At 39.0% G+C, this 140013-nt stretch overlaps 15 protein-coding genes across 28 annotated transcripts in view; 8 read left to right on the top strand and 7 right to left on the bottom strand.

The window, feature by feature from the left end:
- Nucleotides 1–6051, bottom strand: part of LOC310950748 (retinoic acid receptor RXR-beta-A-like) — a 9118-nt gene extending 3067 nt beyond the window's left edge. Inside the window, exons 1-7 of one of the 2 annotated variants that reach the window (XM_083918726.1) lie at nt 5910–6051; nt 4218–4411; nt 3792–3945; nt 3421–3600; nt 2982–3035; nt 1357–1517; nt 1078–1207 (exon numbers count right to left, since the gene is read on the bottom strand). In XM_083918726.1, coding sequence (XP_083774852.1) covers nt 1078–1207; nt 1357–1517; nt 2982–3035; nt 3421–3600; nt 3792–3945; nt 4218–4358 — 820 coding nt within the window. In that variant the 5' untranslated portion in view covers nt 4359–4411; nt 5910–6051. The remainder of the gene's footprint in view (nt 1–1077; nt 1208–1356; nt 1518–2981; nt 3036–3420; nt 3601–3791; nt 3946–4217; nt 4412–5909) is intronic. The other variant, XM_083918727.1, reaches the window with a different exon arrangement.
- An 8135-nt stretch (nt 6052–14186) lies between these two features.
- c4b (complement C4B (Chido/Rodgers blood group)) lies at nt 14187–28000 on the top strand. Its single transcript, XM_083919245.1, has 41 exons — nt 14187–14287; nt 14565–14751; nt 14850–15027; nt 15118–15188; nt 15310–15398; nt 15499–15581; nt 15681–15768; nt 16243–16366; nt 16481–16622; nt 17102–17214; nt 17304–17462; nt 17563–17730; nt 17826–18017; nt 18381–18524; nt 18622–18745; nt 19528–19599; nt 19708–19920; nt 20031–20142; nt 20419–20489; nt 20580–20719; nt 20811–21026; nt 21167–21218; nt 21307–21396; nt 21479–21685; nt 22451–22526; nt 22655–22847; nt 22969–23064; nt 23753–23915; nt 24306–24490; nt 24593–24751; nt 24843–24902; nt 24979–25069; nt 25147–25318; nt 25413–25503; nt 26397–26471; nt 26545–26647; nt 26744–26833; nt 26945–27049; nt 27213–27296; nt 27396–27528; nt 27609–28000. The coding sequence occupies exons 1-41, from the start codon at nt 14217–14219 to the stop codon at nt 27748–27750; spliced, it is 5124 nt and encodes a 1707-aa protein (XP_083775371.1). The 5' UTR covers nt 14187–14216; the 3' UTR covers nt 27751–28000.
- A 3920-nt stretch (nt 28001–31920) lies between these two features.
- tnxba (tenascin XBa) lies at nt 31921–40534 on the top strand. Of its 2 annotated transcripts, XM_083918012.1 has the most exons (16): nt 31961–32044; nt 32915–32985; nt 33392–34578; nt 34674–34805; nt 34950–36191; nt 36308–36430; nt 37417–37560; nt 37661–37780; nt 37857–38012; nt 38120–38232; nt 38324–38456; nt 38549–38700; nt 38795–38891; nt 38984–39145; nt 39255–39418; nt 40034–40534. In XM_083918012.1, exons 3-16 carry the CDS (start codon nt 33522–33524, stop codon nt 40130–40132), a joined length of 3894 nt encoding a protein of 1297 aa, XP_083774138.1. In that variant the 5' UTR covers nt 31961–32044; nt 32915–32985; nt 33392–33521; the 3' UTR covers nt 40133–40534. The 2 variants fall into 2 exon arrangements, with proteins under 2 accessions (XP_083774137.1, XP_083774138.1); XM_083918011.1 differs by lacking the exon at nt 32915–32985 and having other exon boundaries at nt 31921–32044.
- A 393-nt stretch (nt 40535–40927) lies between these two features.
- cyp21a2 (cytochrome P450, family 21, subfamily A, polypeptide 2) lies at nt 40928–44664 on the top strand (the record flags this gene model as incomplete). The annotated part of the gene is made up of 12 exons (XM_083917839.1): nt 40928–41054; nt 41193–41381; nt 41483–41572; nt 41653–41807; nt 41962–42057; nt 42312–42422; nt 42520–42606; nt 42874–42957; nt 43068–43181; nt 43270–43436; nt 44215–44318; nt 44411–44664. 12 exons carry the CDS (start codon nt 40928–40930, stop codon nt 44662–44664), a joined length of 1578 nt encoding a protein of 525 aa, XP_083773965.1.
- Nucleotides 44665–45520: 856 nt separating this feature from the next.
- On the top strand, nt 45521–49121 carry LOC310950243 (uncharacterized protein). 2 transcript variants are annotated; one of them, XM_083917941.1, is made up of 8 exons: nt 45521–45628; nt 46852–47130; nt 47448–47732; nt 47805–48080; nt 48173–48430; nt 48542–48646; nt 48787–48812; nt 48887–49121. In XM_083917941.1, exons 1-8 carry the CDS (start codon nt 45556–45558, stop codon nt 49004–49006), a joined length of 1422 nt encoding a protein of 473 aa, XP_083774067.1. In that variant the 5' UTR covers nt 45521–45555; the 3' UTR covers nt 49007–49121. The 2 variants fall into 2 exon arrangements, with proteins under 2 accessions (XP_083774067.1, XP_083774068.1); XM_083917942.1 differs by lacking the exon at nt 48542–48646.
- Nucleotides 49122–52814: 3693 nt separating this feature from the next.
- Nucleotides 52815–54637, top strand: LOC310950238 (allograft inflammatory factor 1-like). The gene is made up of 6 exons (XM_083917932.1): nt 52815–52892; nt 52969–53030; nt 53174–53240; nt 53318–53359; nt 53493–53658; nt 54000–54637. Exons 1-6 carry the CDS (start codon nt 52874–52876, stop codon nt 54085–54087), a joined length of 444 nt encoding a protein of 147 aa, XP_083774058.1. The 5' UTR covers nt 52815–52873; the 3' UTR covers nt 54088–54637.
- A 452-nt stretch (nt 54638–55089) lies between these two features.
- LOC310950951 (casein kinase II subunit beta) lies at nt 55090–60188 on the top strand. Its single transcript, XM_083918991.1, has 7 exons — nt 55090–55165; nt 55513–55588; nt 58112–58214; nt 58299–58414; nt 58493–58568; nt 58672–58861; nt 59257–60188. The coding sequence occupies exons 2-7, from the start codon at nt 55517–55519 to the stop codon at nt 59345–59347; spliced, it is 648 nt and encodes a 215-aa protein (XP_083775117.1). The 5' UTR covers nt 55090–55165; nt 55513–55516; the 3' UTR covers nt 59348–60188.
- Nucleotides 60189–60233: 45 nt separating this feature from the next.
- Nucleotides 60234–91366, bottom strand: LOC310950192 (uncharacterized protein). 11 transcript variants are annotated; one of them, XM_083917860.1, is made up of 34 exons: nt 91297–91366; nt 83455–84731; nt 81903–82235; nt 81701–81805; nt 81453–81571; nt 80070–80288; nt 79816–79903; nt 79280–79432; nt 78688–78785; nt 78118–78290; nt 77912–78028; nt 76936–77193; nt 76489–76620; nt 75564–76388; nt 74775–74999; nt 74408–74632; nt 74089–74298; nt 73726–73953; nt 73418–73639; nt 73125–73322; nt 72735–72968; nt 72422–72592; nt 72134–72328; nt 71722–71913; nt 70853–71052; nt 70497–70565; nt 70325–70369; nt 69544–69606; nt 67583–67762; nt 63874–64263; nt 63232–63354; nt 62901–63023; nt 62405–62485; nt 60234–61934 (listed from the first exon to the last, which is right to left on the bottom strand). In XM_083917860.1, exons 2-34 carry the CDS (start codon nt 84721–84723, stop codon nt 61905–61907), a joined length of 7293 nt encoding a protein of 2430 aa, XP_083773986.1. In that variant the 5' UTR covers nt 84724–84731; nt 91297–91366; the 3' UTR covers nt 60234–61904. The 11 variants fall into 11 exon arrangements, 10 of the variants coding, with proteins under 10 accessions (XP_083773986.1, XP_083773988.1, XP_083773990.1 ...); XM_083917862.1 differs by lacking the exon at nt 91297–91366 and adding an exon at nt 90299–90400; XM_083917864.1 differs by lacking the exon at nt 77912–78028.
- A 7034-nt stretch (nt 91367–98400) lies between these two features.
- On the top strand, nt 98401–101530 carry LOC310950199 (potassium channel subfamily K member 5-like). Its single transcript, XM_083917877.1, has 5 exons — nt 98401–98651; nt 99261–99372; nt 100159–100325; nt 100409–100577; nt 100706–101530. Exons 1-5 carry the CDS (start codon nt 98466–98468, stop codon nt 101401–101403), a joined length of 1332 nt encoding a protein of 443 aa, XP_083774003.1. The 5' UTR covers nt 98401–98465; the 3' UTR covers nt 101404–101530.
- Nucleotides 101531–101698: 168 nt separating this feature from the next.
- LOC310950201 (serum paraoxonase/arylesterase 2-like) lies at nt 101699–106137 on the bottom strand. Its single transcript, XM_083917879.1, has 9 exons — nt 105947–106137; nt 105667–105734; nt 105369–105424; nt 105035–105200; nt 102990–103113; nt 102695–102895; nt 102491–102572; nt 101976–102104; nt 101699–101889 (listed from the first exon to the last, which is right to left on the bottom strand). The coding sequence occupies exons 1-9, from the start codon at nt 106027–106029 to the stop codon at nt 101728–101730; spliced, it is 1071 nt and encodes a 356-aa protein (XP_083774005.1). The 5' UTR covers nt 106030–106137; the 3' UTR covers nt 101699–101727.
- Nucleotides 106138–106539: 402 nt separating this feature from the next.
- LOC310950200 (serum paraoxonase/arylesterase 2-like) lies at nt 106540–112092 on the bottom strand. The gene is made up of 9 exons (XM_083917878.1): nt 111940–112092; nt 111744–111814; nt 111608–111663; nt 110735–110897; nt 109399–109525; nt 109006–109209; nt 108841–108922; nt 107854–107982; nt 106540–107103 (listed from the first exon to the last, which is right to left on the bottom strand). The coding sequence occupies exons 1-9, from the start codon at nt 112014–112016 to the stop codon at nt 106927–106929; spliced, it is 1086 nt and encodes a 361-aa protein (XP_083774004.1). The 5' UTR covers nt 112017–112092; the 3' UTR covers nt 106540–106926.
- Nucleotides 112093–113412: 1320 nt separating this feature from the next.
- On the bottom strand, nt 113413–119578 carry LOC310951008 (casein kinase II subunit alpha-like). The gene is made up of 15 exons (XM_083919068.1): nt 119497–119578; nt 118645–118739; nt 118260–118336; nt 117960–118088; nt 117737–117848; nt 117527–117628; nt 117382–117432; nt 117214–117273; nt 116975–117058; nt 116765–116875; nt 116526–116627; nt 115183–115283; nt 114922–115070; nt 114677–114766; nt 113413–114259 (listed from the first exon to the last, which is right to left on the bottom strand). The coding sequence occupies exons 4-15, from the start codon at nt 118058–118060 to the stop codon at nt 114144–114146; spliced, it is 1179 nt and encodes a 392-aa protein (XP_083775194.1). The 5' UTR covers nt 118061–118088; nt 118260–118336; nt 118645–118739; nt 119497–119578; the 3' UTR covers nt 113413–114143.
- Nucleotides 119579–124462: 4884 nt separating this feature from the next.
- tyrobp (transmembrane immune signaling adaptor TYROBP) lies at nt 124463–125555 on the bottom strand. Its single transcript, XM_083918807.1, has 5 exons — nt 125371–125555; nt 125247–125267; nt 125013–125156; nt 124853–124920; nt 124463–124730 (listed from the first exon to the last, which is right to left on the bottom strand). Exons 1-5 carry the CDS (start codon nt 125405–125407, stop codon nt 124674–124676), a joined length of 327 nt encoding a protein of 108 aa, XP_083774933.1. The 5' UTR covers nt 125408–125555; the 3' UTR covers nt 124463–124673.
- Nucleotides 125556–128283: 2728 nt separating this feature from the next.
- On the bottom strand, nt 128284–130379 carry hcst (hematopoietic cell signal transducer). Its single transcript, XM_083918947.1, has 5 exons — nt 130358–130379; nt 129762–129838; nt 129550–129570; nt 129206–129340; nt 128284–128342 (listed from the first exon to the last, which is right to left on the bottom strand). Exons 2-5 carry the CDS (start codon nt 129829–129831, stop codon nt 128299–128301), a joined length of 270 nt encoding a protein of 89 aa, XP_083775073.1. The 5' UTR covers nt 129832–129838; nt 130358–130379; the 3' UTR covers nt 128284–128298.
- Nucleotides 130380–133790: 3411 nt separating this feature from the next.
- The window catches only part of nfkbid (nuclear factor of kappa light polypeptide gene enhancer in B-cells inhibitor, delta), a gene marked incomplete at both ends in the record, with an annotated part of 6850 nt that continues 627 nt past the window's right edge, over nt 133791–140013 (top strand). The window contains 9 exons of the mRNA XM_083917841.1: nt 133791–133806; nt 137084–137220; nt 137311–137344; nt 137753–137943; nt 138049–138230; nt 138919–139024; nt 139148–139294; nt 139399–139450; nt 139578–139735. Coding sequence (XP_083773967.1) covers nt 133791–133806; nt 137084–137220; nt 137311–137344; nt 137753–137943; nt 138049–138230; nt 138919–139024; nt 139148–139294; nt 139399–139450; nt 139578–139735 — 1023 coding nt within the window. The remainder of the gene's footprint in view (nt 133807–137083; nt 137221–137310; nt 137345–137752; nt 137944–138048; nt 138231–138918; nt 139025–139147; nt 139295–139398; nt 139451–139577; nt 139736–140013) is intronic.

Raw genomic sequence — 140013 nt, forward strand, 5'->3', positions numbered from 1 at the left:
TCTTTGTATTGTGTAAAATTCACGCCTGAGGTTGGAACCAGTGCCATATACGCATTGTTTTGATTCCAATGTGACTGTATGCTCCATCTCCAATGTGCCCCTGACACATCAGGATGCACTCACACTGTTGCAAAGATTTGCTAGCTACCAGTGTGACAACTTTTTATTGCCAGTAAAAACCCATTGGGACCTCACCAAACACGAAAAGGTACAAGATTACAACATGGAACTAATCGCAGTGCCCATGGAGGCAGTATTTTGCTTTCTGTCTGTGTAGATTTTGTCACAGTGCAAGCGTCTCAGCCGTGCAAAATACAGACAAAACTTTACAGGTGTGCAGTTGAGATCAAAATGAAGGTGTGTGTGTGTGTGTGTGTGTGTGTGTGTGTGTGTGTGTGTGTGTGTGTGTGTGTGTGTGTGTGTGTGTGTGTGTGTGTGTGTGTGTGTGTGTGTGTGTGTGTGTGTGTGTGTGTGTGTGTGTGTGTGTGTGTGTGTGTGTGTGTGTGTGTGTGTGTGTGTGTGGTCCGATCAAGGGCTAGCTTTATCTTTTATTGAATCTGCACAAATATCAACATTCAGGCTATCAACAACATGACCTTAATTTAGAGTTTTCATAGATGTTATCATTCAAGTTGCTTTGTTGTTACTTTCTAGCCTAGATTTGTGGACAAGGACAACCAAAATGTTAACCTCCAGGCTTTAACTAGGTTTTATGTAAATGTGTTCTAACACTTTAGTTATCTTTTGTTTATTTATTCAAATGTGCAAATAAAATGTATAAAGCTGTTCAGCACAGCACTATTTTTAGAAAGCAGTATAACTGCATGAGACTGCTTTACACTGAAAACCTTTTTTAAAAGGCAAGTGTCCTTGGCCTTGTTACTCTTGCCACAATCATAATCTTTCAAATAACTATGTGAATGTGATTATTCCTGAAAAAGAGTGAAACTCCCTCAAATAAATAAAGGTGACCAAAAGGCATCATGGATCTGATCTTTGTGTTCAATGCGCTGATTTAGACGGTGCAGTTTCATACTGATTCATACTGAATTCATGACTGTGGGTGCTCGATTGTACCTGCACGCAGGAGGATGACCTGGTCATCAAGGGGAAGTTCAGAGAAATGAGGGATTCTCTTTGCCCACTCCACCAAGGCAAACAGCTGTTTGTCTGCAGTCTGACAGATGTTGGTAACTGCATCATGGGGCTTGAACCAAACAATAAATCACAATTATTTTATTGCACATCCAACCCAAATACTTCCAGCAATTAAAGAAAGCCTGTACTTAAGAGCATGCTATTAATTAAGTTATTGTATTATACAAATCTACTGATTGCAATGTTATAACCACTCACAGAGTTCCCGGCAGAACCACCATCAGAATGAAGCTCAGTCTTCTGCTCCACAGCTGTCTCTGCCTCTAAAATCTTCTCCACGGGCATCTCCTCATTCACGCCAACACTGAACTCCAACTCTCCTTCGCGCTCTCGGTTCCTCTGACGCTCCTCCTGGACCGCTGCGTCAAACAAAACATAAGGATACGGTGGTTGGGGGGAAGAAAACGTCTAAGATAATGATAAATACTGAAGAATGGAAAATGTTCAATGATAAATGTATGGGTTAAAGAGTGATACTGTGCAAAACACTGTCTCTCTGCAGGGTTTTTGCTGCATTGAGAAAGTCCTTGTTCAAATGATATACTGCCTTTTTGAAATTTAGAGTTTCTTTTAGGGTATGACACGTCATACCCGGAAGAAAACAGCGGCTCTGAGGAAGGCTGGAGTTCAGCCGAAACTGTCAGCTAAGAAAAGGTAAGAGGACATCCTTACCATATAACTAATTTGTCTGACAAGAAGAAACTCTAAATTTCAAAATGGATAAAGAAGACATTAGGAATACAATCGATCGATATACTGCCTTGACGAAAAATGTAATCAAAAGAATACATTTCAAAAGCCTTGCATTCAGTAGATTGCTGTCAATTAAAATTGAAGTGAGGGGCTGGCAGTCTTCTACAGTTAATTCCTCGAGATTTGATTAGGATTTAGGGAGTTGAGAACTGACAATGAAACATATTTTTTCATTTCCATATGTTTTCTAACGTAGAGAATTCACAATAACATAATATCCATCATGAAAAAAGTCAGATGAATGTACTTCTTTCATCAAAAGAAGTATAGTAACTGGCGGGTTGAAGTTAAATGCATGAGTTTGTTATTAACATTCCTTCAGATTAGCTTACATGCATTAGTTTGTTTCACAAGCAGATAGATAGACAAGACAGAATCACAATGCATCTAAAAATCATTTCCCCCCCCCACCCCAACTCAAATGGCAGCATTACTCCTGAGTGGTGCTTACAGCACAATTAAGCACCATGAGGACAACTGAAACTAGCATGTGAAATGTGTTAAAAACGTAAAAAGTAACCAAAAAATGAGACTGATCTCAGTGAGGTGGAAGAACAGTTGTCTGTTGTCTGATCCAATATATTCTGACTTCACTCAATTATATAGAGAGGAAAAATATCTATGGAAGTGTTAAAATCTCTTTAAAAATAGTGAGACTGTAAAATAATGTACCCATCTTACTGGCAGATCGTACACACTTCATGTGACTAAATCTGGAGTCAAAATCTGAGCTGTGCAGACCTAGTAAAGAGGCAACACCTCTCATATGTATCGTATAATGTATGCATTTAAGATACTTAAAACTGACCGCCAGAATGATCTATTTTATCTTTTGCTGCTTCAACACCAATCCACTCCACCAGATTTTAAATACAGTTACACCAGTTAGCTGACTGCCAATTGTACAAAGCAGTCCATCACCACAAGGTACTATACCTCCATTATGTCTGGGTATATTTTCACACATAAATCTGCCAACGATGTCAACGATATTGTTGCATGTCTAACATAACAAGCTAATTCTCTAAGTAACATAAAAATACAGTAGCTTTAAAATTTCAATGTCATACTCATCCAGCCCTCATCTTTTCCATCTTCTTTTATCCACTTTACATGTTTGATCACTATTGAAAGATGGAGAAAGGGTAGAATAGGAGAAAATGAAGAGAAGAGATGGAGAGGGGTTAGTTATATAAACCAGCCCCAATACACTCGTCTCTACCCTTTATCTTATCTAATCTATCTAATCTAGCATCCACCCTCACCTACGCCAAAAATAGTACTAATCCAATTTTACTTAATCAGTTTAATTGGGCTTCCTTTAGCGTAATTAGTTTTTTTAAGAAATATAGTTGATTGCTATATAATGTATATTTTTATCTAAGTACGTCACCTTTGTATAGTTGCATGTAAGACAGCTGGCAACAATATGTGTTCCTTAACCTTCAATAGCCAAATAGGCTCTCAAAATGAACTTAAACCTTTAATGCAACACTGTTCATTGCATACCTTCCCTCTTCATGCCCATGGCCAGGCACTTCTGGTAGCGGCAGTACTGGCAGCGATTGCGCTGGCGTTTGTCGACCAGGCACTCTTTGTTATCTCTGCAGGTATAGCTAAGATCTTTGCGCACAGTTCGTTTGAAGAAACCTTTGCAACCCTCACAGCTGTACACTCCATAGTGCTTGCCTGTAAATTAAACAAATAAAAAAATGGTGAAGTTAGAGGCTGATGTGACGACACACATTTTGTATTTTATTAGCAACAGTGACTGAGATCGGTTTTGTTAAAATGTTGAGGCAACACAGGCAAAAAAGTCCACCACTAGAGGTCTGCAGCTGGTATTTTACTTCTGCTAATTCTGCTGTTAGCGCACTCACCAGAAGAGCGGTCTCCACAGATGACACACATGCGTTTCTGAGACAACATTATTCCGGGACTGTGAGGTGGCATGGGCCTTAAGCCAAATGGAGGCTTGATATCTTCTGAGCTGCTGATTGAGTGCATCCCTGATATGGGTGCTGAAGAAGAGATCTGAACACACAAAGCAAACCAGAAAAAAAGAATAATTAAAACACTGTTACTTCTTTGGTATATTGTATGCCATGTTAAATGACAACACTGCTTTATGCATCGTCCAGATTTGCTTTCTCTTTTGCCCAATCAGTTAGATACTTAGTTGCACTGCAGTTCAAAAACTAACATTTATAGCCTTTCCACCATGCATGCAAACAAACAGCAGATTAATCCCTTAGATAAAAAACAGTTAAGTGCACCATGACATTACATTTCACAGACTTAGTTACCTGACTGTTGCTGATGGGTCCAAATCCCAGAGAGGGTGAGACCACTGGGGAGTTGAGTGAGGGACTGATGACTGAGAAAGGAGAACCCAAGATGTTGGTGGGACTATTGGAGGCTGAACTGTTGGGCTGCTGTGAGGACATGGCTAGTAAACTACCCAGTGGAGAGAATGATGTCCCGTCTGAAGGATATCAGTCTGAGGGTGAAAAAACAGGATACAATTATTTTTATTATTTATTTATATCAAACTTGAAACTAATATTTGCAGTCACTGGCTGCAAGCAGAGTGACAAACATTTCATGAATAAGTCAAATCAACACAATCTTAATTGTCAACTATTTTGATATATATTGATCCTTTAAGTCTTACTGCAAGCAAAACTGCCCATCAGCGTCTGGCTCAGATGAATTACTGATTTTTCTCTTAGTGATATAATTAAACCTGAATATCTTAGGGTTATGGACTGGTGGTCAGAAATTGATTCTGGTTGTAGCCCCAGTTTCAGGACACAGTGACGTGTACTATCATGTTTTCCCAACAATAACGTTAGCATCAAGCTACCAATCAAACTCATAACCTTAAAAACCATGACATGGATGAATGTATTAATTGACAAACAAAAAGACTAATGTTCTGGGCGAATAATGACTGGAACCACACCACTTACGAGCTAAACGGAATCCCAAAAGCAAAATTATTTGTATTCACTTCAATTTTATTTAATTTAGTGCCAAACAAAAGTATCTCAAGACACTTTACATATAGAGTAGGTCTAGAGCACACTATGACTTATTCATGATTTACTGAGACCCATCAATTCCTCTATGAGCAGCAGAAATCGCCCTATCTATAATAATACTTAAACAACAATATATATTTACATATTTACAGTAGGTATCCAGCAATCTTGTGCACACAGTGGCAACGAAAACCTTCCTTCTTGCAGGCAGGAATTTTACATGATTCGCCCTGTTCCAATGGGTCAAATGAAATGGAAATACGCGGATATTTAGTAGCGTTTTGTGAGTTTAGTTTGAGAGCATTTTATTTAAATTGAATACATCATAAAAGTACAGCAACATTTGCTCACATTAATCGACATTTTATAGCGTTAAATTAGCTGGCCCCCGTTTGCATCGCAGTAAGTTAACGTTACACGTTTGCTAAATGCTGCTAACGATACGCAGTAACGTTTACGTTGACATTTCCGTGACAATGAGAACGGCATTAGTTAAATACACACCGTAAACAGGAGTATTTGGGTATTTTCATGAATACATATTAGTAAAGTGTATCACTGACCGTAATACATAACATAGATCACTGTTAATGCCCTACGTTTTCTTCCACCGTTAGCCAGCTAAGCCCCTGGCGACAGCTAACATTAGCTTCGGATGCCAAACGTCTGGCCGATATTGCATTCTGCTACGTCTCCTAAAACTAAGATATAAACATACCTCGTTAATCATCAAGAAATTTGAAGCTTGACGACTCGACGGTCACGGAGCCACTTCAATAAATCAGCACAAACAGCGCAATGTTTTTCTAGCTAAGCTACGATTAGCTTCGTTAGCTGCATTTAACTTAGCTAACGGCGCTAACGTTAGCTTCATGCACGGTTCAGGGTTAGTCTGGAGAAGCAGTTGATGACAAAACAAACCCGTGGTCGTTTTCGAAGGTTGGGATTACTTACCAGACACACCTTCGACGCATTGTTAAATACCAGCTTCACTATTATACTTGTTGTTATCAGACCAGCGCCAGACAACGCCGACACTCAGATCCAGTTTACTTCAACTTGACGCTGTTGTTGTTTACAGGCCATGGTGGCTCAGTGCCAGTACTCCTTGAGCCAAAATGTCTCATGGGACCACCCATAACAGCCCTGTCATATGATCCTCCTGCAGCATGTGTTCACTTTGATTTATCATTTAATCAGGCTGATGTTCGTTTTAATGAATCGTTTCATGATCTTAATGCTACATTTTAGTATTGACATGGAATTTATGATAAATAATTCATGGAACTATATATTATTGAAATTGAGTAAAATGACCTTCGACAAAGTAAACCCATACAAAACCATCGAGCATTGACATACAAGGATATGTCACTGACACATTCAGGGGGAAGTAATAATAAAATGATGGCACACAGAAACACAAGATTCCTACCTGGACTTGAACTAAGCAAACTCTTGGGACAGCCACACCTACAAGAAGTGCTGGAATGTGTTTTTTGTCTTTGACAGGTGAGGAATATACAGTATTGCAAAACGTTTTCATGCTCCACTATAGAGTTTCACCATCTGAGATATTTAACACAGTGTTCTGCATCTTTTGTGCTCATTTTAAATGTTCTTATATTAACCAGTATTTAATTTTTTTTTCATTTTGTCCTCTTAAAATATTCATTTTGTCATCATAGTACAACCAGTATGTAAAAACATTATCTAGGTCTGCCCTAAATAAGACGCAAAAGGTAATATTTCCAGTAAACAGGATACTCAGACCCCAGTATCAAAATCCTGTTTTTCTTTTCAGATTGATTTGTTTTAATTTTCCCAAACTTAAGTAGATTAATTTGATATTTGAATAAAGTTTGTTTTTTTTATTTAAAAAGTCCCTTTTTCCTATACACATAAAGGGATGGATGGGGTTCTCAGTGTAGTTAACATGGAATCTTGAACCACCAACCGTATGATTAATTAGCAATTTTTCACCAATTGAGATACTTTAGATGATAAAATAAGGGTAAGGCCTAACCCTTTGTCTTCAACATAGTACAGGGGCGGGGAGACATAGGAAAGTAGTTTACAATTTTCAACATGCTTTCAACAACTTGCTCACCTTGTTCTTGACCAACCACGTCACTGATGGGCAAGATCACGATCTGTATGAGGATGAGTGATTTTTTACATAACCTGGCTGGGTCATTGATTTTAATCTTATCTGGAGCACTGCAATTATTTTTAATTTTCGATGCAACCTGTTAACAAATAATGACGAAAATTACACAAAAATGTGTCCACTGTTGATTGCTTTATTAAATGTAATCGTTTTTTTGGAGCAGTTCATCTTAACAAACCAGGATGCATCATGATCATGTCGTACAGAGAAAGAATCCTGAAAAACTGCTTTGTCTGTGGTTACCCCTGAAGAGGTGTCTCGTAACAAGCCAAGTGGCATTCTTATTACAAACACAGTGCTGCTAACAGCTGCTCATGTTAGACAGCAACAGGTCATAGCAGAACGTTTGCTTAATTATTATTCACTTTTTTTGTGTTTCGTTTTGCTGTTTGCCATGACCATGGCTGAAAAGGGATTGATCGTGATGAAAGGGACTCAAACTTTATATCTGCTTTTTATCTCAGGTTTGAAACCTACCTGCTTGTTTTCCTCATATCATATTTATAAATGTATGATGCAAATGCACACATGTGGTTGGCTATTTGTGAAGACAATAATGTTTTTGTTATTATTGTTGTATAGTCAAGCTGTTCTAACATGCTACCTGTAATTTCACAGGATTTTTCTCCTTTGCACTGGGGTCTTCAGATTTTCACATTATTGAAAAGTCTAAGAACTATACAGAAGCAAAGGACTATTGCAGGCATATGTACACTGATTTAGCTACAATTCACAACTCAACTGATATGGATAATTTGATCAGTTTAGTTCCAAGTACCATTACCAGGGTCTGGATAGGACTAGAGACTGGGGGTGTGTGGATGTGGCATTGGTCCTGGCCTGATCAAAAGCTGGACTTTTTAAATTGGAAGACAGGAGAACCACAAATAAAAAAGGAAGATGCATGTGCAGCAATGGATCAACACGGCACGTGGCTTGAAACTGACTGTAAAACTAAAAGAAGTTTTGTTTGTCACGGTAAGTAAAATGGCTATATTTCAGATGGCACAAAATTATATTTAACTACAGGACATCTCTAGGTTCTTTGTGTTTAAGATATCAAACCCTTGGACTTGCAGGCAAAACCAGTGCTCTCATTTTTGTAGCTGAGAACAAAAAATGGAGGGACGCTCAGAAGCACTGCAGGGGCTTATCTTCTGATCTCATTAGCATACACTCAGCGGAAGAAAATGAGGCAGTACATAATGTGTCTGGGTCACAATATGTGTGGATTGGCCTCTTTAAAGACCCCTGGAAATGGTCTGATGGGAGCAAGTCATCATTCCGTCACTGGAAACGCAGTCAGCCAAACTACGCTGAAGGTCAGAATTGTACTGTTGCTATTTTAAAAGACGAAGGGGAGTGGAATGATCTGAGATGCAGCGGCAGGCGCAAATTTGTTTGTCGTGGGGGTGAGTTTCTGTGATATATTATGTATATTATATGCTACTGTATATGCTTTCTCTTTCAGCAAAGTGATCTTTATGTTTTATTATATTGTGAAACCTTACACTATATAAAGCTACATCTATAATGTGTCTATTTATTTATTACTTACTCTAACAGCAAGGAAACCAATTCCAACAACCACCACTCCAACAAGTAAACAGGTCCCTACAACACTGACAACAGTTCCGAGCACTTCATCTCAAGAAATGATCGTAACATATCACTTTACTTTTGTTACCAATGAATCCCACATTACTAATGTCACCACAACTACACAAGCAACAACTGCTAATGAACTGACAACACAGAATACTACAAGTACATCAAGTACTGAGCTCAACAATGGAACTACAAAAACTGTGACAGCAACACAGAAACCTCCCACAACACCTGTACAAGTCACTACAGACGGTGTCTCTACATTAACAACACTGATCAGGACTTCAGCCCAGCAGACAACTACGCAGTCCACAACTCTGGAGCCCACTCCAGGTATGTTTCAAATTATTATGTGCCTTTGTATTCATAAGCATGATGAATGAAATGCTATTTTTCCTGTTTTTCTCTTTGTTGTCTTCACTAAAGGAAACCTGATACTAATCCAGGAAAATATGACATGGAATGAAGCTATGAGTTACTGCAGGGAGCACCATATTGACCTTGTCCACATTACCACCGAAGAAATTCAGGGGAAGGTGGCTGAAATGGCAAAGAATGCCACATCACCCCATGTTTGGCTAGGTCTGCGGTATACTTGTAAATTTAACTTTTGGTTCTGGACTAAGTCAACTCCTGAATGTTACCAGAACTGGGCCCCCGGACAAGGATCTGAAAGGACCTATGACTGTGGTGTTACAGGTGCCATTGAGGCCACTGGGAGGCAGCAGTGGGTAGGCTTAGTTGAGACAGAAAGACTGAATTTCATCTGCGCAGCATGCACTGGATGAGTATGAAAGGTCCAGAGTCACTTCAGATGACACTGTTGTTGTTGCACATTTCATAATGTTGTATGGACAAACTACATTGCTTTAGTTTTTACAAGATGTTATTGATCCAACATTAAATGCAATGATTTTGACAATGTTATCGACAAGTTTGGACTCTGATGGTCTTCATCAATGTTTTAATGTGATCACCTATGACGTCCTACTTCCACCTTTGTTGATATACAGCTGCCTTCTCTTTTGTTGAGATTGAATTTCATTAAATATAAAAACCGCATGTGTTGTGTAGGCGTGCACATTCACAGTCATGGGCAGCAAGAGTAATGTGAGAACATTGATCTGCACTATGCCTTTCACTCAGGGGTTACTATTTGCATGTTGACCCCCTGAGTTGGGCCCCAAGATTGTCTTTTTTAGACCACCAGAGTGTGGCCCCGATCCAGACTGCCTGCTGCCCTCACTGACCTGACCTTCACTAGCGGCCACATGGAAGACAGAGCTCACAGACACTCACCTTCCTGTCTGCACCCTTGAGCATCTATGGGAACTGGAAATGGTACATTTTCATTGAATCTAAAACTGTATGGCAAAAATGTAACAGTGACTAGGCTGTTTTCCCTGTTATCGGTTGCTCTATAGAGCCAATATTTGAAGAAACATCACGTGTTGCCTGAGTACTTTTTTTAAACTTTAATTTTCTTCACAACACAGTACAAATGTCCTTCCCTTTTTACAATAAATGTCTCCAGATACATTGACATAGACAAAACTTTTGGAAAACAAATCGTGATTATAGGCGCATACTAAAGTGAGTCTTTAAACCACATACTGATAATAAAGTTATATGTACCCAAATCCCAATATGCCACTTTTTTGGAAAGAAGTGTTAACACTTTTAATATTATCCAGTAATAAGGATAGCACTTAGACAGTTCCATCTGTGTAAAAGTATGTTTTCATCATTTAATTAAATAACCCCATAACCACTGAATACCAGTACGTATATCTTGTAATCCACCACTACATTTTGATAATCCGCTTTGCATCAACAATGAGAGTCTTGTCACTTGTCAATTACTACGGACCATTACACATGAGTGTGTCATAGCTCGGTTGCTCCCTGAATCAGTGAGCCTCCCATCAGTTCAATGTTAATGTCTCATTGGGTCCAGTCAGTCAGTCTCTGGACTACCCCCTCACCTCCTTTTCTCACCCTCATCTCCTCTTGTGTGCTGTCCAGCTGGCTCTGACCTCCGACCCTTTCACCCTCACTCCTGACCCCTAAGGACATTCCCACGCCACACCCTTTTGTGTACATCTCTCCATGGAAACCCAGTGGTCACTCCCTCTGCATTTTTAAAGATTATGGTGATATACATAATTCACTTTCACTGCGATCAGTGTATTGCAACCTAATTTGGCCTAATCCAATTTCAAGTATGGAGTGCTACAAAAATGAAACATATATATTTAGAGTCTACATGAAAATCCTCCAAATATAATAAATCAAATATGTCGGTTTATCAGATAAATATCAACCTCACTAAGTACGCTACAGAATATACGTATAATTAAAAGATTAAATGCAGCAACTAAATGCTGCTGCCTGAGGGATTCAAAAACATGAAACATTCAACGTTTTTTTTCTATAACTGTGTCATTATAGGTATTTATTCTAAAATTTTTGAAGTTGAAACCTTAAAGATTAGTCAAAATATTAGTTTTTAACTAATACATCGCTCTACCCGTCATGCGCACTTGTGTCCTTCCCTCTTTTCTTTCTTTTCTGAGTGTGCACCCCTCCGTAGATCCCTCCCTTCCTTTCCCTCTGTGACTTTCACAGTTAATTGTAGAAAAAGAGATTTTCTCCATTGAGGCCGGGTCTCTTAGGTAACCCCACTCCTGCATGAAATGAGATGGATAGAGGGGAAGAGATAGAGAGGGGGACATGGACAGGCAAACTGAACAAGCAGCGGGTGAGGACGGATGCAGAGGAGAGGGAACTTTACAATATTAAAAAGTTAGAAATAATAAGAGTTTAATATTTCATATGTATAGGGATGATAATGAATAGCTGCTTCTCTGGGACCTCTATCACTTTATTATTGATGGCACATGATGTAAGTATTAAAATAGTATACTTTTAAATTGTTAGTTCAACCTATTTCACTAATATGCCAGTTAACAGAAAAGAAATGAAGTGAACTGTTAGATGAACTGTACATTTTACAAAGGCAGTTAGTGGTGCCACCTTATGGAGCATGTAATCTTTTTTAACAACTATTTTTTTATTAGATCTTTGAGTGTGTGGTCTGCTTTCTTTTGACAATTCATTCATTCTTTGAAAAATGTCCCTTGTACATTTTATGACAGACATGTCTGCATGTTTCAATTAATCTCCTATGATATTTGATCAAACCATCCATCCTCTGCAGGATTTATTCCCAGGACTCAAAGATGCTATTGCTGTTCATACCAAGTTTGACAGGGAATCTGGTGCTGATTGTCCAAACGCAATTCTTGTGTTACTTCTCCTTATCCAGGAGTTGTGGATGGACATCATGCCCCAGGCTCTCATTTTCTTCCTCTTGCTTCTTCCTACTGTGATAACACAGTGATCGACATGGGAATTAAATGGAAAGCCATTGATTGGATTTGAATTGTTACGAAAAAAGTTGACTTTGCGGGGCCCATACTGGATTTTAAACTACTTGTTGAAGTTGATTAATATTGGCATCTATAAGGAACTTAAAAGGATACAATTGAAAATAATGATTAATAACAAATTTGACTTTTTAAAGGTAGGCTTTTCAATTCAAAATCTGTTTTCTTAAATCACTTCTTTCTGGTAGGAGGCGGCTGTATCAGTGCACTAACATTTTTCAATTTTCTGTAAATTTCTGAGGAGCTGATTTATTTCTATGTTATCTTGAAGAAAAAAGTAAACTAAACATGGAAAAAATACTTATCTAGTTTGCAGGATAGATGTTTTTTTTAAAGTCAAATTTCTCTTGAAATGTGGTGAGAATCAGATAATTAATGGATGAAGAGAAGATGTGGCCACAGGCCTCATTGTTGTTGATGAAGTGAAACTGAGGCTGACAGAGAGGTTTTCTCCATGGGCCAAATGTGTGTTTGATCGTAACATTACGTACCAATTTTATTATGTGTATAAGTGTCTGTATATGTTAATTGTAACTTTAGATGAGATCTTAAGCTTAATGTTGACTTTACAGTAATGCATATATAATATGAATATATATATATATATATATATATATATATATATATATATATATATATATATATAATACCCTGAAATAAGTTGATAACGATATGTGTGTATAGGCAAAAACTATGTTAGAATTAAATCGAACAATTAATCAATGAATTGAATTGATCAATTAAATCTCCTTATACAAGTGTCTCTACCATCAGAGAAGGTCACACTAAGCTAACTTGGAGACTTTAGGGATCAGTACCTCAATCTGGATGAAAACCCTTTTGGTGTATTATCTCAAAAACCTTAACATGCATGTTAATGTGGTCTTCTGTAAGAGCTTTGTTTATAAAGTAAAATATCAATAGAGATGTACAAATCTGATGCATTCACTTGCAGTTTTTAAATGTAAACTTAAAAACAAAGTAAAATATCTGTCCAATTAATGCGCTTAATGTTGATTAAATATATTCTGTTGAAAGAACTGTTTATTGCATCTTACACAAATCTGTTCATGTGGAAAAAAATAAAGTTTCTGACCTTGTCTCTGTCAACATTTGTTCCTCGCTGAGATCACAATGTGATAATAGTTGATAACTGTGTCATTTTACCAGAACAGTTTGGCAGCTTTTAAAATTACTTTGAGCAGATGGTCAGTTCACTGATGAATACACACATGACATTTGTTTTAAATAGATAAGTAAACAGACAGTTACGTGTTAAATAAAAATAAGAGGCTTTAGCCAATATTGATAAGATATATTAAAAAAACATATTCACTAAACTGAAGAAATTGTTAGAAATCGGGCGTTTACAAATATATTTTAGCTCTACTTCATTCTTCTTCACTTCCCCAGAAATCATTCCTGATTGAAATAGGAATGAGTGCTCACTCCAACCCATACAGAAAAAGCCGAGACCAGATTTCTTGTAAATCACATGGTTTTGGGGAAATCTGGCTGACTTGCAGTGACCAATGAGGGAATGGTTACACATTGTGAAATAGAAACAAACACTTTCCATGCTGCAAGCAAAGCAGTAATATAAAATGTACTTTTATAAAAATCAAACGTGTTGCAGTCTGAAATGCATGTCAGTCCACAATGATCTGATCTTTGTAGTTAAACTTGTTTTTTTAGATTAATTTCATAAGAAATCATAATCCCACGTAGAAATGTCGGCCTACATACTGAATATGTTGAACTACTGAAACCAAGTATATTGAGCATCTGTACATGCATCATTATACATGTTACATCTGATTGTGATGATTTTCTCAGTTCATGTATTGCAAGTTAGCACGTTACATGAGACATCACTGAGGAATGATAGGTCTTAGAGTCATCTAAAAAAAAAAGAAAAACAGGGGGAGGGCATCGAGAGATTCAACGATTGAGAAATACAGGGGTGGATGAACAACAAAATCTCAGTTAATGAAAAGCCTGTGTCAGAGAAGGAAAAGAAATAGAGGATGCACAATGGAGTGCTATATCTTTTCAATATTGTTCCTGATCTTGACTGTGGAGTCAGCTTCTTCAACAGACAATGGGTAAATGTAACAGCTGCATGAATCTACATTATGTAATAATGTAATGACAGTTTTGTGATAGATGTAAAGAGGGTTTAAATATCCTTTCTGTCTTCTAATATGTGACATCACTATACGCAATAACTATGTTTTCAGCATAATATATGTTAAATGATTATTATGTCATTCTGTCATAATATAATACGACAAAATATGCATGTTGATTTGTAGGCATAGAAGTCGATAAATGCAAAATATAGCAATCAAGAATACACTAAGTGTTCTTTTTTTTGTGCAGATTCTTCATCTCAGCCCCCAGAGTGTTTCATATGGGTGTTAATGAGAAAGTGTTTGTCCAGATTGGAAAGTCTCATCTTAATAAAAGTTTTACCATCTATCTGGAGACTCAGACTGGCACTGTTGTGTCTGCAAAGAATACTACTCTGTGTACTAAGGAAGGGGACATCGCAACCGTTGAGCTCATGGTATGGGAAACATCCCTACTCATACAAAAAGAAAGCGATTTAAACAGGACTGTGATTAAACTGTCATTAACCTCAACATCTCATTTGCATATTCACAGATAGACAGGGAATTGTTGTCAAGACTGCCTCCAGAGTCATTTAAACGTCCTATCCTTATGGTGGTGGTAGAGAGCCCCTCCTTCAGTGGCAGAAAGTCAACGGCTGTCCTGGTATCCAAACACAGGGGCCATATCTTCATTCAGACTGATCAGCCAATCTATAATCCAACACAGAATGGTAAAAAGGTCACAAAGTTACAAAATCTGAAACAATATGAAGGAATTTTCCACTCTATAAAGAATTAACAGCAAGTTATTTCTCTTCTAGTGAGATACAGGATATTCACTCTTGACCACACATTGAGGCCTCATGAGGAAGTGTTCCAGATATCAGTATTTGTGAGTGTATATATATATATGTATATATATATATATATATATATATAGATAAAGAAGACTTCTGCATGAATGATTTTCATGTTTCAATATCATGATTTACATTTTTATCATTTTATTACAGAATGCAGCTGGAAACAGAGTAATGAAGTCCCTAAAAACTGCCAAGGGTGGAATTATCCAAGGCGTATTCTCCATACCTGATGTCTCAAAGTAGCTATGCTATGTTAAAAACAGAGTTACAATAAACTGCATCCAACTTAACAGCCATAACAATAACAATAGCAATAACATGTAAGTTTTCTTTCCAAAGAATGGGCACATGGAAGATTACAGCACACTATGACGATGATGAAGCAAACGCTGTTTCTCGAGAGTTCAAAGTCCAAAAATTTGGTAAGTTAATTTAACTGAAGTATTTTACTTCTTGTTTAAACGATCAAATAAATCATTTCTCTCAAAAACATTTTATTGTTATTGTTATTCGCCCTATAGTTATGCCAAGTTTTGAGGTGAACATTGAAATGGAGCAGAGGTACATCTTGTTGAATGCTGAACAGTTTGACCTTACCATCTTAGCAAGGTAAGCGTTCATGAATTTCCCATTAAACTCACCGTACAACAGGTTTTCCTGTTAAAACGGCATAAATCAATTTGGTTCACTATACATTCCCATAGAAGTAAAAAAACCACACTAGAATTATTGCTTTATGAAGTTGCTAACATTGCAGCCAAGGTTACAGTTAACATTTAGCGTTAGGTGGCATTAGCTTAGGTTACTGTTAGTGTTACACACAGTAAATGTTGCCTAAGTTACCTAACATAGCTGTTAGCTTCTTACAGAGCCTAACATTACATGTTTTCGACCACCAGGTAAATGTACACCCACTGGGGAAACAGTTCCTCTCTTGGAAATAAGTCTAAAGGCTGTTAAGTTATAGACAACGGAGTAAGTCGGTGAAGCTCTCAAATTTTAAGTTTCATAACTCATTCCCCCATTGGCAATAAAAAAAACAAGCACCTTCAACAATCACAATTTTATAATGATTTTCTCAAGGTATTCACATGGTGAGAAAGTTCAAGGGGCGTACCACTGCCTGTTTGGTGTGGTAGAAAATGGTCCAACCCCTGGGGAAAAAAGGAAGCCTGCCTTTATCAGGGGACTGGAGTTAACTGGTTCGGTGAGTGAATGATGCATCTCATTTCAAGATCTAAGATCAGATAATCTGGCAACATTTTGCATCCCTTAAATGTTACAGTACTTCAACATCAACAAGTTATGTCATTTCTTGCAGGTCCAGAATGGAACGGCAGCAGCTTCTCTCAAGATATCAGACTTAAAAGTGCAAGTCCAAAAGCAGAAGAACAAAACCCTCTCTGAATTACAGCAAAGTGGAGCACAACTCTACTTGGGAGTATTTGTCACCAACATACAAAGTAAAGGGCATTTTGTCGCACTATTCACCAAAACTTAAGTCAGCAACCATTATGCTGTCAAGAGAGAATATACTTTAGAATGTTAAGTATTTGGTGTTTTACAGTGGCATGTGCTGTGCAAGTATGATTTTTATATGTTTGGTGTTAAATGGCCAGATAGCTAGTTTCTGTTTCCTGTTGTGCACCGGCCCTGCAATGACACTGGATGTTGAATGAGGGATGTGCTGAAATACAGCAGTTTGACTCACAACCTCTTGTAAACTTAAAGGGTCTTCTTTATCATAAAGTAGTTCAATTTAGTTTGAAAGTTAAAAAAAATGTACAAAGCTATTGAATATACCTCTGTGAATTAGGAAAGGACTAGTATGGAAGTAGTCCATTGTCAGTCCAAAGTAAATATTACATTTTTCTGAGTTTCTGGAAAAAAAAAAAAATACTTCTTTTTCATTGTATCTTATATCTGTACTGTTTTTGCCCAGGTGGTGAAATACAAGAGGCAGAAGTTTACCTTCCTATCACCTCCCACAAATACATCTTGGATCTTTCTCAGACTCGCCCATATTTCTTTCCTGGATACCCTCTAGATGTGGTGGTATGCATGAAACTAACAAATGGGTACTGAGCTTTACACATGACTGTGATGAATTTGTATGTATAAGATTAAGTTTGTTGTTTTTATAGGTAGTGGTGCGTCTCCCAGATGGCTCCCCGGCAGCGGGTGTGCCAGTAAAGATTGATCTATCACCTTCTTCAGAGGAATCTATGCAGTTCACCACTGACAAGGAGGGGGCAGTGTTTCCTGTCTTTAATATTCCAGATGTGGCTCAGATTACTGTTGAAGTTAGTATCCCGAAACAATTAACAAGTTAAATGTGTTATCATATTGATAAATTAGATTTTTCTTTAGCTCATTTAACTGTTTACACCCTGACTTCACTAGGTGTCAGCAGATGGCCTTCATCAGAGGAAAGTAATTCAACGTGCTTCATCTCCGAGTGACAGCTACCTATACATGAGATTTACTAACAGGATGTTCTCTGTGGGCGAGTTACTAGATGTAAATTACAACATCATCAATGGCCCAAAGAGTGGGTTTATCTACTACATGGTGAGGAATGTGTGAGTGAATGCAACATTGTTTGTGTTGACAAAGAAAAGCAACAGTTGCTTATATCTAACACTTTTAAATTGATTATGTTGTAGGTCCTGAGTCGTGGGATTCTAATAAAACAAGGTTCTTTCAGTGTTGGTACTATCAGTAAGCACAACCTGCTGATAACGTCTGATATGGTGCCATCCTTTCGCCTGATTGGCTATTACTACAACCAGCGTGGTGACATCATTGCTGACTCGGCATGGGTAGATGTCAGGGATGAATGTGAGATAAAGGTCGAGGTGAGTAAACAGAACAGATAAGAGTGCACCCTGAGTAGAATGAGACAACAGAAATTTACCTCTTGAGTAGGTTAACACTTTTAAAGTAGGTCATTTCTTATACTGTTTGCATTTTTTATGAATGGGGCAGGGAGGAAGGGTAGACAAAATAATGTAAAGACACTGCTGAGGTGGGGGTTATTAGTCAACTATCATTTTCTGTCAACTGTGTAATGTTTAATTATGTCCAGTCGAGTTTCAACTGCAACAGCATATGTGATTACATGTGTTTATTTAGATGTTTTGTTTCAGTGCATTGCTTGTAAACCTTGGCCTTGGACAATGACATTTAAAAATCTATTTAATTTTTTAACTTTAATTTAGGTAGAACATAAAGGCCCATCTCATCCTGGAAAACAGTTTGGGCTACAGTTTGATTTACATGGTCAGAAAGCCAGAGTGGCTTTACTGGCTGTGGATAAAGCCATCTACGCTCTCAATGCTGATAATAAACTCAAAGCCAAACAGGTAACGCTTTCACACAAACTCTCTCAAAACTGAGGGTATTTGATTCAATCCATATACTATAATATAGTAAATCCAAGCTCTTGTTGCCACTTTTCAGGTGTTTTCCTCTATGCAGTCATATGACCTTGGCTGCTCATACAGTGGAGGATCTAACCCTACTTCTGTACTAACAGATGCTGGCCTTTCTTTTTTATCTCAGTCTGAGTCAATGTGGAAAAAAGGTATGAAAAGAACACGATGTTTCTTCATTTAGTTCCTTTAAATATTAAAATGAGAACCGGACAAATGGATGTTTTTCTTTTTAACCTGTTCTAAACTTTTTTTGCATACATATTAAAATGAAAATGAAAATAAAAGCCATGTTAAATTCTCATACACATAAAGAAAACAAAAACAAAGTTGTAAGGTTTGACACACAAATAAGTAGTCAAATAAAATATTACATTCATATGAAATAAAGTTAGGAAAAAAAGGAAACAAAAAACAGATATAGTGAAGTCATGATATTCTCATTTTCTGAAAATTCTAAGAAAGGATTTCATATTTTGATACTGTTTTGTTTTTCCTTCCAACAATGTCAGTCTCATGTCTCATCACATGGCGGTCACCTCCAGCTATGAGCTCACAGAGGGCATTTTCTTACTTTAACACATATACCTTAATGTAGCTCAAGTTTCAGATAATGGGACATAGGCTATTGCAGAGTGAATACGGAAATTTTCTCGTTTGCCTCAGAAGGTATCTAGCCATGCAGATAGTTACAGTTATATCCAAAGACCCCCAAAACAAAACAAAACAAAAGTAGATACTACCACAGGAGGTAGGAGAGAAAATGTTGGTTGTACTGCTTGTTGGCCCTATGTGTTTGAGTAGGAGTAAAAGGCATATATTTTAATGTAACTGCAGCCACTAATGCAAATATAACTATATTATAATTTAAAGTAATTATGTCATTATACCAACAACATCTTATTCCATGCTAAGCTCTAATGCTATCTTCCAGAATTTCCCTGTGATTTACCATCGGCACGACAAAGACGTGATGTGGACCTACAACAGGAAATGATGGCATTAAGTAAGACAACTTTCTGGCACTACATCTATGGAGATAATGTAGGATACTTCTGGTAAGACTATACTATAAAAATGTGTTTTTTTCTTTTTCTTTTAATGTCACTTTCAGAATCAAACTTTTCCAATGAAAAGTTGCAAGACTGTTGTGTTCAGGGGTTTTCTCTCATTCCTATGATGCGAACATGTCAGCAAAGAGTGAAGAGAGTCTCTCTGGTGGAAGCAGATCCTGTTTGTGCAGAAGTCTTTTTAAATTGCTGCCTTGAAGGAGAGCGTCTGAGACAAAAAAAGATACAAGAGGATGCCCAGAAAGGACTTGGCAGGAGTGAGATGAAAATGTCATATGGACATTAAATACTTTAGCTGTCATTGAATAACTGTGGCATGATTGTTTCCAGAGTGTCATTACAAGCCTCCCCTTTTTATCATTTTTAGCTGCAAACACTGATGACATTGAAGAGTTCTTATTGGACACCACTCAGTATATTCGACGATTTTTCCCCCCAAGCTTTGCATTCACAGAATTCGATGTTAATGACAAAGGAAGGTAAGAGATGGACAGACAGATTTCATGTAACAATTTCTTTTCCAGTAAAGCACAGTGGCTACAGTGTACATCCATTAAATCTTTGCTGCAATAGTTTTTAGTTATTACCCTTTACATTTGTTAACGTTTTCTGCATGTTCTAATGTTCGTTTTAAGTGAATTGGTTAAATGCATTACCTTAAGTCTACAGTATAAGTTACAGGTTGACAAAGCCTTTATCTGATGCATTTTAGTGAGAAAACATTCTTTAATGGATCTAAACTGAAACCCCTTCAGGTATTCTTTGACTCTACCTGATTCCATCACCACATGGGAGATTCAGGTTGTCACATTGTCTCCAGCCACCGGTAATAGCAGCTTTCTCCCTCACAAAGGCAGATATTTGACTGAGGAGCTACTCAACAATAAAGGGAATTACTTTCTTTATGTTCATTCAGGTTTCTGTGTAGTTACGCCAACTGAGGTCAGAGCATTTAAGAAGGAATTTGTGTCTCTGAGGTTGCCTTACTCAGTAAGGAAATATGAGCAACTATCCATTTCACCTGTTATATACAACTATGGCGAGGAGAGTCTACAGGTAGATATCACCTTATGTTGAAATTAAGTGCCACTTAAAACAACAATTCAATTAATGTTATTTTCCTTTGTGGACACCTTTATTTTTACAGGTGGCAGTACATATGGAACAAACTGAAGGACTTTGCTCCCCTGGCTCAGCCACTACTACAGCTTTTGTTAACATTACTGTGGAGCCAGAGTCCTCTCAGTTTGTCTCCTTCTCTGCTGTCCCCATGGTAGCCGGCGCAATACCCATCAAAATACGTCTCTATGACATTGAGAATGAGAGGGGAACAGATGCAATTGAAAAGACATTGAATGTGTTGGTGAGTGACAAAAACAGTTATTTTATAGTTGCTGCCTATGTGACAAAAAATATGAAAACATATACATATAAATACAAGGGTTATTGTTTGATGAGATTGTATAAGGCAAGGGTCACCCTAATCTCTCTATTTTGTTGTAGACAGAAGGACTAGAAATGAGAGAAGAAGAAACCATAGTGGTGAAATTAGATGGTGAGTTTCAGTATTGCTTAATAATACTTGCTTGGCAGGCATTATTTTTATTCTTAAGTATGTTTTACATTTACTTCTATCTTGATAGGGAGGAGCACTAAGAATTTAATTATTGACGGCTCTTTACCAGATGACATAGTCCCTGACTCCAGCACCAATATTTTTATTTCAGCTGAAGGTATGTCCTGTTAGACATAGACATTCAGTCCACAGACCTGCGTAAATGACCAACTTACTCTTTCAATGTTCTCATCTGACAGGGGATGGATTTGGCAGTTCACATGTGAAGAACCTTCTTTCTCCTGATAAGGTTGCTGGCCTGATCAAATTGCGTATAGGATGTTTAGAACAGACAATGTCAAAACTGGCCCCTACAGTGTCAGCCCTCCGCTACCTTGACCTGAGTGAGCAATGGTTTGACCTGCCAGCTGGTAAAAGAGATGAGGCCCTTGATAACATTGAGAAAGGTAGGAGGAAGTTTATTGTGTAATTTCTTGAACAAAAATTTAGAGTGAAGAAGAAAAAGGTTTGAGCCGAACTTCCATCTTGACATAGTTTCTAAGGTCCTCATTATGACTTAATGTTGATCGCCCTTCTTGCCCTTAAGCACAACCTAAAGATGGTGGCCTAGCTGTTTGTGTCACACTTTGGTCCAAAACAAGGTGTCTTGAAAGCTAATGGCCATGTTGCCATGAAATATGGATATCGATTGTCCCCAAATCTCTTATAGAAAATGTGCTACAGTGAAATGCCACAAAAGCTAAAAGTACCGCTTACACAGCCCATTAGGGCATACTGCATCCACCTAGCTTCGGATTTTACATATAAAGCAGAAAGCCTGGTTTACTCATCAAACAGTTGGTTTGAAATAAGGCCCTGCACCTGACAGATAGCCAATCATACTTTCGGATAATGTTCCAGCCAATCAGATTTCAGAATATAGTGTGTGACAATAGATAAAGGGGACTAAATGGATGATTTGATTTGTAGCTGTTGGAGGTGTGAGAAACAAAGTACAACTGACTTAATGTGTTGGGGATAATGGCAAAAATTATCCCCAACACATTAAGTGGGAAAATTCAACTGTGAGTAAAAACTTACTCCTTATCTTCTTTTTCCTTTTCTTGTTTAATGTTAGTATTATGGGATGTTATGAATGTTGCACCCTCTATATGTCGCTAACAAGGATATAGAGATGTTTGTCTTAACAAAGTAAACACTTTGTTTATCAGGTTATATGAGGATTTTAACATTCAAGAAACCCAATGGATCTTATGGACCATGGCGTCCAGTGCCATATAGTAATTGGTGAGTACGTTTTATGCTGCTTCAATGATTTTTGATGTAAGTTAATTACTTACAATATCTCACATAATAAATCAACTTCCAACAACCCTTACACCCTTTGCTCTTGTTTTTCTTTCTCTTGTCTTCAGGGTAACTGCCCTAGTAGTGAAAATGCTATCTTTGGTGGCTGAGCGTCAGACAATGGCTTTTGGACAGCAGGGCAGGGGGGCTTTACTTGTACCAGAAGAAGAAATCCGGCACTCAGTCAGTTACTTGCTCTCAGTACAGAAGACTGATGGGTCATTCGGGGATCCGCATCCAGTGATACACAGAGGAGTTCTGGTAACCTCTACTGTATATACGTTAAAACGTATATACAGTATAAAATTAGAGCAGTATTAGATCTGGCAACAAATTCAGTGGCAGTGATTTGAATGCAATATTTTCTCTCTGTTTGCTGTAGGAAGGCCAAGACCAAGAAGCATCCATGACAGCTTTCATAACTCTTGCACTGCAACGGTCCCTTCAATTCCTGCAAACCGATCTGAATAGTGCTACGGTGAGATAATGGTGGAATGTTTTTAAGTCAAGCTAGTGGTGTTGCTTTTGGGATGGCAATGTTGGTCTGTCCACCACATTGGTCCGGACTGAAATATCTCCACAACTATTAAATGGATTGTCATGCAAATTTGTATGGACATTAATATTGACCAACTGATATTCACATTCTGGTGATATGGGTCCCAGGCTATGTATCCTAATGATTTTGGATACCTGACTATTCCTGTACCACATGAAGTTAACATTTGTGGTTTTGAATAAAATGTCTTCAACATCTTTCGATGGATTTCCATAGAATTGGAAACAGACATTTATGCCCCCCTCTAGATGATGTAATAACTTTGGTGGTTCTCTGACTTTGCATATAGGGCCATCATCACGTCAAAATCTCTTATTAAAATGTATTGAGTACTTTGGTTTATGATCAAAAACCTGCAAAGCTAATGCTAACAAGCTAAAATAACATGGTGACAATGGTAAATACCATACCTGCTAAACATCTTTACACTGGTACTTTGAACATGGCAGCATGCTGACGATAACATTTACGTAGCTCTAACTTTTAGCCTTGTTATTGTTGTCACTGTATATTTAATGCACTTTAATACACCAAAGTCAATGCATACTTTGAAAAGAAGATTAGATTCACAAAATTAATTGACACTCTTCATGTTACTTTCTACCAGAAAGTAAGCATGTCAAGATCAACAACATATCTCCTGTCACACCTTGAGGAGCTTCAGCATCCCTACGCTGTTGCCAGCACAGCCTACTGCCTCGCAGCTTGCCTTCCACAGGGAACAGATCATTCATCTATCTGGACAAAACTTGTAACACTGGCTACTGAAGGCACGTTCAATGAATTTCATATTGTGTTATTCATGTACAGTATATCATGAAGATCAATATAATCACTTGAGTAAAGTCAATTGAGAAAATCTCATAGACATAACATATGTTATTTCATTACACTGAGGAAAAAAGTCTGTAAAAATACAATATTGCCATAAAGCAGTCTTTCTGATTGCTTTACGGATATTAAAGTGATATTTTTATGTTGTAAACAGTATGTGGCACACATTTATCAGTTGACCAATTTATTAGTATTTATTTTTTACATCATATCCTATATACATATCGCCCAACCCTAAGAGCAACCCCAAAAGTGTGCATCACAACATGCTATTGTTTCTTATTTGTTGCATTTCTACCTACTCTACCTCTATTTCTAATTATCAGGGACGAATGGCTGTTATCTGTGGACAGCTGATGCCAGACCAGAGAATAAAGATGCAATCACAGTAGAGACTACAGCCTATGCCCTCCTAGCTGCAGTGGAACTTAGGAATTTTGAGTGGGCAGACAAAGCAGCCTGCTGGTTAACCACCCAAGAAAACAATGCTGGAGGCTTCAAATCGACACAGGTGACTGTTGTATGTGTGTGTGTGTGTGTATGTCTGTGTATTATATTTATATATATATATATAATATTAATGTTTTTTTAATGTTTTATGACTGTGCTCCAGGATACCATCATGGCATTGGAAGCCCTTGCGGAGTATGAGCTAAAAAGATCCATCAGTCCAGACGCAAATCTAATAGCAGAGTTCACAGTCAATGGAAAGAGAGACATTGTAAAGCTTGAACTGGAAAATAAGAAGGATAAAGTGGAAGCAGACCTTAAGGTATCCCAGAGCATTGACAACATCACGTTTAAATATACACATACATCTTTACCTCATTTTTAGATTACTTGTTTTTTTGTCTCTTGCCCAGAAATTTTCAGGGAACAACATTGTTGCACAATTGACAGGACAAGGTGATACCAAGCTAAAAGTAAGTTTGATTAATATCTGATTATATGTGCTGAAAGAGTCCATAATTTACAGTAAATCACCAATCTGTTTGGCAGATTGTAAAGGCTTACCATCTGCTGGACCCCAAGGATGATTGTGACAAAGTTTCAATCAGCGTGACAGTGGAAGGGAAAGTGAAGTACACTGGTGAGCTTTTGTCACTGATCACAAGTCACAACTATGTGTACTGCCGATAACAACTCCTCTAACCCCTGTCACCCTAGCTAAGGTCATAGAAAACTATGAATACTATGATGACTATGATAACAACGAGGAGAAGGGTGTGCGAGTGCCTCGATCAGCGATTGAGTGGTTTGATGCTCACACCCGAGGCAGAAGAGATCTTAATAACCATTTAAATTCAGAAGAGGCTGTCACCTACAACATCTGTGTCAGGTTAGTTGAATGCAACTCACATCACAACTTTATATCATCATATAGATCAGTGTTTTTCTCAGCCTGTAATTTCTCATTGTTTCCCTGTGTTTAGTCATAGCCTGAACAGAAATCTCACAGGAATGGCCATGGCTGACATCACACTTCTAAGTGGATTTGAGGCTGTAACCCAGGACTTAGACAAGGTTAGTCGCTCACTCTACCTCCTCTTCATCATGGTCATCCTCAGCGCAAATTGGAAGGAGACAAGCTGAAGTGATCGACGGATAGAACTTGAACGGACATGAAAGTCTCTGGGTTGAGTCTGAACTAAAGATAAGCAACTGTGTCAGAAAATATTTGTTATATAATATTTGTTTCTTCTTGGATAGAAAGTCGAAAGCACAAGTATGTACATTAATGTGAAAAGTTAACTTAAAAGTTAAAACTTCTGGCAAACTGAAGAGACATCAGGACGTTACTGGTCAAGGCCGAGAACCCCCCTTCAATTTTACCTGACCTATCAAAAGAGACCTCCTTTATGATGTGATTGGCCAATAGGTGCAGTCAGTCTATGTAAACATACAGCTTGACCATGACATTAGTCCAACTTTACAATATACAATTGAAATAAAGTATGGGTTACATTGGTTGTATTAAGGTATGGTTGTATTAAGGGTCTGGGTAACCCCCGGATTTGCGTAAACTCTCACAAGACTTTTTTCCAGATGGCCTATACTAAACATAACCTTCCTAAGTCTATGCCTAACCATGACCATCTAACTTTAACGATTCAATGTCACTGCAAACCGGAACCATCCTGCGAGACTTTTAAAAATCTTGGGTTACCATCTAGACATGACAAGTGTTTAGAGGTGTCCACCATTACAAACTAATGGAAAACAAAACAAAAAAACAAAAATAAGGTTGAAATGTATCAAAAGTGGAGGCTATGATAACCGTAGGATCATAACATTATCTGGGAGAATCACATGTTTCTGTAAAGTTACAATGAGGACATCATAAAAAGAAACATTTGAAATGGAAAAATCGTATGAACATGCTGATTCACTCTTGTTCAATACTTATCACTTTGCAGCTAAAACTGTTACCTGAACAATACATTTCCCATTATGAGGTCTCCTATGGAAGAGTGGTGCTCTACTTCAATGAGGTAAGGCTGAAATCCCTTTACATTACAAACATTTGACATTTTCAGTACTAAAAGATTTCTTCTCTCACTCTAGCTCTTTGAATCAGAGGAATGTATTAGCTTTGATGCTATACAGAGAGTACCAATTGGCCTTCTGCAGCCTGCTCCAGCTGTGTTTTATGATTATTATGAACCAAGTAAGCTTTTTATATATCTTCAGCATTTTTGTCAGTATAGAGGGGACATATTGGCTTTATTCACCAGGAACTTTTTTTTTTTTGCTGTCCTTGCAGACATAAAGTGTACTGTGTTCTACTCCGCCCCCCAAAGAAGCAAGATGGTCTCCAAACTGTGCTCGGAAAATGTGTGCCAATGTGCAGAGAGTAGGTCATAACTTTAAGACCCGTACTGACAAATGTCCATGAATAAACTCAACTTTACTCCTCAGGTTTGTGTAAATCATTAAAACCGAATTATGTTCATATTTTTTTCAGGACCCTGTCATAAAATACAAAACACATTCCTATCCGAAAGAGGCGGAATAATCACAAAGGATCAGCGTTTACAACATGCTTGCTTCTTCCCTATAGTAGATTACGGTCAGTACTGCACACAAGGCATTATGGTGTAAAGCATCCTAAATAACTGTAATGTACAGAATCAAACCTTTTATATAATGACACAATACCAAAAACTTTGCAATACAATACAATTGCTGATAGTAAAAATGGTTATTAATAAATGGTTCTTGTTTTATTTCAGCATACATAGTTTCCATCCTCAGTGTTTCCATGAAGAGCAACTTTGAGCTGTACAAAATGAACGTAAATGAGGTACTCAGATCACGTAAGTAAACTGTGACTCCCTGCCTTGGCAGATGCTGTAACACTGACTTTTAAATGCTTATGCTTGGAAGTCATATCACAAATATCATCTGTCTACCAGATGGAGATATCTCCGTGAGCAGGAATTCTGTTCGAGTGTTTGCTAAGAGGCGTCACTGTAAAGGACAGTTAGATGTGGGAAAACAGTATCTCATAATGGGCAAAGATGGCTCCACGACCGACACAAACAGAATGTAAGTATAGTCGATAACATTAATGGAGGTGTCATTTTACAGTGATTGATTCTCTGTTCACTCTCACCTTCTTTTTGTAGGATGCAGTATCTGTTGGAGTCAAACACCTGGGTTGAAAGAAAGCCTTCAGAGGAACAATGTAAAAAATCTACGTACAGATTGGCCTGCAAAGGGTTTAATGCATTTACAGATGAGTACAAGATCGATGGCTGCAGACAGTAAAACAGACCAAGCTGTTTCATTTGACTTTCATTTTCAGTTTAGTCTAACTAATTTACAATAGTTTCCCATGAGATGCACACTCAGCATGGGTGTTTAAAACTCTTGTTTTAACGGTTTATAATCAAAAAATATTCATATGTATTGAGATATTATTGCTTGATAAATGATTTTGACTACCAGTTTAAAATGTAACCATGAATCATTCATTTATTTCCGCTACAGCTACCAGTGTTTAAATAAAAGAAAAAACACTTAATGTTGTCTTGCAAATAACTTGTGTGTGTGTAAATTGGCTGGAGCATTGACTAGATGCATTCATGCTGAGATCATTCTTTGAAACGGCAACTGAAAAAAAGTTGCATCCACAAACAAACATTTGCCCTTTTATGTTTTTCCAAATAGTCTGATTCAGTTTGGTGTACTAGTTTGATTTAGCTCTCCTGCTGGATCTTTTATTTCTCCTTACTAGCAGTAAAGAATCAGAGAAGTCTCTGTACTCAACCCCCCTCAAAGTTACCCCCTCCTTACTTAACATCTGCAAGGTAAGGAAGAAGGCAGAGGTGGAGTGGATTGGGGTTAGCAGTGAATACACATAACGTGGCATGTGTGGCACAGTCTGCACATAAAACCGGCTTGTTTGCCCCCAGTAGAGTTGCACAGTGACAGGATTTGGATCAATTATCACTAATCAAGGATAATAAATCTTCATTAGCACAGAAGCGTTAACAGTTCTATCCTCAAATGTGCTCCACTTAGAAACATGCTGCAGAAGATACTCAATGGAATTATACATGCTGAGTGATGCAGAGAGGTAAAGCGAGAAAAAAAGGGGTAGTGGAAGGGAGGTGCAGTGCAGCAGGAGTAGGAGGGAGGCATGGGTGGAGAGGCAAGGAACAAGCGAGGGCTTATGTGCTTATATTATTCTAATCTCTGAGGCCCTGTCCAATGTAAGCAACACAGGAGTACTGACCATCACTTCAATCACAGCCAGATCAATGCCTGCACTGTTTCAGCCTTTGCCATTAGACATTTCATTAAATTTGAATCAATAAAGGGGTAAATAAATACGTAGACTTCAGCATCAGACTTTTTCATCTTCGGATTACTTTAGTGCACCATCAGCAGCCAACAGCAACAGACACATATGAAAAAGTGGTCTTTTTACTGCGGCCTTCTCAAGGTTATCAATGGTTTGTCGTGACTAAGTAGTGCAGACTCAAGAAACAGTAGTTGTAGTAGTAAATTACTTAGTACTTAGTACTTATTGCTCAGGCTGTGCAACACAATAAAACACAAATATTCTCTCAACAAAGACAGATTAACAGTGACGAGTGAATGATGGCTTTATATTTTGTTTTATATTTTTGATTTGTGGATTGCAACAAGACATTTACCATGAATACACATCATGAGTGCACGCTCACCTACACTGACATACCCGCTGGGGAATTGTGAAATGTGCTCTTACCCCCAGGTGTATTTTGTTAGGTGTGCAGTAGTTGAAGGTGTGTTTCTAACCATTTTTCCAAAGGCCATCACGGGGTCAGCGGTTTGAGGGTGGTCTATGGTGCAGAAAGGAGTAGAGTGAAGGCGGAGCTGTTCCTGGAGACTTCCAGCAGATGGAGGCACTGATGGAGTGGGACCACCCACTCAGGAGTCCACACTACACTGACAATTAATCTTTGTTTTTCATCTCAATATCATGTAGGTTATGTGGATAGGCATTTTTCATAGATGGTAGTTGGAAAAGCACAGATGTAAATAATTAAACTAATGAACGCTTGTGATTTTCCTACTATGAAAAGTCAAAATGAAAAGGCCTATTGGTCCCAAATTCAAAGTTATAAATGGATACTGTTGAGTGTGGTATGCATGCATGCGTGGCTGTCTGACTTACATGTTATGGGTTTGTGAATGAATCATACATATTTTTTAATATTTTTTACATTATTGCCTGCTCCTCATCTTCACTTTCCTTGGTATGGCCAGATGTGCACTATTTTATTATTTGTCACCTCCCTCCTCTACAACTGTGTGCAACCGTTGCTGTTCACCTGACATTTGCAAATGTATACCTGGAATAACCATAATAACTAGGGGAAGGGAATCACAGAGTAACTCACAATACAATACAGTGTTTCTGCCATACTTGATACATTGCAAGACAAAAAGTATGTTGCCTCACAGCAAGAGGGTTGCTGGTTCGAATCCAAGCTGCATAGGTTTTCTCCGGGTCCTCCAGCTTCCTCCCACAGTCCAAAGACTGCATGTGTTAGGTTAATTGACGACTCTAAATTGCCCGTAGGTGTGAATGTGAGTGTGAATGGTTGTCTGTCTCTGTTTGTCTCTATGTGCCCTGCGATAGACTGGTGTCCTGTCCAGGGTGTACCCCGCCTCATGGCCGATGTCAGCTGAGATCGGCTCTAGCCCCGAGTTTAAGCCTGTCTATCATGTACAAGATAAACAAGGTGGTCGGTCACATACATTGTGTTGCACAATGCCGTTGTGTTGTACATTAGTTTCACAAGAAATAGGAATCATCAATGTATTGTCTACTAGCTTGTGATGCTGCAGTGATGTAATGTAGGTTAGTCAGTACACAGTGCCAAGAAAAGCATGTTAGCTCAACACATTTGCGACTAAAATATCTACGGATGAATATGTTTTTTTTACTGTGAGGGTTCTTATGTACCCACACTGTAACATATATAGAATGAGTACATGTAACACTAATAGTACATGAGAGAGCTGTTTCTTCAGCATTGGCAAGAATCTTACAGCCGTCATTAAAAATGATTTTGCATGCTCACTGGCTTATATTTGAGGGCAAAAATATATTTTATCATGTATCAATTAGACAATACAGTTGAAACTACACACTTACAGACTCATTGTGGGTGAGTGACCACCACATAATGTGGAGCATCTGCCATGTATAGTATGGATCTCAATAAGCTACTTTGTATTCTTAAGACGTGGTCATCATGAATGATGAGTGATGTCAGAAGTTGCCGTAACAGATGTTTTTTGTCACTTACCAGAAAATCTTTTGATTTGATATTGCATTGAAACTGTTGATGTTTGTTATTAACTATGTTGTGTATACACTGATATCACAGTCTGTTGTAGTATGATTTTAAAGGCACAGTTCATTAAAAAAATGTAACCTACAAACATTTTTTCATACAAATAACTGAATCCTAATCGACATCAGTGTTTCTTACATTATCTATCAAAGCTCCATTGATATAAACTTTTGTTTTTGCTCTCCTGTAAAATTAAGAAAATGTCACTTATGCTCTGTTTGCTCTAGACCCTTGATATACGTGTCTTCATGTGGTTTACAAAAGGTGGGATGGTGGGTGGCCATTTGGTCAGAGATTCAGAGCCTTCACAGAGCATTCCCTAAATCTGGTGGATACTTGGTCACTTACATAACTCCCGCGTAGTTACATCTCATTACTTCCAACAAACAGCCAATTCATATAGTGAGAGGTTCCTGTCCCCCAGAGTCCGCACTGAATACCTGCAGTGTTATGCTAGGTATTCCAGCTGAATCATGATTCTCGGACCAGGGCTTTATTCAATCAAAGCTGTGTCTACGTGTTAGCAATGCCTGGTAAGTCATGGATAAGCGTATAGAAGACACTGGAATAACTGTCATCAGCCATGCAAAGCTGAAACATGCAGGCTATTTTTGTGTTACAGTACATAACAGAACACAAAACATGTCCCACCATGTGCTATATACAGTATAGATATGTTTACTTTATACATTTAGAACAAAAACTGCAATTTAGGTATACTCATTAACAATCAGAAAAAATTATATATTAGATTAGGCAAAAAAGTTTGCAGTCAGAGTGATTTATCATTCACATGTTAACCACAAATCAATGAATCGATTAAGTTAAATTGTAAAATAAACCATCTAAATTTATAGAAACCATTACAAAAAAGATAAGAGAAACGAAACACAGAATATAAGAGGCTATTTGATCATATGTGATGCACAAATCTGTTTTAAAAATGCCACTCTTTTTGTAAGTCCGAAACAAATATTTTCCATGGTGGTTGAGAAAGTGGGACCACTAGGCGTGGAGGAAAGGGTGGGGTTGAGAGGGGGTTCCTTAAGTAGGAGCAGACTTATCACTCTCCTCCTTTCTAGTGGTGGTCCTTTCTCTCACCTCTTTCCTCCCAGATCATACCCAGCAAGTCTGTGTGAGCTTTTCCACTCAGATGGAGGGAGCAACACAAAGAAAGAGATAAAGCCAAAAACGAAGTCATTATTCTGGTAAGTTCATGTTTTCATTGGGATATCAGGGTGTAACTCTAATCATGTGAATTAATGGATTCATATCCTCCATTTTTTCTGTTCATCACAATGGCTTTATAGTTCAGAGCAGAATTTATTCGCAGGGTCTGAAATAAGTACATTTGTGGCAAAAGGTCATGTTGTTGTGTAATACTGTGTTTAAGTTGATAAAAAAAATACCTGAAACAGTTACAATTCACTCGTTGCAGTGAGTGGTGATATTTACTTTAGCTTTCATTATATCCCATTATATCAAATTGAATACTGTGCTAGTATGATCATATAAAATTGAAGTTTAAGCTAAAAGTTCCTTTTAAATTGAGTAAATATTGCAGCCAATTAGGCAGTTAATCCATGCAGTCCAATGCAATATTTAAACATTGGCTTGTTATGTAGCAGAGTATCCTAATTTGTTTACATGTTGCATGATTTATTTGATTTTCTGCCGTTTTAAAGCGAGGCTGGATATGTTTCTTTTCGTGGTTTTTATGAGTTGTGGGTTCAGCAGATTATGTAACCTTCTGTATAGTGAAAGACGTACAGTGTCCCACAGTTCTATACAGAGACACTCTGTTACCTCTCTGCATATTCTCCCAAGGCTTCCCGCTCAAGTCACCTTCTTCCTTCCTGTTTAAAATCCGCTCATTTAGATTTTAATTGGTTTGGCAAACAATTGAATCCACTATTATGGCTAATCAAATACTGCTGCAAATTTTTAATCTATATTTCTTTTTTTATCCACTTTTAATAGTGTACCAATAGTTTGAAAAATATTTTAATATTTCTTTCATGAACAGTTTGTTTTGTTTGATATCAGCTCAGTGATATTTTCTCTTACTTTGTTTCCAGTCTTTTGCACTGATGCTCAAGGAACATTTGATTAGGACAGTTCAATAAACAGTGTCACATAGTAGAAACAGGTATGTGCCTTCAGATGCAAAACCATATCTTTTAAATATGTTTATATGCTCCTAGCATCCGTCCACTGCAAATCATCTTGTTCAATGAACCTTCTCAAATGTCAGATCACAGCATATAACATTCAGAGAACCTGTAACCTATACATTTGACAACATACCCTTTAAGAGGTTACCAACATGAGTTTCTCAAACTGAATTTAAAAAGTAATGGTGTCACTTTTGAGCAAGACACAGAATTTGATACCCAGTGAAAGTCAGCATCAAAGTGTGAATGTGAAACTGGCTGAAAAAAAAAAGAGCATGCATGATCCGGAAAGCCTTTCTTGGGATAAAAAAAGTTCTAAATTGATTAGGCTTAAAATTTCATGCATTAAACTAAACGCTTTCATTTTTTTCCCATTTCTAGGAGAGACCTGGCATATTCCCCTTTACAAGTGGTCACAGAAATATAGAGGAAGGAGTTCATAATTTTACAGTAACATACATACAGATCCACCAAAGGCAATACCAAGTCTGGCTACTGCTACTGGCTCAAAATGCTGTTTACTTTAGGACTTCTCCTCCTTCTCACCCCATTTCCCTCCTTTCAATCCCCGGCCATTGAAAGAAGAAACTCCACAGGAAGCGACGTGACCAAACCCAATGCCGTTTTCACCCTGTCAAAACCAAAAACCACAGCTGCTCTTGCCAAACAGACCATTCGCCCAACCCTAAAGCCAAACACAGTCAATCAGACGGTCTTATCCACTCCAGCCACAGCTGCAGTAAAGGCCTCTACAGTCAGGGAAGTGAAGTCTACCAAAGACAAGCCTGCCCCCACTGGAGTTCCAAATGTTCAGTCAGCACCCACAAAGTCTGCTTCAGCCAGCAGTGCAAAAACCACTAAAGACAAACTCCAACCTTCCGTCAATCAGACTGTTTCATTGAGATCTCCTTCAACCAATGAAGCAAAGTCTACCAAAGACAAGCCTGCCCCCACTGGAGTTCCAAATGTTCAGTCAGCACCCACAAAGTCTGCTTCAGCCAGCGGTGCTAAAACCACCAAAGATAAACTCCAAACTTCCATCAATCAGACTGTTTCATTGAGATCTCCTTCAACCAGCGATGTGAAGTCTGCTAAAGACAAGCCTGCCCCCACTGTAGTTCAAAATGTTCAGTCAACATCCCCAAAGTCTACTCCTGCCAGTGGCACTAAAACCATCAAAAACAAGCCTACAGCCTCTGTCAATCAGACTGTTGTAGCTAAATCTCTCGCCACCAAAGACAAGCCGGTAGTTCAAAGTGCTCTGTCAACACCAGCAAAGGCCGCTTCGACTGCTGAAACTGCAGCTGACAAAGACAAGGTCACATCCTCTGCCAATCAAGAAAAGTCCACCCCTGCCCAAGCAATCAAAGTGGTCATTAGCGATGGCTGCGACTCAAGCAAACCCAAGGAGCAGGAGCTTAAGCTGAAGCCTGGCGCTCCTCTGGTGATGACGCATAAGATCAGCTTGCTCCCCGGTGGCTGCAGCGGAGGATGCGAGGCTGAGATGTCTGCACTGATAGGACGTGTGGCCCGACTGGAAAGAGAGATGGCTTCCATAAAAGAGAAATGTATGATTCTGTCATATTGACAAGATTATTATATTAGACACAACTCATTAGATATGTGGATTTAGTAACTTTTGGTCATTTCCGTTGCTGCCCAGGTCCATGCTCTGCAAATTGTCCAAATGACTGCAGTGGCAATGGGGAATGTGAGAAGGGGAAATGTATCTGCCAACCGGGATTCATGGGTCCAGACTGCAGTAAATGTGCACAAGGAGCTGAGTGTAATAAAAGTAAGTGAGTATTTTCACTATTTGGATATGTGGCATTAGGGACACACGTGAGAGAATCAAAGTGAGAGAAAGTTATTCTTTACATTCCCCTTTGACTATTTTGTCTTTCATACTTTTATTGTAACTTCTGCTCTGCTCTTTCAGAAACTGCCAAAGGAAAGGTCAAGGTAACTGTGGAAACAGGGACCCAGCAGATGAACAAAGACAAGGAAAACATGCAGGGGAAAATCACCAAAGTAGAGCACACACTCTTCCACAAGAAGGAGCAGAAGAAAGGGTTGGAAGCCAAAGAGACTGACACAAAACCCAAAGTGGCAACTGATGCTAAAGCAGGTGTTGTTAAAACACAAGCAAAACAAGAAGCTTCTGTTAAAAAAACTATTAAAGACTCCTCAAGTGTCACAAAGACCAGTCGACCAACTGTTGGCCAAGTTCTCCTGAAACACGAGGGAAGAAAACAGGAAGAGGCCCGCAAAGGCAAAACAACAGTCCTGACCTCTAAAAAGGTAGTCCAAAAAACAGACCTCAAGGTTGTTAAGGAAGGAACTGCTGGTAAAACACATCCCAAATCTGACCAACTAAAAGACGAACCTCAAATCAATGTTACCCAGAGCAATGTGAAGAAATTTAATAGCACAGCTAAAATTGTGACCATTCTGACCAAGGTCATGGGAACAAACAAAACCAGAACAGGGAAGGAGACCTTGGAGCAGTCCACACTGGCTGAGAAGAATGTTACTCAATCATCTGGGCATAAACGCACCAAGAAGATCAAAGTAGACACTGCAAATGTGCAATCTGTTGATAATAGAAACACTGAAGCTGGCAAAATTGCAAAAGAAAAGGTTACACAGAGGAGTCAATATCTCGTTAATTCAACCATTGCAGCAACTTCAGGTGAGGCTCGAGTTCCGCAGGATAAAGCAACTATCCACGGCTCTGGGAGTACAAGGAAGATGGGAGGATCTGGATTGGGTTCTGTCAAAGTTGTAAACATCTCCTCCTATAGCTTCACAGTCACATGGTCAGCACCGCAAGGGATGTTCAAGAACTTCACTGTGATCAGAAGAGAGCCACGGACAGAGGGTGACGAAGACGACCACGAGGAGTTTGAAGAGGAAGTTCTTGAAGGAGACAAGGCACCTACATCTAAGAATGCAACCGAAGTCCAGGTACAGAGTGAGAGCACCAACACAACTGCTGCCTCCAGTAAAGCTGTCGAATCTAGAGGCAAAGCTGAAACAAAGAGGATCTCTATGGTGGTCCCTGGCAACGTACGCTCTGTGGAGTTCAGTAACCTTCGGGCAAGCACAGGCTATGTCCTGCATGTGTATGGCACTGCAGCTGAGAGGAGATCAAAGACCCATAGAGCAACTGCAATTACAGGTAATTAAAGTTGTACTACATTTTTCATTTTGGCATAATTCTTCCGCTTCTACCAGTAACATTATCTGTAGCAGGAGCAGCAAAATGTGAATAGAAATCTTGTTTTCTCTCATCAGGTCCTGAGCCAGCCACAGAGATGGTTTTCAGCAATGTAACAGAATCTTCTTTCACTGTATCCTGGTCCAAACCAAAGACCACATTCTCAGGCTTCAGGGTCACGTACACCAACATCGTCACAGGTTTGTCGAAGGCCTGCCTTTACAGAGCTCAACAGTGATCGCCCATTTTTTGAACGGTGCTCGTTCGGGAAGTGAATTTCCCATCCATTCACTCCTGTGACGTTTCAGAAGATCATTATATAAAGAGTTTTAAGCCTGGAACGAAGTCAACCAACTACAAGATTAATTGTAAAAATTTGATTCAGCACAAAAAGGCAAGAGGTACAAGACTGTCTACTTAACGATTGCAAAGTTCAGTAGTAGAAACTGTGGGACTGAAGACGGTGTTGGACTTCTCCATGACAATAAAATTTGTTTTTAGAAAACAAGGTTGGTATCATTCGACCTTGTGGCTTCTACAGGAGCATAAATCACAAGTTTGACAATCTCATATCTGGTTCAATATATGGATGAGATTTTCACTGTTGACCTCCATTGCTAAATATCAGTCAGTATGGGTTTTTTAATTTCATGTTGCCTATGTAACGTCATGTCATCGTGCTTTCCCCCCACTTCTCAACTCTGAGTGCTGCTTCCTAGTCTAACAGAAGGGAATCGAAAACAAGAACACCCGTTCTTGCTGGAATGTGGTAATTCTGGCAAGAAAACACACTGGCATCTTGATCTCAATCTCGGCAGAAGACACAGCAGCAGCACCCAGAATGGAGTGGAGGGAAAGCGTGATGACTTGACGTCACATAGGCAACATGAAATGTAGTCATCACGCTTTTGCCAGAGTCTTTCACTTAACAATCTTACAATAAACTGTCAAACTCTCAACATCTTAATCATCATATAATTCCGCAAATGTCAAATGTGTAATCCAGGACAGATAATGACTGGGAACAGAAAATAATTGTTTCATTTCAATAGACACCAAATGGAAATTTTTCTGGAGCTGAGGTCCCATGGGGTCTACTGGAAGCCATACAGGGGCGGGATTTACCAGACATATTGGGAAAAATTGATTGTTTCAGTGTGCTATTTGCGATGTATCATCCTGCCAGGAGAGAGCCGCTTTGTGACCGTGGCGTCTCAGCATTCTTATGTGGTCCTGTCCAAGCTGTCTGCTGGATCCTCCTACATTATCACCGTAACTACTACACAAGGCAGAGCCCAGAGTGATGCCCTCACATCCCTTATTACCACAGGTACACCGCAAGATAAGCTGATAGTTATATGCCGCTACCTTTTTTTTGTCTTAACATAAAACCAACAATCAACACACTATGGATTGTCTCTTATCTGCAGTGCCCGCCCCTCCAACGCATTTTCAAGTTGTCAATGTGACAGATACCAGAGCTGTGCTGCAATGGACACCCAGTCTGGGGAAAGTAGACCGCTTCATCATCAGCTATGAGTCCTCCAAGAGTGAGTGTGGCAATTTTACACCACCCAGTGACAAAATGCCTATGCTAAATGGTATTAATTCTCCTTCTTTCCACAGCCCCCAATGTGACAGTGACAGTGATGCTGTCTGGAAACTCAGTGGAGCACCAGTTGAGAGGCCTGCAGAGAGGCACCCTATATACAGTCAAAGTCCTTAGCCAGAAGGACAGTCTGCAGAGCATGGCCATCTCAACTACATTTACTACCGCTAATGGTGAGTAGGGAGGGGAGTAAATTAAGTGAGATCAGGCTTGTTTACCTGCCAAAGTCCACAGTGTGTGTGTGTACAGTGTGTACTAAATACATTTTTGTGTCTCTCAGTGGTTAAAGCCAATGAGGTGGGTGCCCGCTCTGCAGTGATAACATGGAGAACTACTACTGTTGTTTATTACAGCTACAGAATAATCTACCAGGTGGCAGGAGAGGTGGCAAAGGTAGATAATATTCCTCCTTCATTGGCACATACAGGACAAAGAAAGTCCCTTAAATTAACCAACTTAATGGGCTTTTCTGTGAATACATTAGGAGGTGATCCTGGATCAATCTATCACAGAGTATAAGCTGACAGGGCTGTTGCCAATGTCACGTTATATTGTTCTGGTACAAGGCGAGAGAGATGGACTCTACACATCTATTGTCACCACAGAATTCATCACAGGTGTTGTATTTAATTTTAACAGTCTCAACCCATTCATGCCCTACCATTACTAAAGAACAACTAACATATTGTTTTTCCCTCCAATCCATTAGGCAAACTGCGTTTCCCTTTCCCTACCGAGTGCTCTCAGGAGCTGCTGAACGGAGCTCTGCAGTCAGGAGAGGTGGATATCTATCCGCAAGGAAAAGATGGACAAGCAGTCAGAGTCTACTGTGACATGGAGACTGATGGAGGCGGCTGGACGGTGAGACAAATAGCTGTTTTCTGAAAAACTTTGCACTGAGGAAATGGCAGTATGGACTCAGGTAATAGACAAAATTTGATGCGTGTTTTTTTAGGTGTTCCAGAGGAGGATGAATGGTAAGACAGATTTCTACAGAACCTGGAGTGAATACAGCGCTGGCTTTGGAAACCTCAGCGAAGACTTCTGGCTTGGTACAGATGAAGCGATTTCCCTTTTATCATGTCATGATATTGTTTTAATAAATCAGCCTCAAATGTTGACTCTTCATTTCAACCACAATTAGGAAATGAGCTTCTTCACAACCTGACCAGCGTTGGCCCTGTGAGTCTGAGAGTGGATCTGCGCTCAGGAAACGACACCGTTTATGCTCACTACGCCAACTTCTCCATTGATTCAGCGGAGAGGCACTATACTCTTGCAGTGTCTGGCTACACTGGAACTGCAGGTGAAAACTTTACTGACCATGTGTATATTGTATTATTCAGTAGATGCCTGACAATTCATACCTCAATTCAATCCTGACAATTCATACTCAATGTCACTATTTCTGTCAGGCGACTCTATGAGGTACCATAACGGACGTCCATTCTCAACCCGGGACAAGGACCCCGATCCTCTGGGGATCCACTGTGCCAGGGCCTATATGGGAGGCTGGTGGTACAAGAACTGCTACAAGACCAACCTCAATGGTCTTTTTGGCATCAACAGTAATAACCAGGTAGGGTAGTTTGATAATGGCAAAAATCCTAATAACAATTATTTGGTCAATATTGAGCTCATGGTTATTTTTACATGATTACTCATTGACTATGAAAACATGTAGTTATTAAACTTTTAAAGAAAACTTTGAATATAATTCAATAGAAAAACAGATACAAAAATGTAGGGAAAAAACTAACAACATAAAAATGAATATAAAACTAAAAAATAAGATCAACTTTGATGTAATGTTAGTGCACTTTATGAAAACTACTGACCATATTCAATTTATAGAAATCATAAATAAATTAGACCAAAATAAATTAAATCAGATATGTTGTAGTGAACTGCCACGACCTATGGAAAACCAAAAAATATAAATCAAGATTTTGGCAATGTATACTCAACATATTCCTTGCAGTAACTCAGTGAAAGCTGGTGAAAGCGCACTGCTTTAAATTAAATGGGTGTACTTGACATATATAACACAAGAGAATGTGAGAGCGTCATTGTTTGCCATTATCGTAGGAAGGCAAATTTGTAATTGAAAATTTCATTTGATTAATCATCCAGCCCTATAACCAGGAACTTCGACCGAGCTTTGAACGCTAACTGTGTTTCTGTTCTGATACAGGGAATAGTCTGGATAGACTGGAAAGGAAAAGATTCCTCCATCCCCTTCACTGAGATGAAATTCAGACCATCCAGGTTCTCTCCTGCAACTCATGGCTAAGGATCCACCAGTCTTCCTACAGCTGACAGAGAGTTAAAGCTCCAGAAATCCAGAAAACAGTGGATCTCACAGTTGCTGCATGTCACTTTCCAACTGCAAATGCATGTACAGTGGTTTTGATAGCCAATAACAACAGCTATCTGTACATTTGATTCAATGTTCAATGTGCAACATTTTTTTTCTGATCTGTTTTTGTTTTCTGGAAATATACCAAAAAAGGGGGAGAACTGTTGTATTGCAACTTTTTGTACTTTCCTGTTCTACTGTCCTGCCTGACCCGTCCATTTCAACAGTTTTGTTTGACCTTCTTCTGCACCATCATGGTACGCCACCCCACTACTACTGTAATTGAATATGCACTGTCTCACTCCATTGGAATAAATGTGGCTAATATGGGTCTGATGTGTGGGTTCTTTTTGGTTTTGTAACCATTGAAATAATGTCACAATTACAAAAGTAAAATGTGAATTAAAACACCCAAATCCTTTGTAAGAAAACACATTCTTCCTTTCCTGCACTACAAGCTAAACAAATGCCAGCATGACTGACTTACAACTATGGATTGTTATCACGCCCTTGAGCACGTCCTGGCCATGTTTATCACTCTGTCGCTTGTTATGTGTTGCATTCATTATCACATTATGTTGACCGACAAAATATTTAGATGTCCTTGATTTTAATGAAAACAACAACATTATTTCAAGTTGAGCTAAGAGACTGACGATAAAACTATAAATGGGACAAGCGCTGTCCTGACCAACCTTCTGAAGGGGGGCAACAGAAAGAAGGAACACAATGACAGTAGAAATATCAGTGATCACTGTGGTACTAGTGTTCCTGGTTGTGCTGCTGTTGATTCTTCTGATTCCTGGCCAGAGAGACCAATCTATAAAGGAAGACCACAAGGGGAGTAAGTCTACAGGTAATGGTCCATTTGCTGTATATATATGTATATTTGAACATGCTGGTTGTACACCACTGATTACCTCCTGATCTAATGGATTTTTATAATTACTGCTCATTCTCCCTCTTTGACTTGTGTCTTTCTTACCTTCTTCAGTTGAATGTGGACTGCTGCAGTTTCTCTATCAGTTCCTTCCCCGCTCCTCCTCTCCTTGCCTCCCAGGTCCTCCAAGCCTCTTCCTCATAGGCAACATGAGGGAGCTGACACACGAACACCTGCCAATTCACCTGACCAATCTGGCTCAGCGGTATGGAAACATCTATCGCCTGAAATGTGGAAACACAAGTAATCATGTCCATTTCACATTCATGGATTTGCCACAATTGTATCATATCACATGCTGACTTGAAAGTAGCTAGTACAAAACTCTGATGTATTTCTTTCAGCCATGGTAGTACTTAATAGTGGTGAAGTCATAAGAGAAGCACTGGTGAAAAAATGGTCAGACTTTGCTGGGAGACCAGCTTCATACACAGGTAAACGACCCAAACTTATTTTGCAATAGCACTATGCATAACTATTGTTCGTCATTGTGACCTCTACTGACTTGCAACAGGTGATTTTGTGTCTGGGGGAGGGCGCACCATCTCTCTGGGGGACTATAACGAGGAGTGGAGGGCACATCGTCGCCTCATCCACAGTGCCTTGCAGCGTTGCTGTCAGCGATCTTTGCACGGTGTGATCGAGAGACAGGCACTGCATCTGAGAGAGGTAAAGGACAGAAGAGGAACAAATAATGTACACACTTTTCTTAAAAACACAATGGCCTGTCATGTGATGGTAGTGATCAATGACAGCAAACCAAATGTTGGGGTATTTCCAGAGACAAAAAGATGAAGCATACTGTAGTTTGTTCATTGTTTAGGTTTTGATGGACTATCAAGGCAGTGCTGTAGATCTCTCAGAGGATTTCACAGTGGCAGCCAGTAACGTCATCACCACTTTGGCTTTTGGAAAAGAAGTGAGTATCTTTTATCCCTCAGCTCAGTTTTTACCTCTGAGTGTCGAAGATGAGTTGCAAAGATCTTATTTTAAATAATGAACGGTTGCGGTTGTGGTGGCAGACCAGTGCTCGCTTGCCTGTTGATGTTTGGAACTGGCTTACTGTTTATGTTGTTCTTTTTAGAAGCTTGCATTACATAAGTGCATTCATAGTCTACTATTGTGTTACTAGCCAGTGCATTTCATTGGTAGGTTGTTTTCTATGTTTTCTAGTACGATAAAAGTTCTTTGGAGTTGCAGCAGCTGCACAGCTGTCTGAATGAGATTGTTGCTCTGTGGGGCTCCTCCTGGATTTCTGCTCTGGACTCCTTCCCACTGCTCAGAGTGAGTACATTATTCACTATCTTGACTACAGATCACAGGAAAGACTGACAAACATATTTTGAATGAGATTTCACAAATTATGCAATTCTTCTCAAAGAAATTACCCAATCCTGTGTTTGCCCGTCTCCTGAAAGAGGTGGCCAAGAGAGATGACATTGTAAGAAAACATCTCAACAATTACAAGGTTAGTAAAAACAAACGGCAAAGAAAATAAGATTATGAAATGTAGATGCATACAACAGAGAGGTTTGATTACGCTAAATTGCTCAAGGCTGTGGTGTGGTGATAACACAAATGTCAAAATAATAATTTTCAAATCTTTCTCTACCAAAGCCAAATATGGTAATCAGCTTGGATATAGAGCTAAAGAGAAAGCAAGAATGAGACATCATCTCAAACAATTCACACCAGACACCTTTCAAATCAAGTTGTTGCATTGTTGTCTGAACAGTCACAAGATAAAAAGACTGAAGATGCCATCACAGGATTCATCCTCCAGGGCCTTGATAAACAGCAGAACACAGATCATGGAGTGGTAAGTGTATAGAACAGTGGAGATACCAGAGGAGAGGATATTTTAAAATGTAGGGGGAGTCATGTACTAAATCACTTAAATGACTAAATGACATGTCTTCACACCTCCAGGTGCTGACAGATATTCATGTTCACATGGCCACTGTGGACCTTCTCATCGGGGGGACAGAGACCACTGCTGCCTGGCTGAACTGGACTGTGGCCTTCCTCTTGCACAGACCAGAGGCAGGGTGCATCATTTGACATAAAACACCATATTTTACAGCCTGAAGTTTATCTCAGCATGTCTCTGCTCTCTTTTTTTAATCTTCAGGTGCAGACCAAAGTGTATGAGGAGTTATGCAGAGTGCTAGAGGGACGATACCCCAAATACAGTGACAGACACAGACTTCCTGTCCTGTGCTCTTTGATCAATGAGGTGCTCAGACTCAGGCCAGTTGCCCCGTTGGCAGTGCCACACAGGGCCATCAGAGACAGCAGGTCAGCTGAACGACCATATGCAGTGATAATGAGAGAATGCAAAGACGATTAGTGGCCATTGAGATTATATATTATTAAGGCTGGGTGATATGATAAGATATACGTATATCGTCAAAACCGTATAAAAATGTTAAGCATATTTTATTTTTTCTATATCGTATCTATTGTTATGTTGAAAAGCCATTTGTGTTAAGATATTATTTACATAATTTGGACAACGCTTTCTGTTCAGATCCTTGCACATTTTGTTCATTGTTCAACATTTTTAATAAAATGCGAAAATATCCGGTACTTATCATTAGTCAAGCATTTAATTCACACGGGAGTAAACAAAAATAGGCTTTACTATGTGGTTATTAATTCATATAGACCACTTATTGAATCATCAGAAAACATGATATGTCATTATCGAGCTATGAAATTACCTATAATCAGGATAGAAGATTTATATATGATATGTTGAGCAGGCATTGGTACTGTTTGTTAGGCTACAGTATTAACCAGTTTATGAATCATGGCACAGACACATCTCTCTCATAATTCACTCACTCGTAAAAAAAAAAAGTTAGGTCCTTGGTGCTTAAGCGTAAGAAAAAAACCCCAACAAAACATGGATAAACTAAAGCACTTAATGTGTCTAAATGTGTTGATTTCATTTGGAAAAAAAGGATGTATGTTAATTTGGTGCTGCTCTGTTTCTGATGTTTTTAGTTACATATTATCTGCTAACACTCTGCATTATGTATGTATGTATGTATAATCCCCACATATTGTTAAGTATTGCAGGTTACTTCATCCCTAAGAACACAGTCATCATTCCTAATCTTTTTGGAGCTCACCATGATCCTTCAGTCTGGTCTGAACCTTACAGCTTCAAACCAGGTACTGCTCTAACTGTGAGGTGCATTCCTTTCACTTGGCTCAGCAGATCTCAAATTAAGTTGCTACTCTCTCCCTCTCTCTCTCTCTTTCAGAGCGCTTTCTGGAAGGAGGAGGAGGTTCCGCCCGTGCCCTGATCCCTTTCGGAGGGGGGGCTCGGCTCTGCCTGGGGGAGTCTGTCGCCAAAATGGAGCTCTTTCTGTTCACTGCCTACTTACTGAGAGATTTCCACTTCGTCCCTCCTGAGAGCGAGGCCTCTCTGCCTGACCTGAGAGGAGTTGCTAGTGTTGTACTCAAGGTCAAGCCCTACACAGTTATAGCACGTCCTAGACCTGTGACTAATCCCTGATCTGCTTACTTGTTGTTTAAACATTTTGCATTTGTGTGCAAACAATTTGTTTAGTTTTTACATGTAAAGAATTATTACAGAACATTCATGTGTATGTTTCCTTCTATTTGTCTGTAGTGTTAAAGTAGTCTGTTTAATGGATCATAAATATGAATGTATTAGTATTTGAATTATTTACTCTATCATTCCTAAAATAACATGTTTAACCCAGACTATATATACTGATTTGTTTCATCTATTGTATACAACAAACTTGATTAAAGTCATGTACTGTACATGAAGAGAATGAGCCTCAACTTCATCAGTGGTTGGTCATGATGAGATTTCTCCAGAATGGAAACAGAAAGTGCTGTGTCCTCAGAAGGAAAAGTTTAAACAAATGAACACTGTTCAGGTGGAGTTGCATATGAATACTTTACGGTGAAACTGTAAAGTATTGCTTCCGAGAAGAAGAAAATCTGCCACAGAGTGACAGCACCACCCAGAGGAAACGTTACAGAAGGTAAAATTAAAAATTTCTCTCCTGCAGGTCATCACTCCTCCTCACTGTTAGAGGCACTTCTTGTTAAAGTGTTTGCATTTACACCATTAATAGCCATCTAGTGATAACAGATGTTGCTAGAGGGCATTATTGTTTGCACATGTGACATAGAGGGGAAATATTACATGAAAAACACTAAATGAACAGTGCACATGAAGTATTCATTTGTATAGTGACCACGGTTTTGTATAAAGTGAAAGGGTTGGGCTGAGAAGATGAACATGGCCTCTCGAGGGTTGGTCTTAAACTTAAAATGAGTAATTTCCTGAACATGTGTTTTTAGAAAACTTCTGCTATCAGAGGATTTAGCAATAAGCAAGAGAATCTGTGAGAAGACATAGGAGAGAAGGATGGTTTCCTTTTCATTGTTAAGACTCTGTCTTCTTTCCCTCACACAGGCAGCAGCTGGACTTCAGACATTTGGTAATTATAAAAAAAAAAGAAAATGTTCTCTTTTTAATCTGTTGTATATTCGTTTTGGGATATGACTTTATAACTAACTTCTCTGACTGTATTTCTAACATAAACCACAAAGATACTACATGTAAAAGATGACTTTTTCCTTTAATTTTTCCATTAATTATACTGAATGCTTAGTACAATCAAAAGTTAAAAACAAAACAAATTCAAGATAATTTTGAACACAAAAGGTTGTAAAGAGCACTATAATATAACACTCAAGTAAAAGTACTTATAGCCTATGTTTAATTTTACTCAAGTGGCCTACAAGTAAAATTACTTTGGTAAAAATGTACTTACCTAATCGTTTTTAATTAAATCAATTAAAAATCATGCTTATACTTTTAAAAGAAAAGGGGTCGGGGTTGGGCGGTGGGTGTAACCTTACCAGAAGACACTAGAAAAGCGATAAAACTAAAAACAATCACACAAAAATAATCATAATCACCTAAATAACAACTGGAAAACCTTTGCGGCAAGAAACCCAGAAATGAAATACCAGATCAGCTGCAGCCTCAACTATAACACATATGAAACAAAGGAGGGACTGCATAGTTTTTGCTGAACACATTCATCATTCTCCTCTGCAAAGAACTGCAACATGTCATGTTTTTGGTTGCACACCTGCACTCCAGCAGGTTCAGAGAGGTGAACAGACTACAGCCATTAGAGCGAAAATAATAACTAAAAGGCTGAAATCTAGTCTGTCAACTATGACTGAGAAATCTGAGACTTTAAGTTGAATTAAGTTATAGGCCTATACATTATGGAGATCTAATAGTCACCTGTGTTTTCCTTTACATAAAGACATTTCCAGCATAAATTGGTACATACTGTACAAATCCACCTAAACGCAGGAAATTAAATGTTTGACACTCAGACTTTTCTGTGGTAGGACCCTCAGACCCTGGCTGAATATGTGTCCCATCACAACGTTGAGAGGAAATCTGCACCCCTAAAATTATATATATATATTTTTTGTACACACACTGGAGTAGGCTAAATAACTTTCACTCCTGGTTATGAAAATGTTCAGTTTATGGTAGAAAGGTCACCAACTTCCATACCCTACCTAACTTTTCAGTTCTAGTGGTGAACATTTACTCTTGCAAAGGTAGATGACATATTTGACGGAACTACCTCGTGACTTTGAAAATTAAATCCTTTTTTATTTTTATTTCCAACAGATCATTTGGTGATCGCCTTACTAGGAGATAGAATTACTTTGCCATGTGGCATAGCCTCTATTAAATCCTGCTCCTCTGTTAACTGGGACATGGCTGGGGAGTTTGGCTCAGTCACTGAGGTGGTGAAGGCTGGAAGGGTGACAGATCCAAACAACCTCAGACATGGCCTGCTTAAGGACTGCTCTCTGGAGATTAATCACCTGACACTTAATGATGCGCGACTCTACTCTTGTGACAGCGGAGCGCTCAATTCAAGTGTTTCACTTCAGATTCTTGAAGGTAAGTGACGTGAATCATTACCAAAACCATTACTTTAAACCAGGGGTACCCAACCCTGCTCCTGGAGAGCTTCTGCCCTGCAGGTTTTACGTTTCTCTCTGCTCCAACACACCTGATTCTAATGATGTGCTCGTTATCAAGCAGCTGAAGCTTGTTAAAGGTTTGAATATCGTTAGAATCAGGTGTGTTAGAGCAAAGAGAAACTTAAAACATGCAGGGCAGTAGCTCTCCAGGAGCAGGGTTGGGCACCCCTGCTTTAAACCATAATCATTTGAAGTCAGTATCACAGCAGTCACATGCCATTTTTCATTCACCAGTTACTGAGAGCTCAAATCCTGTGCACAGCACAGTACAACTTCAGTGTTTCCTCAACACATATAAAGGATACATCCCTTGTAACGACAAAGGGATACATATAAAGTGGAGCACTGAAGATAATACGCCATTAAATGGCAACAGATTCAGCTTTGAAAATCCCTCTGAATGCTTCTCTAAACTGATCATCACGAAAAAACTGACCGACCATCACAGGAAATGGAAATGTCAGCTGACTCAGAATGACAAGGTTAAAGCCACCATCACTTATACAACAACAATAAAAGGTACCAACGCACACCAAATGACCAATGCAATAAGATTGACCCAAGTGTAACCAATGCTCCTTTTCTCCTCAGATGGCATAGAGGAAGTGGTTGCTGCAGTGGGTGAGTCAGTGTCACTCTCTTGTTGCACCACTTCCTTTCTCGGTGTGGAAGGCAGCGTGAGGTGGGCTGTGGGGGAAAGGACACTGACAGATAATATCCCACCATATAAAGGCCAAACACATGTGGCCAAGGACTCGTCACTGGTCATTAACAAAGTCAGTGCTTTGCATGCCGGGGACTACCAGTGTTCAGAGTCCACTGATCAGCAAATGCTGTTGAACAAAATCAGGCTGCATACACTAGATGGTGAGTGTTAAAGCTCTACAAGTGCCAGAAAAGAGTGTGACTTGTGCCGTTTGCTATATTTAAAACATTTCCTGTCATGTTTGTCTTTACAGTTAATGCAGCGCTCGGACCTGGAGGAGATAATCTCACTTTGACTTGTGTGCTAACCTGCAATAAAGAATGTGGAAAAGACTTGAATTTAACTTGGTCTGGAGGTAGCCAAACTAGCTGGCAGAGCGGTTTAATGAATGACAATAATACTCTTATAAACAGGCTATTTCTCCCAGTTTTTTCAAAGACTGATGAATTAACCTGCTTTGTGCAAAGAGAGGGTTATGTGATTGCTTCAAAGAAGTGGTACACTGTTAACCGTAAGTATTAATCGTGCTATCGTTGCCTTTTGCTGTGCTGCAGGCCTTTTCTCCTAAATAAAATGTTTCTGCATAGACAGAGAGAAAATACTAATTATGTGATGTCTACAGCTCTGCAAACAACTGCATGGGTAGCCCTCCCTCTAGCCCTCCTGATATGTATAATCGCTGGGGGACTCTACATGTACATAAAGGGGAAGCAAAAGAGGGATGCAGGTAGTGAATGTGGCTAACAAGCAACTTACATACCTACAAACAACCTATGTACAACTATTGTATGAGAATGTTTTCAGAGCCTTGGTGTGGATGAAATAATACCTGAATGGCTGATGTTTTCCCCACCTTTCTGCTTGCAGGAAATGAACAGTCAAGTATTGGAATGGTAAGAGAAAAACATAACTGTTTCCAAAAAGATAGTGTAATAGTAATGTAATGTAATAGTATTCTTCTTCACAGACTCATGTTTATGAGGTCATTCTGGATGCAAATAATGAAGAACTACACCAGCAAAGACAAGGAGGGGCTGCCACCACCACAGCTGACAGTTTCTATGATTTGTTACAGGCTGTAAACTAGGTCTTTTTTTAATTACTTTCAATTTCAATGACCAATACACTAAGCATATTTTTTCTCCAAAACCTTTTGTAAAAGAGAATATTTTCTTGTAACAGACAGAACAGTAGATCATTGTGTATGCTCATTTATCATCAAAAAAGGTTTTATTAAAAGAATGCATTGTAAACTCGCCTCCATTTCATTTAAAACGGAGTAGACATTAACAGGAACAGGGTAATGAGGAAGATTTTCAACAGTTTAAGTAAAAGCGGGCTATAATTTCTTTCCATGTTGCTCCATAGAAGTCTCAAATTACCATTTTTTGCAAGACAAACAATTTACAGGTGAGTAGATATTACATGTTTTACATGATACATAAATCAGCAGGCAACCCATAGACAGTAAGGACCTTCATTATATGAGGAAAGTCTTCTTTGTCTTGAGCAGACTGAAAATTACTCATACTGGACTGCAATGAAGGAGAGACATCTGTCATCTGTCTGTTTTGATATTATGAGAATGAAAGTATGATGTTACAGTGGCAGTTAGGATTTTATAACAGTAGTATTACTTACAAGTGCGCAGGCTTTCATCCAGATAGTGTTGGTATAAGCTGTTGACTCGCTGGCTTGTCCGATCTGTGAGATACAGTTAAAAATTTCAGTGACGTGGTGAACAAAGCAGGAGCGGTCGCAGTGGTTGGACTAAAGAAGGAGGTGAAAGAATAACACAGTGCTCACCCTCTGAACCCATCTGAGTCACAATCTCATAATTGGCAATAGACTCCATAAAAGTACCTGAGCAACAGCAAGAGAACAGAAAGCTGTGAGAACACGTTACACTGCATTGCTCATCAAGCTTGATGAATTAATGGACCAGACCTGCTGGGTGCCTTCGGTTTCGCCGTCTAACTCTCTGGGTGTTATATCTACAGTAAATGAGCAGTCCTATCAGTGCAGCAGTTATGGCAATCCCAATAATGACTGAAGTCACAAGAACAATAAATGCTCCACTGCTCCCCTCCTCCTTGTTTCCCAAAATAATCATCTCACTGGTTGTCAGTGCTGGGGAAAGACAGGAAGAAGATTTCAGCAATAATAACAAAAACATTTAACAGGACATTACTGATTCAAATGAATTAGGATATGAAATACTAATGCAATACCTGACACCGTTGTGACCACTTCATGTTCCGCTTCATGTTCCACTTCATGGAAATAGAAAAGGTACGGATGAGTGATGCATCTTGTCAGTTGTTGTGATAATACCAAAGATTCTTCTTTTCTTAAAAGTTTTTCTAATATATGTTGTCTGTATAATATTTGTTGTTTGTATATCCGGAGTTTTGTTGCAAAAATGATTATAAATTATTATTAAAGTATTTCTGATTCAAAAATCTTACCTTGGACACGCAGATTAATGTCAAAGCAGTGCTGACTTTTTCCAAGCACAGAATTACATCTGTACCAACCACTGTCACTGTAATCCACAGATTGAATAGATAAAGATGTCCCATTAATGTCAACCCTATCATAGTTGACCGATCCAGGGTCCACTCCTTTCAGCTTTGCCCAGGAGATATTTTGATGTTCTTGTTTTCCTAATGTTATGTCCGCTAAGCAGTTCAGGTTGACAGGTGTGCCGGGGACTGCCTTCACTGCTTGAAGGACTTTGCAGTCTGAAAGATGGGAAGTTTGTCATACATGAGTGGGATTTATTTATAAAAGAGTGAGAATGTGGAGAACATTATGTGTCATGTTACCTTTTACTCTCAAAGATATGTTTTTGACAAGAATACAGTCCCAGCCTTTCCAGATTTCACATTTATACAGCCCCTCATCAGACTTCTGTGATTTAGTTAGAAAAAGAGACTTTCGTCCATTTCCATCAGCTTCCCATTTTACACGTTCAGCATCCTGGAATTTGGGTGTTTTAGGCCTGGCAAGGAGAACCTCCATCCGACTGGAATCTGCAGTATACTTAATCAATTTGACTCGGTTGCAGCTCTTTGGATCCACCACATATGAATCAAAACATGGGAGAACTACATCTTCTCCTTGAGAAGCAAGCACAGTCTCTGTTGAACCGTCTTTAAAATGATAAAAAATAAAGATTAGACTCTGTTTAGACATTGCATAGGAGTTTTAGATGGTGTACCCATTCTGTGTCAACACTATGAGGCAGAGAACTGAAGACTTCACAATAAATGGCAGATGTTTAAAAATACTGTACATTATAACATCAGTTAGGAAGTGTATGTATCCTGCCTGTGAAGTTCACTCACTGTTAGTATACACCAAATATGTCTTTAGTATAGTAACCATACAAAAGAAAGTACATTTTGAATCAGGTAAATAATAAATTCAGAGATCGACTCACCTCGGCACTCTGATATGTCTATTAACAGAGCTAATAACAGGAGAGCCAGTGGATACAAGTGTGCCATTTTCTGAGTAATGTAGCAGAGTGGAGTGAAAACATTATTCTCTTTTAGACTTATTTTGTCTCCACCTATTCCTGGTTCTCTATACGTGGGACAGAAACTACCTGCACAGCCAAACATCAGTTTTTTTTCTTCTACATGCTTATGTGGCCAATAGAGCCACCATGTGGCAAGAACAAGACATTACATTAAATTGACAAATGCAGCAGAGGTTATTTATTGAGCTCACATTTAAATGTGACTGGGGAACTTATTCCTCCCTGATTACCATCACCGAGGTGCTCTTGAGCAAGGCAGTCAACTCCTGAGCTGTTCAATGGCTGACAGACTGAGGCTGCTGGTGTGGCTGTGTGTAACTTTATAAAGATATAAAAAAGACAGAAAGAAAAAGAAAACATCACTCTCAGTGATTGTTTTTGAGTAATTGTTTCTGTAGAGTAATGTGCATTGCTCTCTGTTTCCAAACAGTTTTCATTGCTGCTTCACTCTTCCTTCCTTAATAACAATATCACTTTAGTTTTTGCATCACTTTTCTGCACAGACTGTATAAGAGCTTATACATTTGAAAGAGCCCATCCTGACGATTACACAGCAGGTATCATGTATGCAAACTTCTCTTATTGAGCAACACAACAGTGCTTTCTCCTGTTGCTGTGCCCGTTCGGGGCATGTCCGTTTGGAGCAGGCTGACTGATTGGCCCCGGAAAGTGCCGCTTAAAGTGTTCTTGAGAACCACTAATTCAATCAACTTTACACTTGACACTTCACTCCTGTGGGTTCTCAGCAACATACCTGCCAAATGTGAAGTTCATTGGATGATCGTTTCTTGAGATATGCAAAGGACAGTCATACATGCATATTCCTTCCTCTATAGTTAGATACTGCCTGCTACAGCCCCATCTGTTGGCCAAACGGCACCACATTTGTCATGGATGCTCAGACATCATATAAACACATGTCCAGCAAATGTGGTTGCAATAGCATCAAGTGTTCAGGAGATATGATGTTTTTTTGTAATGTAAGCCCTGCCCCACAGCCAACTATAGCAAAACTTTATTTAACATCAAAAATCCTAAAGAGGAATATTTTTTACAATTCGGTCGAGAATATAGAATACAGGAAAATTAATCAAGATATTTGTTTCAATTACTTGGTTTCAAAAGTCACAGGCCAAAGCACGTTGTTGGGTCTCTGGCAATACATCCTTCGTGTAAGGTGCAAAGTAGATTGAGTCGGATTCTGGTCAAATTCAGGCTGTGTGTGAATGTTATTTTGTGCATCAACCTGACCTCAGTTTTACTGCAGCCTTAAATACGCCAGAGGAACCTCACTAATGCTAACTGAAACTTTGTAACTCCACTTCCTCTTGTAGCTCGATTTAGAGAAACGCCACCATAGCTGTTCGCACTTTCAGTGTTCACAGGGTCTCTGCACTGTGCACAGAAATGGACAGCACTGCTCAAGGTCGGTTCTGCTAAGAAGGTTTGTCATTTGACAATCTTTATACACTGTATATTATATGTCTTGTTTTATTTCACAGGAGGTAAAGCATTTGGTCTTCTCAAGTCTCAACAGGAAGAAAAACTGGACTCTACCAATGAGGTGAGTTATCTTGAGACAAAGTCATCACGTTACAAAAGAGATAACTTACTTTTAGAATCATTCTTTCTACACACCTGTGGAATACTTATAATAATATGTCTGATTTATTAATGATGGGTATTATTTAATGACCACCCCCCTAGGCTTTTCTCTCAGATCCCCAGTATGCAGAAGAGGAAGACCTTAGCTCAAAGCTTGATATGTTTAAAAGTGAGTCTCAATGAATTGTTTTATTATTTAGTGTAGTCATAGAGTTTGGAATGAGATTATATTTGTTTGTATTACAGAAAAGTACATGGAGTTTGATCTCAATGACAAAGGAGAAATAGGTAAAACTGCACATGGTCTTAAAGCCCTCAAATATATTCAGCTGCATTTTGAAAATGTTGCTTTCAGTAGTGACTCACAACATCTTCACAGATTACAGATCGATGCATTTTCTCTGAACTGTCAACTTTATAGATTTGATGGGGTTAAAACGGATGCTGGAAAAACTCGGATTGGCCAAGACCCACTTAGAGCTGAAAAAGATGATGTCAGAGGTCGTTGGAGGGACATCAAAAGACACCATCAGCTACAGCGACTTCCTGAACATGATGCTGGGAAAAAGAAATGCAATTCTAAAACTGTGAGTAAACACGTTCAGACAATGAGTGGAGATTCAAAGTTGGGTCACAGGAGGATTAGGGTTAAAAGGAAATGAAGTCCTCAAATTATTAAAATCTATATTTGTATGAAGCTACTACTGATATGGATGGCCTTAAGCCTAAATCTAGTTGTTAAACTACTAGTTTGGTACAAAAAAATCTACATCTTGAAAAATAAAATGTAAATATTGGCTCAATGTGAAAAGTACTTTAAGAAAATGTGATGATTGTTAGTTTTAAATTAGTATTCGCTACAGTCTAAACTTCACAAGTTAACAGTAATGTCTTGTATAGCAGCTGACATGCAATTTCTTCATTTCAGGATCTTGATGTTTGAAGGCATGGGAAAGGAGCAGGAGCACAAAGATGTTGAACCACCTCGTCGCAAAACCTTTTCAGACCTTCCCTGAAGGAGCTCTCCATCCCAGCAGGGAATGACTATTTTCAGATACCTAAATGATTTACAATGCATGCGAATAGAGGGATGGGACATAAAACATATTGTAAAATGTGCAGTTTTTATGAAACATTTGTGCATTCTGCCATGTCTGATTATGACCACAATACAATTTTCAATGATAGCCACCTTCACGCTTTGTAAGTGCTTATAGTAGACTACCTACCTGCCCACCTAGTTGAATAAAAAAAACATGACCTAATGACATGGGAGTGGCCAGTATAGATGTCAGACAAAAATAACAATATTGCTATAAAAAACACAGCCTAGGGATATCACAAGTGAATGCCAACATTTAGGTTAGTGTTTAAAAAAATGGAATAAAAGCAGGAATTCAATACCATAGTGTTGTTGGAAATTCATTAAAAGTGAATGTAAAGAAAATTGTATTTTGTTCCTGTCCCCACATTTTCTTTCACATCTTTATTTGCAAAGTCTTTTTTTTCCTTTCAATGAACATTACAATTTTATATTATGATGATATAACATAAGCAAACTTAAGAAGAAAGAATACTTAAATACACAATAAGAAAGAGTAGAAAATAAAACAATAGATATAGTGAAAATAAATTAATACATTTGAAAGGTAGGCTATAATCACATTTCCTTAAAAAGAGTAGTATATCAGCTATATAAATGAATGAAAATTTCGCTTTAGTGATGTGACACTTTTTATATTGAATTAATATGTTGACAATCCAATGTATTGTTTGGTTTTGGTTTTCACAGTAGAGTTTTGCTTTCAATTTAATAAAGTGATTGTTTTAAATGTTGAAATAGTTGTATAATAGTTTCTTCTTCAACTTTGCAAAACTCTAATTTGTTGTCCACAGCCAAAAACCTTGAAACAAATGTTGCTGTCACTATAATTTGTTTACATCAGCCAACATTTATACGCATTTCCTTTATCTGCGGTATCCTGAACAGGAACTTTATTTTGAAAACTCTGTCTGACCGGAAAACCGTCATCCAGGGAGCGAGGATAAACTAGCTAAGCTTGCAAGTTGATGTGTTAACTAATATAGAAAAGGGTGAGTAAAAGTGACCTTCTGTAAACACTTTTACACATTTGAGCGACAGTACCCGTTATATGCATTGCAGTTATATTTATTAATTTCCATAATAACTGAAATATAGACGCGTTAACGAACGCTAGCGTGCGAGCTAACGTTAGCAGCAGGTTAGAAACTCAAGGTAAATTGAAGATCAGCAATACTATTACATTTGTATGTACACTGTTTTTTTTTTTAACTTGTGGGTTGAATAAAATGTAAAACTTTGTGTTTGTAAAGTTTAACGTGCACCTCATGCATGCATGAACTAAAGCTGTTAGACACACAGTGAGCACGTAACATTAATGTTGGTCCACTCACTGCAGGAGGATGAGCAGCTCAGAGGAGGTGTCCTGGATATCCTGGTTCTGTGGACTCAGAGGGAATGAGTTCTTCTGTGAGGTTAGTTTCTCACCCCCCCGTTGGAGCCTCGATTTAAACCACAAAGTTGCATCTAACGTAATTAAAAAAATGTTAAACGAAATTCACAGGTGCACTGAGGAAAAACATTTAGAAGTGCACATCTTGCATTAAAGGTTGCATATGGCGAATGTGCAGAACACCGCCATCTAGTGTCTCAAGATCGTAGTTGTAACAACAAAAGATAATTCCAGCAATCGGGTTGCTAGGTTGGTCAGACCCGGTCCAGTAGCCTACACAAGACCGGAGTCTGTTTGAGCCGGTTTGAACCCATCCCCTCCGGCAAATCACACCATAAAAACAAGGATTAGAGGAGTTTGATTGACCATGACTGTTAGCCGTTACCGTTGGCAGTTACAGCTAAGTAACATGAAATTTAGCTTACGATCAAGGAGAAACGTAGCCATTTGGCGTGCGTTTTAATGCCGTTTAACTCCTTTATCTTAGTCCCTCAAATATTTGGCCTATATTGACTCTGGTTCTTGCCCGTCTCAGGTCACTGAGCTGCTGGGACAAATAACGCAGCTGCAGGATTGGCAAACTCCATTTCACCCAGTGCAAGCTTACAGTAGCTGCGCCCAACAACAGACAACCCTGGCAGCCCTTAATGCCTACTGCTAATGGCTGGTACAATGTCAACAGAACGTGACAGAAAGTAATTGTCAGACCTATCAACATTTTTTTTTAAATAGTAATTGAGACTTAATATTTTTTTATGGAAAAGCAATATTTTCATTTTGTGCCCCACAAAATTCCCTGTGGGTGTATTCATTTCTTTTTTTTTTTTTTAATATAGCTTTCAATAAAGATTCTGCATAGTCAACCTTATAGTTGAAATGGAGAAGTGTGTGCCTTTTTTGAGAATATGACAGAATAATTGTTTAAAAATATGTTTTAAAGAAAATCTGATTTAGATGCGTCTTATAAACAGATTATTTCTGTAGAATAATGTACATCGCTCGCTCTGTTTTCAAACAGTTTTCCTTGCTGCTTTACCTTTCTTTCCTTAACAATATCACTTTAGTTTTAAACTGGTGGGGATGCATCACTTTTCTGCACAGACTGTATTAGAGCTTATACATTTGAAAGAGCCCATGATTGTTTCTTGAGATACGCGAAGGACAGTCATACATGAATATATATTCATTTCTATAGTTAGATACTGCCTGCTACAGCACCATCTGTTGGCCAAATGGCACCACATTTATCATGGATGCTCAGACATCATATAAACACATGTCCAGAAAATGTGGTTGCAATAACACCAAGTGTTCAGGAGATATGATTTATTTTGTAATATAAGCCCTGCCCTACAGCCAACCATAGCAAAACTTTATGGAACATCAAAAATCCTTCAGAGGAATTGAAATAGAGGCGTGTGCCTTTCACAGACTTTTACCACATACTGAAGCATAAAGTCTAACATCACCACCATGACCGACTTCTTGTCTTACAGACTGCCGCACAACACAAACATATTCAATTCAAACATTTAAAGCTTTCTTTCATTTAAAACTTCATAAGAATTGGAATTAAATCTTATTATTGTATATGGTATGGTTGTAAACTGTATGTGTGTTCTTTACGCTATATCCAAGATACTATATACTTTCTGTGTCTTTATGTCTTCAGCTTAATGTTTGTTTTTTGTTGCCCGGGTCCAGAAGAAACCATATTTAATCTCAGCTTTATTTTTTATGGTTGAAATGACAAATAAATATACTTGAGCTTGTACTATCTACGCAACGCTACGTTTTGGTGTTCAGAGGTCATATCTAACTTTTGCTTTATTTTATTATTACAATTTCTCATACTTCATCGGTCAATTTGTTCCTAATGACTTCATATCATTGTTTTATAAATGTATTTGGGTCTGAGGGGACCAGCGTCTATGCAATGTTTGTTTCTTACAGTAATTTATCCCCAGTCAGTAGTCCTTGTTTGTTAAATATGTTGGTAGGATGAGGGTAAAGTACAATTAAGCAAACAACTGCATGTTTAATGGAAGACTGTTTAAAATATCTACACAAAGCACTTGTACTAAAAATATACATTCATTTTTATTTTTTAAGTTGTTGCTTTTGCTTTGTGATGACAGGTGTAATATAAATTTACACTGTTGATTGCTGTCAAAGCTAAAGGATTTCCTGTTACAGCGACTCTGCTGTTAAATGCTAATCTGTTCAACCGAAGCACAGGAGACCTCACTTAAAAAGCCACCTTAGGGAGACATGTCAAAGGAAAATCCCTTAAAATTAAAATACTAGGAATTGTGAGGTAAATGTAGACATCGAGGGCAACACACTGGTTTGTCTGACTAGGTTAACACTCACACAATTCCATTCTAAATTTAACCACTCGCATTCTTCATTGGCAGCATCTAAGTAGTCCTGTTAAGCTCTTGCATAATGCTTCCTTATCAGTACGCTGTAGCAATGTGCCATTACTTGCAACAGTAATTAACGCCATTAATAGCCACTCATTGTCTCCAATTGTGCGTTACAGGTCGATGAGGACTACATACAGGACAAGTTTAACCTGACAGGTTTGAATGAGCAGGTGCCTCACTATCGCCAGGCTTTGGACATGATTCTTGACTTGGAGCCAGGTGAGAATATCAAGGAAGTATCAGTTCCCATGTGAAATTAAATAAAGCAACCCTTTAAGTGTCTAAATCACTTTAATTTGACAGATGAGGAACTTGAAGATAACCCTAATCAGAGTGACTTAATAGAGCAGGCAGCAGAGATGCTCTACGGGCTCATACATGCACGCTACATCCTCACAAACAGAGGCATTGCACAGATGGTAGGTTATTGCTTCATATTTTCAAATTCTTACATGACATGAATCAGTAGTTATTTCTAAATGCGTTGTTCTCCATAGTTGGAAAAGTATCAACAAGGGGATTTTGGCTATTGCCCCAGGGTCTATTGTGAGAATCAGCCAATGCTTCCTATCGGTAAGACTGACTCTTTTTGTCTTCACATTAAACAAATTGTCCTTTACACACAACCCACACCACACCTTTGACAGCATACTCACCTATCTCTCGTCTGATTTAGGTCTGTCTGACATCCCGGGAGAAGCGATGGTGAAGCTATATTGCCCAAAGTGCATGGATGTTTACACGCCCAAATCCTCTAGACATCACCACACAGATGGAGCCTATTTTGGGACAGGGTTCCCCCACATGCTGTTCATGGTGCACCCAGAGTACCGTCCAAAGCGACCAGCCAACCAGTTTGTACCGAGGTGGGTTTGATATGTCATTAATGCTATTTGTTAGCATAAACTTTAACTTGCACTAGCATGCCTTATTTCCCTTAGACCTCAGTTAGGCTGGGCATTAAACCTAGCTTAATATATTTTTATGTCAACCAAAATGTGTCTTAAAATAAGCTTTGAAACCCATAAAGTACTAAAACTTGACATTGATTTCAAGGTTAGATGTATCTTAATTTAGTAAGTTTGTCATAATTTAAATGATGTTGCATGCATTGTCATTTTAGACTGTTTTAATATCTGAAACTCAGGTATCTTATTGGCACTGGCATTAAAATGTTTTATACAATACTCAGGCCTTGATCTCAGATGAGTAAAAAGAAGATTCCTTCTGTCCAGGAAGTGATTGTATTTTTTTTTTCCAGGCTATATGGTTTTAAAATTCACCCAATGGCCTATCAACTTCAACTTCAGGCTGCGTCAAGTTTCAAGAGCCCAGTCAAGACAATTCGCTAGGACGCCGCTTCGACGAACACATTGGACTTTAACACTTTGTTTACTGCTTGTTTTAAAGAATATAATATTATATATTCCAATGAATGCCTGCAGTTTCTCAAACTCATCTCTGTGTTGATATACACTTTAAGATATGTCCTCACATTTACTGTTACATTTGAGCAGGTTAGTTTTTCCATATTAAACATGTAATTATTTCCACAGGGTCGATGTCCTGTTACAGCGTTTAACTTTAATTGACATCAATGGATCTTTTCACATTTTAGGGATGTTTCTCCGAAACAGAAAAGTGGCTTTAACTCTGTGATAATGAAGGCTACAGTGTGCTTTGTGGCTTAAATGCAGGGGATTGAATGTAACTGAAAATCTTGCTACCAGCCCGACAGGTTTGCCTTATCATTGATACTGTCAGTCCATGCTACTGAAGGTTAACATTAAATCACATTAACTTGTGCTGCAGAACAGATTTTGGAATATGCATAAAGATTTTATCCTGTTTTGTTTTTTTTCTCTTTTTTTTAACAGCATTATGTGTAAATGGGATGAGGTGCTATTTAAGAAGCAATGTATCAAATTAGAGTTAGAAAGTAAGAACTTATCTCAAAAATGGACTTCTGTTTGATTGAAATTATATTGCGCTGTTTGGTATCCTTAAAATTCAGTGGCTGTGTATACTTTTAGGCAATATTTTCCTGATAAATCTGTATTTGTAGTTTAATCATGTTTACACCATTATTATAATCTTGACAGATGTGACATTTTCTCAAGTGTTAGGTGTTGATTGAAAATGCCGTACCATCTAGTGTGGAATAAGTGAATGGGATTAAATATTTATTTCTTACCAACTTTTTAAGTTGTATGTTTCAAACACACACACACAGTCCAATAAATGCAAAATGATGCATATTTTATTTTTTTCATAAAAAGACAGGGTTAAGTCACAAAGCAACAATATTTTCCATCATCTAAAAACTATTTTCTTCATGTGAAATTCTACATTTTTCTTTCAGGAGAGGTTTCTGTTGTTCATGTAGCTACAATACCAATGGCTTCTGTTTGGGTTAAAAAGGTCGCTAACAAACATGCTTTCTAAAAAGGATTTGTATATTTTAAGCATTTTCTCTTCTATTGGAAAAGCACAGGAAATAGCAATCTACGTAGACTATGTGGTAAAAAGGCTTTACAAACTTGGTTGATAATGAATGCAATATTTAACATTGTGACATCTCTAGTGGAAGCCTGGAAACAAGCTTGTGTTGAAACATCACAGTACATCAAATCACACGATACAGAGTTCCTACTTTACAAATAAATTACTGTATAGTAGAACATGTAAAAAAGACAACTTGTGCTCCTATGAGAGAAAAGCCACATATACTGGGACAGCTGCCTTCACCTCTTACACATGTGGTTACTGTGACAGACAAGCTTTGTATTTATTGACCTCACTTGGCTGAACATAAAATGTACATTTAAAGTAGGGATGGATATAAATATATGGACATTCCTCATACAATCATATGGAGGTCTGTAGTCTTACAAAGAATATCAAACCTGAGATAAACAGACCAAATCTTGTTAGTTTTCTTATCAACCAAATATATTCAAAGCAATAATGACTTCTATGCTACTGACCAAAACATAGGGCTGAGGGAAGCACTCCATTTTCATGTGGAAATTAAGAAAGGTTTGATAAACTTGGTGAACTACAAGAGGAAACGAATAAGAATGATTCAGGGAGTCAGGTAAGACAGGTAAGCAGGTCTTCACTAGAGACCTTGAAATTCAGTCAAGAGCACAACGGTAACCTACAATTCAATGAGATGATTGATGAATAACTTAAAAACTTCAAATTTGTACAAATACTATAAAAGCATTAATTCTATAAAATAGAGAAATATTTCAAAATAGATCCATTTTTAGTTCAAACTTTACAATAATGTGTAGGCTACTGGTTCTTGGCTGATTAGGGAAGAAACTTTTCTGTTTTTTTTGTTGTACCTGAGAAGTGAACGTAGTCGAACAACTGTCCAAATTTGAGCACGGAATATTGTTCACATATTTATGCGAGGTATGTCATTTCATTTAAAAAAAAGTCTCTCCTGAATTAAATAGACGAGTAAACAACAACAAAAAGAATTCCCTTGAATGTAGTCTTAACGTTCCCCAAGCAGCACCAAGGGAATAAATGCTGATAATGGTGTCTAAACTAGAATGGAAACAGTGCATTTGTATAAAATCGACAATGTAAAAACCACTAGGAAAATAAAAGCATTTAAAAGCAAACAAAACTGAGATCAAGCAACTGAAAATGCTCACTAAGGTTTTTTAACACCTGGATGAGATAAGCGTTGGATCAAACTCGAGCACAGGGTAGCCCTCCTACCTACAACTGAAAAAAACAAACAAAAGAGGATCTACTAATTATCTACTCTGTTATTGATAATGTTAGGTGCAGATTTATGAGTGTTTTCTTTTTGGATATGTGTGCGCAGACAGCAGGTCAGTGTGTGTCAGAGGTGGAGAGCCAAAGGAATAAATGCAGATGGTGATTCAGTTACAATGCTGATGCTCCGCCGACTTTCTCCTGCAAGACAGACATTATGTGCACTTGTATTAGTTTTAATAGGAATAAGTAAAGTCAAAATCAATATAACCCTCACTGCCTTCTTTCTTCCATGTGTCCTTTATGTTGGCATAGAAATTAAGCAATACATTCACGTGAGGGCTGCTCTGAATCGTAAGTTCCTAACAAACATGGCGATGGTGGAGGAGATCGTACTAATGTACTTCTGAAGAAAGGCAGAAGTGGAGGCAGTGTTGGTCTGTGATGACATTAAATACATCATAGATATAGAAACGTTTCTATATCTATGAAATACATCTCCATTTCGTTCACCCAATTTTCTAATTTCTCCAAAATATATATGTACAGAAGGCACAGTCCGTATACATATTTGACACTGAGCATTAATGGTCCTTAAGAATGTTTCTCAAAATGTTATACTAGTCCTTTAATATTCCTTCCATTTTTTTTTGTTTTTTGTTGGTTTGTACCTTATCTTGGTCGATGTCAGATTCTGCAGTTATAACAATTCTCTTCTCCACACGGGTCTCCGAAGATCCGCTTTTCACAACCTGGTGGAGAATAGAATAGAAAGCATTTACTGTCATTGTACAGAATACAATGACTTTAGGAGCGCTACTCCTGATGAGTTCTCTTTTATGAGAACAAAAGAAATCACAAAGACAAGCAACTTAAGCAAACAAACATCAACAGCTGAAAATAAATAAATTCAATGTCATTTTGCACTAAATAACATTTCACAAGAATTAATTAAAATACTGTACTACAATAAATGATTGCACAAGATCCTGTAGGTTGCTCTCAATAGACAGTCATCATATTGCACTAGAGGGGTCATTCAGTGCTTCTAGGATTTAAATTTGCTTATGACCCACAGAAAGAAACTGGTATTAAGGAGGGAAGAAAAATATTATTGAGAGGCAAATGAAATTAAATAAAACCAAATAGCAAGATTGTACTGCTGACCTTTGAGATGTGAGTGGTTGTGGTGGTGACTGTGGTGCCACTGGGGGTCTCTGAGGTGACGGTCTTTGAAGTGGACTCTTGTGTTGTGTTATCTTTGTCCTCGTCTGTCCCATCAACTGCCTCCTGAGAAAAAAAATATAACAGAGCAGACTGAGGAATCATTTTTAGATAATGTGACCCTGAACGTCAGCCCAGGGAAGGTGCAGTGCTGCCTCGTGTTTATTCTGGAGCCCTTGGCCTGGTCCTCCCAGACCTGCTTGCTCTATAGTGCTGACAACAGGCTGCCTATAGCTGAGACAGATCTGGGGTGAGCAGGTGCTTGAGCCCCTACCTTTGAAGACTCATAGATGAAGGTCTTGGTCTGGACGATAGGGACCTCTGTGGTGGAGATGCCACTGGGTAAGGAGTTGGAGACTGCTGTGATGGTGACTGTCTGGGTCTGCACCAGAGGGGGCTGTGGATGGGAGCATAGCCCCATGAGTGGCTGTTTAACCAGACACTTCACCTCCCAGAAACCAATTTGTTTCACACCATGCATTCCCTTTTAAGCCATTGACTTTGTGGACTATTCAACACAAAAGCCCTTCCTTCTCACCAAATTTTTTATGATATTTTGGAAATAACAGAATCACCTTGTTACTTCCCTTCCCACCACCAACTACTACAGAAATAGGAAGACGGAAAGACATAAGTGGGTTGGAAAGATGATAAAAGTAAAATCAACAACGTTTTGTGTGTTTACAGTGACCCATCACCATAGCTTAGAACATGCCACTGTTCAACACCTCTGCAGCAACCGTAGTTACATTTAAATGATGAGCGTAATTAACGCGGCAATTAACCTTTACAGATTCACAAGTTTTGATTTGCAATGGTGCTGCAAAGGAGTGAGCAAGTGTGGTAGCCTTGAAATCATACAGAGGACCAAGCAGAGCCAGAATCAGCTTCAACCCCGAGCGGGTCAGGAGGCTACCTGGAAGCACCGTATGACCTGTGGACCATCACTCCTGAAATAGGAAGCTAGGGAAGATCCAACGATCTTTCCAGAGCACTCCAACACTTCGGGACATGATCCTTCTTCCTCCTGGATCCCATCTAAAGCTTTACAGCAGGAGTCGAGGGAGGGAGGCAGCTGCGCCATCTCCACTGCTACAATGGGCACCAAGGAGGTCTCAAAAACTACAACCCCGTCCCGATCACACGACTCCTCCTCAACTGGAGCACTGCAGGCTTTGACACTATCAGGCTCACTGCTGTGGCTCACAGTGGGACTTGGTATGCCTGAAAAGCCCAAATTGCTGCTGGTTTCCACATGTGCAGTCTTTGTCTCTGAACCACTGCAAAGGAGACTAATGCACACACTCTAAAAAAAAAAAAGACACAACAAAGTCACTATGGGATCATGGTGGGTGGAGTATTTCCTACTGACATGGTATGGATAGTAAGTCATATTTGCAGATTATAATGCATGCATTTTTAAAAAATATACTACAGTATCCATTTCATGAGGTGCTACAGTTCTGAAGAAGGATGATGATTTTGATTTCTATTATAATTTATATGAGAAAAAAAAAATCTACAATGTTTTAGCACCAAAGCTTAGCAAAACATTACTGCACGTCATGGTTACCCCTTCATGACCACAATAGCCCTTTTTTTCCTGACAGATTTCCACAAGACGAGAGCTACAGTTAATCACCAAACAAGATGAATACTGAATACAAGTATTGCTCCATTTGGTTTTATTTTACACGTGAATAGAATTCACTATGAATCAGAATGAAATGTTTTACTTTGTGTGAATATTCTTTCAATAGGGACGGACTGCAAAAATGCCACGCCACTCACACTACTTTTGATAGACAGTCATCAACTGAAAAAATAATGTTTCTTTTAAAGGAAATCATAAACATAGGTAACAAATTCAAGGAACAATCATATGAACTGTATATGTTATGTATTTTATTCTTTGGTCAAAGTTGATTGTCAAAAAGGTCATGCAACAAGGAATCTCTTGCAGTTGCTACATACTGCCCCGCCAAATAATGGATGAAGGACAAAGAGGTTAATAAGTATCACAATTAAGCTGCCTTGAGATGTCCCATCACAGGAAATACGACACCGTGACAAAGTACATTGATACGTTTCCCCAGTAAGAAGATTGCCCTTTTCTAGTGCTTACTTTTGTGGGTCAAGGGAAAAACTTTTATAAATACAAAAAACCACATCACAGTGATCAGCTTAGACAATATCCTTAGACAACCGACAATATAAATGTACCTCAAACGTGTATAAAATCAGGCTCAAAGTGATATGGTCAATCATTATGACCCTCCAGGAAAAAAAGTCAGTTGTTAATATTGGTTGATTTAAAGTTCAAAAGAGTAGTGGCTTGATTGTCATTTCCAGTCCTAATCACCCAGTCTTTGGAGAACAAGTCTGTTTCTGGCTGGAGAACCCAGGTCAACTGTGCTGCAGTGGGAAACGGAAGGAATGAAAGTCTTGTCCCACAGAGGCCAGAAAAAAAAGGGTAGCTTCTCAAGTGGAGCAGAGGATGAGAGATGAAGAATGCTACGGTGTGCTCGAAGAGGAGGCGAAGGAAGAAGAGGAGGAGAAGAGAATGCTAGAGATTGATGGGTAGATGGATTAGGTGCAGTCTCCGCGGGTCACACTCACACCTGTGTGGGATTTCCGCAGGGTCGAGACGGCCCCTCAGCTGCGTTTGGAGTAGAAGTCTAGCAGGGGGCCGCGCGGGAGGCGGATGACAAACTGAGGGGGAGGAGGAGGAGGTAAGAGAGATGAGGAGGAAGGAATTTTGAAATGAACGAAAATGAACTCAAACTTGTAAAAGCCCGAGATGCGCAATAAACGATTACTGAAATGATAAAATGTGTTTTTATAGTCATTTTTGTTGTCCAGAGCATGGAAATGTCACTGGCACATGCATTTTAGCATTTTCCATGTCCAAAAATTAAAAAAAAAATGTTTAAAGACAAAGTATCATCCACACTTGTAGTATCTTATTTTTATAAATGTTTGAGATTGGTACGGATGCCCTGTTAACTACCCACCGCAGTGCTGGTAAATGGATCTGATCCGTCTGGCGGCATAGCAACAAAGCTATGAACTAAATTACTTTGCTTATCTGAATTATGCTGCTGCATGTCCAACTTGCAAACATTAACATCAATGTTTACTTTTCTCACAAGGGGCCTTTGTCTTTTGTCAATACAGAACTGAAGGTTAAGTATAATGACAAATTGGCTTGTAAACTTGGGCGTACACAGTGTGTGTCCACTCCACTGGGCAGACAACATTTAACCAGTGTCAGATTGTTGACTGCTGCTTACATCAATTAGTTGTGATTCATCTCCTCGACAGAGACTACGTGTGTCAGATTTGCTTTGCTTTGATTTTAGTGCAACTCTAATGCATCCTGACAACATGATGTACTCAGAGGCATTTCTCTCCAATTGTAAAAATGCTTTGTGTCCAAAAAGTTATGCCTCTGTCAGTGGAGTTAAATGTCTCGCCAAAAGGCAGGCAAAATGAACCACAGTAGATTACACTGGACAAGGGGTGTCCGACCCTGGTCCCAGGATTGGACACCCCTGCACTAGACTGACTGTTTCAAGTCAGCTTTCATGTAACTTTTTTAACTGCAACATAACTATTACTACCAGTACTGACACAGTTATATTAGTTTTATAATGGAATCCTGTGAAAGTTACATTCTTATCTACTAAACGGAGATTGGGGTTATAACTGCTGATACGACTGTGAATGAGGCTTTGTTTTTTGGAGAGAGCAGCAGCCAAAATAAGAAGAAGCTGAAAGCAGTGTGAAAAGAAATTGTGCAGAGCAAAGAGTATTAAAAGCAGAAAGAGCGCTCATCAATGAAGGAAGGCCAGAAGAAAGAGGGAATTCTGCTCAGTGTCAGAACGTGCAAAAATTCCTCTTCAAGTCATGCGATAAACTTTCAACGTCTGGTCTGTCAGTCATGCAATGCAAACATGTCAGGGTTCAGAGGCATCTGTTGCAGATAAGATGGACCAAAGTGAGTTCTCAGAGAGTGACATGTCCCAAAGATGCCTCACCCACAGCAATCTTTTAAGTGAAAGGAGAAGTACAGACCCTATTCAACAAGTCTGACTACATTCTTCATACACATGCATGTGCTGCATACCACATGCTATCTCACTGAATTGGTCTGTACATGCACACACCATCCATTACATTCAGACTGTAAGACAACCAGAAATGACATCTAGAAGAGCCTGATCCCTTCTTCTATCAATTTATTTTGTTTGATTATATTTATCGTTTAAAAAAAAATCCAATTTAATTCAGCAACTCAATGTTAGAAATGACACACAATTATTTACAATTGACTCAAACACAAGACATGAGCTCATTTCCGGTTCTTCTGTTCCGTTACAAATCCATGCGCACCGCTCACACTAGTGCAGAGCCATGGAAATGATGATGAAGGTGCACGTATAAATACAGCTTTAACCAAGTCAACGGAGGAATTTCAAGTCTTCCTGATGATTTTCTGATTCAATTTAAAAGAAACTTTTTGCTTTGTTTGCTCTAATTCCTAAACTGGCATACTTACAGTATATTATGTTAAATCAACTGAAAAAGGATGTGGTGGCAAGTGGTTTCTGTGGAAGACTTACCCCATCTGCACTGGGCAGAGGCTGACCGTTGATACCCAGGGTGCGGAACGGAGAGTGCGTGGACAGGCGCTTGTCCCACTCATTGGGCCTTGTCTCAGGGGCAGCTTCCATGAAGTTCCTCTTCAGCTCACTGATGCTGGCGTGATGCTTGAGCAGGTCCTCCTGAGGCTTTTCAAACTCCTAATAGTCAGTAAGTCAAGTAGGGAGGAAGACAGTGTGGAGAGGGGCAGGGTTCGGGGAAGAACATTGGATCACAAACACAATAAAAGGGAGAAAAAATAAGAAGCAAAGACAGTTGGTGAAAGTTGGATGGGGAGAGAAAGGGAGGGTGAAGGATATGTTCGTAGTTGGGAGAGATTAACAGACAAGAAAGAATGAAAAAGTCAGATTATTTTGCCTTCTGTTGTTTCTTTACAATTTGTGTTGACTTATTGCTGATAAAATAAACAAGCAGAAGCAGGGTTAATCTGTGACTCTAAAGGAACATAAATTAGAAGGGGCCATGAATCTAGATGATCACTCTGTGGATTCTCGATAGATTATAAACGACTCCTTTTGAAAAATTAAAATCAAGTCTGGCGGCTGATTCATGAGACCAGATTTTGGTTTATAAAGGGAAGATTCAGAGGAGTCGTTGCCGTGATTTATCAAAGTTGCTTATTATTTGGAGTTTGGATGGGTAGGCGCTACAAGCTATACAAGACAGCATTAAGGGTCTATTTCATAGCATTAAGCTTGCAGATCAAAGAGCAGGAGAGGTGATGATGGCAGACATGAAAAAAAATTGTCAAAGATGAAGAAGCCTCACTATAAATGGAAACCTGTTCATTTAACACAAATGAACTGAATCAACAGTAGCAGCAGCTCTCATTTGGTAACAATTAGCATCAAGTCGATCTTTATTGAGATCTGCAGCTCACATTTTACCAAAAAAGCTGCAGACATTGATCTAGTCAATGAGAAGAAGTGTTTGCTTACTGTTAATCATGACTTTTTCTCACTTAAGAGCAACTTAATGATAAGTGTTTCTCCAAATGTCATTCTTTTCATATTAGACAGCAAAGATGTACTTTATAATCATTTCGATTTTCAGTTCTACGGTCAAATGATTTCATTTGCAAAGCTGCTGAGAAAGTGCAATACATTTCTGGCAAGTTAGAAAATGGCATGGAGGTAAAATAGCAAAAGCACAGGAGAATACTGATGATCTGGATAAAATATACATCATATAAAAATGGAGCTGCTTGTGAACAGTGACGGTTTATGGATGCTATGGAGTGCAGCATCCTTAACAAGTTTGTAGAGTTGTTCCGATACCGACGCTGTTATCGATAATGCCTCCGATTCAGCCTAAAGGTACTGATAGTATGCAGGTCTATACAACAATTCGGTACTACGTAATTTAGCCATGAGAAAACAATCAAGTTTTATACAGAAAAAGTTGCTGTGCTGCCACTGGCAGTTGCTGCTTTAGAGCAGCGAAGAAGACACTGGATAGCTCATTTACACTACCAACACAGGCAACAACACTTGCAATGCCAGCAGGGAGTGTAATGAGTCTGAACATGCAATATTTTACACTGGAAAATCCCACCAGTATAAAAGTGATGTGTACAGTATGCAACAGATGGATACTAACTGTATACGCAAATTTAGGCATTGGAATTATTATCGGGAAGGAAAAAATTGCACCGGAACATCTCTACAAGTTTATGTATACCAATGCAAGTGTAAGAATCCTGACCATAACCAAATACTTATTTGTTGTAAATTCAACAGCACTCTCCTGAAACAACTGGATTAGAGTTATGTTGCAACACACACACACACACACACACACACCACGCTGATGCAAAAAGTGTGAATCATGCCACATGCAAGCGTGATATTAAACAGCAGTCCTTGCGCCAAAGAGCAAGAAAATACAGACGGAGACTGAAGTCTCCAAAAGGGATACAAACCTCCAACATTAAAAGGCTATGTCTTATATAAATTGAGTCACCCTCAATTCTCTTAGCTCTTTTCTGTGAAAAATGAAAAGAACAAAAAAGTGTGGGTTTGTTTCAGTTCCCATGTGTGCTGGCATTAAACTGCCACACGTTGGACATGCAAACTACAAAATTTACTACAGTGTTAATACAATAGACAAACAGGAGTCTGCATGCAAAATGGTTTGAGGTTAAGTGACCATAAGGGCCGAAGTGCAACATACTGACAAACTCAAAAACAGTCTATAGAGGACTTAAGTAGTAGAGTAGTACTAGCTGGAACCCTCACCTCTGATAAGAAACAAAAATAAAAGAATGGTTGAGTGACAGAAATATGATAAAACACCAAATATCATGCCACTTTTTTTTAGTAAAGTGAACAAATCTATCTAATCATGCACGTGGGCATTCTGGGGTTTACAACAGCAAGTAATGAGAGAAAAGGAATGCATGAATTGAAAACTTTCAAACAGCTGATATGTGTAAATACATACATTCTTAGGCAAGCATAATCTCTTCATGTTATTCAGTTACTCACTGTACACATATGCCATCTATTCTTACATTTTTCTAACTCTTAAAATATACTGTATGTGCACCGAACCTGATGTGAATTTCAATTTAAGCCGTATGGAAGCACATGAGAAGAGGGTGAGATTAGTCTTTGGATGAGAAGCTCATTATCATCAGAATGGAGGTGGAGGATGTGGAGAGACTGTTTACGGAAAAACGTATACGAGGCTAAGAATCTGACCTTTCGCATTCGCACCACCTCCTTGTTCGTCACCTCAGACTCGTGCTACCCCGGGGAGGAGAGAGGAACATGTGTTAGCATCCTCTGCTTGTTGGCTTGAACACTCACATCTGAGCCATAGTGGAAACAAGTCTGAGGGGCCACGTACAAGAGGCCAGTGTCTGACACTAACCTGAATGTCCCCATTGATGACGGGTATCAGTGAAGAGTCTACTTCTCTCTGGTCCCTCCACACTGCTGGCTACAGCAGCAAGAGAGACACAGTTCACACTCAGACACAGAGAACAATCTCTGCTCGCTACTTTACCAAAGACTATGAAGCAATTACATTAAAAGGAAATCTTTATATTTTATAGTAACAATGATCTACAACCAAAATACCCAGGCAATCACTATGAGGACACATTATGAATAATTTGTTGATCTTTCACCAGGTATCCTGAAAAAGTATAAATGGTATAAACCCACATATATATGCCACATTACTTTCCTGCACATAGATTGATATTACAACAAGAAACTGAATACCTTGTCCTCAGCCTCGATTTTTGAGGGCTCCACAGCTTCTACAGTGACCTCCAGCTTTCTTTCCTCCTGGCGGCTGGTCTTGATTGGAGTGGAGGTCTGGGGCTGTTCGAGAATGGCCATAGGGATCCCTGCCTCGGCCAGAGCAGCCTGGGAGAAGACTGGAGCACTGACAGGACGGGTACCCCTCTGTGTGCTCACCACTAGACCAAATACAGACAAAAAAATGGAAACGTGAATAAAAAGAAATGTGTTTTAGGTAAATGTGTTATGGTGGATACAACTGTGTACACTTTTGACATAATCAAACCCAAAGTGAGTAAAATGCAGTGAAACAGCTATAAACATAAAAGTAACACACAATGGCGTATATATGCAAGCGGCCGAATCATACTTACAGTCTCAAGCCTAGATGTGATCAGATAAGAGCGCACACTGCAGTGTATACTGAACCTCATATGCTTCGTTTAGTCTCTTTTAAAAAGGACAAGCAAATGTCCAAACCTGAGGCAGGTCAGAAATGAATATCCACAAAGTTAGATGAGAGCAAAAGCAAGGATTAGTTCTTGTTGCAATCCGATGATGAATGCAAAGGCGGATGAAGTTGCAAAGAGCTGTAGGCTCAATGTGGTTGAACTGGTGAAATGCTGACATTAGGAAAGCGTCATTTCTTCAAGCTGCAAAACATAGCAAGGTCAGAGGTCCTTGAAAGATGGTTAATGAGCACTGCCACCTGTGGACATTTTCTCTTGTGAGGTAAAGTCAGTGTATCCTGTAAACAGGCTGCCAAGCGTTTCATGGAGCGAATAAAGCGCGGCTGCTTCTGAGCCTTTCCATCTGCAAAACAACACACCCAAGCGAGTAAGAAATACCTGACTCTTTGAGGCCAACATCTAGTAGAACAAACCAATCATCGTTGACGTGTGTTTGTGCGAGTGGAGGTCTTTCCTCCAGGATCCGTTTCTCAAACTGTGGTCTCCTCTCGGAAATCGCAATCCTTGTTTTGGCCACAGCAGCTGGAACCCTCACCTCTGATGGGCCCTGGATGCGTTCAGGGACAGCAACTAATACAAATACAACCGGGTATTATTGTGGAAATAAAGTAAAAAAATAATAGGACTCTTGCATTTATAGTGAAATAGACTGACCAGCAAAAAATCTGTAATTTTGTTAGATTTTTGTCTGACCCTCAATGTAATGACAATAAAGCTACTTGACTGTTTACTTTAAAACAAATATAAATGTTTGTATGTATAGCTGGACTAAATCATTTTTTTATTATACCTGATTTTTTAGTGGCCACATCCAGAAGAATAAACCAATCATCTTCCACCTCTCTAGCTGCTGTTTGTGGTCTCTGCTGTACCGCCTTCTCCTGCTGCCACATCTTGTCCACTATAGTAACTCTCTGCTCTCTGGCTGCAAACTCTTTAGCCGGTCTTACTTCAGGATGCGTGCGGATATGTTTGTCCACAGCCGCTAATGAACAAGGTGAAATATGTAATAAAACTGTAAGACACCAGTTATTCTGATTCCATCTCACAGTTGCAGCAACACATAAAAGCAGAATACCTGGCTCTTTTGCTGTCACGTCTAGCAGCACAAACCAGTCATCATCCACCTGTCTCGGACGTGACGGTTCAATTTTCACCAACTTCACAGGGGGCCTCACGTCCTCCATGAATAATTTTGGTTTTGTTTCAATCGCTGCCACCACACCCACAATATGCTCAACTGCAGCAACTAACATAGAGAAATAGGAAACAACATTATATTTCCTCTTTGCTAGAGCTATTTAAGATTGAAAGCAGCAAGTCTGTGTGTAGTCCACTCCACTGAACTTTTTTAGCACAGTATATGCAGATGCTTTAACATTGAAAGGTACCTTGCGGTATGACTACAGGCCTTTTGCGGATGATGTCAAACAGGGCGAACCAATCATCTCCTCCTTCTCTCTCTGACTGCGGAGCAATTTGGCTGGGTCTACTTTCAGACAGACGTGTTTCATCTTGCCTGCTGTCCACACCAATTATCATCTTCTTCCATGTTCTAGTCTCTGCGGTGTTCACCTCAACCTCAAATGTCTTCCTTATATCCGGAATAATCTCAGCTGGAGTAACTGGCACAAACACATTGTCAAAGAAGTTGAGCGAAAATTGTATATCCAGGGAGGAAAACAAGTTAAAAGCTGAAGAAATTGGCAAAGAGTAAATGACTTCAAATATAATGTTTCAGAGTAAATTCTGACGAGGTGCAAACATTATATTGCATATACCTGATGATAGTATGACTGGCTCTTCACGCATAGCATCAAACAGCACAAACCAGTCATCATCTCTCTCTGGCAGTGGCAGGGAAGGCTGCAGTCTAATCTGTTCAAGATCAACTTGCTGCAGTTTCTGCTCTATGCTTTGAACTTCAGTTTGTCGAGGCTGAACACTTGGAAAAATGTGTCTCGATACTGCCAGAGAAACTGAAAGCAAATAAAATTTATACTCAAGCTTCAGCCAAAAGTTAAGAATCTGACATATTTCATACAGTTTAACAAGGGGATTAGGCTGTGGGTACCTGGAGGTACATAGGCAGTTTCTCTGGGAACAGCATCTAGCAGAAGAAACCAGTCATCATCTCTTTCTCTGACTGGCTGGGATATTTTCTGCTGTCCTCTGTCTTCTTTCTGCACCACAACTTCTTCAACTACCACCTCCTTTCTGGACTCTACCGTTGTTGTTTCAGCCACAGTTGAAACGCTTCCTACAGGATAAACCTGAACATACTCGGCCATAGTAACTGATGACAAACAGAATGAATGAGTAAGACACTTATAATAAGCGAGTAAGTCTTTATGGTGGGCCTGGAGGGAAAGTTGAGCATACCTTGTGGCACATATGATGGTTCTCTAGTAGGAACATCCAGCAGCACAAACCAGTCATCTTCTATCTCTCTTACAGCCTGTGGCAGTGCAACTGCTGTTTTTTCACTCCGTTTTATTTCTGTGTCTGCAACTACAACCTCCACTCGTTTTTCTCTCCGCTCAACAGCAGTTATTTCAACCAGAGAGACATGTTCTTCTGGGGACACTTCAACAGCCTCTGCAACAGCCACTAAGACAAAAGAGATAAAAATCCTCAGACACCATGAGAGTGCAGGGGATTTAAAGGATAAGAGCGTCTGCAGAGCTCAGGATAATTGCTTGCTTTGATAAAGCTGTGAAGCACCACAGGGGTTTATGGCAATACCTGGTCGTACATATGATGTTTCTCCGGGAACTACATCCAGCAACACAAACCAGTCATCATCTCTGTCCGTCACTGGTTGTTGTGGGATTTCTTGTAGATGTCTTGGTGCCTCTTCTACAGCTACTATTTTTCTAATCTCCTCCTCGGCTGCAGTTGGAACCACAGAGACTAAACTTTGTGCACCCATGTGGTCTCTTTCCTCCAGCTTAACTGATATGAATAAAGTAAGGTAAGGTCTTTTAACACAAGCAATAATACACACGTATATTAGCAGGCGAGCAAAAAATAAAGCACAATAGAGCCGACGCTTTAAGAATACCTGGTGGTACATATGATGTTTTTCTGGGAACAACATTCAGCGACACAAACCAGTCATCATCTCTGTCGGCCGCTGGCTGTTGTGGGATATCTTGCAGATGTCTTGGTGCCTCTTCCATTATCTTTCTCTCTTCAGATACTACTTTTCTAATCTCCTCCTCGGCCACAGTTTCAACCACAGTGACAACACTTTCTGCACCCATTTGGTCTCTTTCCTCCAGGGTTACTGATATAAGAAACGTCGGGAGAAAGTCTTTTAATGCAAGCAGTAATACACACTCCCTGTATATTAGCAAGCAAACACAAAAAAAAAAACACACACGAGAGAGCCAAAGTTTTGAAAAGCAGCACAAGGTATTTAGCAGTACCTGGTGGAACATATGATGTTTCTCTGGGAACAACATCCAGCAACACAAACCAGTCATCATCTCTTTCTCTGATGGTCTGTGGTGTAGGGATTTCTGGTATACGCCATACTTCCTCTTCTCGTCTCTCTTCTACTATAATTTCTTTTTTCTCCTCAACTGTCGTAACCTCAGTCTCTGAGGTGAAATACTGGCCTTCATTCACCTGAATACGTTCCACGGTGGTAACTGATGATAACAGTAAAGACAGAATCTTTAAACATGGGAGCAAACATGCTGTGCCAAAAAGCTCACAGTAAGAGAAGCAAAACACGGTGTTGTGGGACCTTCAGATCAGCAAATCTTCAGTCAAGCATCAAAAACACCTCAATGCAGCTGCTGATAAGTACAATTTCAAGCAAACACTAAAAACATTAAGACATTAACACTGGTTAATGTGTTAATGTTTTGGTTCCCACAAGCACAGGAACTCATTAGCTATGAGTGAGGTTCTTTCCATTATTACTTTCAGACTTACACACTTCACGGTGTCTATCTGAAAATAACCCTGAACTATACCCAGCACAGACAGCTCTTTCAAAAATGTCAAATTGTATTATTATAAGAGAAAGTGAAGAACAATCAAAACAAACACGTTAACTTCTCCTTTCTACTGAGTCGGAAGAGAGTTTTGTGGATTCAACTGACTGGTTCAATTGTTAATGTAAAGTACACAAAAAAGTATAAGAAAAGGAGATGGTAGTGATATTAGAGAAATTAGTAGAATTCTAAAACCATTTGCACATACTGTACCTGGTGGTTTGAAAACAGCTTTGTACAGAGGGCGGTCGAAAAGTATGAACCAGACATCCTTATCTGCCATCTGGGATTGATCCTCAGCCTGAAGCCTCTTTGTAACATATCCCTCATGAATTGGCCATGTCCCCTCTTTTTCTAGCCTCTCCTCTGACTTGACACCATGCAGTAACTGCTCATCTTCAATTTCTTCCTCCTTCTGCACTCTATCTTCTACAATAGTCACTCTCTTCTTAGTCTTACGCACCGCCTTCTGGTATGCTTCTACAGAAGTAGTACTGGTGACATCTGAGGATCCAGACTTTAACTTCTCCTCCATCTCGTCTCTCCATCCCATTTCTGTCTGGCGTAGCTTCTCTCTCAAGCTATCCTTTTCAGTCTCCAACTTCACCTCAGCCTCTTCCCCTTCAGGCAACAAGCCTTTTAAAAACACCTGCTTAATCTGCTCTTCCAATTCATCCACTTCCCCCTCTTTTGTCTCTATTGTCGTCACAGACTTCCTCAAGACTGTTTCTGTTATACCTTCAACTTGTATTCGTTCTACCTGCTCCAGCTCTTCCATTTCCTTCCTTAACCTATCTACCTCTTCCTTTCCCAATTCCTCTTCTATTACTTCCTGAATTCGCTCTGCCAACTCGTCCATTTCTTGGAGTCTTTCCTCTAAAGTCCAGACTTCCCTCAGCTTCCTTTCCAAATCCTCCTTCTCTCTGAGCTTGTCTGCCAAGCTCACAGTTTCCTGCAGCCCCTCAATGACCTCCTCACTGGTCGCAGGCATGCCCATCTCATCCTCCTCTTGGAGCTGGAACTGAGCTTGGGAAGAGACTGGGAGGAGTAGAATGGAAAGCAAAACAATGAACCATGAAAGGAACTAAAGTGAGATTCATATTGCAGTGCTGTTTAAGTGTCACACAAAGAAACTCACATGTTTTTTCCACACACTCAAGCGAGGATACGCTGAAGATTCGGTCAAAGTAAAGGAACCAATCATCTTGCTGCGTCAGAGCTGGATGCAACAGCCGGTCCACAGAGCTAATTTTCGCCAAGCTTAACTTAGCTGACGACATCAGAGAAATGATACTGAACAATTTCATACCACATGAGCAGATGACTGCAAATGCTTGGAAACAGGGCAGAAAAGCACCACATGCTTGGTTCCTATAGACAGTAATGATATGCTGTATTATAGATAATGCATTGTACATGTAGTGGTGCCATACAAAAAGTGTATGCTAACCATGATAAAATAACATTTAGACACGTGTTCATTAAAATCAAAATCAAAGTGAGAGATTAATAGGGATTCTGTGTTCAGATATCTTTATGGCAAACTGCTAAATAACTGTTGGCAGGCATTAAAAGGTGCAAATACCTGGCTTTTTCACAAAATCAAAAGACGGGGCAAAGGGAAAAGGAGGATGACGATGGAGCAGGGCAGACCACTCGTCCTCCTTTCTCCTCTGCTTTTGCTCATCAGGTGCCAGCTTCTGCCACGGTTGCCCGACTGTCTGGGTGATGTTTTGAGAGCCAGTTTGCTCAGTCTCCGTGTCCTGCCAGGTTACCATGACTGTGTCAATAGACTTCCCTCCCTCCCAGGATTGAATGAAAGTCTGCTCAGTCTCCCTTCTGGCTGTGAAGAGATGACGAGGGGATGGCGGTTATGTAATAATTCTGCTGGAGAGATGACGGCCACTGTGAATGCTTCACAGTGCTTCAAGCGTGTTTTTGACCAAGCCGGATGCCAAGCATTTGTGCCAGACTATTGTGAGTCCAGTTAGCTGAGGTTAGTACAAAGCTGAATGAAAGCTGTCTCTCACAACAAGAAGAGAAGAAAAGGGCAAAACTGGTGATAACTTTAAAAAAGTTCCAGCTTTATCCTGCTTTAATGACAGCCACTGGAGCAGTGATGAGTGCATCAGTCGGTTTAGATGTTGAACATAAAAAGGTACAAGCTACAAATGAAAGCCATTGTGCAACACACATAAAGCAGCAACTTCTGAAAATGTCAAAAATGAGGAACGGCAGCCTCAAGACTGGAAATGTCTGTGTAAATGAGGAAATTCCTTTTTTTTGTTTTCAGACTGACCAAAGATATCCTGGGATACTGCCAGGGGAAGTACAAGTGAGGTGACATTACCCACATGTCAAAGTAGGTCAGTGTACTGACAAGTTAACCATGTGTGCCAAAGCTGACAATGGCAATGTTTTCACAAGGATTACAAGCATGAAAGCAAATGAACGGATGGCCGTGTTAAATGATGGGATGAAGCGGTTTGCGAGCAACAAAAAGGTAATTGCTGCAAATATGCCAAAAAAGCACTGGTGCGGCTCCACACAGTTCCTGGTACCTGGTAATTCAGGAGAAACCAGGGGTATGTCAGATGCAAGAAACAGCGACCAATCATCAACCTCAGACCTGGTTGATGCTGAGAGTTGTTGCAGAAACTGGAGAGTTTCATCTCCAGCTACAAGAGCGAAACAAGTCAGAGAGTAGCTTATCAAACCTGTGCTTTAAAACAATGATTCCAACAGGGGTTCACACACTTGCACATACCTCCATCTAGGTTACGGGACAGCCTCTTGCTCGCAGAGCGCGTGAAGCGAGGGGCTGGGCGGTCAATCATGGAGCTCGCCTGGCGGGTCTGAACCTGAGTACGCCCACTGTACCGGAACTTAGAGCCCAAGACGAGAAAGCGACGTGATGAGGGGGGCTCAACTGTTGGGACTCTGAGGGTCAAAAAAATGAATTTAATTTTCATCTACCCTTTTAAATGACAGACCCACATACCAAGAGTTCAAATATAAATAACATCATTTCACGAAACAGAATTTTACGCTCACAACTAACCAAACTAACATTCTCAAGGTTATGCAACAAGGTTAGAAACAACTTCAACCTTTATCTTATTAAGTAGGCAAACCCTTTAAGGTTTAATTCTAAGGTCAGGACTATAGGTATGTGGCTTTTCCTCTGCGGTTGAACTGCCAGAGAGCCAATAGAGGTTTAAGCTGCAGGGACCGATGAGCCAATTATCTCGGAGATAGGCAGCAGAACCTCCAAATGACCTCTGTTGTTGGGTAGGAAAGTGTCATTCAGAATAAGGCAGAAATGACCTGGTCTTACCTGAAGAAGGTATGGTGTTCAACGCAAACTTTCCACAGCTTCTTCGAGGCTTTGTAGTTGGGCAGTTTAAAGCCAATTGTGCTTTCATACTGCTCTTGCTGTAAGTGAAGAAACAAAGTCAAAGTTGGATATAATGACCTTATGCTGATGACATTATATGACTTGTATTGATACAAGTTTAAAGAATAGTTTAGAATCAAAACCTGTAGTGTGCATTGTATTATGGTTTTGATTAACCCGGGTGTGCAGTCATGTTTAGTGTATAGCCGATAATAAGACAATGTCTCCACAGGCTTTACACACCTGCATCAGCAACAATTCCCAACCAGTTAAAAATAACATATAATACCACTATATTATCATGCAATAATAACATTAAAAGTGCAAGACGCCTATGAAGTAATCCAACTGTCTAATTTATAGTTATAGTTAATTAATAGAAATCGAAGACCAAGGTACCAGATAGGTGGAGTATAATTTAGGAAAAGGTATTGGTGGTTTGGATGAGGTTGAAATATAAGAAAAACAATCAAATTCAAATTTGTAAAAAAAAAAAAAAATAATTAAATGGAAAATGTATATTCAGATTTACCTCTGATGGCCTGATTTTGATAAAGAAGCTGCTGCGTTTGTATGAGATCTTGAGCACTTTCGGCCAAGGGAAACGGTTGATCCTCAGCTTGTCCTTGTAGACCATCAGACCACTTGAGCAAACCCCCAGCGTGATATCCACACCATCAAGATCCTGCACACACAAAAAGGGGTTTGGAGATGTTAGGATATTGTATCATTGGACAGCATCACCCTAACCCTGCATTTACAATAAACAGTCACTGGGAGGCAGACTTTGTCACACTACAGAGTACACAGAGTTTGAGGTCATGGAGTTTGAAATTATATTAATCTCTCTTTTTTCTGAAAGGGGGCTGGCATCAATTTTGTAATTAAAATCTGGATGCCTCTGATGTAATACAAGCACGCTGTTGCAAAATAATGACAAAAATGAAGTCTGTATATCCTTGATTTATGGACTTTGGTGTTTTAGAATTCCAATGAAAAATCTGCATCAGCAGTTCACCCACACAACGCTCATCTAAACAGGTAACATATTTCAAACAAAAGACCTACTTTAGCATGGTGCAGGTCAACTCCATACATGGCGAGTTTCTTGGCATTTTCCAGAAACAACAGGTCTGCCTGCGCCGGACTCATTGCCCTGGAAAAACACAGATGATAAGTGACTTTTCATAGATTTCAACGTCTTATTGTCAGGATTATTTGAAGGATTTGTGTGCTGGATTGTGCTTACTCAAAAGCAATGAAACTTGGGTGTCAAATAAAGGATGCCATTGCTCCAATCAATCCCCATCCTCTTTGAATACCTGTATGTGCGGTGCAGCTCCATCACCTTTTCCTCCAGCTCACTGTTCTGTCCAGGGGCCAGACTCAGATCCTTAACATAATCTGTACCATGGAGCTCTGGGTCATACTCTCCAAGCTCTGACTGGGCTGTGTAGGAGCCCAGCAGGGACAGTGTGACAAAGGAACAGGGAAGAACACCACGCATGATGTCTTTCCTCAGCTGGAGACACAGAAAGTACCTGCAGATGTGAAAAGAAATTACGCTCATTTATGAAAACATTTTTTTCATGAGAGATTTTACAATATTTTATCATAGTGACGACATTTTTGGAAATACACGCTTGATAGTTAGATGAGAAGGTGGAGGCTTCTCTCATGTATGTGCTCTAGTTAAGAAGCTAAAGCCGACAGGCATTTTGCTTAGCTAGTATAAGCAGGTCCTAAGAGAAGCCCAGGCCATATTGGACTTGCCTCATCACTCCCTGCAGAGCAAATTTGAGCACCTTCATTCAGGCCATATTTACAGAGTTCCTGCTCAGAGGACAAAAAGATAAAAAAAAAAATTTTTTCACTAAACACCAACCCACTAAAAACATAAATGTAAAAATGTCATACTCAGTGCCAATTAGGACTACTTCGTTACAAAGTCTGAGTGCTGGTTGCCAGGAAATGGACTTAATTTGTAGCTGAGATGACAAAGGGTCGCAGAAGTTATGCACAAAGGCGATGAACAAAGGTGAAGCATGGAGGCGACGCACGGAGGCAACAGCCCGGTTGAGAGAGGTGGGCCTTAGTAAAGCAAGGATGCACATGTACGGGCATGAGCGTGCACACATGTACAAGCACGAGCATTGATGGCGGTCTTGATGTCTTTTTATATGCGTGTGTTCCCTGCAACGCACATTTAAAAAGATTGCGCCGAACGGTTTGCTGTGGTCTGATGTGGAGGTGTGGAGTGTTTACTGCAAATTTGGTCAGATGAAATGTTCAAAGACAGTCTGACAAAACTAAATCTCCGAATTGGTAATGAGTTATAAGCAATACGCAATCACCCTAAAGCACGGGGCCAGGTACAAATGTGCAGTCTTCATTTACATCTAATATGTGTCCCTGTGATCTCTCTAGATTGTGGTATTTTGTGATTATGTTTTTATTTTCATTTTATAACATGAATGTGTTTGTAAACCTGGCCTTCCCTTATGGGATAATAAAGTTTGCCTTAACAAGCTTAGCAAACAGACTGGAATCAGAGGGAAACAGCTAGCCTGGCTGTGTCCAATGCTTAAAAAAAAAAAACATCGGCCGACCAACACCTCTAAAGCTCAGTAAATAAAATGTTACATCTCAGGAAATAAGCAGATTTGCCGAAATGTCGAACTATTCAATTAACACTTCACAGTCACCTGGTGAGGTCTTCAGTAAGCTGTGCTGGATCAGGAGGGTAGAACTTCACGCTGAATGTAAACTCATACACAGCACCTGAAACTTGTTTCTTGATCTCTTTGGTGGATTCCAACCAGGTCTGCGGAAAATGTGGAGGAAAAAAAATGACCAACAGCCCACAGCCAATTTCAGTGCCATTTAAAAACATCTGGTTTTGCTTTTGCAGAAGAGAAGAAAAGACACTAAAAGAGAAGGGAAAAAAGCCTACCTTGCTGGTTGGGGTTTCCAAGGTAGTGAGCCCAAAGTAATCTCTCTCCAGCAGGTTGACATGGTCGCACACCTTTGTAAGAAGCTCTTGGACTTTAGCGTGTTTCTATATGAGACAAACAGACAGAAGGAGGGATTTTCTTCAGTCTTCAAACCATTACACAAACACAAGACAACACACTGTAATTTGGGAGGTCGCTTACATCAAGTTCACACTCAAACTGAGTGTCATCCAGTAAGGTGACTCTGCATTGCATGGTTTTCTGACGTTTGGAGCCTTTAGCCTCTTCTGTCTTCTTCTCTGTCTTCTTTTCTTTTACAGGCTTCTCCTTCTTTGCCTCCTTCTTTGCCTCCTTATCCGCCTCCTTATCCGCCTCCTCCTTCACCTTTGTCTTCTCCTTTGCCTTTTCCTCTCCTTTGGCTTCTTTCTCCTGTTCTGCTGGTTCTTCCTCGGTTTTCTCTGTGTCTTGCTTCACTTCTTCCACAACTTCAGGCTCCTTCTTTATCACAGTTTCTTCCTTGTGTTCCTCTTGAGCCTGCACGTGCAGTGAACACAAGATATTTGCAAAGTATTTCAAACACAGATGAAAGAATGTGGGAGGACTTGGTGTGTTTTTTTATGATGGCAAGTACAACTGCAGATCTTAGTAAACAGAAAATATACTGCTGTTGATGCTAGCTGTATTTTCAGACCAAGCTCTTAGCTCAAACCAGAATAGTAACTTTCGCTGAGCAAGCTGTGCATATCATAAAAAATTCATCAGAAGAAAAAAACTACAATCCAATCTAGTGCATGAACTTGTAAACATGAGATCTACTTTCCCCACCTCTCACAAAATGCACGTATTCTCTCTCTTGAGTTAGATGTGAAGATTGATACCCCTCTCAAATCTATTTGTTAAATACGTTTAGCTTAGCACAACCACTGGAAGCAGATGGAAACAGCAAGACTGGCTCTTTCCAAAGACACTGCATACCGGCGCCTTGAAAGCTCACTAACTATAATGCTTACTGTATTTAATTAGCACAAAAAACAAAGTGTGAACACAACAGGGGTGAATGAGTATGTGTGACTTTTTCTTTGCCTGGAGCAGAAACTTCCTGCAATCTTGTTGGCAGCCAGCAGAGACTCTGAGAAGTCACTGTATTAGACCAAGAAATAGCCTAGAACCTAAATCCCTGTAAAAATCTCAATTTGCTATTTTACTATTAGATTTGTTAATTTTATTATTTATATCCTTATGTCCTTTTTTATTTCAAAGCAGGTCAAAACTTGCTTGCTTTAAAGTGTTTAAAATGCTTTAAAAGGAGCCATCAGGACTTCCATATGGTTGTGATGTCACAAACATACCTATTCTCCAATGCAGAGACACAAAGAGCGCAAATGCAGAAGACTTGGAAAACTGACCAATCAAAGAAGACTGTGCTTTTTCAGGAGGGGTGCTTAAATAAACAGGCGCTAAAAGTGTCAGGACAGAGATTGAACACTGGTATATTCAGACAGTATGAGAAAAATGACATGTTTTTTGAACATTAAAGAATGTAAACATGTTCTAGCTACAGCCAGCAGCCATCTTCGTAATATGTGACCTTTAAAGATGCTGATAGGTGGATATTGTTACCTTAGCTATATGGCTGTAGCCTTACATTTAACAGACATACTGTATATGAGAGTGGTATCAATCTTCTCATAAAACTCTCTGCAAGAAAGCGAATAAGCTGTGTAATAGTGTAATATTGAGCAGTGTCACTCACCGGTGTCTCCGCGCTGCTTATCGAGTGCTGATCAGGAGCCTGTTCAGTGTCTGGCTCAGTCTTAAGCTCAGGCTCTGGAGCTGCAATCGGTGCTTTCACCTGCTCCTCACTTGACTCTTTGACCTCCTTCTTCCCTTTGTTCTTCCCCTTCTCTTTTTTCTTCCCTTTTTCCTCTTCCTTCTTTCCCTTTTCTTCCTGCTTTTCCTCCTCCTTCTCCTTCTTTACCTCTTTAGGCTTGTCCTCTTCTTTTGGACTCTCCTCTTCTTTCTTTTTAGCCTGTTCTTCTTTTGTTTTCTCCTCCTCCTTCTTCTTGGTCTTTTCCTCTTCTTTCTTCTTTAATCTTTCGACCTCTCTTGCCTTTTCTTCCTCTTTCTTCTTAGCTTTCTCTTCCTCCCTCTTCTTAACCCTTTCTTCTTCCTCTGCTTTCCTCTTTGCTTTTTCCTCTTCCTTTTTCTTTAACCTATCCTCCTTTTCTTTTTTCTTTGCAACCTTTTTGTCAACTTTTACCTCCTCTTTACTCTCTTTCTTTTCTGCTTCTGCACCCTTGTCTTTAACGTCAGCAGTCTCCCCTTTGTTTTCTTTTATCTCTGCATGTTCCTCCTTCTTTTCTTCAGTCTGCTGGGCTTTCTCCTCTTCCTCCTTTTGCTCCTCTTTTTTCACCGTTTCCTCTTCCTTTTTCTCCTTGTCGTTTTTCACCTTTTCCTCATCCTTTTTCTCTGCTTTCTTCTTGGCTTCTTTCTTTTTCTTTTTACTGCCCCTCTTCTCAACCTTTTCTTCCTTATTCTCTTTCTCCTCTTTTTGTTCTTTTTCACCCTCCTTTTTAACTTCTTTTACCTCAGATTTTTCCACCTCTGCTTTCACTTCTTTCTCTTCACCTTTCACCCCTTCCTCTTTCTCCTCTTCTGCCTTGTCAGCGTTTTCCTCTTTGTCTGCCTTTTCCTCCTTGGCTTTCTCTGCCTCAAACCCCTCTCCCTCGGAGCACTGCGAGCGTCGTTTGAGGAATGAGGAGAAGAGGCGAGACAGGCCTTTGCCAGCAGAGGTCCGGGTACGAGGTTTCAGCTGATCCTCCTCAGGGGAAGTAGCTACATCAGCAGGCCCAGGCTCAGAGGCCTGCTCCTGGGCCTTCTTGCTTGACTGTTCTCCCTCCGGCTCGGATGCCGCCGCCTCTGGCTTCTGCTTGTTCTCTGGTTCGGGTTCGGGCTCGGCGCCACTCGCCTTCTGCTTGCCCTCTGTGTCCGCCTCGCTCACTGCACTTGCCTCTGTTGTCATGGTAGCCACTGTGAAGGAGAACAGAAGAGAGTCAGAGATGGAGAAAAGTCATGGTGCTGTACAGAGTGACAGTGCACGGCATGGCTATACTTGGATCACAAAAAAACAAGATTAGGAGCAGTCAAATTTTAGTCCTTCAGTAGGAAACATTATTCTTGACTTTGATGTGAATGGCAGACAAATACCACACGATTTAAAACGATAAGATTTCAACATTCGATAGTATCATAAATATTTAAAATAAATAAAAAACAGATCTTAAAATTCTTTCCCAAGTCTGCACAAATGAAAAACTGCGAAGAAAATCAACTGTGTGTTGGTGTGTTTTCCTGTATTCGCACTGTGTACAGGACGTAATTTTTTTTTTTAAGTAAAAACGTATCCTACTTTCTGTGCCATGGAATTTCTTTTCCTTTATGACGTGGTATGGAGTATCATATTATTTTTTTACCAGCAGATTAATTGATACTGAAAATATTCATTAGTTGCAGCGCAACAAAAAACAACCAGGCTGTCATGAGTTGAATCGCAAATATATTTTAATCACTTTTCTCAATGCATGGTTATGATGAAAAAAAAATCTTCTATCATGCAAATAGGTTAATCTGTTCGCATTCACAGGTTTCATTAGTCTCTCCCACAGCTGATGCTCTAATCAAGAGCAATTTACCATAAGCGAATGGTAAATTTAAATTGCTGCTTTAAGTTATTGTTCGTTACTCTGAGTGGCATAAATGAGACTTATTCCATAAAACATTAAGCCAACTGCCACCCACAGATTATATTCTGACTCAAACACACATACTTACACACACATACACTTCAAATCACTCCATCACACAATAGCCTTCCTTGTTGTGTCTGTGTCTACATGGAGTTCTGAGGGCGACATCACAACACTGCCAATCGCAGACTCATTAAATCTCACTGACACAAAGGAGGCATTCTGCTCTGGAGCCGCATATTAGCACGGCCTGGATCGTCCTCGCCATGCATGCCCACCCTGCACAGGTCATCTAAGGCACTGGTACTGGGTGATGTGAGCATATATACTGTGAGATTATATAAAATGGGCAATCAATTGTTTCAATCAATATTTCTTGGTGGGATTAGTGCGGACTGAATTTTACCTTCTGTCCTTTTCAACCTGGCTGTACAGTAGTGATGGAGGATCATGACTGCTAATATGCAACAGTGCAAGCGTACTTGCCTTATTACACAATGATGTGCTTCACAGTCAAAGTACAGGGGCCTTGGAATTTAATGAACACGACTTTGGAAGCGAGAGGACAGGGCTGGTATATTTAGAAACTTCTAACCAGCTGATTAAATCACACAGCTGACTGAAATACATTGTAGGTCTTATGCAATCACACAACCTGTTCCAATTGAGATATATCAGTTACAGTGGCTCACATCACAATCAATGTTTGTCTTCAATGACACTGATTCACACCCTGTCTGTACTAGGCATTGTGTAATTGGTGACTAATGTGGCTGTGTTTGTCTCTTCCATATGTAGTTCAAGTCCCACCCTGCCTTGTATGGAGTGGGGGAGGGGAATGCTAGACAGTCAGACAGGGAGGGCAGGCCAATCTTCCAGATGTACAGGGCCGTCCCAAAGGGTGCAGCCTGGCCCTCTATATCATACACTTCCACTGGCACTACGGGACAGCAGGAGGGGAGGAGGGGGTACACACACAGAACCAAATCCTCTTTAGCCCTCCCATTGTTTGTGTCCAGTGACCAATAACTGTGCTGCACACTATAACTAATCCTGCCTACCCTTCCCCCCACAAGACCCCCCATAGGCCTATTCCCTAGGTCACCACACACACACACACACACACACATATGCACACACCGGTATGCATCAATGCTCACAGGCTCCTCTGGGTCTTTTAATGCTCCGTCATCTCAATTGTGATTGTCAGGACGCAGACATGTTCCTAATGGACCAGCTGAGCTTGTGTCTGCTGCCTCCTCCATTTTGTGTTGGCTATCTAACATCTCTGCTATCAGCCAGCTGAGCAGGACTAAACCTGCATCGGGACTGATTGAGATAGCAGCAGCCACACCACAGGATGACTAAAAAGGAGAATCAATCTCTCATAATATGATGCATATTCCTTTTTTGATGTGAAGGTAATTAGATGAGATATTGCTGTGCTATAAAAAAGGGAAAAAAATCTGCCCTCAGTCCTACATAATTAGTGTCTCTAATGAGCTAAATTATAGATGAAGTAGGCCACCCTCTAGCAAGAGTGAGCTCTCAAAAAGCTGCTGGATCAGGTGCAAACACCAGGGCTGGAGTTTAATTAAGATTTGATTAAGAGTTTCTACGACTTTCAATTGGATTTGATATTCCCAAAGGACGACAATTTGACATTTGACTGGACTCAGTGAAGTGTATTTATAGGACATTTTTACTTGATTTAAGAAGATCAAATGACTTGCATTTTGTGAAAATTTGTTATTTCACAATGTTGCAAAAATTTAAAGAAATGTAAGCTCCAATTAAGTTATTATGCACATTAAATTATTAAAAAAAAAAGTTTGAATCAATGTTAACATGGCGACTTAACTGCTCCTAATGTCATACTCACTCTAATTGTCCATTAATCCAAGTCTCCAGTTTTAAAAATACTTTTTCAGGAATTTGTCTAAATACCAAAACCTCTATGTTTGCAAGTGATGCTGCAGTGCGACTGCTGTGCGTGTTAGTGTGTGATGAAATGAGAGGGCTGGATGGGGGAGAGCCTGCAGAGGAGGAGGAGGTATAGTGTATAAATAGCTACATGTGCTCAGGATGCAGGGACTCATTAGCCTTTACAGACAAGCTCATATCTATTTCTGTTTGCAGTGTGCTACACACGCATATCAACATTTGCATACATGCATGCACGGTCGCAAACACACTGTTTTCAGCAGAGAAAGAAGATTTCATTTGTCTTGAGTGAAATGATCAAACGCTGGTCACTGACTGAAAAGTAACATGAGTTCCAACATAACGTTACTGTGTAGGACAAAAAGAAAGCATGTTTCCTCGGTACTGAGAGTAGGCTTAAGGAATTAGAAGGAGTTTAGAGTTAATCATCCCCCAAGTGACCAAGTGAGATTATCTATCTACCTGCCTACAGTATCTATCTCACTCAGTATCAATCTGTCTCCCTCCACTCTTATTCTCTGTCTCTCACTCTGTGTGTTGGGGTTGTCTCTCTGGGTATGTGTGCATCTGTGTGTGTTGAAGAGAAAAGTTGGCAGAAGCACAGTGCCGATCAGCTGTGCTGATTCATGATTTTATGTGGAGCCCCGCCTACATGGCTGAAAATCAACAGAAATTAACCGAAAGCCAAGATATCAGTCCTCTGGCCACATGGTGGCTCCTATTAACCTCTCTCAGTAAACACAGGCACACATGCCCACATACACGCTAACACGTGCCCTGGATAAACGGTTCATATGTTCAGTTCATGCACACAAGTCTGCCCAGCAACATCGGGAATACACACAAAAAGCACAGGCACAGAAGATATCAAGATTTTATAATGTACTTCACACGTACTTCCTATTGAACAACCCTAAGATGTAATATAATACTATGGAGAGACATATGTAAAGTGACTGAAAAACATTATCAAACTTGTGTGCACTGTGTGAACCAAAGTTATTGGACTACAAAGGATTATTATGGTCAAGCCCTTTGTGTAAACCTATCTTCAACCCAGTTCTTAACTGATCAATACACACAGATGGTCTTTGAGCCTAATGCTGTAACATGAACCGACATGGGAAAAGAATGAAGTAGCTTCATTGATTGACCGCGGTTGCTCTGAAAGCAATTCTGAATCCATCTTCGACATCACCTCAGCCAAAGCCCATTGAAAGAATAGTACATGTGTAAATTGGTATTATAGAAATTTTTAATAAATAATCACCAGTAATGTGGATATACTGACTAAGTGGGGAAAGGCAAATAATGCTGTAGTGCAGCCTTTAAAACAAGGAAAGGACAACACGTACGATAGCTCTAGTTTTATATCACAATATCCATATAGCATTATAGGAGGAATCACAAGGAGCACTTCAATGTTAATTAAAAAATATATATTTTAAAATAAAATAATCTTGAATTGATTTTAGAATTATTTGTGTAAAAATATGTAAAGTTTGATTGTTTTAGATGGTCTTGGTGGTCTAAGCTAGACAAACCCACAGACTCCCCAATTTATGAAGAAAAGAGTCAAAGACTGTTTTTGGAGTCTGTTTCTTCCCTAATGCACACGCACCAGAGTAGTAGTCCAACTGCACAAATGCATCATAACTTCCAAAAGAGGATTAACACCAGCAAGCTCTCCTGGGACCTCAGTGACCTCACTCTCACACAGCAGAACCAAAAACATCCTTGAGTATCACTTTAGCAGCTCTGTGTTCACAACACTGCTGATTCAGCACTACAGGTGACCCCGAGCACCGGAGTCTTATCTCATTTTTGAACCTCTGTGTTTACTCCTGTTGCACTTGCCCGTCCTACAGCATTAACGCTGCCTCTGCCCTCATCCTTCTTCCTACGTCATCTCTGCAGCGCTTCATAAAAAGATTATCTGACTATATATATCCAGCAGTATCATCAATGGAGATGAGGCTTATTGGATGAGTTTCTCTTAAGTGCGTTATGGGTAGTACATACAGAGGAACAGACACATATGCTGCCCTCCAGCAAAGATGGATATTTTTAACCCGTACACTCCTCTTAGGGTAAAAGCAAGCCATGTCAAGTGGAAAATGACACCCAAAAGCAATAACATCTCTAAAACAGCATGAAATAGCTGTAACAAATACCTCACTGAGAAACATGCGAGACCAAGAACATCCTGAAATGGAGAGCATCATGTGGAACAATAACTATTTAATAAGTTAAGGGATGAATTATGACAATCATGTCACTTTCTGTCAGTTCAGAATTTTAATTTAGTTAAATTGAATTTGTTACTCTTATACATTATATATTATAATATAACATTAACATTGGATATCATCAGACTGTACTTTATGTTAAGAAGAGCCAGAAAAGACAACAGAAATAATATTTATATATATATATTCTATTACCCGTTGCATTACTTCCTAACATACCCTAATACCCGTATTCTTATTACAAAAACTAACAATGTATTTGTAAGAGTAAGTTTCCAAAGATGTACAAACTGCGCCCTCTTTTAGCACACTCATTACTCCATTCATTTTTACAAAAACAACGCACACATCGCTGCCTCCGCTGACACTTCGGATTGATTCGGGGCTATTCTAATCGTGCAATCTAAACTCTATATAATTCTTATTTCCTCTAACAAATCATCATGTAGATGTCGCGTGGTAATAAAGCTAATGCGGGGACATAAATGTTCAACTTTTTCCCAATTAAATCCCACAAACAGTTGTAGGCTGCATCGTGCCAACGTGCCAGGGTATTTAAACAATCTGTGTATGAAAATGGCGCCGAATGTACAACAAAACAAATAAACATCAACTCATCCACACCGCCCGAGGAACAAACATCTGACATTTGGCTTACCTACTCTAGGATTAGCCTCAATGGGGAAGCAAACTGCACAAAATCCAACAAAATCCTATATTCCGCACGTTCAGAGGAGAAACAGTGTTGCAGAGCGACACATGCTTTGTTGTGCTGAAGGTGTCCGATGCTCGTAAAGGGGTGGAGTCTCACCGAGGCTTGGACTTGAGTTGACCAACTGAGCACCGACCGGCACGCCTCACGACCGCATGCCGAAGTGGGGGAGATGGAGCTGCACTACATATAATGTCAAAATAGGTAAAGATGCTGCGGCAATTTAACCTTAAAAACACTACAATAAACCATAAATGTCCAAATGTGCGGATAAACAACTACAAGTATGAGTACTTTTTTTCAAAGAATGTATTTACATTGTCAAGTAGATTCACAATCATCCCTATGTTAATGCAACACATTAAGCCTTGTTACAAAAATCCCAAACAGGCATGGAGTAAGGTAGGCCAAAGAGCAATCATTAACACAGAACAATGTCCAGAAACAGGAGGGAGGCAGAGAGGCAAGAGGAACACTCCTCAGTCTTTTCAGGCACTAGTGTGGTGCATTCATCTGCACAGTATGAGGGTGTCATCACCACAAGCTACTACAATAGGTGAGATATTAAAAGTGGCAGTTTCAAATTCATTACAACCTGAAAATGTGATGTCCAACGACAGACCTACCCTTAAACATCTTATCTACAATTAAAAACACACACACACCAGGACATGCATGTGTGTTCGCTCACGTGCACACACATACACACAAGCTGTCTTAATGGACCCCGACATTGGACCCCACCCATCTGCCTGACCCCATTAGGGCCATAAGGCTCTCAGGCAGAAGGGGGTGGGGGGTAGGGGAAGTAATGGGGTTCATTATTCTCACAGCTACACGGGGTAAGGCACTATCACCTTTGTCCCACAGAGGCAAGTACATGTGGCAAGCACAGCAGTGTTACAAGTAATTTCTGGGCAATTTATTTGAAGAAAAAGTCTTACCAGTACTAAGAAGAGCCTTTAAATCTTGTCAAAAACTCCAAAAAAAGTGTCAAGAACCAAGGGATAGACACCAGGCAACAGAAACAGAGAGTTTCTATCTTGCACAGTAACAGTTGGAAATACTGTTTGTTTTCCCTTAGACTTTGATCACTGAACACAGTGATGACACATTAGCAGCACAAAAATGTTTCATGTTAAACATTAACAGGAAGAATCCGTTGAATCCCAGCTGGGTACAAATGGAAAGCAAGTACTTTTGGATGAAGTTTCCTCTGGTTTTCCTCTAGTTTGAGATGGAATGAGCAAGTCAGAGGGATAATAGAGGAAGAGCGAGGGAGAGAAACAAACAAAGACTACATGAACTACTGGCGTTGCCTTCAGTTGCTTAGGAACCCCTGCCCTGCCCTGCGCCTACTGCATGAAGCAGGTGTTGAGCTGGACCCAGGAGAGGGAGGAGAGACAGAAACAGAGGGGAGGAGAAGAGGAGTAGCACACACACAGTCCCTTGAGACAGTGACAGGCTGGAACCACAGACTCAGAGACGACCCACTCGCGAAGTAGACACACCCAGAACACTGACGCACGCTTTCTGTTTTCCCTGGTAACTCTTCCTCATTTGTTCAAAAGCATAGGGCACACGCACATGCTATGGTGCAGTCAGTGCATTACTCCAGCTGAGTGCATGGGGGTTGTGTTTGTTTGGAACATCTTTATCCCTCTCTGGCTCCATCATTCAGTGATTACATAACGTCCCATACCACTTCCACCCAATTCATCTCTCTTTGAATTTCAATACTGCATCACACATATACACATATACACGCACACGCACACGCACCACACCACCTTCCCTCTCGTATCTTATGTAAAACAACTTGTGCAGCATTGAAAATGCTTTAAATATGAATTTTGAGTGCATACGATGGAGCCGTCGTTGCACGGGTTTTATTTGTGCTCAGGAGCTGAGTTCTCAAGAGCACTAACGGGATTGATGGTAACAGTGCATCAATATTCATAGCGTACCATTATGTTATGAAGAATTCATGAACCAGGAATGTTCCATGTTTCCGCCCCTTTCTCTCGGACCACATGTCACCCAACCTTCTTGTTTAAGGCCAAGTTTGCATTCTCACCTTCATGCACGCCTTCGAGAATATAAATCACACAGCACGATGTCCTCAAAGGGAAGAGTCAGGTAATTATGTTGAAGATATGCAACCTATGCTAATACAGAGAATAGGGCAGGAAAACGTTTAAAAGTCATGGATTTTATGCAGTAACTGTAACTGTCGTGACTATTTGCATCTAGAAACAATTCTAAGTGATGACTCAAATTGGAAATGAAATGCCTATACATTAATATTCATGTGTTTGGTTGTCATCTGAAATCTCTTTAAAAAGACATTGTACCAAGCCCTGGGGCTCTCAGTACGTTCAGCAGATTGTAGCGGACATTCTAGGCCACCTAAGTATATGCTACACTGTGTTTGATCATCTGATGCCACTGAAAATGGCCATGTTTTCTTAGTTCACACTGCCCCCTGGTGGAGAAATGGTAAATTAATCGACTCTAGGCATGCACGTTTTTTGATTCAACTGAACAGTCAGTGTGGCAGGTCTGTGGTAAAATGTCCCTAAAATGATTTACACATATTAAATATTGCACTGTAGTTGCAATTCTGATATTGCCACTACACTGACACTGCCCCAATACACAGTACAATATTGGTATATTTGTACTTTGGTTTCTATAATAAAACATGGTAAAATAACAAATCACTAGTCTAATATTAATTATTTGTTGTGTGAGAGATGGAATCCCCGCCAGTACTACTCTACGTCAACACAGAGCTGTAAGGCAAGCTGGGAGCATGTGTTCATGAGAGATAAAGATGCGTCTGCGTCCAGATGCCTCGGGTGACAGGGTCACACTACCCCTCCCAAAACTAGTTTGGTTTGAGCACCAGCAGTTTAACAACAGCAGTGTACCATAATTTCAGCTATTAAAGCTCTCAATGGGAGTCCTCCAGAATCTATTCTTTAGATTGGTTTGATGCTGAACGTTAAAAAGGATGTATAATATAATTCTATACGTATATAAATAAGTATTGCGATATGAAGAAATAGTCAAGGCTGAGAAATAGTGGTCCCCTTTTCCACACAAATAAAGACAGAAAAACGGTAGAAGAGCATTTTAACCAGCGCAATCATGCATTTAGATACAGAGAAAGTCTGCATTCAGGGGGATTGGCCTGTCATATAGAAATCATGAAGAATGAATATTTAATAGTATCTGTAAAGATTGATGCCTTCACAGAATTGTTGCATAAATACAAATGAAATGGTTCTCTGCAGCAGAGAGCAGGGTTGTTTAATTATAATTACACACTGTGTTACTGTTCAATCATATTGTGGTACATTATAGGGGACTTATTTGTACAAACACAAGTCAAATAATTATTACTTTGTATGTACTGTATGCAAAATATCACTGCAATACCTTTCAAATAAGGCTTATGCAATGGTTCAATCGGATCAGTGCTACATAAGCTCAAATGTCTTACACTTATACATTTCTTGCCTACAACTTAAAGGGTGATTGGTACTCACATTACATCCATGTAGAAGGCCATTGTAGATGGAGTGGACAATCCCGGACCATGTCAGAGAGAGGGAAAGAGAGAAAATATTATTATATCAATATGACAGGGCACATAATAGAGTTTTACACCATCTAGTCAAATAGGTGACAACACACACAGTCAAGGAGATGTTAGCAACTCAGGGGAACCTCTATTTTGCATAGTAAATTAGTGCACATGGACAACTCCTAATTTATCCCATGGCTAATGGGCCTGACTCAGAACATGAATAGCTCTTTGAAAATGTAGCAAAAATATAGAAACAGAGTATGTAACCAGGTAGAAGTTGACCCATGTGTTGTTTAAGTCAGGGGTCTTCAATGTTTTTAGGCCAAGGACCCCTTAGCTGGAAGAGAGACAGAGCGGGGACCCTCTATTACATACTGTAGCTTATACACATAGCTTTTATGATGCATGCAATACGAGCTATTTAAAAAAAAAAAAAAGAATTATTGACATATTAATATATTCAAGCATTTTTATGCTAAACATAGGCCTACATGTGGAAGGAACAGTGAACACTAAAATACATTACCTAAAGGCCAGTAAGCATTTCATCAATACTGTGTATCCTAAATTAAATGTTTTTTTAATTTTATTTGACAAATAGGTAAATTTATCTTTGCTAATAATGTGTTGGATTCATGGAACTTTCAAAAAGTGACAAAACAGTATTTTGGCGGACCCCCTGGAGGAACTCTCAGGACCCCCAATGGGTCCTGGATACCCTGTTGCATATCTGTGGTTTAAGTCAAACATAATTTACCACAGGTTGTCCTCTTTATTTTCTGTTATCATACTTCTGTACAGGCCTGTATATGAATAACACAATCCCTATAACGTACAGGCCTGTATATGAATAACACAATCCCTATAACGTTAGAGTAACCTAGTTAACCTTTAAATGCGCTGTCCTGTTTATGTTTGGTTTCTTGACTACGTGAAGGCATCCCCGAAACAACCCTTTGGCATTTGACATTTCTGATATGTGTGTGTGTGTGTGTGTGTGTGTGTGTGTGTGTGTGTGTGTGTGTGTGTGTGTGTGTTTATCATGCACTCGACAGACTACAGTATGCTAGGAGTCCCGTTTCTTATTCCCCCAGCACAAACATCTCTGACCTCGTCGTGTTGGACTTAATCCCTCTAAATACGGAGCCGTGAACTCCACACGAACTGTCGCCGCGAGCAGACGGGAAATGGAACAAAAACACTCGCAGGGAAAGGTGTGTAAATGTAAACACAATAAGAGCGTGTGAGTCGGGAGTCATACCTGAGCAGACAGCTGTCTCCTCCGTGTGTCTCCTCCACCTTTTACTTTGTTGACGTAATTCCTGTGTTTCCCTTCAGAGCGGTCGGAGGCTACCGGTCAGGTTTCCACAGAGAGGCGGTGTCGCAGCTACAATGACGAAGCACTTAAAGCAGTGATGGGTGGAGATCAGAGGTGGGATCGTTAATAACCAGTGGTGGAAGAAAACACTCAGATCTTTTACTTTCGTTTAAATAACAAATGCCCTGTTGGAAGTAAAAGTCCTGCATTCATGTAGGCCTACAAAAATGGCAGCATCGAAATAAAGCAGACAACCAAAAGTAGAAGAAGAAGAATTACTTTATTTATCCCGCAACGGGGAAATTAAATTTTTTCACTCTTATTATTAATCATGTTACACACACACACACACACGCTCAGACAGTATATATACATACAATTAAGGAGAGATGTTAGTGCGAGGGGGCTGCCAGTGACCAGAGCCCCGAGCAGTTGGGGGTTCGGTGCCTTGCTCAACAGCACCTCGGCAGTGCCCAGGAGATGAACTGGCATCTCTCCAGCCACCAGTCCACGCTCCATACATGGTCCACACAGGGACTTGTGGATTAATATGTAGTCCTACATCACATTAAAAACGCAGGTGGTAAGGGTGGAGCTGATCTAGGCGAACAACTTTATTGCAGTGCAGTAAAAAAGCATGTTTCCCCTCTGGAGTGTTGAGTAGAAGTATTGAGTGGTAGAAAGTGGAATTAGTCAAGTAAAGTCGACTTACATCAAAACTGTACTGAAGTACAGTAGTCTCCTTGAAGTTGAAGTAGGCTACTCAGATCTTTTACTTCAGTAAAAGTAATTATAGGACACATTATATACATAAATACTCAAGTTACAAGTAAAAGTCCTGTATTCAAATCCTTTCTTAATAAAAGTACAAAGGTATTAGCATCAAAATACTGTATATTAGCAAAAGCAATCATCATGCAGAATGACCCCGGGATTATATTGTAACCTACTGGATTCATTTTTTATGAATGTGTTCATTAAATTAATGTTCAATTCAATTCAATTCAAAAAACTTTATTTGTCCCCGGGGGGCAATTCAGGGCACACAGAGCAGCAAGTAACGACAGTGCAACTATACAAAACATTTTAACCTAACCTAACCTTGCGGCTGGTAACGGTGGAGCTTTTGATTACTTTATATACTGATACAGCCTAGTCTAAGCTATAATGATGAATCATAATTTATTATTTAGTATTAATAATCTAAATCTGTAAGAAACTACCTAATAACTAATAATAATATTATCAGATAAATGTATAGGAGTAAAAAATGACAATATTTCCATCTGAAATGTGGGGGAGTAGAACTAAAAAGTAGCACAACATGGGAATATTCAAGTAAAGTACATGTACCTTATAATTGGCACTACTTGAGTAAATGTACTTTTTTATTTTCCACCACTGCTTATGCATTTCTGTATATCATAACAGGTGAGTCAGGTGCAGTATTAATAGTTCCTGCAGCAAAGTGGTTGTTAGTGGTTGAAGTAATGCAAACTGCCTCCACACAGAAGAGTGTGCACACAAAGAGGCATTAATAGAATAGTGTTCATGTTGGCATAAAGGATTCATATCAAAATGTCACCTCAGTGCAGAACAGGTGCAGCTCTCCTGCTTTATGTGTTTACCTGCTCCAGTATCAGAGTCTGGGCATCAAAGGAATGCGTGGTCAAAGATTACGCTTTTGTTCTACTGCTGCTAACTTTGGGCCAGTCGCACAGTGACCGGTCACCGTCTGATATGAGCAGAGTCGCAGCCACCTCATATATGAAGCCATTACTGGTGGCTCCACACAGGGGCGCAGTTGTGTGTGTGTGTGTGTATGTGTGCATGGAGGTAAGTTGGAGGTATAGAGACTATTGGTGTCATTACGTTTTGCAACAAAGTAGACAAAATACAGGAATAAAACACAAGCTAGAAAAAGTTACTGTTTCAAAAAGTGCCTGAATGAATTCAAGAAGGATTTATAATTTATACTGTGTTTCTTATGGTTCCTACTGTGGATGATTACTTCCTTCATGTTCCAGGTTGATTATTAAGTTAGGAGTAACTAATAATTCCTTATTAAATACATCACAGCATAATTACTTTTTTTGTGTGGCTCCCTAAAATAAAGAAACACATCCTTAAAGCCCCCCTCATCTCAAAGCCCTTTTTTGCATGTTAAAACTTGTGTAAAGGGGATATTTTTTAAATGCATTATAACTCTCAATTTGTGTTTCCCCTTAAGTAAGGTAGTGCATCAGGTGTATTGGCAGACACACGAATCCTATGGAAACATTTGATGACCTAGGATATTTCCTTACAAAGCAATGTGAATTCCCAGAAGGTGCAGCGCGCCTATTTCTAACAGCTGATACAGCTGGAACATCTGCCTCAGTGTCATCTAAAACCCAGTGTTGGCTCTGTCCTAGTAGGTTCGCCAGATATATCTGGCCTCAAAGGTGTACTCCAGTGATTTAGTATTACTTTGATAAAGGGGGGACTAAAGAGATCCAAGATATCCTGACTTTTCTCATAGATAGAAAGATAGATTCCATGCAGTATATTCTCACACTGAGGAAAACCCCTCTCTTCCATTATCGTGCTGAGCAGTCAGGATCCACCCAGTGTGATTAACTTTACACACTTACTTCCAGCCTTCTGTGTGGAGATAAGAACAACTGTCACTTCTAAAACACACCAGTTGATACACATGCATGCATACCTCCACTCAAGTGTGGCCTGTTACTGAAGACATGTTGCCCCCTGTTGAATGTTTCTGTAAATGCGTCATGCAGGTATTCTGCAATCATGAAAGAAAAGAAAATGATAGATTTGCATATATAGCAAATTTTTGTATTAAAACTAGGGCAAAATATGTTGATTTGTCACGTACAAAGACAATTGAATGTCATCTGTGTGAAAATGTTGAAACCATATACAATTCTTTTTTTTAATTGTGTCACACTTGGCATGTGTATTTGTATTTATTCACTGTTCTTTATCATAGGATAATACTACACTGTAGCCATTTATAGGTGTAATAGGCTAAAATAGAATGATCTATCTGAACAATGGAGTAAGCCCCATTGAGAGCAGCGTAATGCCACCCTATTATGTTTTACCAGGAAGAAGGCAGAGCGGACAGGATAACGACAGATCTAAAGAAATAAGAGCTGCTCGGGACGCAGGCTATATGCTGAAGTTATGACTTTAATATGGCTGATAAAGGTCCGGTTTTAACCTCGTGCATCATTTTCTACCTGTCGATCGGTGCCGCGATATTCCAAATTCTCGAAGAGCCAAACTGGAAATCAGCCACAGACGAATTTATCCTACAAAAGGAGAACATTTTGAAGAAACATGCCTGTCTAACGAAAGAAAGTCTGGATGAGATTATAGAGGTATGAATCCTGTTTTTTTTTGTGTATGTGTAAGTGTATGACAGACCCCAACGTGGTCCATTCCTACAGAAGATAACTTTAAAAAGACCCGAGTAACTTTGCGGGTCCACTTAAAATCTGCCATCAACTCTTATAACTCTTCTATGTCCGAGCTTATAAAAGAATAAAAGAGAAGCCATTCGCCATTTATTTTCTTAGGACCTCAAAACCTGTTTTTCCTGCTTAACAATTACAGACAACAACCATCAATCTGACCAAAGCGGATGAGTAGACAATAAAACGACCAAAAAACAAGTTATTTAGCTGTGATGTTTATGTTTGTTGTAGCACAGGGGAAGTTACACGAGCTTTCATGATTCAAACAGCACACGGTGCTCTGAGCGTGAAGGTGCACGTCTCCTTACACCTCGAATATTTTTGCATGTTTGCGCAAGGTGTGTCCTCTTTAATGGCCGCGTGAATAGCGACAGGGATATCGTTTTGAATAAACTGTAATAAACCCTTTTAAACAAGTTTGTTATTTGGTGTTAATGGAAAGCAGCAGCACATGTTAGAGTAGTTTGTGAAGGTGTTTGTTATTGAGACTTTATACTGTGTTTACATTCCCAGATAGTGTCCGAGGCTGCGGGGCAAGGTGTGACCATCACTGGGGAAAAACATCGCAACTCGTGGGACTGGGGCAACTCTGTCATCTTTGCTGCCACCATTGTCACCACTATAGGTTTGTATGGGATTCACAGTATATTCGGCACTAATATACACGTATTCCTTGCTGGTATTAGTTTGATGCAGATTTATTGAACTCACAGACACTGAAACAGCATGACTTTCATTATTTTTGTATAACTGTATCGTAATCATAGGCTGTTGGCTGATACCACATTATTTATTTATTATTTACTTAATTTTATGTGTAAATTCTAAATGTATTATACATTTGGAGTTATGAATGTTAATTTGTAAGTGAGGGATTTGTAAATGAGTTCGGATTCATTTCATTTTATTGACAGTGCACAATATTGAACATAGATATTTACATATCTCTGTAAACATGCCACATTATAGCAAAGTTGCTAATTTGCATCCGTAGTCCCTAATAATTCAGTCGTCTTGCAAAATGAATCCCCAAGCATCTTAAAAAACAGGAAGATTAGAGAATGATACCCAGTAGTAGGGATGGGAATTGATATGATTTTAGTGATACCAATGCCATTATCGATTCTGCTTATTGGTCTGATTCATAATTGATTCTGTTAATTTATTTTCTGTGGAAAAAAAGTGGGCCTACACAGGTTTTAGGCACACAATTGTTTTATCTCTAAATCTTAACAGTGTGCGGATTAAATGAGCCAATTTTTGGACAGTGTTCCTGCACCCCTGCCGAGTAGTCAATTGTTATTTAATCTATAGCAACCCAACAATTGTATTTGTATGGCTTTATTTCCCATTTATTTACTTATATCTCTATAAAACATTATTTAATTCCTTATATCTCTTATATTGACAGGATATGGTAATGTTGCTCCTAAGACTAAAGGTGGCCGTGTGTTCTGCATCCTGTATGGTCTTTGTGGGATCCCCCTGTGTCTGGTATGGATAAGCACACTGGGTTCCTTTTTTGGAGACCGGACCAAACGTCTGTCCCAGGTTTTGATCCGTAAAGGCGTTTCAGTGGTAAGAATATGACTGAATACTGTATAAAAAGCTTAATAGTCTTCCACAAAGATGTCATGTGTTTCTTTTCTCTGTTCCATCAGAAAAATGTCCAATACACCTGTACTGCTTTATTCCTGTTATGGGGACTGGTGGTGCACCTGGTGATCCCTCCATTTGTTTTTATGTCTCTGGAACAATGGAGCTACCTGGAGGGCCTCTACTTCTCTTTCATCACACTGACAACGGTCGGTTTTGGAGATTATGTGGCAGGTATGTTTGATTTGTGTAATTTCATCTCAGGTTAATGCTTCTCTGAGGTTAATTGTGGGTCTGAACATTTTTGTTTCGTCAAATCCTTTGTCTTAAATGTCACAACGGTGCATTGACTCTCGTTTCAGGTGTAAATCCAAACATTGAATACCCAAGACTGTACAGAGTGTTTGCAGAGGTATGGATCTACATGGGCCTGGCTTGGCTCTCTCTGTTCTTTAGCTGGAATGTTCACATGGTAGTGAAAGCTCACAAGGAGTTTAAGAAAAGAAGACACAGGCACAGACGCTTATACGAGGAGCCCCAGCCCGTAGAAGAGAAACACAGCCCAGATGTAAGGCAGTCTGTTATCGACATCTTCAATTTCCTATCAGAGAATGATGACGACTACAGCACTGTCATCAAGGAGATTGGAACCACAGCAAATCTGTTAAAGCCTGCAGACAACATAAATCGCTCCAAGAGCTGCAGTGACATCTTGGCCACCAAGATCCAGACCCTGGATGACTCGCCTCGGCACAAACGCATGCTCAGCATCAGTGAAGTGTTCCTAAATGCAGAGGCCATTGTGGACAAAGGCGAACAAGAGGTGTGTCCTCAAAAACAGGAAAGGGACCCTAATCCAGCAGAATGTGGGAGGACAGATAATGGGGAGAACAAGGACAGTTGTGCCTTTGATTCAGAAAGTGAAGGTATATTCTTCATTGTGCCTTCCAAAGACGCTGCAGAAGAAGAAGTACAGCATCCTGGTTGTGGGGGGACGAGGTTTCAAATATCCAAGGTAGTAGAGGAAGATTTGTTAATAGATAAAGATGAAAAAGGGTAAAAGATCTTTATTAAAAAATCCTATACCTTTACAAAAAAAAGAATCAGGCTGTGCTGCGAGTTTTATATGAAAATATTATAAATACTGTTATGTATCAAGAAAACATGTTGAATGAATGAAAATGATAAATTAATGTTTGATGGTTTCCTACTTTGACATGACATATACACAATAAGCCAGCCAGTGTCTTTATCGGGTTAAATATTACTCGTCTTTTACCAATGGTAAATCAAGATTTTATTTTTCATCCCATAACCATCCAAATATTTTCTAACAACATTTCTCTTCTTAAACTGTAGTGACAAGAGATACAGATTATACAAATTATTTCAAATCGCAACACAGGGCTTTGTGGAAAACACTGCCAATTAGCAACTTTCCCTCGTAGGGAGCAGCTACAGCAGAGGCCATGATCACATGGCCATTATCAGCGTACTCCTGACTCACCACTGGCTGCTCTGAGTGAATGTTCTTGATCCGGATGACCTGAAGGAAACAGGAATAAAAGGCAATTTCAGTAAACAATGCTGATATTAACTTTCATTAATGACAAACAGAAAAAAAGACCTAACCTCAGAGCCGGGTGGATCTTCAGGATCATACCCTGATATTTTCATGCCATTTGGATGACAACCCAGCCATATGTCACCTGTCCTGTGGTCCACCTCAATGTTATCACATAGTGACCCGACAGCTACAGACTGGGTGGAAAGATTACAAACAGTAAACTGATAAATATATTCTGCACTCTGATACAAAGTGTTGAGCAAAGCATTTATAAATATTTTTACGATGACCTTGTGAAAAAGCACAGTTGAAAAAACTGGATAGCTTAGCTTAGCATAAAAACTGGAAACAGAGAGAAACAGCAAGCCCGACCCTAAGTGTAATAGCGTCCACCTACTAACACCTCTAAAGCTTACCAACAAAACTCATCAACACGTTATATCTATATCTAAAATAATTTCAGGTTGCTTATATGATAGTAGAGTAGTATCAGAAGCAAAAAAGTATACTGTATTTCTAAAAATGAACTATTCCTTTTATATTTCATTCATGCTGAGGGCAAAAAAAAGAAAACAAATACCTTAATAATTACTAATTGTTCCCCTTCTTGTCTCTCATAAACGTTGATCGCATGCTCAAGGATGGCTGAAACATAAATATACCTGTAAAAAAGAAGCGTTCCTGTTTTATTATTTGAACAACACAAAGGAAAAGTACTGCAGTGGAAACATTTAATGAAAAAAACATGCACATGCAGGTACTGCTGAAATGAATTGAGAATAACCGTTTGTCAGGCGATATGTTGATGCCGTTTGCGGACAGAATGCCACTGGCTGCCACCCTCACTTCCTCAGGACTGTAGTATACCACATCACACCAGGGGAGACCCAGGATGATAGTCACAGAGTGGAGTGCTTCATTGGAAAAGGAGTGATCATTTGTGGCGTAGAAGCTCTCAACACCGACTGCAACAATGTCATTTACACTGAAAAACAAGATGAATGAGATAAAAAGCACCTAGAGATTATCAAGTGTAAAATTTGTGTTACTGTGAAGCGTTTAATGTTTACAGTACATACCTGTGGAGGAGGGGGTGGGTAATCGTTTTTAGGTGTACAAGTGTGTTCTCCTCAACAAAATGAAAGATCTCAACTTGGCTTTTGTGCTGAGGGTGATTTACAACAAATAGGTACACAGAATCATCTGCAATCAAAAAGCAACATATTGTGTTGTCATTCTCCTCCTCTTTTACCTTTAGAATATATCATGCACATTCTTCTCGGGACCTCACAGCGTTGTTGAACACAAACAGTTTCTGTCTGTTTTCGACCTATGTTCTGGTGTTACTGTCATGCCGCTGAGATTTTATGTTTTTCTTAAAGTTGTAATCTTTAAGATTTCAGAGCCGGTTAGTTTGGCCACACCTGTGGTGACTATCGTAACAGCAAGAATGGTTTAATACTACAGTTTATATAAAATGACTGTTGTCATTTTTTATAGACACATTTTTGACGAACATCATCGCAGTCAACGTTAACCTCTGTGAACAGTACAGTGCTTTTCCTGTGGCTACTTCACGAAAAAAGCCAACCTGCGATGTCCAGTTAAAGTCTTTTAATGTGAAGCAACAGTAGTGGAAATGTTGGGTTATAATTAACAGTAACGTAAAACAGCTCTGATATGGCTGTGTGAGAGTGCACAGTTAACGGTTTAAGTACAAACATAAACACTAGATTACATGCTGAATTCTTGTGAATCGTATCCCCTGTATGTGTGAGGGCAATTTTAACCCTTTGTGGGAATGGCGGACTCCGCCACTAACAATAAAGAATACTATATAGAAAGGTAATTACTGAAGGTATACACATTAAATGATAATTGCAGAAGAAATGTAGACCAATAATAATAGCACAAATCTGGTTTGATGTAAGAATAAAAAAATAAAGGAGCTGTACTCTGAATTATGAACGTTATTATAGCAGCAAACAAATGTTTGCTATGTAAAGATATAGTGGAGTGATACATCCTGAGCAGATACCTGAGGCAGCAGCATGAAATCCATAAAAATTATATTTTCAATCCATTCACTTTCTGGGCAAAAAAACACAAGGGTCCTCAAAAGCCTGAGTAAGTACAGTAATATAAATTAAATCCAAATTCTTTACTTGCATACATGAATGCGGGTCTCCATTTTGTAGTTTCATGTAGTCAAATTCTATTTGAAGTGGCTTACCTCATCACCAGTAAATTACAAACTAGTCAGCACATGAGGTTTGCTGACCAATCTACTGTACCACAAAAGGACTGTATTACTATATATTTGTTGCATGACTCGACAAAGGAAATCTGTGGCTGTAACTTCTGGTTTCTCAATCTATTCCTCGCCCTCTAATTAACTTGCGTATACTGAAACCTTTTGGCTTTATTGTTATTCAATAGATCACAGCGCGCGCAAGAGACTCACTTCCAGTCCATTTCATTTGGTTTGCATAGTGCTTTAAAGATGATAAGAATAAACTGGAACTTTATTTAACTATGTCATTTGGATTAATTATGTAATTAAGTTCATAAAAAGAGATGGTGTTAATCCACTGAGTTAAATCTAAGCAACTCTGTTCAAGTGTAGATAACAAGTCTCACGCAATTCTGTTCAGTCCCATGTTAAGGCTAGCATGATTGTTGTATGCTATGTTTTGATGGGTGCATTAATGTTCCTTTTGCACAAAATTGTTGATGAATACACATCATTTGCTTAATGTAAGTTTACACTCTTGGATAATGGTAGTTTTTTTAAAAGGGAAATCAACTATAAAAGATTTCTTTGTTGAGCTCTACTATATAACACTCCACAGTGTTAATATAATTTGAGCCTTAGTCAGTGTTAAAAAAAACCAACCACACTAATAGTGTTATTTTTGACACTACACACTAGTGCTAGGTAAATTCTACACTAATTTGTGTTAATTTTCAACTATTGAGACGGTTGTTCCAACTCTGTCACAGGGTTAACTGTTTAACACTTTCAATAGTGTTGTTTTAACTCGATCTAAAGAAGACCAATATAGACACTTTGAAACTGTTGAATGAAACTCCCAGAGAGTTTCATTAACACTTTGCTGTGTACCTGCTTCATCGATGTATGCACTAATGCCATGTGGGTTGAAGGAACTGAGGTCCAGCTCTCCTTTGATTTGCAGCTCCACTGGATATGGCTTCGGGTGCAGCAGATCCAAAATGTACATTTTCCCTGGTTCATCTGAGAATGAAGGCAATCCAGGATACTTCAGCCCCTGAGAGAGAAACACTGGATGTGAGATGTTGGTGCAAATCAAAATCTAAGTAATCACAACTGATTTCAAACTGTTTTGTGTTCACAGAACGTAGAGGAGTATTTAAGAAAACTGTAACTGATACAGTGGTCAAGATTCCTGCAACTATGGTAACATTTAATGACATACGGTGCTTAGAAAGGCCAGTCCATCTCGTAGTATTGTGATATCCTCTGCTCCATATTCTGCACAAAACAAAACAAAATTGGTTAATGGCTATTCAGTTTTTTTTAAATTTACCGCACTAACATTACCAAACCACTGACTATTGACCTACAGTCAGTAAAGTGGACTTTAAGCCCTTCATGTGTGGTCACGTTTTACATAGAAATGGTCCAGAAACATGTTTAAATCACAGTACATTTTGACATCCCAAATCCAATAATGAAGACACAGATATAAACACCTAGTTAAGAATGATACCTACCAATATTCTTTAAATAATTACAGTTGAGGTGTTTCACAGGAATTTCCCTGGAAGCAAGAAACATTTCCCTGCAGATAAAAGGGAACATGACAAACTATTTCAAAAACAAAACATATAATGTATAACTGTTATTAGCAGAGTTTGGTTTCTGACACATTCTTCACTTCCTGCATTCCCATATTTTATATTTCACTTCCTGGAGTGGGCAGCAGAGCAATTGTACTAAAGCTGTGCATCATATGTGGCCTCAAATTTGCTCCTAAAGATAAACAATTCTTACTTTAGTTTAAGAAATCTGTGTCCAAGGAAGGCTGCAAAGGCAGCAACAACAGCAGCAACAAGTACTTTCTTCATGGCAGCCATGTTTAGAGTGAAAGATCAGACTGGAAGACCCTCAGAGTGCATTTACATAGCCAGACCAAAGATGGAGCTAGAGTGTAGCATTAGCCAGTATACAGGAGTTAAAGCAAGAAATGATTATTGAGTCTGAAATGTGTAGACTGCTTTATGGCTGAAATCAGTCATATATACACATATTTCAGTTGTTCCAATAAACAAACATCTCACCCAGCAAGACATGGACCATTTTCTTTTTTTGCTTTTTAACAAGTCAGTATTTATTTACTCACAATGTTTTGCCACACTTTAGAATAAAATATTTAAGCTTAAAGAAGAAAAGGCCAAAATAACAGGTGGACCGACCTGACTTTCTTATGGGTGGCAAAACAACATATGAGTTACGAAAGAAAATTCCATTGACATGTACCAACATGCTGTTTTTAAAGCATCGGTTAAACCGGCCATATTAGTTATTTGTGTGCAGTCATCCCCACAACTTTTTATAGTGCACATTTATACGACCACAAGACAAACTACAGCTGCAGCGTTTCTTTATTGTTATATTTTCACACTAACACAAAGAACAAATGCGACTAAAGCAAATAAAACATGTAAAAACATTCAATGGATTTCAAATTTTCAGGTGACCAGTGAAAGATATTCTTTCCATGATACATAGCAAAGCAAACATACTGAACTATTTACATGTTTGTTGGATCATATTTTCCAAGTACTTCATAGTGGTTCAAGTATCTGGGCAGTTCAGTAGCTTATGTGTTTGAGACCAAATACAAATACAATATCAGGTAAACACAAACCATCCATCTTCTTCCAGCTGTTAGTGCAGTAATATCCATGTGTGTATATCATCATTCAAATCATCACTGCCTTCTCTGATTGAGAGCTTCGAAGTAAATCACATTAAAGTGTAATTGCCGGCTTCAAATCACAGCACAATGCTTTATGGAAGACAGTGCCAATGAGCAACTTTCCCCCATATGTAGCTGCTACAGAGGAGCCAATGAGCACCTGGCCGTCGTCAGCGTACACCTGAGTCATCACTGGCTGATCAGAATGAATGTTCTGGATTTGGATGACCTGAAGAAAACATAATCATGAGAAAGGAGGAATTATAACAAGATGAACAAATAGGCATATCAGCTGTTTAGTTAAGCAGATAATGGCAGGTACAGCAAAAAATAAACTTTATAATTTAAAGTATTTCTGGTGCAGGGTAAACAACAGTAAACAAAACAGCACACACCAGCATAGTAGGTTTGACACTATTTTATTAACAGATAACATTAAAAACAAAAGTTGGCTCCCATATTCTGCTCAATTACAGGTTCATACTTGTGTTTTTGGTATCTACTAGAATGTTGACAATTTGTTACATTTTAAAAAAACAACCATTTTTTAAATCATACTGTCTTTGAGATATACCTGTATTCATTGTAGCACCTGTCTTTTCAAGCCCACCTAGCAAAAAAGCCCAGCCTGCTCTGATTGGTCAACATTCCTGGGTCTTCCACGGTCTTCCTATATATAGGGCATATGTGACATTAAAACCATACAGAAGTCCTGAACTCTCGTTTAAAAAGGCACAATTTCTGAATACTGACTGTGTGCATTTCTCTGTGGGTTGAGCGTTTTGAAACCTTTACAGCATTCATTTAACACCTTAACCTGCTATTATAACATGGAATTCTCAATTTTTACAATATGGGACCGTTAATGTAATATGTTGCTAAAATAGTGTCAATCCTAGCTTCCGAACCCCACCTAGATTTTTGTATATTTTGTCTGTTCTGGTAACATCAGGCCTCTGGTAAAAGTGAACGCACAAACCTCTGATCCAGGAGGGTCCTTGGGATCAAACATGTATAGTTTCAATAGATTAGTGTGGCAGCCTAACCATAGGTCACCAGTGTCAGGGTCCACTTCCACGTTGTCACAGAGTGAATCCACAGCCACAGACTGGTGAGGTGTCACAGATAAGGTTATGATTATACATACAATGGTTACCTCAAATAACAATTCTAGCATGGCTTGATTTTGTACTTAACTACCTTACTGTTTAGCTTTAGTGTATATTGATTTTGCAGCGCTTTAAACAAATAATTCCCATAAATGTGTAATTAAAAACTGAAAAAAACCTTTGTTTAAGTGAAGAATTTCGGAATAAAAAAAGGAATTACAAAAAGCAACTCACTCATTGGCCAGATGTGTCTGGGGTGGGCCAATAATGTAAATCCTGTACTGCTCTCTGATAAGTCAGAACTGTCATACTGGCAAATGCTGATGTAAACACAAGTGATGTCACAATGGAGAGACAACTGCGGGGGTTGATCTTGGCATTGGTCCTTGTTATTACATTACTGTGCCAGGTTTGTCTGTGGTGACTCATGCTGGTGTGTTGTAGTTGTGGTGAAAGGGGAGGTACTTAATCATTATGTAAATCATATAGCTTGCAGTGCTTTCTGCAGTAAGTGCAGACCCAGGTCCGATCATGTTCTCACCAAAAATGAACCGCACAAGAGTTCGTTTTGGAAGCGGACCTAGACCACCTCTTCTACCAGATCTCGGTCCACTAATTTGGTCCACTTCTGGTGCACTCCTACGTACAATGACAAATATCGTAGCGAAGGAGGGAATGCACTCAACTTTGATTCAACCGACCTCATTAAGGCTGGTGGGGAAGAGCCCTAACGCGCGTGCCCGCCTTTAATTGGCAGAATTATAAAATCTTTAATGCTGAAATGAAATATTCATTCATCAGTGGGAAAAAATATATATTCTTGAAATGTGCTGTGAGAAATATGCACGTTCATTTACCTTCACCGAGACCAACGCATTGTCTTCTTTGCGCTCTAGCACATGCACATTGTGGTCGAGTAGATCTGCAACATATATATGCCTATAAATGGAAAAGAACATTAAAATGAAGAACTTCAGACATTTGGAGTATATCATACGCATAGCCCTGCATATCACTCTTACCTTTTGTCTGGTGAAATATTAATGCCATTTGCCATGTAATATCCCTCGGAGACCACTTTTGCATCCTCGGGACTGTAGTACACAACATTAGTCCAAGGCTGAGCCAAGAGAAGCTCTCCAAAAAATTTAAGGATTTCACTGGTAAAGTAGTGGTCATTGGTTGCATAGAAGCTATCCGATCCTACTGCCACGATATCATTTAAACTGGGAAGATAGATCAGAATTGAAAAATTAAATTATTATTATTCATCACAATATGCATATGCTTTCTGTATGACTAGGTTATAACACGGGGTAGCTAAACGTATTTTGTTACGGACTGTCAACAGCAGCCTATTCAATATATATGAAGTTCAGTTCAAGGTACAGTTTCAATTTGTCATCATACTGTACCTGTAGAGAAGTTCATGTTTTATGGTTTCCAGATGCACCAGTGAGTGATCATCATCAACAAATTTGAACAGCTCTACTTGGCTTTTGTGTTGTGGATGATTGATGACAAACAGGTATATTGTGCCATCTGATGAGAAACAAGGAAAGCATTGTAAATAAAAAACACTGGCTGAAACTGAAAAGGTGTGTGTGTGTGTGTGTGTGTGTGTGTGCTGTGGTACAATAGTAGGAATATTTTAAGTCAAACCCACGCGGCTGCAGCCTCGAGGACCTTCAGCCTATTTACGTGGTTCGACTGCTCTAACCACTCAGCCACCGACCGCCCACTTGCCTTGGTAATTTAAAAAAAACATGCTAGGACAGCCACAGTGGATATTCAAATTCTGAACAATAATAAATAGTATTTTAGAATAAATCAATTACTATTAACTTGTTCTCTAATTTTGATTGCTAGTGTGTGTACGTATATATATATATATATATATATATATATATATATATATATATATATATATATATATATTACATGGTACAATGGGAGCCTTAGGCCGTTTAGTTTCATGTGACACCAATATCTATCTTTGATCTCCAGAGTACAGTATTAAATACTATATAAACTTGAATTTCTATTCTTGAACCAAGTTTTCAATGGGCCCAGTTGTGTCCATGTGTGATGATGTTAGACCCCATAGTTGTAGTCATTTTTTAAAACTTGACCTCACTGTATAAAATGACCTGCTGTGACCTCTAGGATAATCACAGCCTGACTTCCCTAGGTATACTGACATTAAAGGGGTTTCTGTAATGCAATTCTCAGAAACGTCAAAATGTAAAAAGTTCATGATACCAAATCAAAGCATGTTTTTTTCCTATAGTCTTCCTCAAAATATTGGTGTCTTAATGTGGTATTTGAAGGATTTGAAGGACGTTTACCATATTGACCATGGAGTGGAAGAGGTTTAAAAGGAAATATACTGACATTTAATTATACGAACACACCCAAGTTAAAATATTAGCTACTCCCAATAAGGGTAAACGTTGCAGGTGCAAAGCAGGTGATCACAACAGGTTTATCCACATACTTTACATCACAAGCCAAAATTCACAAAAACAAGATACAAACTGTCTTAAGTGGTTATACGGTCAGTAGAACTGAAAATTAAATTATTTCTTCGAATAAAAAATGTACATACTCACATTTATGCTATTAATGTAGCCTATATCTGCTGATAAACAGAAATGTGGTTCCAACTGAAAAAGCAGTGGAAAGCCACTGGACTGAGTTGTTGTGTGTGTGACATGTGTGCAACCACACATAAATACTAAGTGCGTTTACCACTTGGATCGGTGTATACACTGATGCCATGAGGGCTGAATGATTCCAGATCAAAGTTTCTTGGCATGCGCAGCTCCACTGGTTTCATCCGAGGATCTTTCATATCGAGGGAGTAGATCTTTCCAATCACATCTGAGGCTGACAGTCCAGGAGACTTCAGACCCTTGAGATATATATAAAAAGGTTATTTATGCAGAACACAATCATATTAAAGATTACAGAGTGGGTTGGGAAAATCCGGCTTTAGGTCTGTATTAGTGGCATAACCACATGAATTTGGGGGGGGGGGGGGGGGTTTCGCCACAGGACCTACATAACACTTTTTTTGCATTTTAAAAAACTGCAAAAAAAGCACCCTTTAGGGGAAAAGCTGATAGACCAATTGACCTTCAAGTTCATGCAGTTTTTAGTGGAATCAATAAGGGGTCTCTAATCTTTGGCGATCATCTGAGGGACTGAAACATTCATTTCAGGTCCTGTTTGGCAGATCAATAATAGAGCTGGGACGATTTGATTAGTTGATGGAGAGAAAAAGAATCAGTAACTATTTAAATGATTGATCGATTAAGAATACCTACTTTTAGCTCTTTTGTGTCACTGTGAATTAAATATATGTGGGCATTTTAAAGACTGAATAGTTTATCATTTTTGCTGATTGAGAAAATATTCTGCAGATTAATCGATATGAATAAAATCGTTAGTCGCAAGATTTTTACTTTCCCCCAGTGTTAGGCGAAACAAGGTAACGGCCCAGACTGACCTATTGGAATAGCCTGGCAATAAGATAAGATAAGGTTTTACTGGCAGGAAGCTTACTCTTTTGGAGTTGCAATTATAGTTTGCCCACTTGGCTGCTCTAACTCAAATACTTACAGTGCTGATGAATGCAAGCCCGTCTCCGAAAATCGTTAAATCCTCTGAGCCATTTTCTGAAAGTACGAAAGTTTGCAAAGTTCATTTCAATGTTCGTCTCTCAACACGCTGCGTTTGCGCGTGGCGTTGTACCTACCCAGATTTTTGAGTGCAACACAGTTGGGAAGATGGTTCTGTCTCTGCACCCTTGAAGAGACGGCTCTTTTCCTGCAACGTTTTCAACACAGAAGTAGCATTAGGGCAGGAATGCATGCAGCCGGAGAAATAACTTTGTTTTTCCAAAAGAAAAAGTCGGGGAACACACGCCGGGGCATAGCAGTATTTCTCTTTACCTTAAATTGACAATCCTCTCTCCCAGCAGCACCGACAAGGCAGCAATTACAAGTGAGATGAAGACTACTTTCCCCATTTTGGTAACCACGGACACGTTTAACAAACAACTTGTATCTAATGCCAGAATAACCTACCGCCTGACTTCTGCAGCCGAGGCGTGCCTCAACAAGCGCGACTAATGCTGCCTTCAGGGCCATAGGAAATTCTTGTTGTTACCGACTTACATCGCTATGTTGTATATCTGATGCATACACTACAGTCTATGATGCATACACTACAATGTAGATGCAGCTTGCTCAAAGCATCCGATCCCTACACACCTCTTCAACACGCACGTCTATCTGCGGTCCATTGCTGACGAGGCTCGAAGGGAGTGACACAATCAAGATGAACAAAAAAGGATCCATATTCAGTGCGGGATTTTAAAAAAGTGACATTGTGCTTAAAAAGACTTTCCTTTTTTAAATAAAGTCCACAACCTGGGGCCAGAATAAAAGTCAACCTGCTCCACTGAAGCAACCAACCCGAAAACTGTCCAATAGCAGGATAGACGGGAGGAGCGCTCATTTTTAATAGGTCGAAAAACACACTAAATCTACAGCATGATCAGTTACCTGAATTCTGTTTTAACGAGATAAAACAATTTCTCTTTTCTATTGCAAATGAAATACAAAAGTAAAACAATACAACATGACTCTCTTGCTTGCATACAAATATTAAAATCACTTACAATGGCCTCCTGGAAATCCAACATTAACATTTGACCTGATATCTTGATTTATAATATATAGACTGCATGACTCATGAGTTAAAATGCTGAACATTTATGTTTGGTGTAAAAATTGCAAAAGAACTTGAACACAATATTTTTTTGTATTTATGATTTCCAACATATATGAAGCACTTGAATGCAGCATGATTTCTGAATGATTGGAGCTGTCCCCAGCAGATAAACACTAGTTTCAAGAATTAAAAGTTGTGAAATTTCGCCTGCTGTAGCATAACTGACAGTTGACCTCTTGACTTTAGGCCTGTTTGCATATTCTATGGAAGAAGTCACCTACGTCTGTCATTTTAACCATTGTAAAAGAATCTCTGGGAACAACCAGGATGATTTTTGGGCACGATCATTTTAGCTGGAGCCTTCATTTTTCCATCAGAGAACATGCATGTGACTCGTTATACTTACTTGGAACCTAATGTGGTCTGGGGGTGTACATGCACTTCCCCCATTTTGGCCAACACGGCTCTGAACGTGGTCCACTGCTCTCATTCAGGAATTGAGCTTTTTAATCCTTTTGAAACTCTCTAGAAAATTGTGCATCAATGCCATTGATGCCTCCATAATTGCATGTATGTGTAATTGTATGAATGTATTATGCTGTTCTTCATCAAACTCATTTATATACTGCTAACGCAATCAGTCAACAGACAGTATACTCAATAACATGTAGTGCCTGCAAAGCCCTGTTTAAATTGTTTATTTTTGAAGTTGTTTTTGTAGGTGATGACTCCTCCCAACATAAAACAAAAAAGTTACAAAATTGTCTATGTAATCAAAATCATGTGTAAGAGACTTCATAAAAAACAAACATGAACACATACATACACATATAGAAGTGAAAGTAACATAAAATTGGCAAACTATTGACCCTGTGATACTCAGCATTGGGTGCATGCAACCTGACAGTAACTGTAGAATATCTACAAAAGTCGAATTAAAAGAATTATAGCATCTAACAACTTCAAAACACCAACAACTCCTGCACATTACATCGTGTGCAACCAGCGAGCACTGTTAGGTGGGGCACACCAGATTCGTGACTCTGTTTTTGTGAAGTCTTGTCAAGGTTCACAGTGTAATACAGCAGGATCCCCATCAAACAGTTTCAAGCAAGACTGTATATTTGGAACATACAAAATAAATTTTATTATCCATTCTCTTCATGTCTACATCTTATTAGAGTTTCTAGACAATGGCATTGTCAAATAACACACCCAAATTAATTCTAATAATCCTGACAGGTGCAACAATACATTTCTGTCAAGTCCAGGTGTCAAAATATAACTGAATGTGAAAAGCAATTTTAAATCTTCTTCTTTGTTATTTTCAACATAAAAGGAGAGCCATGGCCCTGGGCTGCAGTGAGAGCTACGCAGGACATGGCCATGAGCACACATAAACACGGGTGAGGAAGTGGCTTCAGGGTTGAGCCCCGGTGGCTGCAGGGACTTGTGTAGCCAGGGTGTTAGGAGCAGAGATGACAGGTGATCCAGCAATGTTAGCCAGTGGCTGTGAGGAGGACATTGAGGTGATTCCTAGGGGAGACAAGGGGCTCATTAATCATTTTGGTAAGTAGTCATAATTACATCTCATCACAATCTCAAACTTAAGTTTAATTGCAGCCAAGGAAACAGTCGGATTCTAATACAGTCTGATTCTAATACAAGCTTTCTCACAATAAATACAGTTTTACCACCAATTTGAAGCCACCCAAAATAGTAAGATTATAGACATAACTTTCTATGCAGTCTTTCACAATCTTACTTTACCTACTTATAAGAGATATAACTTCCTTAAAAAAGGGGACTATCACCTAAGATAAGAATTCCATGGCCTAGTAAAGTTATATTAAAGCTGCAGTTGGCAAGTCTGGCAGATTGAGTGGACTCACTCAAATTTCCCCTTTTAATCATCAGATTATGAGAGGGGCTTCCCTGAGCAGGATTACTTACCAGCCATCATACTTGAGGAGCTGACGGGTGTGGAGCTGGTAGCCATCCCTCCAGGAGTGGCCCCTCTTCCCTGATCTTTAACGATGGGATCTGCGAACAAGATTTCAGCACTTCATAAACCAAATATATGTGTTGACACGATCAAGCTGTTTTTACATAGTCTACTCCAATTTTTAGGCAATTTACTAAAGCAGTAAGTAAGAGATTCAGACAGGATGGTAAAAAATGGCGAAAAACAAACGTACAGAAGTAGGGGTGATCCATGGCCTCTCTGGCCGTGAGGCGGGCTTGATGGTCATAGCGCAGCAGTTTGTCCAGGAAGTCTAGAGCCTCCGTGCTGACCAGGTGCTGGTTCTCGCTATGCACAAACCTCTCCCACCTTTTGCGGGAGTGTCTAAAGAGAATAAACCAGGGAGAAAGTGTTAATGAAAGGCATTCATTTGCAGAAAATTCAGTAAAAATAACAAATATTACTTTGACAAAGTCAAACTGGGACCATACATTACCTTCCGAGAATGTCATTGAACCGTGGATCCAGTTCAATGTTGTACTTGTCAATGTAATCGTAGAGGTCCTCGGTGCCAAGTACTTTTGCGATTCGCACCAGCTGCAAGTTAGAAAAAGCATTATTCAACTATTAAAGAGAGTTCACTTAGACATTTGTTAAAATGATGTGAAGGGTATTGAGGGGAACGAATTCCATTGTAGTTTATTGTATTACAGTCAATTCCATAGTGGGTTTGTATGGAGTGGATACATCATGTCACTAAAGAGGAAATTATGGGAGACAAGTGATTTAGGAATAAACTTCTTAAATGAATAATGTGCATGTTTCATTAAATATGTAACCTAACTTAGTTTTCTATGCTGAGTGTAATACAGTTATTTTAAATAAATTACACATGCAGGATTACTAGAGAAATGATTACAGTTCAATCTCTGAGAACAGTGAGGAATTTCCACAGGATTATTACTTGAAAACTAAAATAATATAGCTGCAGTTAGCCATTATTTTCATGGATCCACAATAAATCTGCCAGTTATTTTCTTGATTAATCGTGTGGTCTTTAATGTCCATCCCAGTTTTTTCAATATCAGGGGACTTCTTTAAATTAATTGTTTAGCCAGTCTAAAAACCCCAAAATGTTCCGTTTGACATAAAAGAAAACAGAGGAAGGCAGGAAATCTCCATTTTTGAGGCTTTAAAAAAAGCATTTTCTGCAATTTTTGCAATTAAACTATTACTTTACCAATGAGTTGCTTATCAAATAGTTGATTCATTTTTGTATCGATTGACTAATTGATTAGTCAACTAATTTTTGCAGCTAAAAAATAAAACTAAATCAACATTTACTATTGTGTACCAATAGAACAGAAGCACCATTTCAACCACAGTGTCACGTTGGCTTTTAAAAAACACAAGCCCATTAGGGCCATGGAATAAACTGGAAATGCTGTGTCCAGTGTTAAAGCTTATGTAGGGACGGCCCTCAACACAAATGACAACATCTGTGGGAGTAAAATGTGTTATGACCCGTGTCCACTGGTACAGTCCTACCTTTGTCTTTCACCCACTTTGTTTTACATTCAGTGCACCAAACTGTTAATAAACTTCGCTCAATTACTTCTGAGATAACCGAGAACAACATAAAATTCCAGGTACTCCGGCAGAGCTGCTCCGTGGCCAATGTAAAAGGTGAAAAGAATGTGGGTTGACGGTGTAAAACTGACAATACTATGCATTATGCAATGTTGGAAAAAGAACAGCCCCCGACATGGTCCTCTTTAAGCCACAGGTTTGTGACTACATACACAAAAGACTTCATTCAAAAGACCTGATTCTACAAACCTGATCATAGTTGTCATGACCATGAAAGAAAGGTTCCTTTCTGAAGATCATGCTGGCGAGCATGCAACCCAAACTCCACATGTCCAGGCTGTAGTCATACATCTACAAATAACACAGGGGGAAAAAAAAAGAGGCTTTAACAAAAATAGAATCTATCTTCTTTAATACTTTAAACCCAAAGTGCCATTTAAACCAACATGATTAAAACTGACATGACTAGCATGTCAAAGAGGGCTCACCTGGTAGTCTACCAGCAGTTCAGGTCCTTTGAAGTACCTGGATGCCACTCTCACGTTGTACTCCTGGTTGGGGTGGTAGAATTCTGCCAAACCCCAATCGATTAGGCGGAGCTGAAAATAAAAAATATTTATATAATGCAATTAGCTGGGGTCACAGCAGGAACTACATGATCAAGAAATCAAGAAAATGGACAGCATGTGAGACTATACCTTTCTGTGTTCATGATCAATCATTACATTGTGTGGCTTGACATCTCTGTGCATAATCCCCATACTGTGGCAGTAATCCAGAGCCTATTAGGTAGAAAGAAAACCTGTTTACACTACACACTGAATACTAAACTGATCAACTACAGTTTGATATAATGTTTTCAGGAAACCAATCAAACAGTGCAGTGCAGACCATAAAATAGAGTAACAAATTGAGCATACAAAAAGCAGTTTCTTACCTTTAGGATTTCGTACATGTAGAACCGTATGTCAAAGTCAGATAGGGTTTGATACAATTGCTGGAAAAAAAATATAGATAAATGTAAAAACCATTTTAAAAATAAATAAACAACATTTAGAAACAGCAGATCCAAAATTCCAGGCCAACAAAGTGCTGATTTTTTTACCTTGAAATCTGTGTTGTTCACATGTTCAAAGACCAGAGCAGGGGTTCGGGACTGAAAGGAGAAAGAGAAAGAATGTGTGTGTTTATGCATGAAACCTTGTACAAAGATATGTTCTAAATTGTTAGTGTGTAAAAAAAAAAGTTACCACAGGATCCTTGACGATATCTAACAGTGAGATGATATTTGGGCCACCCCTCAGATTCTCCAGGATCTTTATTTCTCGCTTGATTTTCTTTTTCTTGACCGGCTGTGGACAGAGATAGTCTTGTGATGTATATAATATCTCCACTGAGGTGACAAAATATTATGATTTAATAAAAACATTATCAAGACAACCAACGGATTATTTCCATACCTTCAGTATTTTGACAACCACCTTTTCATTGTTCGTGATGTTTATGGCTTCAAACACTTCACTATATTTGCCTCTCCCTAGTTTTCTGACTAGCTGATAGTCGTCTTGGTTCCTTTAAAAAAAAAAAAAAAAGCCACAGTTAATGCTGAACTGGTTTTCCCATCAAAGAAAAACTAAACAAATACAACTAAAGCACCAAAAAAAAAAAAATCCTTTGCCTTACCCCCATTCAACAACATGGGACTCATAGTCCCAATATTCCCGAGGTCTCTGTGTGTTTACATCAGGGTAAACTCGAGAGCGGCTTGGGACAGGGCCAGACATATTCTACACAAGATCTTCTCTAAATCTCCTAAAACAAACAACAATAATAAAAAAAATAGTCATTTAAATGACACATCACAAACAACAGAGAAAACATAAGTCAATTCCAACGTTTTTTACTACAGTGTACTAATGTATGATGATTAGTGTCAAAGGGCATGTACAAATAGGGGATCTAATTAATTAATCAACACAATACCTGGGAGGTTCCCTCCAGGATGATGGTGATAGATGAATTAAAACAGGAGCAGTTGAGATGCCTTTATGATAAGAAAACTGAATGGGCATACAGATATAAAAGTTAGCATACTACAATCAAACCATTCAGATTAGTTCAACACCATGTGTAGAATTCAGTAATGCTAATTAAAGCTTTAAATACATTTTTACTTGGAAAAGCTGTCCCCACTGGTTCACAGGATATTGATCACATTTAAAATGCAGACGTTTCATGCAGAAGGCAGTACCAAATCGGAACTTAAAATAGCAGCATTTTATTTTAAATAACACAGACATAACAAATAAAAATCGACTCAAACTCAATTATTGATGTCTAATACGGTGTGCGTGTGAAATGTAGAGACCTGAATGTTAAATGGGGGCATCCAACCAGTCTAATCAGGAGGTACAGGGCTCAATACAGTCATCACTGGGGGCTACAACCAAGGCAATATATCTCCTGTTGACAAAAAAGGGGCAGAAAGTAGGTTGATTCAAATCAATGCTGTCAATTAAAGCAAACACGAACAAACTGTGGGAGCTAATAATATATGCCAGTCAATACAGCCAACGTTAGCATAGGCTTACGTTAAATTAATGGGGTTATGAAATGCATCGAGAAATGTTCTCTGTGGTACAAAGCACCCGTTCCGTTATAGTCCGTTTGCCCGCTAAATACTTTAATGAAGAGGTGAGTGTACGCACAAGCCCTCTGTGGCCCACGGCCTGCACAAGTGCAGTGGAGCTAACAGCTAACAGGCTAACCGGGCAGCTGGTCGGGATGCTAGCCAGTTAGCGTTAGCATTAGCTCCTCAACAGCAGAGGGAAAAGCCGGTTGGAAAGTCACAACTAGCTTTCAGCCCCATTATGGAGACCGTAGCGGAAATAATTAACCTCCCCGGCGTCAAAAACGGACAAATAAACATGATAGTGCTTATTATTAACGTTAGAGCTAAACACGAAGCCTCGAAAAATGTATATCGTAAAGCTAGAAAGTGCTAAGCTAACAGGCTAAGGGGAGTGAATAAGCCTGCTGCTGTTCTGGCGAGGCAACTGACTGCCTGACAACGCCTTGAAAAAACATCCTACAAACACCGTGATCGAGCAGTATAAAACGCACCACGGTTGTGTTACTTGTTCTCAGCTTTTCCTCACGTATAAAACATTCAACAGCAGTTCAAAACCCACGACGATTTATGGTTAAATAACACGATTACCTCTCAGCGTTTGTTGGGACGTCAATATGGCGATGCTTGGGATCAAGAGCTTATAGTGCGAACAGCCTTTCCCGCAGAGGGCGCTCTCCTTTTTCTTTTTCACAGAGGGGGAGAGTGTAGCTCCTTGTGCCACCAACAGGTCTGACAGAAGCAACTTTTATCTGTAGTGTTTTTGTCAGTCAATCTCATATGTGTAAAAGTAGGCTCTCCCGAAAGCATTGTTCATTTATTTGTCATAATGAGAATATCCACAATGTGACTATTTAATGACCGCAATTATTTTTTTTGGTGCAATTGATTCAGTGCAGTACTTTCCCTCGAAGACATGCTCTATTTTATGCACTTTTTATATTGATTCAAGATTCAAGAAGCTTTATTTATCCCGAGGGAAATTATTGTTATACTCTTTATATTTCCTGTAGATATGTTTGCAGACATACTCGGTGATTCTGTAGGCAATGGTGTGCTTCTCTGTCTTTTTTATCATGGCACTTGAGTGCAGTGACAAATAAAGTATAATCTATCCATCTATCTATCTATCTATCTATCTATCTATCTATCTATCTATCTATCTATCCACCTATCTATCCATCTATCTATCTATCTATCTATCTATCTATCTATCTATCTATCTATCTATCTATCTATCTATCTATCTATCTATCTATCTATCTATCCACCTATCTATCCATCTATCTATCTATCTATCTATCTATCTATCTATCTATCTATCTATCTATCTATCTATCTATCTATCCATCTATCTATCTATCTATCTATCTATCTATCTATCTATCTATCCATCTATCTATCTATCTATCTATCTATCTATCTATCTATCTATCTATCTATCTATCTATCTATCTATCTATCTATCTATCTATCTATCTATCTATCTATGTATCTATCTATCTATCTATCTATCTATCTATCTATCTATCTATCTATCTATCTATCTATCTATCTATCTATCTATCTATCTATTTACCTATCTATTTATCTAGTTTCACCTGCAACATGCACATTTGACCACCAAAGGCCCTGACATAATGCATACGATTATGTTTTCCAACTCACTGCTTTTGCCTTTCACCTGATTACTGCATTATTGTGCACTCCATTTCATAATATGTCTACCAAGAGGCATTTCTATAGACTAATGCTCAGTATAGGGCCTGTTTTAAAAACGGTATTTGTTTAGTTAAAAAAAAATAAAGGGCTCACTGGGTAAATGGACAATGGCAAATAAGGACAGAAAACAAAAGGGCTTCATGTTCGTGGCATCATTTAAAAGGCCACCTTAGTCACAGAAAAAGCCTTGGGCATTTTCCTGACGTCACCAACCTGTAATCAACCCACAGCCTAATAGCAGTTTCTCTAATAGAGAGAAAGACAAATTCTCTTTGTGAGTTTGAATGTTGAGAACATTTGCTTCCATCTTGAATTCATATAATGAATAGACCCCTTGTAAATTCATTCTGTAGCCTAATTGTTGCCCCTCTATCTGCAAGTCATGCACTGTGAAACACACAGAAATGGTCTTTGACTACTCAATATGATACACCAGGTCAGAATATAGGCTATAATTAGGGTGAGACCTATTAAAGGTGGACATTCAGGATAAAGCAGCAGTGCTCTCGTAACGGTGGATACAGAGGACCAAAGTCAACAATGAAGCTGTAAGTTTTTACCCTTTGTTTAATCTATATTTGTCTGAAATGTATTTTATTCCCCAGCTGCCAATGTCATACAGTTGATATAAATATGCATTTCAAGCTAGAAATAATTGAGGTTTTATTTCTTTCAGCTTTATGGATTTTCTACTTTTTCCATTTGTAACTTTGGTGGTAACTGCCCCAATCAGAGGTAAACTGTCATAATGTACGTTTGAGATTAATTACATAGGACAGTAGGAATAATACTTTTTCTTTCTTTCTTTCTTTCTTTCGTTTTTCAAGCACAAAGAGAAAATGTGTTAAGCTTCCTAAATGGTGAGATTTATGTAATTTTATGTTTAGCAGTGCTGCTTATTGAAATAAGATAAATAACTGTTAAAATCACAACCGTAAACTTGTATTGCATAACTTGTTATTACTCTTGTTATAGATGCTCTATACACTACCAGTGACAAGACCACACCTGCAGCTACAACAGGTCTGTGATTTAAAATGTAACTTTCAGATTCCTGTTTAAACTGCAAGTTCCCATCTTACCAGATCCTCAAAGTACTTTTTGTTCCTCAAGAACATAACTGTGAGCTTTAAAGACCAGGTCATAAAGGAGACAATGCAATGATGTATTTCATTTGTGTTTGTGTTGCTTTATCATTCACGGTACACTGGGGCGAGCACCTTTGAAATTATCTGATTGTTATAAATCTCTGTGATTATGATCATATTTCTTTTTTTACATTCGCAGCACATCAAAACCCACCAAGTAAACCTTTGAAAGAGCAAGATTCTGATGGTATATTTTTTTGTGCTATTTTTTTCTGTTGAAAGAAATTAGGTGGAAAAGTTACTACTAATACCACAGTGTAGAAATTCTACTTCAGTAAAAGTTCAAAAGTATCATCATCAAAATATCCTTAAAGTACCTAAATTAAAAGTACTAATTTGCAAAAAAATATTTATCATTATATTATAATCATTGATGCATTAATGTGTTCATTAATGTGTTCATTGCTTTAATGTTGCAGCTGGTAAAGATGGAGCTAATTTTACTTACTTTACTGGCAACCTTGTAATTTATTAGTTAATCATATTTTGTAATAATAATCTGAATCTGTAAAGAAACTAAAGTCATTCAATAAATGTAGAGAAGTAAAAATATACTGTAATATTCCCTCTGAGATGAGTATACAGTAGCATATAATGGAAATACTAAGGTAAAGTACAAGTAGCCTACCTCAAAATTGTACGGCTAAATATACACTCAACATTCCACTACTGGAAGTAAGTACACAGTAGGCCTAGAATATTAGAGACGTATACTGTAAGCATCACTTTGATTTCTTAATTGTCTTTTGATTTGATATCATACTTCCCTCACTTCAAAATGCAAAACAGCTGTTGATTTATGGTGCTTGTCATTTCTCAGCAGCAAACTCATCCACAGATATGTCAGATTCAAAATCTACAGAGAGTTTGGACACAGATAGATTTGCAGGTATGTGGCCTTAATTCCATGCAATTTAGAATGTAGAAAAAACAATGACCAAAACAAGTTTTGTTAACATTTCAGGAGAGGAGGAATCTGATCAAAATGGAGGTGAAAGCAAAGGTACAGTACCTTAAATTCAAGTTAAAACTTACATCCCGATGTCTGTAACAGTGTACAGGACATAATGATGAAGATGTTAATCATAACTTTTACTCTTCCCATGCATTCATAGGCCTTGACAGTGATGAGATTGTGATTCCGAAAGTTGTTGGGAAAGCACCATCAAGGAGTAAAACCAATGTGGGGCCAGTGGATATGAGCAAGAGGCCGGTTCAGGACCAAGGAAGCGGAGAGCACAGTGGGCCACACGGGGCACACCACGCAACCAGAGAGCAGACTGATCTTAGCTGTGAGGAAAAAGTGACGGTAGATGCTCAGGAGGCTGAAAATCTGTTAGGAAAACAAGGTATCCGCTTGAGTAGAAACCAAGTGAGTGGCAGTCTCCAAAGCAAGACAACACTAGGAAGAGTTCATGGGTTCAATGGTATTCCAGAACTGGAGGATCACGATAGTTTGGAGGACAACAATGGCAGACCTGCTCCAGTGGGCAACAGAGGAGATACAGACTATGATGGTAAGACCAAAATCTCTGTATTACATGAAACAAAATGCATTTTTCCAAAAAATATGCACAGCATGAACCATTGGTTTTACTATTTCCACAAAAAACAGAGAATTTATCAGCTCTAATATGTATCCAATAGGTAAAAAAATGTTTTTCCACCTTTCATTAGTGAACATTGTGTGTGTATATTTGTTCCTGAGAGGTTTGTCATTTCTCATATACTTTAGCACCTCCGGAGCACATACCCAGTAGCCTCTCTGTTCCAGCAAAGAGCCGGGCCTCCTGATCACGAAGGCATGTTTCCAATGCATTTGAATCATACAAATGTTTTCTGCTAATTTTTCCATCCATCCAGTCTGGCTTAGGAAACTGCACCACGTAAAACACGTTTATGTTCAATCCTACTGTAATTACAAAAAGGTTTAATCTGCTATCAATGCAATATTGAATAACAATTGTTTTTCTCTGTTTTTTCCAGATTGTATTTCTTCCTCATTATGAGTCAGGAGCCGCCATCTGTTGAGTCATAGGAGGCTTCCTGGCTGCTTCCAAATATAGTTGCTTCTGGGATTTTTTTTTATTAAAATGTATTTTGTTATGTGACCTTGTGAACAAATATAAGAAATAAAGAGATTTTGACAACTTTGTGTTCAGAATACTCATGGAAACTGGTTAAAGCTGCTACAGTGGGATATTTGCTGCAAAGGTTGTGGTATGAAAAACTCATTAAACTATCTTTAATGACTTAGAACAGGACCTACCTCAGTCTGAAATGTGTCACTTTTATCTCAACATATGAAGTATGTTCACTATAATCTAATTTATTTTTAATGTATTGTATTTTGCACTATTTAAAGTGACTGCACCCAAATTAGCTTGCAGCTCATTTACATCTGTTGTCCCTGGGCAGGTAGACAAAGAACAACAAACCACAAGTACATTACGTAAAACATCACACAATACATGAGAATCCATCATGGTGACAGAATAAAATGAATCAGCAAGATTAAAACAATAAATACACTGAATAGAAGTAAGAATGTGTAAATGTGTAAGTAATCTCCCGACATATACAGAAAGAAAGATAATGTAAAGAATGCACCTTTTTCATTAACTTGGTTTTTAAATGTTTAATTTATTATCAGTTAAATAGCAATACATATTTGAAGACATGTTAAGATTTACAAAAAAACAAACAGAATATGATGCAAACATCAACAGCACAACACAGTATTTAATAAATCAGTTACATACAAAATTTACTATAGTTACTATAATGCTGCGGGAGTATAAGTGGCAAAACAAGATGTGTGTAGAAGAGTGTTTGCGGTGTTATCCAGTTATAGCTTGCGGACCTCTTTTTGACCAGGATTTTTATAGTTCCATTGTTTCATTTCCTAAAATGCCGAAGCTCACTGTACACATCTGATTGGACTCCATGTAACTCCTACAAAAAGGCAAAACAATTCATCATGGAAAACACATATAGTATGTACATTATTTTTTATACTTTATATATTTTTTATATTTAGTATATTTGAGACTTAAATAATAATAGTTCTTCTTTACCTGGTAGGGAGATTCTGTGACCTCTGTTGCCATTTTCTTTGATACTGACAATGGCAGATTTCTTCTACCTAGGAAAAAGAGTCAGGTTACTGCCCACCTGCTATATTACCACTCAGGGGTCTCACACATTAGCAGCAATACACTCCAGGTTCGTGCTCACCATCATGGGAATCCCATTCCCTCCTTCTCCTTTGGTGAATCGCAAAGCAGAACACAGAAATAGTGATGAAGATGGTCAAAAGGATATCAGAGGCAATGATGGCCGTTACAGACCCCATGTTTATCATGTAACAGGAGCCACAGTCTGTGAAAGAGTGAAAACTTAGTGTAACACAAAACTGACAAAGCATCATAATCCAGCATCAGACAGGAGCAAAAAGGAAAAAATAGATACCTTGCTGACCTTCTGTGGATCCTGAAAGACACAGAGTTATTAAAACCTCAGATAATAACAACAGTAGAGAGAGCCGTCGCTACAATTGTTTACAGTCAAAACAAATATAAAGAAGACCACTCACCAAACAACGAACCCACAATACAAAGAGCGTCAGACATTTTCTTTATGTTGGCAAAGGAGGAAATGAGAGACAGAGGCTGAAGGCCACAGGTCCTTCTGTTCTCTTTGAAATAGCTGAGTTGTCGCACCCATAAACAAGAGGTTGAAAGCCAGACGTAGGAGGGTTCAGAGATGAAGAACTGTCCATGGGCGAAACTGGCAGTGGAGTGAGGGTTGACAGCATGTGACTCTGTAAGGACAAGAAGGAGGAGGAGGAGGAGGAGGGAGTCCACTGAGAGAAGAGGAAGCTGGTGTTTCTGTCTCTTTTCTGTAATATCAAATTCACATGAGGGTTACAGGTTCATGCAAACAGAAATTGGTTCACTCTGTCACATTTGATCAATAGGACAGCATGTTCATTCTTCAAATTAACTAAACGATGCCAAGATATGGAGCTGTACAGTTTAAGGTCAGTTTCATTCTACCCGCAGTTTCTGCTGAAATGCATGCGATAGTATCTCCAAATAGAGCATTTCCTCATGACCTGTGGTTTAGAGCGGGCGGTTGGCCACAGATACAGCTACCTATACTCTGTGAAGAACAGGTTTATCTGTAAGGACAGTGTCCTGTCTGCAAAATGAAAGCACACTCTTATTGTTTTTGTCAAGGAGACTTAATGGTTATTAATGTTCAAATACAAATGAGTTAATATTTTAAATGATTGATAGATATGAAATATAAACAATACATCAATAAAATACACGTTTATACAGCATGTACACTACACAATACACACATACACAGATGCAGACACAACAACGACAATAATAAAAAGCTTTATTGATGTAGCAAAGTTCAGCAAACTAAGACAATGCAAAGAAAATACAAAATAGATTTTAAAAAACATTAATTGAAGAGAGCCATATGTAAAGTTACCATTACATATAATTAAAAACATTTTGAAAATCAGCAGGTTAGCCATTTAATTAAGATGAGCTTAAAAAGGGATATTTATAAAAGATAGCAGCAGAGTCTCAAACATGTTGCTCCATTTAGAAGCTGCTGCCTCAATAACAAAAGCATCACCGCCTGTAGTTATTAAAGTAAACATTTAAGAATGATTGTATAATGTTAAAAGAAGACTTTTACGTTTTTTTTCACTTTGAGTTATAATAATAAAGCACATATTATAAAAAAAGTTTGTGTGTTGTAGCTAATCCTCATGAGTCCCTGCTCTGAACGAATAGGCAGAGCTACTAGATCCATCACAAGGGGCAATTGTAGCCTCCCAAATCAGAGCACTGCATTTGCACAATCAACCTTCTCCTTTAGAGCAACTAAAGCATGGAACACTCTCCCAAGTATTCTAAAAAATGTGTGTGTGTGTGTGTGTGTGTGTGTGTGTGTGTGTGTGTGTGTGTGTGTGTTTGTGTGCGTGTGTGTGTGTGTGTGTGTGTGTGTGTGTGGGCGTGCAACGAAATAAACTTAACAAAACTCTGAAAGACAGGGACTACAACACTGATGACGTTGGAACATTTTAATTACTAAAGTGAAAACATACAAAATTTACACAGACAAGTAATTCGAGTCATCATGTCTCAAAACAAGTCAAGTAACAAGTCTTTAAATTCCAAGTCGAGTCCCAGGTCTTTTATTTTCTGTCAAGTTAAGTTGCTAGTCATCAAAACAACTCAAGTCCAAGTCACCAAGACTCAAGTCTACCAGAACTGAACCTTGAGATACTCATCAAATAATGGGGCTGAGAAAAGAGATTATTTGTTTACCAAACGGGAATTACAGCTTTCTTTTTTTACAGTTTGTGTCTAAATATAATGGTGTCAAAAGTTATGTCCAATAGTAAGGAATAGATTAGTCAACTCTGAGTGCGTACAAGCTCAAGGGAAATTCCTCACGCACAACCACCCTGCAACGACATCAAACATTCATTTTAAAATTGTATCTAAGTGAGAAGAGACTGTTTAGCTCTAAACCTGTTGCCATCGAATAACATGGCTGGCCTCTTGAAAAATCACTTGGGTTTATTTATTCACAAGTGTTTTCATGCGCATGAACTAAAACAACATAGTGTCTCTATAGAGGCGGTAGATCAGACAGATATTACAAAGATACAGAATTGGCTTTGATCAACATGTTCTTTGTGTTTGACTGAAAGGCCAGACAGCCTTAATCTGATCAGGTCGCCTGTGTTAGTCACACTGCTCAAATGTCTTTAGTACAGCAGGATAAAATAGATGAGAATACGTTTTTTCAAGGAGAACACCAGTATGCCAACCGACCAAACACATACAAATGCAAAGAAATTGTATTGAGTCCATTCAACATAAATAAATAATTACTAAATATGGACATGTTCTATACATGTTTTACTAAAATGTTTGAATGTGCTAGTTAGTTTATCAACTTTATGTTTAGCACACCGTCAACCCATTCCTTTTTCAGATGCTACACTGTTAAACGTCCTTTACTTTTTTGCAATCACTTGTAACAGTGCTGTCTGTAATTATGGGAGTAGTTACATGACATCTTAAGGGCCTTTTAAAATACAGTATTGTGATACCTTAAGTCAACTCCAGAGGGTGCTGTGTTGTTACAGTACCAACAGGTCATGAAACTGGATTTGTGATTAAAACATAGACAGTCTATGGATTAAACATAAAATGCTCTTTATAAAATATAAAGCCTTTAAATTGGACTATTGTGCATCAAATATGTAATAGTTATTGAGATAACTTTAAGTTATGACTGTCTTTATTGTATGTGTAATAAACTAAGGAGATATTTAGTGCAATATGCGTAAGACACTCTACTTGTGTTTATTGCAAAAAAGTTTAATCTAATGAATGAGTTTTATTAATCTTTGATAACATTTTGTAATATACTTTTGACAAAAAATGAACATGATTTCATAATGTACCGCACCATCTTCAGATTAGCCCTTGCAGTTGGCCCGGACATTCATATACACTTTATTAGCTGGGAAGAGATAAAAGAGACAAAGAAGAGAGCGATTAAAGATAGACAATAGATAGATAGTATTTGATTATAGAAAGTTACTAAATGCACTAAGAAGATAATAAAGAAGTGCGAGGAATAACTTTTGGCATGGTTAAAGGTCCCATATTATGCTCATCCTTATGTATTTAAGGGGTTTCTACTAGAACATGTTTACATGCTTTAATGTTCAGACTCATATATACATATATAATGCAAACACATTTTCCCTCGTACTGTCTGAATATACCTGTATTAGCTCTCTGCCTCAAATGCTCTGTTTTAGCATTTTTCTCTTTGAGTCCCTCTCCCCAAAAAAGCCCACTTTGCTCTAATTGATTGAGCGTTTCTAGATCTTTCGCATCTGCACTCTTGGAGTCTCTGCACCATCATTGCAGCCGTGGAATGACTGTAACAGCACAGTAGCTGCACTTTCTACCTAATTATAGTATAGTTGTGACGTCAAGTCCTGACAGCTCATTAAGGCACAGTTTCTCAATACAGGCTGTGAGCATTTCTCTGTGGATCGAGCATTTTGATACTTTCACAGTACAAAGTAGCTTTATAATAATAATAATTTAAAAAAAGACATGAAAATCTTACTTTTTACAATATCGGACATTTAAAGGAGTAAATAGGCCGTAAAGGTTTGCAAATCTAAACAAAAAAAAATGCTTGTCAACATAAGAGAAACAGGTGCATAATAATAAAACAGGGAAAAGACATGAGCAGTTCTAGAAGGCTGATCTCTCATAAACCTTTTCATCTACACTTCATTTTATGTAACACACATCACAGATATAAGCACAACAAAACAGTGACTAATTTCTTCCCCATTGCCTCACCATTGTCTATCTTCTGACGGCGAAAGCTGGCACATCGGAAGGTGACAATGACAATGATAAGGGTCAGCAGCACATCTGCACAGATGATGGCCGCTATTGTCCCCGGCTCAATCCTGTAGCAAGACGCAGTGCTCTCTGGCAAACACAGACAGACAGTGAATGAACAGACAGACAGAAAAAAAGAGTGGGATGGAAGATGTGAAACTAAGACCGAATGGAAAAAATTATTCATCAGGTGTTGATGTCTGGCTCTGCATTTGTGTTGCATGTTTTTCTAAATGATGCCATTCATAACAAATACATTTAAAAAGTTGTGTGTGTGTCCTCTTTTTTGTTGGACGTACCTGTGAGCACCACAGCCGGGTCTTAGAGAAAAAAAAAAGAATCAAACTTGAGAAATTCTGCTTCTGTTTGCCAGTGATGCCATGCAACAACACCTATGTCAGTTGAGTTTCCGTTGTGCTAAATGTTTGTGGTTTCATTTTCCTGTGTAAGACCCCCTCTAATATCTGCATGTGTGCGAGAAGGAGAGGAAGGCTATGAACGTTGTACTTACTGCACAGAAAAAATAGGACAACGATCAAGAATTTGTTGTATGCCATTATCAAGTTTGCCAACACAGTCATGAGCGTTCTGAAAGACAAAAATAAATCAAACTTTGTTGTGTCCTCTATGCTTAAAAAGTGGAGAAAGTGTATTCACTAAGCACTCACACATTGTGTCATGATTTCAAATCCTTCAAATATAATCCTATTTGATTTCAGTAGCACAGTAAAATCATCTAAACTGTTTGAAATAGGTTTGACCTTTCGCATCAGCAGTGCTGAATGCAACTCCAATATCAGAATGAGTCATATGTTTCTGTGTAAAGGCATAAAGGAGACAAGAAAAAGAAAATAAAAATTGAAAATAAATAACAGATTCTTAAACGACCTCTCTAACGTCCTGAAAATATCATATCACATTATGCTCTGGTAATGCAACTTTTGCATTTTGTTGGGCAAAATCTGTATTCACAGAACAAACTTTTACCAGATATTCTGGTTTTGTGTCTTGAAACTACAAAACTATTTTGATGGAACATGAAAGACATTGAATGGTTAAAAGCTGGGACAAGGAAGAGAAAGTCAGTGTGAGTTAATATTCTCGTACCTGCTCTCCTCGGTTTGATCTGCAGCCTAGAATCCAAAAGATGATGTGACTCTAGTTTCCCATTAGTTTCCCTTTTGAGGGGTGACGTCAAATTTCCTTTCTTCCTCTGTTGGGCCGAAACACTGCCTGTTTGTTTTTATGTAAACTCAATGCCGTTTCCTGATAACTGACGGTATAGGCTACATCATTAGAATAGAAAAGAATAAGCTTACTGTAAATACCCCCAAGAAGTTTGTCTTGGACTTTGCACTCCACTTCCAAAATGGCTATGGCTTTAAATATGGAGATGGCCAAAATAAAAAATAAATACATAGATACATAAATAAATGACATGGTAAATTAATTTATATTCGATTAAATGCACCAAAGTAAAAATAAATGCAAGCATTAACTAATCAACTTGTGTTTTATGATCAACTTTGGGACAGTACAAATACCTTCATCTGTGTGGTTCATCTTCAGTTTCATATTAGCTCAGCAGTACTTTGTCTTTGGAGTAGATTGACACTTTGTGACAGCAGATGGAGCTGTGAGGCTTCTAGACAGTATGCATTACGACAGAGTGATGCAAAATCTTTTGTTCTGTACTTGTTATCCAGTCACACGTGATTGGCTGACTGACAGCTGGGACAGCCAGTAGCCAACTGTGAAACATAAATTAAGGTAAAAAAAAAAAAGAAGAAACAGTAATGTATCCCTTTTTTCATCATTAAGGTCCAGTCTCATCTAAATAGCTAAATAGGGAAAAGATCCAGATCAAGACCATGTAATAGCTAAATAGTTAAATAGTCTATTAATGGATGGTTTCCACAGTTTATGTACTGTCCATGTCTAGAAAAGTACCCCCACACAGAGACAAAAACACCCATAATACATACTGCACATAAATAAATAAACAAATAAACATTACCATGTATTAAGTGAGATAATGTGTTCGATTTTAGAGTCTGTCCCTTGAACCAGCATTCATCACCATTATAGGAGTGGATGGAGTCATGTGGGGCCCACTTAGGGAGGTCAGGTCCCCTACTGGCCTGGGGCCCCAAGCAGTTGTCAGCCTGGCCTGCTGGCAAGCGGCGACACTTGTCCGAAGCCACAAGAACAATTCTTTAAAAAGCAGCCATACAATGTAACCTAAAACTATATGGACCTGGGAAAATTGGCTCAATCTTTATTTGACATTGGTACTATAAAGCTGCCTCTCCTCTTTCTCTGAAATAACCTGTGATTGGCCAAAGTCTCTGTCCCGGGCTAGATTTTCTAAAGCCTGAAAACTAAGCGAAGAGAAGGTGCAGAAGTCTAACTCTCTCTCAGAAAACTTGAATTACAATAGGATGAAAAACCATTACGTTTTGTTTTTTTTGCCCAACATCGCCAAAAATAATCTGCCTCCCCCAGTTTTAATTCAGTGCTTTCTGCCATTATATATCTCTTACTTTTTTCACATCTGTTGTGTTGTTTGGCAATGCTCTATGGAGAAAAACAGACACACTGATGTAGTCAATCAGTAAAAACAAGATCAATCACTGTGCTCCAATATGGTGTCCTATTGTTGGAGTTTTCTTAGGTGACACGGAGCTTCCTGTAAATCTCTGCCTGAACAGGGAAACTTAAAGAAACCAGTGAACTAATTAAACAAAACAGTAGCTACCAATGTCAAAATTCTAATTATATATGTTTTCTGTTTAGTTTAATTATGTAAACATTTGCATGTACAACAAAATTTTCACTTATGATCAATTGCTGAGCATGAAATGTAGATTTTATACTCATTATGTTTTCATTGACAATATCTATATTCCTCTTGGGGTTTAAAATATGCCTGATTAGACCATTTATTTATTTATGAATGAAGTAATATTATTAGTGTCTTGTTGTTTTATTATTTTGTGTTTGTCGTGTCACTTTTATTAAGATACAGAACAATGTCAAGAATGATTTATTGTTTGTCATTTAGTATTGTAACAAACATTTCTGATTGGTTGGTGGATTTATTTATGAACACAATGAATTATTCAAGTTCTGTATCATTTTTAGGGGCTCTACTTGATCACTTAGGCAAATAGTATACTTTTTACTCAACAGAAACATGAGCTCATCTAATAAAACTTTATACATTATTGTATTGTATTTTACCAAACAATCATTTTGTTTAATTTAGTTGCCTGGACTACATTCAGATGTTACTCACATTTGATGAATTCAAAAAACCCTGACTCATAGAGATAACCTATAGATGGGAGTCATGTTGCATAATAGGTACTTTTAATACATAAATACATTTTTCTGATCCAATTTCTGTGCTTTTACTTAGATCAGAGAATCTCAAAGTAGAGTGGGAAACCATGGCACTCGGCCAAGGGGGGTTGTCTTTACAGAAGGCTTGATAGCTCAACAAGTATAATCATAATATAATATGATATTCAAATGTTTTATTTGTAAACGTACAATAGTTCTAACAATACTTTTTGATGTAAAAAAACTTGAACTCTTATCCGCAACTATGTTTGATACATGTCCTATATCTTTCGTATACATCTCCATTAGATTAGATTAGAAAACTTTATTAATCCCCAAGGGGAAACTACTTTGCCACCAGATAAAAAAACATACATCCACTTGACATACAATACATACAGTTCCATTGCACAGCTGTTTCGACATGGTTTGAAAATTAAGACATTATATACGACAGAGTACTAAACACAAGAGAATGGCAGAAGAGAAATTCATAAAAAAATAAAAAAATAAACAAATATACACCTCCAGAAGGTAAAAGTAACAAGCAACCATTAGTTAGTATACATTTCCATGTATTACACTTTCACATTACTAAGACAATAGTAAGGGAGCCCTAAGAGGTAAGTTGATATTTTTATTTATTTTATTGTAGCATTTTTTCCCTCCATTGTCACTTTGGGCTTCTATATCTGTACTCTAGTCAGTAAAGTGTGTAGAAATTGGGCTATAAGTACATTTATTCCAAGGGACATACATGAGGGGGTATGTTCTCTATCATTTAAAGGGTCTATAGCTGAAAAAATAAAATAAAATTTAGAACCTCTTACTTAGATAACATTTTGACTTTTACTTATAAAACGTATTTCTACATTATTCTACTTTCATTGAAATACATTGTCCCTAATCATAACGTACATTTGTGTTTATTTGTATACTTGTACTAGTTGTTGTTAATATCCGTTTATCACATTTGCTGCTGCGTGTGGCTTCCCCTGAGGGCGTGGAGTACAGCTGGGGGCGGTGATGGGGAACAACGTGCTCTGTGTGTACAAGCAGAAAACAAGCCAGTCAGACTTCATCACAGACCATCAAAGATCCCTCCGGCGCTGTAAATCACTCTATCCTGTTTTTGAACAGACTGGTGACCAAGAGGACGACCTGTTGAAGATTTCAAAGCAAAACCGTTTCTGACATGCACTTTGATAAATGTGAGTATCCATGTGTCTTTAATTTGTTAATTGTGGCCAGAATACAAGCACTATTACAGGTATCCTTTATTTGTATTGAATGCAGCTTTATAGTTTAACGTTTTGACAGTAATAATGACAACTTTGTTTTTTAAAGTTACTGCATTTCTGGACAACATGCTTGATTTCAATGTGTTATTTTTTTGTTAGTGGCAGCATAAGGAAGACAACACATTGACATTCAACTTTGATTATATTTGGCTACAACATTACTCATCCATCCCTCTGTCATAAACACATTTGTAGATTTAGTTTTTACTTTATTTGGATCCTATCTGAGTGAACAGATCTTCTGTAAACTGTAACTGTCTTATTAAAGTTAAACTGTGTTTTCTAGCTCTTCTTCAAGTATTTTAGATGAAATACCTCTCTATTGGTGAGAACAGTTGAGTGTTACCTTTACGCTCTAGCATTTCACTCAGTTATCACAGAATGACAGCATTCGTTCTGGTGAATCCAAGAGTCAGGACAGTATTTGGGGAAACCCTGATGCACCTCCGCCCCTGCTCGTTTGTTTTCATTTCCCCTTTTGATCAATGCCAGACAAGCAAACTGTGTGACATGACAACTTAACTTGCTTTGTTCTTGCCCTCTTTGACACAGGGCTGTGAGTACATATTTTGTTCTGCTCGCTCGAGTTCTGTTAAACCACAAAATGAGGAAATTGGCTCTGCACTGCTTCTTTTTTTTTGTACGGAGCGAGCCAAAAGAGAAAGGTTGTCGGAATCCCCAACCTCCCACGCACATGACTCAATATCCAGGGGTTTCCAAAACTCCTATTTGAATATAGCACACACAGAGTAGCCCAAAGCAGTGTGGGGACAGTAAGTGCAAACCCAACATTTATACATGCGTGGGCTAAGATGTCCTCTTACTCTTGGAGAAACTATCAAAAAGCCATTTCCTCACTTTGAGTTTCTCTCAGCTGATGTGTCAGACTGTAAACTGTTGAGCAACTTCAAACATCTGGAAAATTCACTGTTTATTATACCATGGTTTCGGTGAATACTTGATTCTGATTGGCTGCAGGTTGTCTAAGTCAGGGATAATGCCCATCGAGCTCTATAATCAGGAGTTAATGGCCTTCCTGATGATGGACACCTTTTTAGCCATAATCCCTTATGTATACCATGGTCTGGGTGAATACTTGATTCTGATTGGTTGCAGGAGTCCATCAAATGCAAGATTTGTTGGGCATTATCTCTTACATACAGATTTATAGTTACATGTTGCAGCATTACATCATCTGTAAAAATGCCAAAGATCAAATGAGTCAGGTTTGAGTAACCTATAGTAACACCTTCTTCACTTGAAAATGAAACTTGACGTCACTGAAGGTACTGTCTGATGTCATTTACTCTGATAAAGTGACCTTTACTGTATGGTAAGGGCAGACAGGTGACACACACAGCAAAACAATTTCTTTTCAAACAATCTCCCATTCCAGTTTAGGCCTACTCCTCTTCGGTTTCAAAGCATCACTTCTAATCCATTTGCAAACTCCTTGTTCTTTTTTCAGATTTTTTGTTCTTTTCTGTTTTTTTTATTTGAATTATTTCATTGTATTCTTATGTCTCATTCATTTTCTTGTTCATATCATTGTTGTATCTTATATATTTATCGTATAAACCGATATTTCTGTAACTTTCTTTTTTCTGTTTGTAAGCATGGATATTACTAAATTGCTAACCACATTGAGATTTGGCTGTTTGTGGATTAGCTGGGGTTAAAGGCAAGCCTGGTCTGTGTCTGTGTGAGTGTGTGTGTGTGTGTGCATGTATAAGTCCTGTAATGTGTTTCACTTTATTTCTTTATTTTGTTTTTTACTTTGTATTATGTGTATCATTTTGTGGAAGGACCCCCTCAAAAATGAGATGATTCATCGCAAGGGGCTATCCTAAATTAGGCCTTATTGTTTAAGTGGAGGATTTTTCGAGAGAGAAGACGCCACTAATCGACAAAAATCTAAACTCTGTGAACTTTCTCTCACTGGTGGAATTTGCATGTTTGATTTAAGTACACCCTCTTTGTGTTTGCCATGGAGAATAGAGCCGTCTTGTCCCTTGTGTGGCTCGTCCACAGTCGCCAACACGCACAGGCTCTAAAGAAAAAGAGAAATGGCTAAAGAATATATCTCTCCTTCTTCTGCCCAGACATGTAGGTGCAATAGAAAGCACAAGGCAAGTACACGTGTTGAGGTGACGTGCCTGTGACACACCAAAGGCAGGAAGCTGTGGTTTGTCTTTCTGTTAGCGTAACGGAGCGAAACAGGAAGATGTCATAGAAAATAAGCAGTGGCAATCCCATGCTAAAGGTTTTCTGATGAATCTGGCCGGTTTTGCACGAACAGTGTTCCTAATGGAGGAAGTTTCTTAGAGCTTTATCTTTGTACTCCGGTTCCACGCACACAGGGTGGAAATATAACTTTATCTTTCACATGTGGGGCGAAGTTTTTGAGGAAACAAGCTGTTTGATCACATCGTCTCAGCTGGAAACATCAGAATTCTTTTTTGTGATATTTGTTCCTATTTTTGTTGCCTGTTTGATGGAAATTCTACTTTTTTTTATCAACGGGGGGAAAACATACTCGTAGTATCAAGGATTTGATATTGATGTATTTTTGTCTCAAGGGGAGCAGAGAAATGCCATCATGGAGAGAGTGAGCAGGCAGTATCATCCACATGTTAGCTCACTCTAAGATTTTAGCATTGCATTACTTAGAGTCTATAAGTTTGCAACATGATTTATAAGTTATTTCTATGCTCTCATGCTTATCTGCCATCATTTGTAGTATTTGGTTTATTGAAAATGTGCTACTTTAATAAAGCCAAACCCTTCTCAATTAAGTAGAAAGATAAACTGTTGATACACTCCAGTGTGAGTAAACAAAACACTAACACTTTCAGACACAAAGAGGCTATCCACACTACATTATCATCTATTTGATTATTTATCTCTAGACATATTTTGTGATAGATCAGTTGTAAGCTATATCTTTTTTGTTCTGAAAGGACAAGCATTTTATTCAATGTAAATGATCAGAACGTCTTTGGATTTCTGACTGTGAACATGTAACCTTTTTTCAATTTTTCTGACATTACGTAGTTGTAGACCAATAATAGACAAATAATAATCATCAGATACATGGATAAAGAAAAAAAGTCATTAGCTGAAGCCCTAACTGTTTCAAGTACAAACTTGTATTATCCATCATCATATAACATAATTTGTTTTTCAGCGCCAAAAGAGAAGCCGTGTTGCACTCTGCCCACAGTGAAGAAACTCTTGGAGCAGAAGAGAAGGCGTGAGACGTCGTCTGTGCCACCCTCCAACTCTACGGCCAGCACAAGTCCTGCTCCTCCAACTACTGTTACAGTAAGGCAGCACACAGGAGGAGATCAGCATGCCACCAAAAATGACATCATAAAGATTTCATTGTTCATGATTTATCTTTCTTTTTCCCAGCCACTGTCTTCAGCAGAGCCATTTACTTGTACAGGTAAGAGTATGACAACTTCTGCACAACACTTAAATACAGCTTGATATACGTAGCTAATGCCTCTGTACTGTAGAGCTCCACTGTTTCAAAAAAAAAAACCTATCTATGAGCCACATTGTTGCCCTGAATAACCTGTATAACAATATACCTTTATAATAAAAAAAGGAAATGTTTTTTTTTACAACTAGAGACCTTTAAGTTTGTATTTGCGACCTTTTTAAGATGTCTACTGCTTGAGGCTGAGAGCCACAGACACAGAGACAGACTAACACGTGGTTGGTTTTGGTCTTTTTTCATGGGATTTGTAGACAATCACAAAAATGTAAAACATCAGCAGCGTTGTCCTTTCAATTATTTTATCTTGAGCATAATGTCACACAGAGTATAAATGAGTTCTCTCCGCTCTAGGTGCATCAAGCAGCTACTCAGACATGGCAGTGAGCTATGAGCAGTGGACCCAGGTACCAGAGTCTACACTCAGTTACTACCCAAGCCATCCGGGACCCAGCTATGCTGCAGCCTACAGCCTGCCAATGACAACTGAATACAGTGTGCAGCAGCAGGTCCAGGGATATGTAGATACAATGCCTCAGTCATATGTGAGAGAAATCCCTTCATCACAGACTCTCAACTAATATGTTGAATGTATCTGTATCATATCTTTATGATGGCTTTGATCTTCATGACTCCGTTCCTCTGAACAGGAGTGCCCGATGACAATGGCAGATCCCAACATGGCTTCGCCCTGGTCGCTTCTGGGTCCCGGTCAGACCGCACAGCTGAGTTTTGGTTCATCGTTGGACGTTGCCAAGCTGGAAGAGGCCAGGATGCTGCTCAGCGGGATGGACTACAGTGGAGCCACTGGGCAGGATGAAGATGGAGACACGTGAGTGCTTATGAGTGAACGCATATGTGTGAGAATATGTGTCAGTATGCTTGTGTGGGTTATGGGGAGGGAGTATGGGAGAGAATGTAAGTGTATATAACTGATTCTATGGGTTGGTTTGGGGAGGGAGGGAATGTAAAAGTATGTGTGAGTAAGTTATTTTAAATGGAGAGACACGCACGCACGCACGCACGCACGCACGCACGCACACACACACACACACACACACACACACACACACACACACACACACACACACACACACACACACACACACACACACACACACACACACACACACACACACACACACACACACACACACACACACACACACACACACACACACACACACACACACACACACACACACACACACACACACACACACACACACACACACACACACACACACACACACACACACACACACACACACACACACACACACACACACACACACACACACACACACACACACACACACACACAGCCACATGTGCAGTATGGTAATCCTAGAAAGATTAAGAAAACCGAAAACTGTCAATGAGTCAGCTGCTCGTGCGCGATTAGGAACTCAGATAACAGAAATTAAACTCTGAAAGGGAATAGTGTGAAATTGGTTGTGGGGGATTAGCACGCTTTTTACCAGCCTAATTTTAAATGATATGTGTGCTTGTTCTGTCAGCATCCTGCACATCTACACTGCCAAGGGGCTCAGAGAGTGTGCCTTTGCTGCTGCAGAGAGGCTGAGGGATGTAGGCAGGCTTGATGCCAAAGAACACAAGGGAAAGGTATGAACAAGACAATCTTCCAGTGTGCAAATGAAAATATTAATTAAAAAAAAAAAATCACAAACATTAGCACACAATTTTAACTTCTTATAATGAAGTTGTACAATAAATGTGCCTGTGCAGACTGCTTTACTGGTGGCGGTGACAGCAAACCAGCCAGAGATTGTGCAAGATCTGCTCTCCTTTGGAACCGACATCAATGCCTGTGATGTGAAAGGACAAACTGCCCTTCATCTGGCTGCCCACTATGGATTACCTGGGGTTCTGCAGGTACACAGCAGTAGCACTTAACTGTTTTGACCTGACAATCCCAGCAGGTCAGGAAAGTTATCTATATCGAGCTTACTTGAACAATGATTCTTTTTTTTCTGCAGGTAATTCTGTCTAGCAGGCCAGCCGTCAACCTGGAGGCCCGCAATTTTGAGGGTAATTAAATGTTATTATGATGGAAATGAGTAATCGATAGGAAAGTTGTGTTAACCTAGTCATCCGTTTTAATTTATAAATCATTAATTCAAATGTAACATACAGTATGTCTTATTCTTTACCTCAGGTATGACTCCTCTGCACTGTGCAGCCATTTCTCATAGTGTCACCAGGAAGGCGTTGTCTAGCACTGGGCTGGCAGACGTTAGTCTTCAGAACAAGGCAGCAGAGAAGCTCTCCTGTGTGCAGATGCTTCTCAACGCAGGGGCCTCCGTGCTCAGCCAGGTACAGCTCTCACTTTTCTGAATGTCATGTGAGATCTGTAACGGACATAGATTCATAGATGTACCACAATAGATGAATGAATAGACAGATTGGTAGTCCACAGGTCGGGAATAAGGTACAGAAGCATCAAATTACGATATGTTAAACCCGGATCTTTTAGTCAGAATATACAGTTCAAAGGGGAAGTCTGATCCAACCATGATGTCATAGTACTAGCCATTTCAACACTACTCTCTCTTTTGTTTTCTGTTCCTTGTTCCTTGTTTGACACTTGTTTG

This window comes from Echiichthys vipera (assembly GCF_963691815.1).
Source record: "Echiichthys vipera genome assembly, chromosome: 8".
Lineage (NCBI taxonomy): Eukaryota > Metazoa > Chordata > Actinopteri > Perciformes > Trachinidae > Echiichthys > Echiichthys vipera.

Excerpts from the sequence above, each read along its gene's own strand:
- c4b (XM_083919245.1), top strand. The coding sequence starts at position 14,217 with ATGGAGTGCTATATCTTTTCAATATTGTTCCTGATCTTGACTGTGGAG. Across the intron at positions 15,582-15,680 it reads GTTCAAAGTCCAAAAATTTG|TTATGCCAAGTTTTGAGGTG; the intron begins GTAAGTTAATTT and ends TTCGCCCTATAG. Across the intron at positions 22,848-22,968 it reads TGATACACAGAGGAGTTCTG|GAAGGCCAAGACCAAGAAGC; the intron begins GTAACCTCTACT and ends TGTTTGCTGTAG.
- tnxba (XM_083918011.1), top strand. The coding sequence starts at position 33,522 with ATGCTGTTTACTTTAGGACTTCTCCTCCTTCTCACCCCATTTCCCTCC. Across the intron at positions 34,579-34,673 it reads GGCTTCCATAAAAGAGAAAT|GTCCATGCTCTGCAAATTGT; the intron begins GTATGATTCTGT and ends GTTGCTGCCCAG. Across the intron at positions 38,892-38,983 it reads CAGCGAAGACTTCTGGCTTG|GAAATGAGCTTCTTCACAAC; the intron begins GTACAGATGAAG and ends AACCACAATTAG.
- LOC310950243 (XM_083917941.1), top strand. The coding sequence starts at position 45,556 with ATGGTTTCCTTTTCATTGTTAAGACTCTGTCTTCTTTCCCTCACACAG. Across the intron at positions 45,629-46,851 it reads AGCTGGACTTCAGACATTTG|ATCATTTGGTGATCGCCTTA; the intron begins GTAATTATAAAA and ends TATTTCCAACAG. Across the intron at positions 48,813-48,886 it reads AACAGTCAAGTATTGGAATG|ACTCATGTTTATGAGGTCAT; the intron begins GTAAGAGAAAAA and ends TCTTCTTCACAG.
- LOC310950238 (XM_083917932.1), top strand. Across the intron at positions 53,031-53,173 it reads AACTGGACTCTACCAATGAG|GCTTTTCTCTCAGATCCCCA; the intron begins GTGAGTTATCTT and ends CCACCCCCCTAG. Across the intron at positions 53,659-53,999 it reads AGAAATGCAATTCTAAAACT|GATCTTGATGTTTGAAGGCA; the intron begins GTGAGTAAACAC and ends TCTTCATTTCAG.
- LOC310950951 (XM_083918991.1), top strand. The coding sequence starts at position 55,517 with ATGAGCAGCTCAGAGGAGGTGTCCTGGATATCCTGGTTCTGTGGACTC. Across the intron at positions 55,589-58,111 it reads GGAATGAGTTCTTCTGTGAG|GTCGATGAGGACTACATACA; the intron begins GTTAGTTTCTCA and ends TGTGCGTTACAG. Across the intron at positions 58,569-58,671 it reads TCAGCCAATGCTTCCTATCG|GTCTGTCTGACATCCCGGGA; the intron begins GTAAGACTGACT and ends CGTCTGATTTAG.
- LOC310950192 (XM_083917860.1), bottom strand. The coding sequence starts at position 84,723 with ATGACAACAGAGGCAAGTGCAGTGAGCGAGGCGGACACAGAGGGCAAG. Across the intron at positions 74,633-74,774 it reads AACATCATATGTTCCACCAG|TAACCCTGGAGGAAAGAGAC; the intron begins GTACTGCTAAAT and ends TTCTTATATCAG. Across the intron at positions 67,763-69,543 it reads ATAGCCTTTTAATGTTGGAG|GAGTTTGAAAAGCCTCAGGA; the intron begins GTTTGTATCCCT and ends ACTGACTATTAG.
- LOC310950199 (XM_083917877.1), top strand. The coding sequence starts at position 98,466 with ATGGCTGATAAAGGTCCGGTTTTAACCTCGTGCATCATTTTCTACCTG. Across the intron at positions 98,652-99,260 it reads GTCTGGATGAGATTATAGAG|ATAGTGTCCGAGGCTGCGGG; the intron begins GTATGAATCCTG and ends TTACATTCCCAG. Across the intron at positions 99,373-100,158 it reads CACCATTGTCACCACTATAG|GATATGGTAATGTTGCTCCT; the intron begins GTTTGTATGGGA and ends TTATATTGACAG.
- LOC310950201 (XM_083917879.1), bottom strand. The coding sequence starts at position 106,029 with ATGGCTGCCATGAAGAAAGTACTTGTTGCTGCTGTTGTTGCTGCCTTT. Across the intron at positions 102,896-102,989 it reads ACCCACCCCCTCCTCCACAG|TGTAAATGACATTGTTGCAG; the intron begins GTATGTACTGTA and ends CTTGTTTTTCAG. Across the intron at positions 102,105-102,490 it reads AACAATTAGTAATTATTAAG|TCTGTAGCTGTCGGGTCACT; the intron begins GTATTTGTTTTC and ends CTTTCCACCCAG.
- LOC310950200 (XM_083917878.1), bottom strand. The coding sequence starts at position 112,016 with ATGGGGAAAGTAGTCTTCATCTCACTTGTAATTGCTGCCTTGTCGGTG. Across the intron at positions 107,983-108,840 it reads ATGCGTTGGTCTCGGTGAAG|TCTGTGGCTGTGGATTCACT; the intron begins GTAAATGAACGT and ends ACACCTCACCAG. Across the intron at positions 107,104-107,853 it reads AGGACCCTCCTGGATCAGAG|GTCATCCAAATCCAGAACAT; the intron begins GTTTGTGCGTTC and ends TGTTTTCTTCAG.
- LOC310951008 (XM_083919068.1), bottom strand. The coding sequence starts at position 118,060 with ATGTCTGGCCCTGTCCCAAGCCGCTCTCGAGTTTACCCTGATGTAAAC. Across the intron at positions 117,433-117,526 it reads ATATCGTCAAGGATCCTGTG|TCCCGAACCCCTGCTCTGGT; the intron begins GTAACTTTTTTT and ends TTCTCCTTTCAG. Across the intron at positions 114,767-114,921 it reads CATGGATCACCCCTACTTCT|ATCCCATCGTTAAAGATCAG; the intron begins GTACGTTTGTTT and ends TCTTGTTCGCAG.
- tyrobp (XM_083918807.1), bottom strand. The coding sequence starts at position 125,407 with ATGTCTGACGCTCTTTGTATTGTGGGTTCGTTGTTTG. Across the intron at positions 125,268-125,370 it reads TATTGTGGGTTCGTTGTTTG|GATCCACAGAAGGTCAGCAA; the intron begins GTGAGTGGTCTT and ends TGTGTCTTTCAG. Across the intron at positions 124,921-125,012 it reads GGAATGGGATTCCCATGATG|GTAGAAGAAATCTGCCATTG; the intron begins GTGAGCACGAAC and ends TCTTTTTCCTAG.
- hcst (XM_083918947.1), bottom strand. The coding sequence starts at position 129,831 with ATGACTGTGTTGGCAAACTTGATAATGGCATACAACAAATTCTTGATC. Across the intron at positions 129,571-129,761 it reads TGTCCTATTTTTTCTGTGCA|ACCCGGCTGTGGTGCTCACA; the intron begins GTAAGTACAACG and ends TTTTTCTCTAAG. Across the intron at positions 128,343-129,205 it reads CCGTCAGAAGATAGACAATG|CTAATAAAGTGTATATGAAT; the intron begins GTGAGGCAATGG and ends ATCTCTTCCCAG.